General features: G+C 37.0%; 6 protein-coding genes and 2 long non-coding RNA genes across 11 annotated transcripts; 2 read left to right on the forward strand and 6 right to left on the reverse strand.

The window, feature by feature from the left end:
- Positions 1–40333: 40333 nt before the first annotated feature.
- Positions 40334–41602, reverse strand: LOC116187120 (transcription factor MYB123-like). The gene is made up of 3 exons (XM_031515725.1): positions 41449–41602; positions 41184–41313; positions 40334–40994 (listed from the first exon to the last, which is right to left on the reverse strand). The coding sequence occupies exons 1-3, from the start codon at positions 41585–41587 to the stop codon at positions 40469–40471; spliced, it is 795 nt and encodes a 264-aa protein (XP_031371585.1). The 5' UTR covers positions 41588–41602; the 3' UTR covers positions 40334–40468.
- Positions 41603–44573: 2971 nt separating this feature from the next.
- Positions 44574–50599, forward strand: LOC116187205. The gene is made up of 2 exons (XR_004152007.1): positions 44574–44901; positions 50155–50599. It is a non-coding gene; the product is annotated as an uncharacterized LOC116187205 (long non-coding RNA).
- Positions 50600–55127: 4528 nt separating this feature from the next.
- LOC116187201 (transcription factor MYB8-like) lies at positions 55128–56455 on the reverse strand. Its single transcript, XM_031515833.1, has 3 exons — positions 56280–56455; positions 56019–56148; positions 55128–55830 (listed from the first exon to the last, which is right to left on the reverse strand). Exons 1-3 carry the CDS (start codon positions 56416–56418, stop codon positions 55326–55328), a joined length of 774 nt encoding a protein of 257 aa, XP_031371693.1. The 5' UTR covers positions 56419–56455; the 3' UTR covers positions 55128–55325.
- Positions 56456–71528: 15073 nt separating this feature from the next.
- On the reverse strand, positions 71529–73107 carry LOC116187365 (transcription factor WER-like). Its single transcript, XM_031516023.1, has 3 exons — positions 72762–73107; positions 72465–72594; positions 71529–72215 (listed from the first exon to the last, which is right to left on the reverse strand). Exons 1-3 carry the CDS (start codon positions 72895–72897, stop codon positions 71663–71665), a joined length of 819 nt encoding a protein of 272 aa, XP_031371883.1. The 5' UTR covers positions 72898–73107; the 3' UTR covers positions 71529–71662.
- An 8036-nt stretch (positions 73108–81143) lies between these two features.
- LOC116187047 (transcription factor WER-like) lies at positions 81144–82765 on the reverse strand. Of its 2 annotated transcripts, none has more exons than XM_031515628.1 (3): positions 82564–82765; positions 82227–82356; positions 81144–81923 (listed from the first exon to the last, which is right to left on the reverse strand). In XM_031515628.1, exons 1-3 carry the CDS (start codon positions 82697–82699, stop codon positions 81383–81385), a joined length of 807 nt encoding a protein of 268 aa, XP_031371488.1. In that variant the 5' UTR covers positions 82700–82765; the 3' UTR covers positions 81144–81382. The 2 variants fall into 2 exon arrangements, with proteins under 2 accessions (XP_031371488.1, XP_031371487.1); XM_031515627.1 differs by having other exon boundaries at positions 82227–82362.
- A 7244-nt stretch (positions 82766–90009) lies between these two features.
- LOC116187048 (transcription factor MYB1-like) lies at positions 90010–95513 on the reverse strand. 3 transcript variants are annotated; one of them, XM_031515630.1, is made up of 5 exons: positions 94947–95513; positions 93254–93470; positions 91115–91263; positions 90869–90998; positions 90010–90692 (listed from the first exon to the last, which is right to left on the reverse strand). In XM_031515630.1, exons 3-5 carry the CDS (start codon positions 91248–91250, stop codon positions 90155–90157), a joined length of 804 nt encoding a protein of 267 aa, XP_031371490.1. In that variant the 5' UTR covers positions 91251–91263; positions 93254–93470; positions 94947–95513; the 3' UTR covers positions 90010–90154. The 3 variants fall into 3 exon arrangements, with proteins under 3 accessions (XP_031371490.1, XP_031371491.1, XP_031371489.1); XM_031515631.1 differs by having other exon boundaries at positions 91115–93434; positions 94947–95512; XM_031515629.1 differs by having other exon boundaries at positions 91115–93470; positions 94947–95512.
- A 24145-nt stretch (positions 95514–119658) lies between these two features.
- On the reverse strand, positions 119659–120573 carry LOC116188652. The gene is made up of 2 exons (XR_004152279.1): positions 120274–120573; positions 119659–120188 (listed from the first exon to the last, which is right to left on the reverse strand). It is a non-coding gene; the product is annotated as an uncharacterized LOC116188652 (long non-coding RNA).
- Positions 120574–123189: 2616 nt separating this feature from the next.
- Positions 123190–125294, forward strand: LOC116215847 (transcription factor MYB123-like). Its single transcript, XM_031551632.1, has 3 exons — positions 123190–123415; positions 124030–124159; positions 124525–125294. The coding sequence occupies exons 1-3, from the start codon at positions 123283–123285 to the stop codon at positions 125084–125086; spliced, it is 825 nt and encodes a 274-aa protein (XP_031407492.1). The 5' UTR covers positions 123190–123282; the 3' UTR covers positions 125087–125294.
- Positions 125295–133621: the final 8327 nt, after the last annotated feature.

The following is a 133621-nucleotide window of genomic DNA, read 5'->3' on the forward strand; positions in this document are numbered from 1 at the left end:
GACCCCAAGAGAAATTCACAATTTTGCATCAAAAGAAAAGCGGAAATTTAAGAGAGCACAACAACCAAGGTATATATAAAACATTAACATTAAAGTTCAAGTGCAATATTAATTAATTAAAACGTGATAAATGTGCGTAAAGAAAATTTAGCTGGAGCTGTCAGTCAAATAAAAATTTCACACACTTTTTATCACCGGCCTTTGTTTTCGTATACACATTCACAGTCCACCACAGGAAGAAAAGGAAATTTATATTTGATATTTGTTGAGTCATTAAATGCTCGACAATTTTGGCAGTATGGTTAAAGCTCTAGCCTCCCTCTCCGCGCGATAACCCGTTTTTCCGGGATTCCGCTCCAGTTCAATATTCGTAGCTATATGTGGATGTGGTAAATTTGCATGTGCCTGCAGCCCGTTCTGAAGATACCGATTGGTGTGTATGTGGATGTGGTAAATTTGCAGTTGCGACCATAAACTTCACGTATATCAGGGAGTATTGAACATTCAAAGCTATAAAGTGATGGCTCCACTCGATATAAGAAAGGAAAATATAACTAATGAGTATTGAGGAATTCTTTGTAGAAAATGAGCAATTTAGTCAGTGTGCAGATATATGTTGTGTTCGTATATATTGTTTGGATGACCAAAACCTACATGTATACATATGCATACATATATCAAATAAATTATTTTTAATTTAGGATATTATATTGAAATGAAAGATCAAGTCAGAAAAATATATTAACTAGAAAAATTTTCTTGAAACAAATTATTTTTAAATTGCATTAATTTCATTTTTTTTAAAAATCATTTCCTATATTTTAATCGTACTTATCAAATTTTATTATTCATACACTAGATTTTGCACCAGTGTTATGCACAATGTGAAAAAAATAATTTAAAATGTCGTATCTATATTTTCATCATTATATACCATTTGTAATTTTACATAGTTGCACTATTATTAAAAAAATTTTAAAAAATTGTACTGAAAATAATTTTATAATTTTTTAGTGAAAGAAAAGAAAAATAACTTAGGTTGAGATAGATATGGAGTGTGGGTTGAAGAGAAATAAATAAAAAGTATAGTGGAAGATGACCGCATGTGAATGGATGGAGAAGCGAGATAAGATATATGAGTTTAAAATTTAAGCAGTTTTTTAGTTTTTTACTTGCTTTTAGTTTTACTTTTTCTACAATAGAGTAAAAAATAATGGGGATAATTTTGTAAAATTGTACAAAAACTTATACATGTATTTAGATATAGTGATTTTTCCTTAGCATGTTAATTTTGTATGTACTTTTTTTATGTTACACATATGTAAATACTATTATTAATATATAGACATACATATGTTTCCATTGAATTTAATCTTATTTATTTATTTTATTATAAAATTAAATGATTTTTTTGTGAATATTATTAGTTTCCTTTAATAATTTTTATTTTAAATTTAATATTTAAATAGCCATGGGGTCCACTGATAGATTTTCATATGCCATGTGAGAAAAATCCGTTAAAATTGAAAAGAAAGTAATAACATGCTAGACATTATAAGAAACTCATAATTTGTGATTTTTTTTCAATTAAAAAATTCGTGCTAGAAATAATAGAAAGGCCAAATTTTACTTTTTTTGGGTCATCAAACTCTCATAGATATTATTAACTATTTTTTATTTTATTTATTTATAAATTAAAGTAAGAACATATTTCTAACTAGAAATGATTATAAATCCATTCAAAAAGAGATATTATTAATTTACGCAGAATTTATATATTTTTTTGAAAAATTTTCTTATGTATTATGTTGTTCGAGTATTATGTATTTTAACCTTATCAAAGAAGATTTCATGTGCAACATACGTGTAAATTCACTAGTAGTATATAGTGTATGTATATTGCTTGAAAGATTGATGGAAGATGTACTTTTAGCTTGGGGACCAATCTTTTACCATTACCGAATGTTTGGATAATCATCCACAATTCATCCCTCCATAACCCTCCATGAACCGCGATCTAAATAACTTGTTAGAGAATATCTAGTGGACTTAGAGATTTAGAATATTATTCCGATATGATTTCAATATTAAACTGATTCGTGTAACTCTTCATGAATATTCTCTTGTATTTTGATTATTATTGGTATAATAGATGTCTACCAATTAGGGTTTTGTCAGGCAACTTATTCCTCTTAAAGAGAGTAGACAAGAGTACACAACTTGCTTTCCACCTACCAGTGGACGCAGAAACATTAATAGATGCTGGTTGCGATCACTATTCATATTGTGTACGTGCTTTTCTATATTGTATTGAACTTAGATTGTAATTTACGTTTGACTATTGTTTTAATTACAAATAGATCAATCTTTTGTCGTGTCCTCCATTTCGGCTTATCTTGTATCTATTCGTGGTGCATTGTACTTAATGCTCCAAGCCTATATTAAAGTTTATGATGTCGCCGAGTTTGTCGATCAAATAGCCTTGTATGACGGATTGATGAGCTAATTCTCATTCGGTTCGTTTAAATGTCCTGTGCAGTATTGCAGGTTTAAAAGATTATTCAACTTACTCTACTTGAGGGGAAAAAAAAATTCAACTTATACTATTGTAAATGCATATTCGATCGTTCTCCAACATAATGAAGAATTTCCTTGGAAAAAAATACCTTATATATTCTGAGAAATACAAAGACATAAAAAGGAATAAATCGGGGCCAAAATATATACCTTGTAAATGCATATTGGATCGTTTCATAAAGACTGTTATGGTTCAAGGCGTGACATTTTTCTTACATACGTGACCTTTTAAAAATAAAAAATAAAAAAAGGAAACCCAGCCCGACAAGGGCTGGGTAGTTGGGAGAGGGCGGTGGCCTGAAGGTGGCCCCCACCCCACCCCAACCGGGCCACCCCTTCCACCTGGCGAGGTCGTCGGCAGTGTCAAGTCGACTGTCAATCTCGCAGGGCTGGAGGGTGGCCGAAGGCAGAGCCTACCTCGATCTAGTCCCCTTTAATTCAAAACAAACGGAGAGAGAGGGGGACCGGACTGAGGTTGGGGACCCCTTCTGGCCACCCCTTTCTCCCTTTGAGGTGGCCAGTTGTCGGTGACCTCATCTCGGAAGGTGGGAATCACCGAGGAGGCCCCCACCCCGGAAGAAAGGTAGATTGCTCAACCGAAATAAATAAGAAATAGTAACTAAAGGAGTATAGACATATTCATATATATATATGTGTGTGTGTGTGTGTGAATATATGAATGAAAATGAAAGATTACAGTTAATAGTAATATATCAGATAGTTCAATAGTAAATTTTTGTATATTTTATACCATTTAGCATTATTAACTGCATTCAATATAAGTTCAAGACAAATAATGGTTATATCTTTATCATACTTATTTGTTTTCCACAAAAATTAGATCAGCAATAAAATTATGTGCTTAAAGATTTTAAATTTGATATGCAGAATATTAAGTAAAAATAAACATATAAATGCCTATCCAACACGTGTCATATGACTTGTCATATATAAAAGACTCACGGGCAATTTGTTTTCCCCTTATTCGTGTTTTCAGGACTAGGATGAACTGTTAAACATTGTCTTTGTTCTTTATTTCTCGGCAGGGCCCCTATTTAGACATATGCGTGGTTTTCTGAATCTTTCTCCGCATTATTGAATAATTGCACGAGTAAGCCGTAGCATATGACTAAATGTGCTATAGGAAATCTCGGTCACTTTTGAGACAACTTGCCATACTAATAAAGGAAATTTTAATTGATTTTTTAGTACATTTTTCTTGGCAATGGAACTCATTCGGTTGATTCCATTTTTGATATCAAATTCCAATATTTCTTTATCTCATTATCAGTTCGGCCCTGCTGCCTTTTCGCTATAAGAGACCACCTGTTTCCTATCTACAACCTTGTGGCGGAGCCTATTGATGAGGTCCTCATCATCGGAATGGTTTCCTCTCCTAATATCGGGATGGAGCTAATTTAACCTACGCAGTCTTCAGCTTTACCACACCTCCTAAGACCTGCATTCACATAAAGCCATTGCAAGATGAAAAGATAACGAGTGGCAGCCTATTAATTCCAGAATGTCTCCATAAGGTCGCATCATCTGACAACGATTCGACAAGGCAAAACAAATATTGTGTACTATATTCATATGCTTGCAATGAGAGTGTAGGTATTTAATAAATAAGTAATAGAAAAGTAAAGGAAAAAAAGACATTTTTAGTCTTATAAGTTTGACATTTAATCAATTTTAGTCCTATAGGTTTAAAACTACCGAATCAATCATATACATTTGCTCTGTAAGACAATTTTGATTCATTTCATAACTTATAGCACCAAAAATGTATTTCTTTTTCAAAACTTATAAGGCTACATTTTAATTGAAAGCTAATTTATAGGCTCAAAAAGTATCTTTTTCAAAGCTTATACAACCAAAATTGTCTAACGTATATGATTAATTCAGTAGTTTTAAATCCTATAGGACTAAAATTGGTTGAATGTCAAACTTATAAGACTAAAAATATCTTTTTTTTCTTTACTTTTCTATTACTTATTTATTAAATACCTACACTCTCATTGTAATCTGTTCATTTTTTCCTAATACTATTAATCTTTTGTATGTAATTTATTTATTATTTTATCTACGAAAAATTTAATGTACAATCAATATTCATCTCTACTATTTTAATAATTTTTGAAACTTCTTTATAATTGATATTCATATACCGAGCTATTTGTGATATCATTTGCACTCAACATCAAAACTAATATGAGCAATTAATAACTTATTTGATGCATATAATATGCAAGTGATCAAATTATTTAATTTTCGATGTGTGAAACGCTAGAGGATTTTTTGCGTTTTACAAAAGGTGAAGAAGAACATTCACAATGAAAAAAAGAGAAAGAAGAAGAAATACATATTCGAATTTATAAGAAGTATCTGGATCCATAGAGATGGAGATTTGAGATAGAAATTTTGGTCTCATATGGATAGAGACGGGAATTTAAGATAAATATTTTCGTCTCATTAGTAAGAGACGAAATTTTCCTTCTCTTGATTTGTCTCAAAAAAAAGAAAAAAAGATGGAGTTCTACGTCTTATTTTCTGTCTATTTGATGATAGACAAAATTTTCCGTGTCAATTTAAAATTTCCATCTCAAAATTGAGACAGACTCGTTTCGTCTCAAAATTATGTCTCTATAGTAGAGACGGAAAGAACCGTCTCCATATTAAGAGATAGTATTTTCCGTCTCCAAATTCATATCAAATAATGAGATGGAGATTTTCGTCTTTTTTACCGTCTATCGGGTGATAAACAGAATTTTGCGTCTCAATTTCAAAATTTCCATGTCAAAATAGAGACAACTCAATTCCGTCTCTATGAGACACTATTCCGACAGTGAGGAGGGGCAAACTAGAAACTTCCCATGCATAAGTACATCAGGAGGGCCAATTCTTAACGATTATGGAAAGCTTGGTGGCAATTTTTTGAATTCTTACTAAATTTTGGGGAGCCCTGAAAACCTCGGTTTACGGTGGCCCCTCCTCCCCATAAGCTAGCTCGTCTTTGACTGTCATCCCTCGGAGTTATCCGAAACCAAAATACTGCAACTTGCTGCAGTAATTATCGAAGTTTCATATAAGTACGAATATAACGACTATCATCTAAGAAGTTACAAATATTTATATATGTCACACGAAAAAAAATCTTTAAAATATATAACTCAAGTTTCCTTTTTATTTCTTATTTAACATCTCAATTTTAATTAAATTAGAGAAAAATCTCTTACATATTTGTAATAGGTGAATTCGTCAACCTTTATATATAGCAAATCCTTCTCTAATACCTGCAAAAAGCCTACTTTTAAGAATCTTTTCTGTCATTTTTTTTATGTATTAATACGTATCATTTTCTTTATGTATTAAGAATCTCTCACATTTTTCATTATTAATTGTAATCTTTAAATTGAATATAACAATTAATAGATGGAATAATTTGAATTTAAATTAAAAATAAATCAAAAGGTATTTAGAAATATATTATCATTTAAAAAATGAAAAATGTATGCATTTCATACGTTCATAATAAATCATATTTATTTAAAAATAATGCAAAATATATCAAATTATAGTATATTCACGTGCGATGCATACAGTGGTACTTGCCTTTAGCTTGAATATTTATACCGAAAAGTTTTAGGTTCGACTTTAATCTATTGGACTTCTCGTATTATTATTATTTATCTTCCTTTTGCTTCTCCCTTTTAAGCCAACGAGTGAGTACAGTTACGTCGTAAATTAAAGGCGGTTGTTAGCTAAAGAGGAGAAAGATCCTTTTTGTGAACATGAAAAGGAGAATTTCGACAAATTTCTGATCATGTGCTTCGGAAACAAGCCAACATGTGCTCCGAGAAGCCAGGATTTCATCTTACAGATTCCCTTGTCTCATGATTGGCTGGTCCGTCAATTCCATTATCGATTCTGATTTTGGTCCTTCTCTCAGAAAACGTAGCTTTGCATTTAATTTTTAATAAGGGCATGAACCTCCCTAAAAGAAAAAGAAAAAGAAAATCTTTTTGTTGATTTCTTGTTTAACTCATGCAAAAATCTATATTGGAGAATTCCCTCTAATTATACATGTTAAAGTTTGGAACACTTTTCGTGAAGGTTTTATTCAAAAAAACCTATGAGCTTACGAGATATAATACAGTTGATAAATTATATTATTCGTTAATAGATTTATTATAACCCAAATATATGATATCCATAGAAAACATGATGTGCTGCGCAAGTTCAGATTGATGCGAGCAAATTACAGGTTGAGGATGGCTCTTGGTAGTAATAATAATAATAATATCACCCAAAGAAAATGTCTTGGGAAATTATGCATTGGAATATCCACAACGAACTTACATAGAGAAATTAATATCCATGTTTGAACTTCTTATTGTCTTATATATATGCGTTACATTTCTGAATGTGAAAAATACACCGCTTAGATTGGGCACTAAGATTTTATGGGGCATTTTGTAACCCGAATTAATATTTTCCTAAATTGGTCCAAAATATTACCTATGCCGAATCCGACGTGTTCAAAGATATCACTTTTCCTGACCCCCTAGTAGGCTGTCAAGTCGGTATTTTAATTTCCAAGACTATCTATATGCTAGCTCTGCACTTGAACCAAGGGAGTGCCTTTTTCTTTGCCATTAATAGCATACTTAATGGCTGGGACAAGTCGTTGTTTGAGAAATGATTATTAATGTCAGTCGATAAAATTTTAACTTATTTGATGGGATGGACGGAAACAACATAATTTTGCATCAAAAGGCAAAAGGGTAAACTTAGGAGAGCTCCCAAAACCAAGTGATATATAAAAAATTTACATAGACAGATTTTATATGATGACACCATGTCAGTACAAGGAGAATGAATTGAATTACCATACATTCTTTTAGATAATACTAAAATTGACTCTAGGTGTAGTTCTTTTACTCAAAGTTTTGGTATTTGGAAATTTCATTATTATAGTGACTTTTAAAACTAATATTAATATATTGCATATAATTAAAGTACTTTATTAATGGAGAATGTCTTGTGTGCAACGACAGTATCACGTAAGTTATGTCACAAGACACATAAAAGATATTGGGTGCGTTTGGAAACAGAGTTTGATTTTGATTTTGATTTTAATTCTGAAAAAGTACAAATGAGATTGTATTATAGATTTGACTTGGAAAACGTGTGTTTTTGTTGTGTAGTGGGTAGAGTTAAAATCAAAATCATGATTCTAAAATTAAACTTCGTTCCCAAACGGAGCCATTATTTTTGTCAACAATGAATTGTTTTTGTCAACAATCGATTTTTTCTATTTTTGTTTATATATTTAAAATCAAAATAACAAACTCTTATTTGATTATGACATTATCACATGATACCACCGTCACATATAAAAAATCTCTTGTTAGCGGGGCGTTTAGTACGTAGAGAATGATGAATTAGAGTATCATTAGTTTCCTTCAGATAGTACTAAAATTGACTTTAAACGTGTTCTACTCCTCATTCGTATTTTGAAAATATTATTATAATATTGACCTTTTAAACTAATAGTACTAAATGTTACATAATTAACGTACTTTCTTAGAGGGGCATTTAGTCCGTTGAGAATGAATTGAAGTACTATATATTCTTTCACTGAGCGCTAAAATTGACTATTTGGCGGCGGATAATCATCCTCCACCGTTGAATCTAATTTTGGGGATCCAACGAGGGAAAACCCCACCGTCATAGTGACTCAATGTCACCATGTACGGATCCAAACTTAATTACACAATTAATTAATTAACACGTGATAAAAATGCGTTAAAGCTGTCAGTCAACTAAAATTTTCAACCAACACTTTTTATCGTTGGCATTTTTTTTGTGCATACACGTTACAATACATCATAAGAAAAAGAACATCATATTTGGTACTTGTTGGGTCTTTAATCGCTCGATAATTTTAGCAAAATGGTTAAAGTGCTATCTTTCTTTCTGTGCGATACCACGTTTGTTTGGGATTCTGGTCCAATGCAATGTTAGCACCCATGCCTGAAGCTCGTATATGAACACCGTCAGTGTATATGTGGATGGGGCAAATCCACATTTGTAGACCGTAAACTTTACATATATCTGGGTTTATTGATCGCCTTCTAAGCTATAAGCAGATGATTCCACTCGTGATAACAACAAGCAATTTAGTCAGGATGCTCATATATGTTGCATTAATATATATGGCCGGATGACCAACAGATGCATACAAACATATAATACGTACATATACAACATATTCTTTCTCCCATTCCTCTCTGTCCCCTCCACCCTGCTAAGATAGCACTCTCAGATGGCTCTTCCTTCCTCAAACTCTGCCCCCATCTCTCTGACCCTACTTTTTGCCCTGGCCATTGTCCCGACCCAGACCCAGAACAGCCATGAAACCGCCCCACCCCGACCCCAGTCATCTCGGCTGCGGTTCCACCTCCGAGCCCAGCTAATCCAGCTGTGGCCCCAACCACTGCTTGTGAGAATCCTGATGTTGTCCCCTCTTATCGCTCTAAGCTAATGGGTTGTTTTGTTAGTAATGTGTCTTAGAGCCAGTTTATGTATTTAGATAATTTCTTTTATGGTAATAAAACTTATTCTTTTATTCGTATATTGACTATGTTTATTAGAATAAAGTCCTTAAGGTATTTTGAATGTTTCATTGTTAAAGAGTTAAGAATATGAGTGATGGAGTAATTTGGTAAGAATATCTTTAAACTGTTCACGATCGTAGTAGATTTAACCGGGCATTATCTCTCCGGATAGATTGTCATCTCTGTCTGTATCCATGATTAGTACATAGATATTAAAGAAGATGGAGTATTGAGTTTCATATTATCTAACAACTGTTGTTTGGACAGACATGTGGAAGCTTATATGATAAGTAGTCAAATGTGACGTTTAAATATATTCATACGGTGATTTACTAATGTCAATGAATATTATCTAGACCGTACTAGTGTATATAGTCCTTAGACCTGAGATGAAACGTTATCTCATGTATGAGTAATTCGGATTTGCCACTATTAATATATTTGTGCTTAGCATGAGTATTCGGTAGTGAAGGGATTCGGTGCATGGTATATACGATTACAGGTTCATTAGAATATTTTAATTATACATTCGTTGCCATTTAGATTATATGCTGCTAAGTGTTATTCATGAACTTTGGGAGCCGATGGCATTTTGGGAATTATGCTTTTGGTTTCAAAAGAGTTTCTCCTAATGTCAAATGAGTTGATATTATAATCCCATTGTCATTTGGTGATGAACGTAGTTAGTCACACTCATTGGGCATGTTGAAGCCGAGAAAACAAATTAATTCTAATTAAACAAGTTAATTAGGAATTAATTATCGGATGAGGCTTGCAATGTGGTTGCAAGGGTGCAAGCACATCCAGAAACCGAATCCAATATCAATGATAAATCTAATAAAGGAAATACGAGAGTTTCATTATTTAGAGAGTTTCTATCAATAAATTGTTTATTAATGGAAACTTGTATCAATGACAAGATTGATATTTCTTTCTTACTGGGAGGGTAAGTCATTGGATGACTTAAAGTGTTAGGACTAATTTATTATTTATTAATTAATATAGATTAATTAATAATTGCAATTAGATTCATAGGGTAAATCTATAGATAGATATGATCTTGTGATTAATTCTAAGTGTCCCAATTATTCTCAAGACCAGAAATTGAGTGAGAGAGAAACGAGAGTCGGCTGAGAGCACTCAAGCTCAATCACTCACTGCCCTTTGCTGATCGAAGACCTTCCCGGCTTCGGTTCGGCGAATTGGAGCTGTCCAAGACATCCTTGAAGCGGTCCTCTTCTTCCGTGACTATTCCATTCGAGTTTAGAGGCCTAGATCGGAGTGTACAGTCGAGTCAAGGCTATCCTTGGTGGTGACACGTTCGTGTGGACGAGCTAGAGACTGGACGATTGGACGGTTCTGTTGATCAATCGAAACAACTTGAATCCAACAAGAGTAAATATAAAGGTTGTGTTTTTCTTGTGGATTCAATATATATCGTTATCTATTTGTTAGAAAGTGATTTCTCTTGTCAAGATATGATCTTGAGTTTTTGATTAAAACGAGCATGAGATAAAAATTTGATTTTTATCGATTTTAAAAGTTTCCATTGCACACGTGTTCGGTTTTCTAACATGCTTTCCATGAGCTTTAGAGAACGCCTTTTGCTTGGAGCATGGCGTCTCAGATAATGACTCTGACGATGATGTTGAAGAAGAATTGGAAACAGATAAGCCTGGTGAGCTCTGAGTCCTCCTTACTAGTGAAGACAAGAAATTAACTCGAGACCCCTAGAGATCCTCTATCATCATGAAGCTTCGCGGTAAGGCTCAGGAATTTCAATACTTCCCACAGAGGCTTAGATCTCTATGGAAGTCGAGGGCCGAAATGTCATATGTTGACCTGGACTACGGTTTTTTCCTTATAACCTTCTCTGCTCGGGATGACCTAGCACGTATTATTTGAGACGGTCCTTGGTTCGTCGATCGACAGTTTCTGACCATGAGGATGTGGGAGCCTCTGTTCAAGGCATTTAAGACTACATCCTCAATACTATCAGCACGGTGGTCTAGTGATTAAGCTCCAAGAGTTCAACTTGAACATCACGAATTCGAATATCACCGAGGACGTAGAGCTCACCATTATGTGGGTGTATTATGAGCTGGCGGTGGCCGGTCCATACTACTTGATCCAGTGGGCCTTAGACTTAATTTATTACTGTACTGATTGGGTTGCGGTGACCAAGTTGTGTTAAGTCTCAACGAGCTACGACGAAAGGAATATTCCGTGGCGGCCAAGTTCTTTTAGTTAGGATAGCTACAACGAGCTAATAACTCGACCTAGCCTTTAATTCAGCCAAAAAAAAAAAGGGCTAACTCCTCAATGGTTACCTTATGGGTTCGTTTGCCGGAGCTCCCCACGGAGTTTTACTCGGAGAGGATCCTTCAGAAATTTGGAGGCCAGATTGGACCATTACTCCGCATCGATAGCAGGAGGCAATGAGTGAAAGAGCCACGTTTGGCCGATTATGCGTCCAGGTTGATCTCACCCAGCCCCTTCCCCGGGTGGTGTGGATAGGTGATCACTGCCAGATTATCTAATATGAAGGTATAGATCAAATTTGCTTCCACTGTGGAGTCATTGGACACACCCAAACGAAATGCGCAGAGAAATTCCCCCCGCTGCATCCTACATCGGAGAGTGGCTCCAATAACCCCTCCTCCTCTGAGAACTCCGACAACGAAACTAGTAATTCGGGGCCAGGGATGCTGGTGGCCAACCACCAGAGAAACATGCAGCGAAGCTGAAGGCCGTCAGTAAACCTGGCTCATGCCCATCACGCGATCTCGACAAGGGCAACCATAGCTACAATAGACAAAATCAATTTTTTTTCTTCAATTCAACGATCAATTATTACTTTTTGTTTTTATCTTTTTTTTAAAATTATCTCTCATATTTTTTTCTTATATATTATTATAATTAATTTTAATACTAAATTCTCTCAATCATTCAATATTTTTTCTCAATTTCAACACTTTTTTTTCAATTCAACACAATCATTACTTTTTTATTTTCTTCTTCAAATTCTTTCACATATTTTTCTCAACTAATTTTGTTTTCATATTCTCAAATTAAACTAAATAAAAGTAAATCAATCTTTTAGAACCAAATTGGACAACCAGGTTGCCTTTGTGCTCAAGCTTGACTCAGAGAAGGCTTTCGACCGACTAGAATGGAGTTTTGTCCGTAAGGTACTGTTCTACTTTGATTTTCCTAAGAAGTGGATTAGAATGATCCTCACTTGCATATCCTCAACTTCTATGTCTATCTTCTTTTTTCGAAGCTGCCTTTACACAATAACCTTGTTCATTACTGCCTTCAATTAGCAACGGAATTCCAAAGCTCTTGTAAAAAATCTAAGCCTAGATGTCACATGCGCAGGGCCATAAATATCAGCCGATCTGCTTCGTCGCCAGGTTTCTTCAAATTAAACACAGATGGTTCTAGATTGGGGAATCCAAGGATTGCGGGAGCTGGCAGCTTAATTAGAGACCCGAATGGCAATTGGGTAGGGGGCTTCTTAATGGACTTAGGCATCACTACTAGCGTCATAGCCGAACTGCGTGCTCTCCGGCAGGGCTTGCAGTTAGTTCAGATGATGGGCATCCGGAAATTCCAAGTCGAATTAGATGCTGTTACTGTGTTCAACTGGATTTGGGGAGAAACTGCATCTAATGCTATACATTCTGCCTTGATCCATGACTGCAGGACACTATCTGATGAGTTCGAGGTTATCGAAGCAGCTCACGTCTTCAGAGAAGCCAATTCATGTGCAGACATCCTTGCTCGCATGGGAGGAAAACAAACTGAAGACATCATCTTTTTTAATAGTATGCCTAACTGTACTAGTCTTGCTCTATTTGCGAACAAAATGGGGACACCAGTATCCCGAGTATAAATGACCCTTCTTGATTCAGTTAATCTATAATATTCTCAGTTTACCAAAAAAGAAAAAAAAGAAAGATGAAAGATGTACTGCTAGCGCGGAGACCAATTGAGCTTCCATTCCATGGGGATCAGCTTTTACATGCACGTAAAACAACGTACGTAGAAGCCATCATGATCCAAATATTAAGAGAAAAATATATGTCGTAGCATAACATTTTACTTTTGTGCCAATTTAATAACAACATTTCAAAATTACAATATATAGCACAGCGTTTAGGATATAATGTCAATTATGGTCTCACCTCAAAATTTTCCTGAAAAGTGAACGGAAGGTTGGCGTGATGCACATGTGGATAAATAGTGGGTTCGAACTCTTGCCACAAGCGAAAGGACCCATATGTCGACACATTCGGTGCCCTTTTACCCACCCGACCCTCCACTATCAATACCTGAATCCCGTTCCCTCTTCTTCATATTTCTCACGTCTCTTTGCAGTCCTAAATTTCTTTTCTGTTCAATGCTTTGCCCTTTCTCCCCCCTCTTAACCCACGAGCTTGTTGATCTCTCTCTTCACACTTCTACCTCTTTTATTCCTATAGAAGAAAATAAATTAAGAATTGCATTTCATTTGACAAGTATGAGTTTCTCTTTTCTTTCTAACAATTTTACATCCCTTGTTTACTATGTGAACTGCAATATGTTCTATATATGATTTTTTTTTTCATTCTGTTGATGGTGTGGTTATTTTAAGAAAGACCAATTTTGCATATGAAGAGGCGGGAATGAAATTCGAGTATTAATGGTGAGGGAGTTGGGTGGGTAAAAGGGCATCGGGCGGGTCGAAATATGAATTATTTCGCATTTGGCAAGAGTCGGAGTCCACTATTCATCCATGGGTGCACCACATCAGCATTCCATTTAATTTTCACGGAAAATTTGACGTCAGTTAATAATTGACATTACATCTCAAATAATATTATTTATAATATAATTTTAAAAGGTTGTAACAAAATTTATATAAAAACAAAAGATTATCTATGACACATATTTTTCCCAAATATTAATACCTAAAAAAGTGGGGAAAACGTGACAAGAAATTACAAGGAGCTAGCTACCTTGATCGTGCTACCTCGTTGTCGGCAATAAGCTACACAGTATTTAGTGGGTCCAGTTCGGCTCCCCATCACGGAAAATCGGAGCTTTCGTCTCTATACAGCTGGAGAGAAAACTGATTTGATAAATTTCAAAATACCCTGCATCCATGTTATGTTCTTGATAGCAAGGGCGATCTTTCTGGAACCGGCCGGACAAACCATAGAAATTAACCGGCCACTGGAGATTTTGTTATATGAATGCAGATGTGGTTCCAAATTCCTGACCCACTATTTAGGTGGAGATGGATACGTATCACTCCATATTTGTCTGGGGTCACCGAAACGCCTTTGGCGTGATTACTCGTTCTGTGCGCCGCCGGAGGTTCACAGAGCCTCAGAAATTAGTTGGGCGAAGCCTGGACACTCTGGGTTAGCAAAAAAAAAAAAACTAAAGAAAGGTCCAACCGTTTCATCGAACCAACACTGTTAGTTTGTAAAAGCTCACCTTCGGTTTGATCCCATGTTTCCCAACCTCATGAGAAGTCGAACCTTGGATTTCTGAGCTAATAAGGAGTGTATCCTCGGCTTCTCTTCATCAGAATGGTTTGTAAAACCTCAAAATCAAATAGATATGGGCATTGTCGAACTTTAATTCCCCAGTCCTATCCCCCACCACCCCCACACCCAAAAAAAAAAAAAAGTTTCTAAATCGTCCTGGGTGACCTGCAACAGAGGCTTTACCATGATCCAAACTTCTTAGATGATGGCAGTAATGGGCCCTCGGCCCATCTGTTCCATGCTTTCTTACCAGGAAGCTAATTCACTTCATTGTACATGTGCAAGTGAAGAAGAGAACTTCCTTACACCAGGATAATATAAGCTTTTCTTGCGGATGTGTTGGATCTCATTATTCTGAAAAGATCGGAGAGCGCAATCGACCCTCCAGGAGTCGAAAGGCCAATAAAACGAGCACAACTGTTATCTGCTTTGTCCAAGACCAATATTACTCGCCTAAGCCCATAATGGTATGCCGCCCAAGTCGGATGACAAATCCAACCGATGGTTGCTGCACTGAAGCCCCGATCTTGCCCAAATGCCGAACCCAATGATTCGATCAGGGGTTGTGGCGGGTTAGCCTGGCCTGAGTCAATCGGTGGACTCAAATTCCTGGCAGCGATAGCAAAGCCTCAAGGACTGAAACAAGGGTCGTAACAAAGACTGTATGTTCATAACAGTGTCTCGCGAACAGTCGGATCACCTCCAAATCTCTCTCCGTCAGTAGAAAATTCCATTATTAACAATAACGGTTTTAGAAAGTATGCCATAATGAAAATCGTACGGTGTCAGGAAGGAGACAAGACAAGCAACACAATTTACTATCTACCTACCGGTGGTCCGAGAAACATTTTGTTGTGCGTGCTCACTATTTAAACTGTCCTTCCTGTTGATCTTAGATTCGTAATTTCTGGTTGACTATTGCTTTGATTGACAGATAGATTTGACTTGTCCTTGTCGGCTTACCCTGTTTCTACTCGTGATTCACATTGTACCTCATCTAATGCTCCAAGCCTTTATGAAGTTTACGGTCTCATCGAGTTCGTGGACCAAATGGCCATGTACAAACAGATGATAAACTAATTCTCATTCGGGTCATTTAATTCCCTGTGCAGTGTTGCAGGTTTAATAATTATTGAACTTACTCTACTGAAAAAAAATCAACTTATAGTATTGTAGATGTGTTTGTATATATGTACTAGATTATTGACCCGTTCTATGCATGACATTCTACACAATTTTACTTAATTTCTTAACATTGATTGTTTTCAATTTTAATTACTTAAGTAAATATTTCCATGCTGTTCACACGGCAAAATTATTCTTCCAATAATGTATCGATGGGGTAATTTGTAGAATGAAATAACAGTTTGACGTAAGAATAATGAATGAAAAGAAATGGAGAAAAAAATAAAAGAAATGAAAAGGTTAAAAGTTAAAACCTGTCATTTTGCTTTAAATATTATCCTCATCCCCATCAAACCCACCCCCTCATCAGTAGCTTAATAATTATTAGAGTTTGGATCACGCCACTCGCGCCGGTGCACAATAAAAAAAAAAAAAAAGGGTAGTGCGGGCCTATGGATGAGAGGGAAAAAGGCCAATAGGATAATGGGAGGTTGCCACGTGTAAGATAGAGGGGGGGAAGTAAAAGTGAAAGTGCAAGGGGAGTGAAAAGTGAAACGTGGGGAGAAAGTTGAAAAAGAAGAAAGAGTGGAGAGAGAAAAAGATAGTTGACAGTTAATTTATTATTTTACTTTTCTAGACCGTTCGATCAACGGTAATTTAGGTAGTTCATCAAGGTAACTGTCAAAGCCAAAAGTTCTTCCTTTTTATTTAGTATATAGTATAAAACTATAAATATTCAGTTGAATATCAGTTCTTATCCCTATTATATTGCCACCAAACACGACATAATAAGGATTTTGCAATCCTTATCCCAATCCAAAACCAACCTGCCAAATAAGCCTTACTGAATTAATATATGCTAGACAAATGCCCACATTATGCTCAAAGTTTAATGCCCTTATGTCATGTATTTAAAAGTAAGTGAAGTAAAAATGGAATTTTAAATGTATTATAAAATCCGAAGTGAAAATTTTTAAAATTACTGTGAAGTAACTCTATAAAATTATAATGTTAGGTACTTTCAAACAAACGAAGTAAAAATAGAATTGCAAAATCTTAAAATTCTGAAATTTGAAATGAAAATTTTCAAAATGACTGGCGATTAGTTTTATGAAATTATCACGAAAGTAGGAGTATTTTTTTTAAAAAAAAATTCTGTTGCATATAAAGTGAGGGGTTAGTTTTTGTAATTGGAGACGTGTATTGGATGGTTATTTTGCTGCATGAAGAGTTAGTTTTTGCAAGTAGGCAGCTTTTGCCTTTTGGTGGACAGTTTCCTCGGCCATTGATTCTTATTTTTTTATTTAATTATTATTTGAAACTTCGAGTTATTTCTCACATATTTGATTTCTTCAAAACATTCTGAGAGTACTCTTGCAAATTAATACATAGGGGAGTTTTTTGCTTTGTTATAGCAACAGATAAATTTTTATCGTTCTCCAATATAATGAAGCATTTCCTAACATTCTGGAAAAAAAAAAACGGAATAACTCAAGGCCAAAATATATATCAGTACTCGAACGGATATATGTGCTCTAAATTTAATATATGTGCTCATGCTAGTTTCATTTTTCGTACATTTTCTTGGGAATAAAAATTAAAATCCAGCTAATCAAACTTAAATATATCGCATCTCCCCATTATCAAATACTACTATCTTCTGATTAATGATCCGAATATCAAATATCTTGACGAAAACTATTGAAGTAACAAAAGTGTCTGAGAAATTATCCCGTGAAAATGAGAAGGAGACTGTGCCCATCCGAATATAAGACATCTTGATAAATTACTGGTATTTTTTTTTCTTTTGCCTAATGATTAGCTCTTCTTCATCATCGATATGTTCCCTCTCTTAATGTCGGATCGGAGATAATCTAACCAACGTAGTCTACAGCTTTTGCCGCACCTCCTGAGACCTGCATTAGTAAATCCACCAATATGAGAAAAGATGAGGGGATGGCCTACAATTCAAAAGGCAAAAGAATCCATAGGCAATTCGTATGTTTCAGCGATGCGCTTGATTTGGGACGTCGAGGGTGTTGCAACTAATTACCTATTTCCTTTAAGACTCTTCCCCACTTTCCTTCACCATTCTTTTTGACCTAATCAGTGAGGATTTGGTCTTCTACTGCCGTCCATGCCCCTTTGTTCAACCCATCCTTCAAATGAACGGGGCTTGGATCTCTTCCCATTCTCTCTTTCTTGTGCCTGCGCCAATTTGTATCAGCGCAGGAGAGGACCATCCTGGCCTTTATATTAAAATTTTGAGGCACGTGTCTTTTGAAACTGTTGTAATTATTAGTTTCAAGGGCTCAGAAAAATAGAATTGAAGATCCTACTTCGACATTAAATCAGGGAATTATTTTGAATTTGAGTATTTCAGTGAAAATCGGGACTTGTTGTAATGTAAAATTTCATTTCTTCTTTACATTATCACTCTCTATAGGCTACTAGATCTCCTTTCGTGGATATAAGTATAAGAAAAGAAGGAAAAGCAAAGTGAGTGTGTATCCACTTTTTTTCCTTTTCGGTGGCTGAGTGTGTATCAATTGGTTCTAGGAATTTTGGCCCAAAAAAAAAAGTTGTAGGAAATAGTAGATGTAATGGGGAGCTATGAAGGCAAAAGACTCTTTTTATTTTCCAAAGGAGATCCATCGACTTGAAAGGGAATAACTAGAAAAGGTAAAATACACAAGAACATGAAGAGTTTTACTAATGAAAAACGAATTCAAAATTTATTGGTTTTTTTTTATTTATTATAAGCGAGGTAAAATCTCTTGATTTCTTATTTAGAGGGCGATTAGTGTGGGCCAAATTCATTTTTTTAAATACTTACAAGACCTTTTTTATGAAAGAAAATAGACACAATTTTGACTTTCAATGTGTAAAGAGTTCATCATGTCATTCATCTGTACTTTCAGGGCAGCCCAACATGTCCGATCGATGTTATTGCATTTGAAGACTTGTTGCTCTGAGCTTCAGAGTCGAAGTTCCATTATTGACACTGACTGAGAGCTGAGAACTCGATCAACAATGAGCAAATGAGATATTGCCAGATATATATATACACAATATGCCACATTTGTGCAACTTAAGATAATCAGCGTGTGTTTACCCAAAAAACTAAGAAAAAAGAAAGATAATCAGCATATATTTGTAAAACCGGCACCCACGATGTAGAATAATAGGACAGTTTTACATATGAGTAAGGCTACTGTCGGTCGAGTGCACAACTGATGTAGTAGTTGTTAGTTTTCTTACTTTAAAGGGAAACAAATTAGTTTTAGTTAAAAATAAGAAAAGGTCGGTCGTGGCGGTCCTAAAAATCTGCTCTTGAAAATTGAACTTTGTTCATGAATGGCATACGGTATCGTAATCTTAAACATCATGTTTGGATATTCCTCATAGGAGTTCAGATGGGAGGAGTTTGGAAGATTATGAAAGGTTAAGGAGGGGTTGGTTTTGAGAGAATATGAAAGGATATCGAAATCTTTGTTTGGATAGAGAGCATTAACGGTTCGGTGGGGTTTCATTACGTTTGTCTTATTATTTTGAATTTATTTAGGGATTAAAATGTCAATTTTGTTTTTTAATTAAAAAAAAGTACAGAAATCCAGAACCTCCCCCAGTTTGGAGATTAGAAACTATGGCTTTTGAAAGTGTTTCAAATCCCTCCAAAAAAGCTTTGTAATAGGAGGGGTCTGTAATATCTCTAACCCTTTTCCCCCTTCGAAAACCCATGAACCCGCGCTGTGTTCGAATTGAGAAGTTCAGGGATTTTCTTAGGGGAGGGGTTTAGAGGTGTTACAAATTCCTAATACCGTATTTGATAAAATTTTATAAAAATATTGGAGGGATATGAAACACCTACAGATGCTAGAATTTTTAACCCTCCAAATTAATTGGTAGATATGAAGGCTTTCTTGTATATCTTCATAAAAAAAGTAATAAATTCGATATTTGGATCCCAAAGTAAACCCAAAAAATAACAAAACAAATCAGTTAAATGAAAATTTCTTCAAACACTTTAGTGAGCTCTATTCAAATAATACTTTCGGAACCTCTTCCTACTTGCGTAAAACGTTCCCCTTCTTAATCTTTTCTAACCTTCCATCTTTGAACCCTTAATCAGGAATATCCAAACAAACATACATAGCGTGATAAAATAATTGTAAAGCACAAGGAGCTAACTCAAGTTGTTCCTTATTCTATGAATTGCTCTTTCAAAGTGAAAATCGGTCATCTGATTTATCAATTCCTTTTTTCTTGAGTGCTCGAAGGATAAGGTGTACCTATAGCTGGCAATTGGTTCCTGGAAGTACAATTCTTTTGATCGATAGACGAGAATTTCATCATTTAATTATTTGAAAAATTAGATATGAGATCATTTAAGTTTTTAGTTTTCGCATTTTAAAATGGGAAATAGTCCAAACTCCAAAGAGGGCCACAAACAAGGGATATATAAAGATTGAATATCACCATTGATAATGCCCAAATTCTACGGTGTATAATTTTGATTTTTTTATACCATACAAAACCAATATGAGCCATTATATTCCATCATTTAATATGAACCATTCGTTGTACATAATCATTTTTTTGAAGTATTTTCATTATTTACTTTCTTATTTTCATCCCATAAACCTTCAACACTATTACAAATTAGCTCTCATGTATTGTCCAATGAGGAAGTGCCACGTCATAGACCATAATAAAGGAATTTAGATGCAGCTTCTTCTTCAAGTAGGTGCTCCAATAGTTCTTTATATAGTTGTCGGTCCTCAGCGAAAGGGAATTAGGTTTAGATTATCAAATATATCATGTAAACATAACTCGGGTTGATATCAAGTTTTACTTCTCCTTTTTCATTAATCTTTTCGAGTTTAATGATATTTGAAGGACCGGTATCATCATGATCGATTATGTTTTTCAATCTCGTAATAATATCACAAAAGTATGTATAGTACGCATAATAAAGCGAGTGAAGCAGTATCTCTTTCACCCCGAAAGAACATAGATATGTAAGATTGATCAAGCGGGTCCGTGCTCTTGGATGCAGGAGACAGGATGATGTCTTCTTCGGGAGTTCATGAACCTTTCTTCACTCTATTCTGATCACAGCAAAGCGACCTTCCCATCTTTGATCGATCTGATCTCCACACTCCCCTCTCTCTTGGCTCTTCCAATTAATTATCAGCTTTCCTTTTTCTTTTTCTTTTTTTTGGGCTTCAGCCTTCCATTATTTGTGTTAGCTTCGCTAGTTAGAAATTGCTGAGACAAGCGGCTAACGCAAGGACTAACTTGTCCATACACACACTCACACACACACATATAATATGAAAAATCTATAGAGGGAGACGGAGAGAGATAAGAGGTAAAAGAGAGGATAATTATCTTTTGGGTGGCATTTAGATGCAGGCCCAGAATTATTGCATGTGGTGGGTAAAAAAGATCCGATCATGAATTTTTAAAGGTGTTTTTGAAATTTTAAAACTTATGAAAATGAATGATTCAGATTAGATTGAGAGAAATTTAAAGGCGTAGATTAGTTATGTATAGTATAAAAAAAGAAAAAAAATGCACTGAAGAAGCAACCTTAATAATAGCATGTGATAAAAATCAATAAAAAGAAAAAAAAAAAAAAGAGGTATCCAGAGAGTATCAACCAATTGAATTTTTCTTACCATAAAATTGATGTGGTCGGCATTTGTTTGTCCTCGCACATTACAGTACACCTCACAAAATTGAATCATATTTTGATATTTACACTTCACAAGTCCTTAAAATCCCTTCACAAGTCCTTAAAATCTCGATCGCGGATTCGCTTAGGTGGATGGATGGCTAAATTGCCAGTCATCTTCCTTTGTATAATAACTCGTCCGTCAGGGTTCCAGTCCAAACTATACGTATTTGGTGCATATACATGGGGGTGTAGCAATGATTGACGAGTCAAATAAAAATTTTCTTTCTTTCCAATTTCTGTCTCTTCTTCTCCCTCTGAATCAAACCTTTCGTTGTAATATTAGTATCAATGGTACGAGCCGGATCCTAGATGTTGAAATAATAAATTTCTTCTATACTATAATGAGTACACTATAACGTACGATAATGGTAACTCATCATAATAACAAAAAATTGTTAGTTCCCTTTTTGTTATTTTATGGAAAAGGAGTGCGTGTTAGTTGTTTATTTTAAGAATAGATTAGACCCAAGCAGTTGCACCTGAAGAGAGAGTTCACTAATTGACCGAGTGATAAGTAATTCAATTCATTCACATCCATGTCATGAATGTCTAGATTCCGTATTGCATATTCATTGACATATATAACTTATTATAGGTACCTGAAAATAATATTTTTGAGTGAACATTTACATCCTCTTATACTTACATATATGCAGGCGTACTAATAAAGTAGCTAGCGAAGAATTCTTTATTGAAGTTAAGTAATTAATTTTTTTTTAAAGTCACAAATATTTTCAACTTATAATTGGCTGAAAGACTATAATACAATGTCTAAACATGGAAAACTATGTTGGAGAATCATCTCCTCTATTACTCCTCCGCAAGCTTAACTGGGAGTTCTTCAGTTGAAGCTTGGACCGAATGTCTGAGGAGCAAGCGGGACAATCCCTTTAAAAGCCCACAAGCAGAAGGCTGATGGTACTATTGACAGATACAAGGCTTGCTTGGTTGCTAAAGGCTTTAATCAAAGAGGAGTCGATAACGACTAGATGTTCAGTCCAATTATTAAGCCTATCACTATCCGTACAGTCCTTTCCATTGTAGTCTCCTTGCAATGGCCCATTTGCCAGCTAGATGTGAGGAATGCCTTCCTCCATGGGCATCTCTCCAAAGAGGTTTATATGGCTCAGCCCCCGGGGTTTATCTCTTCACCCTAACTATGTACGCAAACTCCGTCTTTATTCTATGGTCTCAAACAAGCACCAAGGGCATCATTTTAGCGACTGAGTACATTCTTCGTGCAACTTGGTTTCTCTGATTCCAAGGTTGATTCCTCCCTCTTCATACTCAGGGTACCGACATATCTCATCTTTCTCCCAGTCTACGTTGATGGTATAATCTTGATCGGGACTCCATGGCACCATTCAGATCCATTCTAGTTGTGTTGCATGGGGAGTTTGCTATGAAGGATCTTGGCCCACTTCATTTTTTTCTAGGCATGGATGCCCGCAGACTCTATTAGGCTTTATCTTACTCAGTCTGAGTATATCCATGACATTCTCGTATGCTCTTCTATGTTGAATTACAAGCCTATAAGTGCCCCAGTCTTTGCAGGTTCTTAGTTGTCGATTCATGATGGAGATTCTTTTGATGATCCCACTCTCTATCACAGTGTAGCTGGCAACCTCTAGTACCTCTCTCTAACCAGATCGAATATAGCATATGTTGTTAATCAGGTCTGTCCGTTCATGCATTAACCAACTGTCACTCATTGGCTTGCAATTAAGAGATCCCTGTGGTACCTTAAAGGTACAATAACCTATGGGCTTCACATCCGACCGAGCTCCATTTCGGTACTTCATGGCTTTTCTAACATTGACTGCACCGGAAATCCAGATGATAGATGTTCTATTAGTGGGTTCATTATCTTCTTGGATCCAATCCAATCTCTTAGAGGTCCAAGAAATAGTGAACTGTTGCTTGGTCCAATACAGAGTCCAAGTAAAGGAGACTGGCTAATGTTACTATTGAGATCATTTGGCTCCAATCACTACTCTGTGAATTAGGGATTCTGCAGAGTCGTCCTCCTACTCTTTGGTGCGGTAACATTTCGCGATACATCTTATTGCGAATCCCATTTTCTATGCCCGAAACAAGCACATCGAGATAGACTATCACTTTGTTCAAGAACGCTTTCTATGTAGGCAGTTGAATATTCGATTTATTAACTTTGATGATGAGCTTACTGATGGGCTCACAAAAAAGATTGTCTTCCACTCACTTTTTAGACATTTGGTCGAAGCTTCACTTGAAGAACTCCCTGTTAAACTTGCGGGGGAGTAATAGAGTAGATGATATTCCATCATAATTTTCCATGATTAGACATTGTATTATAGTTTGTATAAGCCAAAGATTTACTTGTTATGATTTGTTTCCTTTTGTAAATCTTTGTACAATTTTATGTATTGGAATACATTATACCTCACTTTGAGTATGAGGATTCACCAACAATTCTCTAACCTTTTGACAGTATTAGAGCGGATTATACTTCCGCGCACCCGTGTGGGTTCACACTACTCCAGGTCTAATGTCTCTTTGCGTTGGCCCGACTGTAGCCTAGTCCAGTTTCGAGGTAGCTAAAAGTGCGTCTCATGTGCTATTCAGGCCTGAGTGTGGAACTCGTGATTAGTTTAGTATATACCCCATTGCCCGAGCATGGAAGAGAGGTGCCCAGCTCATAGTCAATTATTGAGGGCAGGTGTCTAAGGGCACGTGGCACGTGATGGACCACATGTTGCCATTTGAGAACGGGTGTTAAGAGTTTAGATCCCACATGGAAAACTTAAGAAAGATTTAGTGGGTTTATAATAGATTGAATGCCACAGCTTATTAACTCGAGCTTTTGGGTTGGAAATGGGCTCAATTACTTATATACCCAATTGGATATTTTACAGACTTCAGTCCGACTATGAAATATTGAGTTTTAAATCCTTATATTAGGGGTAAAATCTGCTATTTTCATTTTCTCGTTAAGCCATATCCTTATACAGGCCTGTGAGGCATTACCGCGTTACTTCCTATTTCTCATACTTGAAATTATATAACGATATAGTCACTGAGTTCAGTGTTTCTATAATTAGAAATAAACAAACAACTAGCACGTAGCGAATAAGAGAAAAAGACAATACGCATCTAGATAAGAGTTAATAATGTTGTTTTTTATGTATTAATATTATCCGAAAGATATAACACGCACATAGAGATACAACCTTCAGATTTAATTGCGCATCTAGCACGACGTGAATTATTCTGTCATATTGTAACACTAACGGCTAATGTGGGCTCAACAAGTTTTTATTCTAATAAAATAATTTAAAAAATTAATGGGAAAAGATCAAATTTGGTCCTCAACCTTTAGCTCTTTTTCTATCTTAGTCCAAAACCTTTTCTTTGGCTTGATTTCGTTCTCAATCTTTTTTGCACGGTATGAGTTCAATTCTTCCATCCAAAATTCCGTCCATTTTTCCTGACATGTATATTTTTCAAATGAGAGTGAGCGACAAATCACTGCTACTCTAAACCGGTTGTTATAGAGCAAATCCGATTCTTTTTTTAATCAGATTCGTAAACCGAACTAAGATATTTCCGGTTCTTTTAGGATTCCAGTCATCGCTTCTCTTTTATCGTCTCATGCACCGACATATGGCTGGAATCCTAAAAGAACAAAAAATATCTTAGTTTGGTTTACGGGTTTGATTAAAAAAAGAATCGGATTTGCTCTATAACAACCGAGTAGTAGTGATTTGTCGAACACGTGATGCACTCTCATTTGACGAATATACATGTCAGGGAAAATGGAAGGAATTCTGAATGGAAGGACTGAATTCATACTGTGCGGAAAAAATTGAGGATGAAATCCAGCCAAAGAAAAGGTTTAGCACTAAGATAGAAAAATAGTTAAAGGTTGATGACCAAATTTGACATTTTCCCAAAACTAATAGAAAAGAAAAGGGGATTCGACTTAATAAGAGGAAACGGGGGAGGGGGCCTACGGTGGTGGCTATGTTAATTGCTATCTTCTCTCAATTGGGGTCGCCACTTGTAGAGTAGAGATAATGAGAAATAAAGAGCACAAGAAACCTACGAACGCGGATTGGTTCAAGCGATTCGACGCTTGATTTCCCTAAGTAAAGTCTAGAGTTCGAGTCCTGTGAATGGAGAAAATTCACGTTGTGGGAGCTTTATCCTTTAGTGAGCTGATCCGGTTTGATTAGATTAGTCGGGGTCTAATTAGGTTTCTAGACACTAGGGTTGACACCGAAAAAAACAGTGCAAATGAGACCTACCTAATAGAAGTTGAAACTTCTTGATAATTTGGATCAAGAGTATGTGGGACTCTATAATGTGCGTTTGGTTTCAGAGTTAAAGTAATTTTAATTTTGATTGTGGAAAATGACAAAATGTTGTATAGTGTGTTGAGTTAAAGTTAAAGTTAAAATTTTTGACTTGAGAAATGTGTATTTTTGTTGTGTAATGGGTTGAGTTAAAATAAAAGTTAAAATTTTTGTAATTTTAACCCTGAAAACAAACTGGTCATTAAAATCTCCTTTCTCAATTAAGAGGGGATATAACGCAGTAGCGTACCTATGGCCTGAGGACTAAGAGGTCTTAGGTTAGATATCCAGTGGGACTATCGGTACCCTTTTATTAGATATTTAGTAATTATATTTCAATATTAGACCAATGGACCTTTCTTATAAAAAAAAAATTCTGTTTCTCAAGCCATACAAATTATAAAAATGCAAACTTAATTCAGCGTCCTTTATCTCGAATACCCAACCAACTTTCTTACCTAGTTAGACGAATGCAGGTCATACAGCTAACTTTGGTTTCTTTCACGCTGTTTAATCGTTCCATTTTAAAGAATTTTCCTACACTTTTTGTCGAAGCAAGTTGGTTAGCAACCCGTCGAAACTTAATTATATACATTTCTATGATCATTCATCATAAAACATTATTATGCTGCTAATAGAACTTGCTTAATTGATTTGAGGAACTAGACAACAGGGCTTAGAACGAATAATGGGGAGGCTAGCCAGACGACCGAGTCCACAAACTCAGCTCACTGGGTTCGGATTTTTGGTTCTTTTAATTAAGAAATATCAACCTCCAGTGATTATATCGTCCTAGTGTTCCCCATGAATTCAAATTATATCATAAGTCGTTCATTCATTGACCCATTTTGCGATCCGTTAGGACTATGCTATATATCTTCTCTGGCTAGGCTCTTCAAGTATTGTAGACAGCCATCCATACATATATGGTTGGGACATTTTCAATCACATCATAACTTGAGAACTATTTTATGCAAATTGCATCCTTAGTTCATTCTATGGTTCGCTCATTTTGTTCACTTAATTAGTACCGCCACATGTCTCAGAATAAATCTGGTGCCGTGGTGTGACCGAGCCCAATAAGGTAGAATAGATTGAAGGGGTATACATGGATGTTATCAGCAACCAATTTGCACGTGAGGAAAGTATTGATTAGAAACACCACTAGAAAATGTCTGCTTAGAGAGGCCCTGGCAAAATTTTGCTCTCAACTCCCTGGGTAGTCCCCAAAAAAATAATAATATGCGACTAGCAATTTAATGATATGCTGCTAAAGCTGAATAATTAAAAAGAAAATTGGCTAGATTTAGAGTGTAATTTCTATTTTAATGTACCCGTGTTCCAAGTTTGATATCCAGTGGGACTATTTGTGCTTTTTTATTAGATATTTACGATTTCTATTTTAATGTACTACGCTCATGGGGCTTCCTTGTAATAAAAAAAAAAGAAGAAAGAAAATTGGCTAGATTTAGAGAGGGATTACCAAGGGATTTAAGACAAGTTAAGACTATAAAGTCGTGACAGGTAAAGTGGTAAGACTATTTAATGGTAATTTCCTTTACACAACTTTAAATACGCTCTTCTCTTTCATACCATCATATTTAAAAAAATTTCTTTCTTTCATAGGAAAATTTGACACGGGTGCCTATTAGTTTTTCTCTTATAGAAAAGTGCATATTAATTGCACGAATAGGTAACTCTACAAATATAATTTTTCAAAGAAATATGAAAAGTTTGCGAAAGTGTTCCAAAAATTATCATAATTAAAGAAATGAATACTAAATTTATATTAAAAGTTTTATAGATAAATAAGTAAAATACAATGTAGAATAAAGAGAATTGAAATAAAGAGTATTAGAAAAAAATATGTAATGAATAACAAATAAGGGTGTAAATTTAAAATTAGTCAAACGTGTTTAACAAATTATTAAATAAAAATAAAAATTATTCTTACTATGAAAATTTTCAAATAATAACAAATATAATAAAATATAAAATGACAAGACTTGCGAATGCCAGGCCAGAGATTAGGGTTTATTCCGCCAAGCGCATATAGGTAGGCGCTTGCGTGTTAGGGTGTGGGCGGACGCCCGCATGCTTTGGTGTGAAGACTTTATCTACACGTGTCATGTGGACCGCTTTCAAGAAGTGATAATGAGCATGGCACTTTCTTTTGCACTCAGAAGAGGGGAACCAACCATGAGTTGTGTACTCAGGTTTTTAAGCTAGGCAACTGGCCAGGAGTTTCACACTCAGGCTTAAACTAGATAAACAAGCCCCGATAAACTCGGGCTCAAATTAAGACAAGGCTCACCTTTGTTGCTCTTGATACTAAACTTGGCGTGGTATGAGCCCGCATGAATGTATAAGGCCTCGCTTTGATGCCGTTGTCAGCACCCAATTTTGATCCACCGGCTCCAGAGGGGCAGAATCGTCATTTTGTCACCCGTAAGGGAAGTATTCCCGATTAATTACTTGAGTATCCACGACTTTTTGGAAGTAGCAAATTTTCCTAATTTAACACCAATTTTATGATTTTTCAAAAAATAATATTATTTGGGACATTCTTGAATTTCGCGTACACCGACGTAAATTTTCAAAATTCAGGAAAAAATTCGAGATTGAAAATAATTTTATCGCATAATATCGATCAATGAATTTTTATGAGCACGATGGCGGTCTCAAATTATTTTTTCGACGTTCGATCAAGACGAAATTTTTAATTTTGTACGCGCTTTGAATTTGAAAAAAAAAATGTCAAATGGTTAGAAGTCTGATGACTTCTGACCATTCTTTAACGTTTTCCCTGTTCTTCTTCTTCCTTGTTTTCTTTCCTTTTCCTTTTCTTTTTCTTTTTTCTCTTCTTCTTCTTCCCAACTCGATCCCGTCCTGTGACCTTTGCTGCTGACTGCGACCCAAGCCTGCCGCCCCCTCTGCACACGCCAACTTCTCAAACACACCAACGTCACCGTGCACACCATCTCTCTCTCTCTCGGCTTTTACGAACAAAACCCGCAGCTCAGGAAAAAAAAAGGAAAAAAAAAAGAAAATCCCGGAGCTCGGGAGTCTCTCGAAAAAAAGAAATCCTCAGCTCGAGTCTTGAACGGAGAAACTCGGAGAAAAAAGCTCCCAGCTCACACGCCTTCGGAAACTCGGAGCTTGAACTCGGACCGAGACCCTCAGCTCGGACAGCCATTTCTCGCCCGCGGTTCGCCTCCATAGACCCGGCCCGCAGCTCGATTTTTTTCGGGTCCTCTCGGCTCCCTCAGCTCTATCTGGAACTCGCCCCCGACTCTTCTCTTCTCCTCCAGCCCGCAATTGATTCCTGGAGCTCGTTTCCTCGCAGCAATATCCCGGACCATCCCTCTCTTTCTCTCTATTTTCGCCATTGTTTTTCCTAATCGGGATTCCGTAATTTCGGGTTGAACAGATGCGCACCGCGAGCAGCCCAGCCTGCGGCCCAGTCCGGCAGCGGCGACCCAGTCCAGCAACGGCCCGGCCCGGTCCAGCAGCAGCAGCAGCTCGTTAGCGTTCGGCCCAGCCCAGCCGCGTCCAGTTCGCGTCGGCCCACTTGGCCCAGTCCATCCTCACCGAATCTCAGCCCAGTTCGGTCCAGCAGGCCCGTTAGGCTTAGTCCGGCCCAATCCTCCATCAGCAGCGCAACTTCCCGGCGAAATTTTTTTTTATTTACAGAATCAACCCTCAACTTTCCGAACTAGGTAAATTCTTTACTTAGTGGCATGTTTAGGGCTCCGTTTCTGAATATTAATGTTTGCTTGAATGGATATGATGAGAAATGAGCGTTATTGGGTTACGTGGGTGATCGGATTTTAGTCCGAACTCGATTTTACGAACTTTCCATTTGGTCTCATTTCAGTCCAGAGGACGCATTTTTATTTTTTCAGATCTACCCCGAATTTTAAAATAATTTTCAGTCGAGTCCCGGCCTTTTTAATATCCCCAGATCAGTCCTTGAAATCTCCAGAATTTTTTAAGTATCCCAAGGAACTTTTCAAGTTGTTTCAGTTCAGTCCCGGGGCCATTTTCGCCTTTTTTTTCAGATCTGCCCCGAATTTTAAAATTATTTCCAGTCAAGTCCCGGCCATTTTAATATTTCCATATCAGTCCTTGAAATTTCCAAAATTTTCTAAATCAGTTCTGGAACTTTTCGTGCCGTTTTAGTTCAGTCCTTGGGGCATTTTTCACTTTTCAGATCAGCCCGAGCTTTCAAATTCGTTCCAAAGGAGTCCTGGGACATTTTCAGTAATTCTTACACAGTCCCCAATTTTCCAGAATTTCCAAATCAATCCCCGAAACTTTATCCGAATTTTCAAATCAGTACCTGGGCATTTTCTAAAAATATCCAACCCCTACCTACTTGGATTCTCGATCGACAACGTGTGTGCTTCGTTTAAATATTTTGTTCCTGTAATTATTTGTATATAACGTGATGATTTGTGCTCTTTGCATGATTTTTTGCTCTCATGAGTCGGTGCCGTTTTGTCAATTTCGTCAACATTATGTTTGTGTATGCTTGTATGTGTTTATCATGATCATGGCGACACCGATTGTGTAAGTTTGCATGTTTGTCGTGTTTGACGTGATAATGTGCTCCTAATCCGTGTTTAAATCCTTTATTTTCTCGTTTTAATCGAAATCTCACATGAATCGGCTTAATCATGCAAACTCGACCTGAAATTAACTTTTAAATCCCAAGGTGGTCGGGAATTAGGATTCGCATCGGACGGTCTAACAATGATCGGTTCGACGGTCTGAAACCCGCATATTTAGAGTATTTGGCAAAAATATTAATTAATTTAATCAACAATTCCGCTAACGGGGTAATTGGGACGTTCACGCGATTAATTAAATCACTTGGCCCTAATAATTTTGCACGAATTGGTAATAAACCGGTAACACGCGTCGATAGGTTGTAAACATGTGATGGTTCCCTTCTCAAAACTTGCAAATTTTATAAAACTCGAGACACGTGGTTCGATGTGACATGGATGTCTAGAAAGGGCTTGCGCGTCTTGACTTGAGGCCTCACCTGATTTCAGGAAACTCAAGTCGGGACGTGGAAGTTTTTCTTAGATCACTTCCGGATAGATTAACCGATCTTTTGGCTCTTTTAGGGTTCTTGACAATCCTGGAAGGTCCAGGGGATCGGTTAGCGCCGGTCACAGGCCGAGGTGGCCCACACCGCGTAATCTCTCTTTCCCGAAATAATTTTTACCTCAAGGGCAAAATCGTCTATTTGCAACTTAGCGACACTCCTAGGGTTAGAATAAGAGAAACATTACGGTATCAGGGTAGGGATGGGCTACCTATTTAGGCGCAGGTTCATCTGCATAGCCCGCTCTATCCGACCGATGAGTTTTTATTATTCTAGCATAGTTTCGAGTAGTTACTTCGAGTGGATGGACTTAAAATACAAATACCGGACTAATTGTGTACTTGGTTAAGACGAAAGCGGGCAATAGCGGGATAGGCATTAGGTTCTAGGATTTACGGGTGGAATCAATGTTCGGTAATAACTTGTAACAACTGTAGTGTCACAACATAGAACAATTCTAAAAGCAATCCACAAACACAAGATTTGACAACAGACGTCACGTACGTCAAGTCCTTGGAAAATAATGCCAAATGCGAAATACCTTCCCGAGGCGTTCCTTGATCGGTTCACACCTTGTACCCACTTTGTCTGTTTTAGGGTAGGATTAGCATGCCAAGATACCCCGGTTAATAATCAGTTAATTCACGTAAATTCGGCAATAACAAAACCCCATTGTTTGCTCATTTATGCCCGTTTTGTTACATTATTGCACTTGTTTGTTATGCGGATCGAGCCCGATCCCTTAGGATACAATCCATAGGGGGTCCAACGCCCCAACCGTAGATCACGGGGTCTAACCCCCTAACACTGAGCGCGCATTTTAATTTCAATTCCAGTCTTTTTCAAATCACACGGTGAGCACGAGTGGAATAATAACCGAATGTGATTCGACCGGGATTCAGTTGTTGTAATTTGTATTTTATTTATTTGAGAGAACAATGTAAGGATTTATGTTGTATATTTATTCATGTAAGAATCTCGGTCGGAGAGTGGACGGTCAGAATGTTCCTTCAAATTTACGGTGTCAAAACGCGTAAGATGAGCGGAACTTAATTAAGTGGTAATTAAATTAAAATGGCAAGCCTAGACAAGCTAGAGTATCGATAGGACGTGCGAGATATAGGCTCACATGTAACAGAACCTCCGAATTCGAAATTTCCTGATCCGTATGACCATATGCCTTAGCATTTAGGTGTACCCCGTACCACTAGACCCGGGTAACTTGCCGGCCCTCGACCTTCGGGTCGTAAAATGGCAAGTGGCGATTCCTTCTCATATGCGTCCGTCGCGCGTCCCTTGGAAGGTGGACACTCTCAAGCCGCGTTGCATAGGCACGCGCACGCGTGCCCCGACGAGATGAAATTCGGGTGCGCACGGCCGTGTAAAATTTTCATTAGGCTTATGAGTGATTGAATCCATCTCTAATCAAAAAATTCGAGCTAATAAGTTATAGTACGCGATTTCTTATAAACTCACAGTTTTCTATTTCATTTTGGTGCGGGAGATTTAACTCTCAATAGTTCCAGTTCGAATTGTATGTGTAAGGAGAAAAACATTAAATGTGAACAATATTATACAAGCCTTCAATTTTGGACTAATGACATTAACTCTTGCTTCAATTTTGGACTAATGACATTAACTCTTGCTGACGTGGACTGCTAGCTCGATAAAAGGTGGCTCGATATGGAACAATAAGAACATGCTAAGCGTATCTAAAGGCATCATTGCAGTATCAAATCACTTTTCATTTTTGGTTTGTATGTTACTCCGAGTAGCCATATGAAATGTTGTTTTCAAGAAAATAGCTGGATGTCAAGGACTCAAGATTATTGGGGATTAAGTTTCGCCGTTATTTTCAACAAAAAAAAGAAAAATTTGTCGTTAAAAGAGAAGTTGGACTAGCCTAGCTAGGCTAGTAATAATGAAAAATGATAGTGACAAAATTAACTCCGAGAGACCACCCAATTTTTGCCAGTGAAGGATAAATCAATTGAAATTGACATTATTGATATCGACAAGTTTTATTTTGCATTTTTCTTTGTATTTCTTTTTTGCACGTGTAATTATTGATATGTAGGTTTAGGAATGATCTATTGAAGGGAAATCATAGTGTGTATTATATATCAAATTCGAATGATAGGAATTAAACTTAAAAACCTCTTAATTGAAAATCAATACAAGTGCAGTTCACTCCAATTTTTAGAGATCAGAAGAAGGTGATACCATAAAATTCTTGGTTGAGGTGGAAAACATAATTTCTGCGGGGAATACGTACGTATAAGAGCTATTTTATACATGAAGTCATCATTATAGCTGCTAGTCAACTAAATGTTGGACAGATTCAGTACAACAACCCGACTCGCGACCACAACCACCAATATGCGTGTGTTTGTCGAAAGCATATGCAAAAGCATAATGGCTTATGAAGGCGGCAGGAGTTAATAAATGTTTTCTCTTATTTTTCAAATTTTAGTGGGAAAATATATTTTTTTTTAAAGAAAAGCTCATTTCATTCACATATAATTAGGAAGTTACATGAGGACGCACCACGTATTATACATAAACTCCATCAGGACCAAAAAAAAAAAAAGACCACTAAAGCACATAACTAAAAAACTGTTCAGCACCTAAAAGCAACAGATCTAGCGGCACACAACACAGTTAAAAAAAGTGTGGGCTGCGGACAAAGAAACATAATATACTAGCGAAGGGGAAGACTTAATGCGGACTTTGTACCGCGCTTGTCATTGCCAAAGTCTCAATCGGGGCTTACTGCTGATGCCTCATTGGGACCTATTGGCCGAGCAACAAGACAAAAACCACAAAAAGGGGATTCTCCAACCCCCGGCAGATCAGCACTTAGTTCTGAGACATGCACGAGAAGACCATGCTCTAGCCTCTTGCTACTCTATGATCTAAGCGGTGAGGGCAGGGGATCTAGCCAGATCTGCCCAGACCTACCACGAACCAAGTGGGGATTGGCCACTTCGAGCGCACCTCGCTCAGGTCTGGATCGTGACGCCAAGCTTACGGTGCAAACCAGGGAGGCCTATCGACGGACCACCACTGACCGGGGAACGGAGAGGTGCCGAATGCACCATTCCCTGGCAGTGAGTAGCTGGTAGCGAAAGTTCTGGAGAGAGAGAGAGAGAGAGAGAGAGAGAGAGAGAGAAAGGAGCTAATATTATTGTTAATTGAGAACAATAATGTAATATTGTTGTCTCTGTAAGTTTCTTGATGGACATTAATTAAGTACACATTACATATATAATGCCAAATTGTATGCATACATACGAATATAATTTGCTCCTTTTCTCTCACCAGAGGATCCCGAGGGACGTTCCAATAAGGGCTCGGTCCCATGCTCAGCGGACAATGCGTGGGATATGCGGGTTATGATCGGGTCGTTTGTGGTCGAAATTCATCATCCTTTTAAATTGCAGCAGCGCTAGGATGTGGGGTCTCTGCATGCATGGTTGCCATTAGTTGGGCCACGAACGAATGCTTTTCCTTTTGATGAAAATTGATAATATCAAGACCTTTCCTTTAATAATTTGTAGGAAGTCGACTTGGAGCGAGGCGAAAGATCCGAGCTTCTCGTATTATTCTTCAGATCTTCTTTGATCTGTGGAAGGTATCAAGAGATGGTCGAATTTTTGCTGCTCAAGGAAGGGTTTAAAATGGTCTCCTCCATCAAATGGCCGGTGCAAGTGGAATATAGATGGATCCTCGTTGGGGCAAGCCACGAAAATCGGGCATAGGCAGTGTGTTGCGAGACTCAAAGGGTCGTATACTTTGCCTATTATCTGCACCTATTGGAGCCAGGAAATTAAATGTAGCTGAGGTGATAACAATAAGAGAAGCATTACAATAACTGCAATAGTTCCTGATGCGGAGAGGTCCAGATTAATCGTGGAAGTAGACTCTTGCAATGCTTTCGCGTGGGTTATAAACGGGGCGAAAATGAACGCCCTTGACCAGTGACTTCGGATTTCAATAATATATCTAACTTGAAAGGTATATTTGCCGAGGTTAAATTTATCCACACTTCTAGAGAGGCCAACAACATGGCGGACACACTTGCAAAGCAAGGTACAAACATAGGGATACCGAATTTGTTGCATAGATTGGTCTTTAGACTGATTTTATTAACTTCCGATATGATGTCACTTATCTTTAGAGTCTTTGTGCTCATTGTATTTAGTTTTAAAATGAGGAACAGTTTTAGGTAGGACAAGGGAGTTTGTTCAAGTTTACAGTGTTGGAATGAGGTTAATGCTACTGGGATAAGGTTAATGCGGAACTGCAAATGTGGCTGGTGTTTTGTCGACTCTTTACCGCCATTTTTTTGATGTACTTTTTGCTTATAATCAACGTAGGAAGAGTTGTACCCTTTAGTAGGTCGATCCGGATTGAACTGGATTAATTTAGACCTTTTGAGTTTCCCAATATTAGAATGCACACGAAAAAACCACTTGAGTTCACTTGAAGCGTAAATAATTTCCATTTTGTTAGATGAAATATGCGGAAACCTAGAAAAAAATGGTTACTTATGTGATCCTTCCGTGGTCCCTAGCCAGAGCACCGTGTTTAATAAATGTGGAGGACAGTTAATGGCAGCCCATGCAGGTTGCAGTTTGCTCAGCCTCTACTTTGGTCCCTCGCACCCTATTGGGTACACGAGCGGTGGGACAAGGAAAAAAGCAGTTCAATTATGACGTCCGCTCGACATAGATCGAGGCGGATAGGGTTTTTGCAAATTAATTGCCAAAGCCAAGTAGGCAGCAAGTTTGGACTAGTTGGGTGATTCTATCATGTACCATGCTATCTAATTAACAAGAAGATACAACACTTACACTGTGATTGGTTTTCAAATAAAGACTTTAGTCTACCCAACTCAATTTTATTATTCTTCAAATTTAATAATATGATTATTACTGTTTTGTCTTTTCCTTCCATTTAATAATAATTTCTCACTCAAACTTTTTCTTAACCGTTCTTATAATCAATTTTTTAATAATAAGTTGAGTAAATTACACAAAAAATTCCAAGTTTGGAGATTTATTTCAATTTTGGAACAACTTTTCATTTTTGGTATAAAAAATCATAAGTTTTCGTTTTTGTCTCAAATATGATGCGCCGTTCGTTTTCCATCACATTTTCCATTTAATTGCCAATGTGGACGATAACAGCATCAAGTGAACCCCCAACTTGCCGATGGAAAAGTGACATTTGTACGATTATGATTTTAAAAAACAAAATTGAACCCCTCTTTCTTTTAGTTTTGCAAATTTACCCCAATCTCTCCCCAACCTCATTTCTCTTGGACACCTCTCTCCCTTCTCTTTGATGACATGAATTTGTGCCCTTTCTTTTACGGGGTTGATGCTTCTCGTGGATTTCCTAGTGACCAAGATTTGCATGCAGGCCTAGTAAAAATATAGCATTTAGGAATATTTAAACATCACGTGCCGGGGATAATACACGTGCTTTAAATATTCAAAAGGAGGCTGCAGGGAGGACAAAAACCGAGGCTCAACCAACTCTACTACGATTTGTTTTATTTATGGATCTGCTAGTCAACTGAACCTTTTCACAGATATACCCAAAAAAGGCATTAAATTTTCTACGTAAGACATGCATTAGACGTATATATATGTGGACGTCGGTATATAGATTGAACATTTATGAAGTGTTTTGTTCATCTATGTCATAACATGAAACACTTTCATAGTACATCCTCTCATGGAATGAGAATCATCCTCCTTTATTAATTTATCAAAGAGAATCATCCTTGTTTTGCTCAAAAACAGGAATATAGGACACCATGAATTCGGGCTTACCCTTCAATCCTCATATATTATACAAACAAAAGTTGATAGGGACATTAGAGAACCTCCTATTTTAGGGGATCAATCCCTCATATATATATATATATATTATACATAGACATATATAAATATATAATATTCGGTGAACGATCCCTTTACTATTTGTTATCCTTATAATTTTCAGTGGGCAATTGTATACCTCCTTTTTTTCTTTGGATTACAACGGAGTTCATAAATCTAGTAGAATGAAATAGAAATTTTTTGGATCAGTACGTCAGGTTTTAGCTTGCGCCTTGATATCAATATTTAATGCAACTTGATTAAGTCATAAACAAATGTGTACCATTGGACGGCAGTCTTTTGTTTAAAGGATATTTTCATTCTCGCGAATACGTGGAATCTTTCTTCTCTTCTAGGGACTTTTTTATTTTGTTGTGTTTTTCTCTGCTATTCTGAGATCTTTTGATCCCTTGTCTGTAATGCGTAAGACCTTTCTTGCAATATTAATATACATAAGTTATAAAAGAAAAAGGGATATTTTCATTTTCCTACTTACATAATCTGAAACAAAAAGCTTACAATTATTTTATTTTATTTTTCATTTTACATGATATTGCGATCTTCCCTAGAAGCAATTTCGGAGCTCTAATTCTTGAAGAACCCCCGGGCAACCAATGTGATGAATGGCCAAGGATATCTTCTCCAGCCTCGATCATTTTTGCGCCCACTGCTTGGCAAACCAATAAGAGAAGCTTCATAATCACACAGCCTTGTGAAACTGACGGTCGACGTTTATTCCGGAGTGCTCGAAATCATCAACAAGCAAACCCATTTTGAAATGTCCCCGAACCCTCGACCCGGGTCATATTGATGAATCGTTATTGCCAAATTTTACTGTTTTTCCACTTGGAGGTCTGATCTTCCAATCTTATTGGTGGGATCAAGGGAGATACTCTCATTTACGGAACGTGACATTGTGATATCGTTATTGGACATTCTACCGGCCTTCTGCTTCTTGGCTAGATGCGAGTGCCAGTATTTCTTGATTTTGGTGTCCGTTCGCCCAGGAAGTCTTCCAACAATCAAAGACCACCTACAAATGTGAAAAGAGATTATTAATCTTAAAACCGGATTATGCTATGTACGTAAAATACTCAATTCCATCCAAAAAATAGAGCTTAGATGGCACTGAGCCATAATCCCGTGGTTTCACACAGCAACTTTTTTTAGACTGTACTTTAAATTATACTTTTCTACATTATATTGACCTTAGGTTGTAATTTACTAGAGAAAGAAATCCAATGCATTAGGGGTGTGCGGGTCCGGATACCCTGTCTTTTTCACGATACTCAGACCCTACCCTGTAAAGGACATGTTCCAAAATTTTGGAACCGGACTCTACTCTGTTGAATAATGGAACAAGAACCTACCTGGAACCTGTATTATACCATAGGTTCTGAGTATCCTGTTACAACTTGTAATTTTTTTTGTCTCGCTAAATAAAATCGAAAATGTCTAATCTATAATCAGTAATCACGCAAAGTTAATGTCGACATAGAATTTTTTTTTTAATTAGTGACTATATTTTTAAAATATAGAAATATTTGAATATCACTATATAATGGGAGAAATTATTATTCGGATCAGGGTATCGATTCCAATTCCGGTTCTGGATACCCTATATACAATAATCGGAAACTGAACCGGTGAAAACCGGTTCCGTATTTTAATACTCGGACCCTACTCTATTTTCAATACGAGCTACTCGGACATCACCCTAACAGGTAGGTTCCGACCTGTTCCAGGTACACCTCGTATCCGTGCACACCCCTGAACGCATTGCTGCAAAATAATTTTATGAAGAAATACTTATATTTCAAGTACACATTTTGGGTTTGTTAAGTTTTTCCGTATCTTCCTATTTATAGTATAATATTTACTAATATTTATCAGTATCTCTTAATAAATAAAAGCACTATATCATATGATTTGAGAATAAAATTATGTTGAATTAATTAAATATTTAGGTAGAAATTACAGTTAAAATCATGGTGAATTAAATAAAGAACTGCATCATACGATTTGAGAATAAAATCAAGTTGAATTAATTAAATATATATTAAATAAGAGATGTTATTAGTTATCTGAGTATGTACTTGGATATGTGGGCTTTCTAGTAAATATTTTTTTGAGTAATGAATAAAATTACCACTTATTAAAAGAAAGAGCAACATAAAAATACAAACTGAAGGAGAACATCGACTCATGAAGCATTGACAATAACGCTTATCGTGCTTGAATAAAACTGGTTTTGTTTAACAAAATACGTTTATTTAACTTTAATTTGATTCATTGAAGGCAAATCATATTCACTTTAGAGAGCTCCTTTATTTTTTTAAAATTTTGCTAAATCACAATTTCATGTTACTTTCTCTTGATAATGATTAAAATAAGAGTCAAATAAAAAATAATTTGATAAAAATAAATTAAAAACCATGTGCCTAAGATTTGTTGCAAAAGTGAAAAAAGTTAATTACTGAAATGTAAGTTAATTCTGAATGGCAAGTTAAAAAGGGTTTCAACCTTCAAGAATTTCTTTTAGTTTTTTTTTTCTTTATTGTGAAGAAAGAAAAGAGAATGAAGTATTAACTTTTTTCTTTTTTTAACAATCGGTCCACTGATTCATTTCAACCTTAAAAAATTCTCCCTCAAACTCTCTTTTAATTTAATATATAGATATTTGAGTACTGTTTTGATCGATGGATAGATTGGACTTGTCCTCCATCTCGGCTTATCTTGTTCCAACTTATTATAGTATTGTAAATGTGTGTGTATATATATATATATATATATATATATATCTGTGTATATATATATTTGGATAGTTATCCAATATAATGAAGAATTTCCTTGGAAGAAGTACCTTATATTCTGGGGAAAAAAAAGAAACTAAAAGGAATAAATCGAGGCGGCCAGAATATATATCAGTCAAATGGATACTTAGACTCACGCTCTAAACATACTTAATATATGGGCTCTGCTAGTTTCATTTTTCGAACATTTTCTTGGGTATAAAATCTAATATCCGGTTGATCAAAACGTTAAGTCTCCCCATTATAACACCGTAGCAATTTATTCATTAAAAAAAAGACATTGTAGCAATTCAATATTATCAAATTCTACTATCATCTGATTAATTATCCTGATAACAAATATCTTGGTGAAAACTATCGAAGTAACAAAAGTTCATTGAAATAATTTCGTGAAAGTGAGGAAGAGGGTATCGAGTAGTGGCACATACACTATCCTCGTCCTAATGGCTAACGACATGATGAATACTATCAAAAAAACATAAATTTCAAAAAATTAATTTCCTGAAAATGAGAAAGAGAGCGTAGTATAGAAGCATGTGCAGTCGCCAAGAAACTAAGAAATTGCAAGTTCAAGTTCTCAATAATGGGACCACCTTTGGCTCTTTATTTACGTATTACGTCTATTGACTTCTTTGTAATGAAAAAAAAATCATGAAAATAAAAGGTCTATAGAATTATTGTTGAAGGAAAGAAATCCATGCACTGAGCATCAATACATCAATTCAGCTGCCCATTCACACATCATCTGTTCAGACAACTCCCCGCCCAGAAGGTCATCCGAAGAGGATAGAACACAAGGCTTGATGACGAACCCATTTTCACATTCTCCTGGGCGCTCGTTGGCCTCCAGTGAATACGGGCTAACAAACTCGGACACGAAAATCTCATTCAGCTTGTCATCAACGGCTGCGAAGTCCCATGTACAACCATCAATATTCTCAACGGCCATTATTGGCAGTATCAGCTGCCCTTCTGCTTGTGATATCGTTGTATTTCCGGTTGAGGCTTTGGCGAAGACAGCAGAGCCTGCCGCGTTTCGTTCTAATGGTTGATCTTCAGGGTCTTTGGCCTCTGCAACCTCATCGCATCGATCTTTTATGGTGATTTCCTTTTTCGTTTTACTAGTCTTTGGTCGCTCACTACCTAATTTAGACTTCTTCTTTAAAACTCTGTTCCAATAGTTCTTTATGTCTCCATCTGTTCGGCCAGGCAACCTTCCCGCTATGAGAGACCATCTGCGTAATATAGATCGAATGGATGAGCATGAAAACTAGAAAATATACATGATGGATATGAGACTAATCAGTCCAACGGTCTTGTTACTCCGGGCAGCTCTCTTATTCATAAACATGCGGAAAACTTTATATCCCGTACCCATCGATTAACTATAAATAAACCGTGTAGAGTGACGTTCACTTTTGTACCTGTTTCCTAAAAGCTTGTGGAGCCGAACAATGAGCTCTTCTTCGTCATCGGATATGTTCCCTCTTTTAATGTTGGGTCGGAGATAATTTAACCAACGCAGCCTACAGCTTTTCCCGCACCTCCTGAGACCTGCATTAGTAAATTCACCGAGATGAAAAGATGAGGGTACTGCCTAAACGATTCTAAAGGCAAAAATTAGGAAAGCATAGCTAATTCGTATGCTTAAGCGATACAGTTAAAGACGTTGAGGATGTTGCAACTTACCCGTCTCCTTTATGACCCTTCCCCACTTTCCTTCACCATTCTTTTTGACGTAATCGATGAGGATTTGGTCTTCTATTGCAGTCCATGCCCCTTTTTTCAATCCATCCTTCAAATGGGTAGGCCTAGGCTTTCTTCCCATTCTGTCTCTCTTGCTTGCACTGATTTGGAACAATGGAGGACCATCCAGGCCTTTCCATATATAGTATGAGGCAGAGGCACGCGTCTTTATTGGACTGTTGTAATTATTATTTTCAAGGGCTCCGAAAAAAGAGACATCCTACTTCGACATAAAATCAAGAAATTATTCTCAATTCGAGTGTTGCGGTGAGTAATATGGTACTTGTGGTAAACATTTCCTCCTTCTTTGCATTATCACTCACTATAGGCTAATCGATCTCCTTCCGTGGATATAAGCATTAGAAAAAAAGGAAACAAAGTATCAATTGGTTCTAAGAATTATCAAAAATAGTTGCAGCGCAATGGTGCAAGCCCTCGCCTAATAACCTAAAAGTTCTAAATTCGATATCCAATTGGGCTACTCTTGCTGCTTGATTAGCTATTAGGATTTTTATTTCTTTTTACTAGGTAAAGGATCCTTGTAATCGGGAAAAAATTGCTCTAGGAATTTGGCAAAAAAACCAAAAAAGAAGAAGAAGATTTTGCTCTAGGAAATAGTAGAAGTGATTGGGAGCTATGAAGGTGACTAATTTTTTTTTTTAAACAAAGAAAGTTCATGAACGTAAAAGAGACTAAATAGAAAAGGAAAACTATGAGAGCACCAAAACTCGAAGAGTCTTATTAATGAAAAAAAAACCTGAAATTTCTTGATTTTAGATTGAATGCGATGCTGCCAATTGCTCCAAATTTCTTTGTCAACGGGGAAGACCTTGTTTATAATAGAAAAAAAAAGGAAGAAAGTTAACCGTCAATTTGTTGAAAGGAGGAGTTCATCATGCGTACTTTGAGGGCAACCTGACAAGTCAAATTGACGTTATCGCATTTGAAAACTTGTTTGTGCAAGCTTCAGAGACGAAGTTCCATTATTGACACCGACTGAGAGTTGAGAACTCGATAAGCAACGAGCGATGATACTACAAAAAAATTATTACCGGGGAATAATTATCCGCCAATTATCCCTCGGTAAAATGGGCCTAGGTAACAATACTCAGGCATTGCCCAAGGATAGTTTCTTCCGTAAATTTACCGAGGGAATGTTCCCACGCTATCCCCTCGGTATTTCAATGCAATTAATTCCCTCTCTAAAAAAAAAAAAATCCATGTTGCTGGTCAAGCCCCCAAAGGGCCTGGCAGGCCCGCTAGCAGGTAGGCCCAACGCGTGGGCACATGAGGCGCATGCACCAGCCCGCCGGTGGAGGGTGCAAAGCACCACTAAATTTTATTCGTCCAGGGGAGTCGATCCACCATTGATCGTCTCACCCTTTAATCACGGAGCTATGCTGACTCAATTTATCCATTACCTATAACTAATTACATTTAAATTACTCACATTTATATACATCTCTTCAAAATCAAAATGAATCTCTAATATTTAAATTAAATTAATTTCATATTTAATGTAAAATATTTAACACTTTCAAACCTGAATAGATTACTTTCAACAATATACTTTCAACACTTTCAAGTTTCAACCATAAATTAGATTAACTCGATAAAAGGCATGCACATTTTTTAAAATTAACAAAATGATAACATTATCGAAAACGACAAATATGCAATATAATATGAATAACTGATGTGAGAAACATACTTCATCCCACCGGTTGCTATGCTTATTAAGCAATATGAATGGTAGGTTTTGTATGTTTTATTGAGTATATTATTGGGAATTGATGTGTGCCCTAAAGGCAATTTATATCAGTTCTGTAATATAACATGTATTTCTTTATAATACGAGACATTTTTGTTATTATGTGGATGGCGCTAAATATTATTTTACACAATAACGTCCTTGAAATGGTTGGTTCAATAGGCATCAAGTGCGACTTGATTGTGAGATCGTATAATCACTGAACATTATTCCTAAATGTCCCAAGTCAAAGTATTATTGTTAATTAAGACGACGATAGTGCGGTTAGACTAGGTGGGTGTTGATTGATGACCAAGTCTTACAAGTCATGGATGTGGAGACATTGAGTCACACTGCAGGTATATATTAGGAGTAATGTGTATCGGACTGACCCACCATGAGACTGCTACATGGATCGTTATGTAGCTGTCATTAGCAGTTTTCATAGTGACTATGGTGCGGTGGTCCTTTGACTTGAGGTCATCATGGTTTCCTACATGTAATGTCGTATACTTTGATGCTATCAAACACCACGTAACAGACTAGTTATAAAGACAGTTATTGAGTAATGTCATAGAGCATGGAGATGAATGTGATTGACCAAAATAAGATTTGTTTCTCCTATGTAACAGGAGCGATATCTCACGGTCGCTTGATGGGTAAAGTCTAAAAGTGTATGTATACTAAAATGAGTCTATATAAGGATGTCGAGCCCATTTGTTCTGATAAACATGCTTACCAAGAGAGAAATATTAAGTCATACAAGGATGACAGTGATCATGCCTTGGCTCAATAGAGATATAGATGACAAATGGATTATACTGCATGGTAACATAGGTCACAGGTTCGTCGAGTAATTGACTTTCCGATTACTTGAGTAACAGTGATGCATTGCTCGATGCCGCTCACTTTGTAAATTGAAATAGGGATTTCGATATTACTGTCAATGTAATCGGGGAATCTATAGGGTCATACATGACGACTGAATCAATGGGATAATTTTGAAGTAATAAAATCGTCTAGTGGAGATTAGACGAATTAAGGTGCGAATCGAATCGATTAATCATATATTTAAAGGGATTACATTTACCGATTAATTGAACCCCAACTTATTAGATTTAACGGACCCGATTTATACACGACACAAAGACATGTTGGGGCCCAAATCGGGAGCCACGTGGTGCATCCATGCCAAGCCACACATGGCCGTTTGCATGAAGACCTAGTGGCTTACCATGTGACCTTGTGCATGTAAGTCATGAAATCTCAAGGCCGTTCCCTAAATGCGTATAAATAGGCATCAGATGGGGAAGGCTTGAGGTGCGTGTATGTATGAATATATACATGTGTGTATATATGAATATGTATGTGTGTGTGTCTGCTCAAGAGTTGAGCTTCGTGTGTGGCATGTATGCATATATATAGATATGTGCATATGTGTGTGCAAGTGTATGGAAACCTCGGTTGAATTGTTCAAACTCGAATAAATCCGATTAGCCTAATACTTTTGGGTGTTGCACCGGCGGTTTCCTTCAAGAGTTAGCCGCTAGCACCGCCAATCTTAAAGATCCATTGATGAAATCGGTGTGGATACTTGTAGAGGCATCACGTATGGGGCGCTCGGTCGATGACTCGAAAAGTTTCAGGTACACTTCATCTACTCCTAATCTTCTTGAAGGTCTTGGATTAGTTTCACGGGTAGGAAAATTTTGAATTTTTTCCTTCTTCTACCTTTAGTAGGCCCCATAAAACTAGCATATGTATTATTAATATTTAGCAATTAACTGTTTCGCAAATATCAAATTTTAAATAAGTTCAACATTTATACATAGGAGAATACAACTTTGCCCCAACAATATCAAAATATACAATGCGTACTTGCTTTTTTGGTTTTAGAACTATTATACACTCAAATTATTAAATCTTTGGACTGAACCTTCAATAACCATAATAAGTTACATCAAAATAAAATAAAATAAAATAAAAACGTAGAAACTAACAACAATAACAACAACACAGTCCAGCACCACCAAATTCTATTTCTGACAAAAGCATTTGATGGATAAACCAATAACTAAGAAGTCCACAAAGATAAAATTCTAACCTTCCATCTAGAAATTCATCCACACACATCCTTTTTCGTGCAAAATCCTCTAGTGGTCTTGCAAAAATGAAGGGCTACAATTAAGAAAATTAAGAGAGCAAAATATATGCTCATCAAGTAGAAATAGATATCTAAATCGATTTTGTCGTCCATGAGTTAGCGAATTTTGGGATTCGATGAGTTGGAGACATCTGAGTTTCCGTGAGTTGCGTGACTCTATGACTTTTAGGCTTTCAATGAGTTAAGGACTTTTGACTTATCATGACTAAGGTGGTGCCACAATATTACATACAGTTGTCGAGTCTTCATTGGCGTTGACTTGAAAAGTCACTCAACCATAAGTTAGGTTCATCCTACGTGACACCTTACCACACATTGCATCGGTTTTAATATTATAATTGGATTTCATATTTAATATGACGTATTTAATTTACATAAAATATAATATATATTTGATATATCTCTAAAATTATCATTGTAAAAGTATTCTTAATTTTCTCAGTTGATATTTTATTATTTGATATACATTTTATTTATAATGCTATTTATTTCATTGTTCTTTATTCTATAATTTATAAAGTAAACTTTTAATTTTCTCAATCATGAAATTATTATTTCAATTTATAAAATTTTTCAAAAAAAATTAAATCAATTTCAAAATGCCCGTTAGAACAGTTTTTTATTATATTTATTTTTTTATAATTGGAAAAATGACACCATGCATTAAAGTTTGAGAATAATTTTCACTCCACAACATATTTTCTAAAATTTTCACAATGCATCATGGAATTTTTTTAATTTTTCACCGTATATCATTTTTGTTACTTTTCCGTCCAAAATTAGATTGAATGGTAACGTTACGACATTTTCGGAAATACTATTGCACAAAAGAAAACTTGAGGAACTTAAACGAAATTAAATGAAAAATGTAAAAAGAAAAGAAAAGGAGGGGAGGTCGGGGGGCCTCACCGGCCACTCGGCACCCCCGCCTACGACCCCAATTGGAGGGTCAACGGCCGGCGGGGGCGCCTGCCGTTCCTGAGGGAGTGAGAATGGATTATGGAGACGGAAGACTTGTAGATGGGATTGAGGTTGTGGAATCTAAATCCCATTCCGGAGGAATCGGAATCAAAATTCCTTCTTCCTGCTTCTCGAGAGGGCTTTGTTGTTCTTCCGATGTTCTGCTTCAGATGATCGACCATGGAAGCTGAAGCTTCTGTCAGGTAAGAAGCTCGGGGAAGAAGATGAAGACAGACAAAATCTCAGTCATTAAATCACTCAAGTTTTTTTTTTTCTGTGCAATAATATCCTTGAAAATGTTGTAATATTACCATTCAATTCAATTTTGGACGGAAAAGTAACGATATGATATGCGGTGAAGAATTAAAAAAAATCCGTGATGCATCGTGAAATTTTGAATATATGATATGGGGTGAACTATTCTCAAATTGTGATATGTGCTGGCATTTTCCCTTTATAATTTTTATTTTAAAATTCCTTCTGAGGGATTACTGAAAGAATTTTGCCAAGGACCCTTCCGTCAATAAGTCCGAAGTCTCTAATAGTGTGAAAGATCGCTGCATATATACAACTTTTCACATTGTGAAAAGATAATCAACATTGATTTGTAAAACCGACACAGACGACGTAGAATAATATGATAGTTTTACAAATGATTGAGGCTACCGCTGGTCGAGAGCATGACTGATTTAGCTGTAGTTAATTTTCTTACTCTACGGAAAAGCACATTAGTTTTAGTTTAAAAAAAAAAAGAAATTAATGTGATGCTCATCACGGACGTAAAAACTTGCTTATGAAAAATTGAACTTTCTTCTGTAACAAAAAAAAAAATTGAACTTTGTCCATAAATGGCATATGATATAATAATTTAATATTAGATAATTCTCATTAAGGAGTTGGAAGGGAGAGGGATTTGGAAGGTTATGGAAGGTTAATAAATAGAGAAAGGTTTTGAGGGCATGAAGGGATTCCGAAACCCTTGTTCGAATAGAGCTCATTAAAGGATTTAGAGAGATTTCACTGATTTTGTTATGCTGTTTAGGATATATATATATATATTTTAGGGTTGAAATGTCAATTTTATTATTTCTTTTTTAAAATGCGTTTCAATTTGAAGGATTAGAAATTGTGACCATTGAAAATATTTCAAGGCTCCAAAACCTTTGTAAGATTTTACCAAATGAGGTTTTTGGAGGGTTTGTAGTACCTCCAAACCCTTCCCAATCCGAAAATTCCGAACCTGTGCTATGTTCGGATAGAGGAGATCAATGATTTTCGGAGGGGAAGGGGTTTAGAGGTGTTACAAACCCCTACAAAAACCTTGTTTCCAAAATTTTATTATTATTTTAAAAGGGGTTTGAAACACTTTCAAAAGCCAAAATTTCTAACCCTTCAAATTAATTGATAGTTTTATTAGGTTTCCGTGGATTTTTTTTAAAAAAATAAATTTGATAACAAATCCGAAATAGCAAAACAATTCCAATAAAATTCGTCAAACCTTTTAATGAGCTATATTCAAATTAATTTTTTCGGAATCCCTTCGAATCCCTCAAAACCTTCTCCCTTTTAGCCTTTTATAACCATAAGGAGCTAACTCAATAGCTTATTCTAAGGATTGCTCTTTCAAAGGAAAAACCGGTCATCTGATTTATCGATTCCCTCTTTCTTGAATGCCCAAAGAATAAGGTGTACTTATAGCTAGCGTTTGGTTGCCGGAAGTCCAATTACGTTGGCCGATGCACGAGTAATCCATTATTTATTTAGAAAATTTGATATGAGATATTCCAAGTATTTTCTGAATTTTAAAATAGGGAAAACAGTCCAAACTCTGCAGAGGGCCATAAAAACTGAATATCACCATGAATAACATGTGATAGAAAAGAATTTAAAAAAAAAGTACACGGAGGCTTATGTTTTTATACAATACAATTGATGCGGGTGATTACCACTCCCAATCTTTTTTCGATCCACCTCTGAAGGGGACACGGATAGTCTCACTATGAAAACTAAATATGAAATGTTCTAATTACTATGCAAGAGCGTGTGCTGTTGCGCTATTTTCTCTTTCTCGTAATTGATACTAAATAATTATTTGATAACTGAGTTCGATGCAGTTTGTATAGAAAAAACAAACAAAAGCACTGAGCGGAAATAGGGTAAAAAGACAATCGACGACTCCAGAAGGGAAGGGGTTGATCTCGTGTTTCATGTATAATATTGTCGAAAGATACATGTTTTCTGGCTCGAATGGGACCAATTATTAATGGTCCAATGCCAGGACCAGCTCCACAAAATGAAAAAAGAAAATGCCAAGAAACAATTTGCCATGGTTAGAGGTGTCCCCTCTTAATTAGATCATACTGTACCAGTGACACACATGTTCTATAAAGACCGCACATAGAGTAGGTCCGTGATTATTGCGGGAAATCTTGTGAACCAATTTTCCTTTCAACAAACTTAGGGAAGAACACTGAGAAAAAGGCCGTACATTCATTGACAGATGTCATCATCTAATAAACAAAAGGTTCTGAAAAATTCTATGATACATCTGATTTAAATGTATGTGTTGTATATATTTGTATTCAACGGTTGAGATTTGACCGTGATATTTCAAAAGTGACAATTCAATAATTTTAATAGTTGAGATTTTGAATGTATGGTACATATACCTCACGTTGCATGTATTGTAGACCACATGGGTTCTACGTTTCATTCTCATAAGTGTAATTATTTGGTTTTCTTTATTCAACTTCTCTTTTTATTCTTATAGTAAGTCGATGGCCCCCTTTATAATTGAAAAAAAAAGAAGAAAAAGGAGAGGACTGGGTCATATCGTTTCAAAATCACTGCACCAACTAGCTAGCCCTTTCCTATAGCACAATTAACATATGGTCTATTTCCTTTCAGGATAGCATTATGAATGTGGGGTCCACATACAGCTCATGTTCTATTCTGGAGAAGGTTTTTATGGACCTGAACGAACAATATACAGAAACTAGCCATACTAATTAAGGCATCCTAGAAATTTCTTTTTCCTCGGTTACGAGGATGCCGATTAGCAGCCTTGTGGAGGAGAGATAAGGAGAAACCTACGTAATAAGATTTGAACATAGAACCTCATGGTATCTGAATCGATAGTAGGTGACACTGTATTGTAGATTATAAAAATGCAAACTTACCTCCAATTCCCAACCAACTTTCTTTCATAGGTAGACGAATGTGCCAGCCGTACAGCTGACTTTCACTTCTGCCTCTTTCATGCTATTTAATTGTTGCATTCCAAATGAAATGTCCTACCCGTTTTGTTTTGGTTAGTAACACCTCGAAACTTAATTATATACATTTCTATTATCATTCATCATAAACATTATGTACTTTCTTCCGATTTCTTTCTTCCTTCTTCTCTTAAAATTGAAACCTAAAGCTTCAATATGTAAAAGTTCAGCATATCTTAGACCTATAATATATACGGATGTGTTGCATTAAATTAAGCGCTCGCGCACACAGATATATATATATATATATATATATATATGTAGCAGTAGTGGTAGTAGTATATATACCTTGAGATCGATGTTCCTGGTTCCTGAAGTCAGTGATTTACTGATATGAAATCCATTCATAAAATTCACAAAATGTTGTGGTGCGAGAACTTGATATAAGACATGGAAACTTGATGCTAGCTTTATATTAATTAATTTATTTTCTAAATTGAGATTGCTGGTCATAAATTACTTAAAAAAGGAAAAGATATAACTCTTTTTCCTTCTGGCAGGTTCACGAGGTGGCTCGGCCTACTAATAATCTACAAAAATACACAAATTAAAGTCAGTTGTGGACAATCCCATCCTGGCCCCTTGAGCACTCGAACGCAAATCTTTGGTTATAATTAATCTTCCTGTTTTACTTTATATGAGCATCTTGATGGTCTTTTCTCCTTCAAAAAAATTAAAAGAAAAAATTGTTGCATTCCTAATTAGTTATACGGGAAGTAGAACTTTGGTTATAATTAATCTTCCTGTTTGTAATTACATCGACCTGTACGAATTCACTATATCTTTTGACAAGAATGATTTTAAGAGCATTGTTGTTTAGCGATATTGTTGGAGTTTCCATACCCTGCTTTTATATTTTTTAGTTTATTTTCGTTTTTCACTGGACTGGGCTTTTACCCCCATTTAGCTATCGACAAAAAAAAAAAGCCTATATACACCCAACAAGCAAGAAGAAACCCATAAGTTTATCATGAAAGATTATAGATCTATAGTTAACTAAGAAAACAACGTCATAACATATACCGTTAAGCTGAAATGGATAATAGCAAGTCAACTTCCTAGAGGTTAGGCACTTAATAGCAAGCCATCTTACTAAATTATAAAAGGAAAAAAAAAAAGAAAAGAAAACCAATCTTTTGAAGTGCATGAGTTAATGTAGGTAGAAGTAGGACATGAAGTCATCCCTTGTAGACGAACTTAATTCGTGGACCAGGAAAAAGCACCTCTTGCTACTACTTTGCAAAACTTTTGTGGAAAATAAGTGTGGAAGTTTTTATCGCAGTGACCTAATCTAACCATCCTCAGGAATAAATCATTTTTAACAATGTTTTTGGTTTTATTTATTTATTTTTTGTTATAAGAGAGACTCGTAAACTTAGTAAAAGATAAAGATAAAAAATAACAAAGATTGAAGAGTCCAACCTGAAAGTAAAGTGTTATTGGATTAGTGTAAAGTGTGGAAAGAAAAACTGACCGGGTTGATCTCAACGCACAACGAGCGGTAGTGTACTATCTCTACACACTTGAACGTATATTAAGTATCAGTATGGACTAATTGTGAAAAGAAACCAAAGGACATATCAAAAAGAGAGAAAAAAAGATACCAAACTAATTGTTCGTGTAAGCACCGTAACCATTGAGTAACAAAGTGGAGGGTAAAAGATTTCTGCAAGAACGATCGATAAAATAAACTTGCTAAGTTTATAAGCAGTTTGATCAACAATAAATTTGCTAACTTTTGTACTCGGATATTGAGCTATTGGGCGGGCCTGGCCGCCCCAATAAAACTGTGGGCCAGGCCAGCCCAGCCCATTAATTCAAGTAGGATAAAGATATTAGTCAGAGCCAACCCGGCCCGTTATCTTAAGGGGCCGGTCCGGCCCAATAACGGCGGCCTGGCCCATTTTGCCACCCATAGTAATAGGCATCTATCAAGCAGGGAAAGAGATGAAAATGGAGGATCATTAATGAATATGGTAGTTAAAACTGATGATATTACGAAAGAGATTGTAACGCAGCAGCGCACACTCTTGCCTGATAACTAAGTGATTCCAAGTTTGATACTCAGTGAAACTATCTGTGCCTCTTTGCTAGTTATTAAAATTTATATTTTATTGTAATAATTCCATTAGTATCCTTTGTAACCGAAAAAACTGATAGTATTACGAGGAATGGGTATTAGTATAGTGACAGAAGGCACCAAACTCGAAATCAAGAGGTTTTGAATTCGATCCTTATTAGTGGGACTTATTCTTTATTTCGTTTTACTTTTTATTTTTGTAATAGACACATGAACCTCTCTTAAAATCGAAAAATAATAAAAAAATTGATGGTATTAAAAAGGAAGGGAAGGGAAGGGAAGGGAAGATAGAGGGATCTCAATCCGTGATCTTCTTGCAGTTTTCTTTTTCTCCGAATGGCGTGTCTATTATAAGGGTGCCGATAGGAGTGAGGAAAAACAAGTTCGTCAGTTGACAGTTCTATGTTTCTCCATAAGGTGCCTATCTATTACAGGATGACTGTTGGAGGACAAAGTAGTAAGTTGTCCTATTGGCCATAAAGATCAGTGCATGAATCTTTCCCATACGCAAAGGTGAAACTAGTGAAACCTTTTGTAAGCGTTCACGAAAGGAAAATAATACACACACACACACACACATATATATATATATGTATATGTATATATATTTTAGAAGAAAATAAATTGGGGTAACTTTCCTTCTTCCATATTGCCCATGATAAAATAATACAATTAATTAGAGCCGTCGAATTAGAAAACAGTTAAGGTCAACTTAGTAATTTTATGCCTTAACCTTAACTGCCAAACGTTACTTCTTTAACATTTTAAGGCTAAAATTTCTTGATTAATTTTATTGCATCATTTTTAGTTAATATTTTATACTTTGACCTATAAAAAACCACTCATTGTCGGGTCCTTTAAACTTTCGGATACCGAAGTATATACATAAAAAAAAAACCACTCATGCAACAAAATTAGGTTATCTTTATATTTTTGGGATAATTTAAAATGACTTACATAAAATAAAAAAAAAATTGTATAACACCGCACGTAGCACAAGTGCAGGCTCATACATACATACATATATATATATATATATATATATATATATTTGTAACTAATAAAAAAACTAATCAACCTTTTCTAGGATATATCTATATATCATTTGACCAATAATTCGAGCGCTAATTATGACATCAACCAAAATAAAATTTTATAGTTGTTATATTTCAAGAGAGACACTTTTATTAATGGAAATGTTTATTTAAATTGTGGATGAAAGGTTATTCTCCGTCTTAACAAGTGCGTTTCTAAGGATTCGAACATGCGTTTTCCTCCTTACAGAAGCTAGAGACACTTTTATTAATGGAAAGATGTATTTGAAGAAAGCCGTTAATATATGTAGAGCTATTAATTAATATAAAAAGGTACATGCGGTGATATTTGAAAAGACTACAATTGAAAAGTCACTTACAGAGACATGAATGTATGCTTTCAAAAGTTTGACGCATTTTTTGAAAAAGCAAAGATGAAGAAGCATAACAATGATGAACTCCATATTTCTATACACGTAATAGAAGATAAGTTGATCGATTCTTCCCAATAACAAAATTTGCAGGCTATATCATCTTAGGGTTCCCAATGAATTCAAATTATAGACTAGCATGATTTTTGGGCTTCATAAGTAACTAGTATGAAATATAAGTTCGTTCATCGACCCATTTTGCGAATTTTTAGGACTATGCTATCATTCTCTGGCTAGCTAAGTTCTTCTAGTATTCTATGTCACCGTCCATACATATATAATTAGGACATTTTCAATCCCATCCTAACTTGATAATTAGTTAAGCGAATCCGTAATTCATTCTATGATTTGCTCATTTTGTTCACTTAATTAGTATCGTCACAAGTCTCAGAATAAATCCGTTGCCGTCCTGTGACCTTGGCCAATAAGGTAGAATAGATTGAAGCGGCTTAAATATATGGATGTCATCAGCAGCCAATATGTCCCGTAAGGAAAATATTGATCACATATATATGTTGGCTGCGAAGGGATAAGGATGTGTTCTAACTACGATTTTGCCAGTGCATTTTGTCTCTCTCTCTATATGTCGGAATATGCAGCATGCATGTCACTATTAAGGGCAATGAGTCGAAAAATATTCCACCCGGACCGAATTATATGTGTGGGGAGACTCGTGCCTCAACCTCCACATACCTAACCTCATCGAAATTTTCTGTGCCAAGGCAATGGTTGGAGCCGTGGACTCATCACGATACATAGATCAGATTCGGCTTGATGTTTTAGGATCTCTCAGTCAAGTTGCTCAGGTGCATTTTCTGAATATCATTATGCAACTTTTGTGGAATCGATCTTACCCAATACTCCAATTAAGAATATGTGCCATTTCCGAGGGAAAGATCCATCAGAAATTTGTCAGAAAATGTACTTTTTCAACGGAATTCCACCGGATTTCCGAGATAATCAGTTCCCTCAGAAAAATAGGCCTCTAAGATTTTTTTCGAAAGATTTCCGATCGAACTCCCACAGAAATTTCTCCGCGGCAACATTCCCTCTGAAGACCCTTGGCTATCAAATCCAATTTCACAAAACAAACCAATTTCGGAAAGCAAATCGTCTATTATCTCGATTCCCCAAAATCACATTATGCATTAGCATTCCGGTATGAAGAAGATCCCTCACGATACATAATAATAAAATATATTTCCATCAGAAATATATAATATTGTCAATAACAAACATACTGATAATCGATAATAATTTTAATTGAAGACTCATTTAATGTAAGCATACAAATGAATTATCGAAAATTAATTAGTCAACATATACGTAACACTTCCAAAAATAATGAATAATCTCACAAATAATGTAATACACCTTTTAAATGAGTTATTGTTCTTAGGAACACAAGATAAAATTCTTGCATTTTAGTTTTAGAACAAAATTAAACGAGCAAATTAGACATAGCACAGAATTGAAAACTACACATAGATATATTAGTTACTGTTCAATACCACCAAATGCCATCTACTAACCGGCATTTCCGTTACTATAACCTCTAAATTCGTTAGTGGAACTTATACCAAAGACATGTATAAGCGTGAGGAAAGGTCGCGTCAGTATAGGGTTAAGGCAACGGATTATGTGTTCTTTGGTAAAGACTTGCACATTAACCAATGGCGCAAATATACTGTTAGAATTGTCATTCCGTTAGTAAATTAATTACTATACTAACGAAGAGCTCACCCATTGGCAGAAAAAGTCCGTCAGTAGAAAGGTAAAAAATCCAACAACTATTGTTGGCCCGTCAATTATCGACATGCTTTCATCAGTATATGCTGGATATTAGATACAATTAATAGAAATTATTAGTAGAGGTAAACATTCGCAATCCGACTAATATATAAAATACCATAAATTGACATGAGATATAAAGAAAAATGACATATTATTTATAAAATTATTAACATATTTATCCAATGCATATGAAATTAAAGTAATATCAAAATACTGTAAAGAAATGCTAAGACTGTCTTCACAAAAATTATTCTGTCACTTCCACTCCTTTTATTGTCTAAATGCCTAGTTTATCTTCAAATGCTCTCTCTTTATTAATAACCAAACAACACCTAGTTAGGACCTGCAACTAAGTCATCGGAAGAGGAATGAACACTCCGCTTAACGTCGAACACATTTTCACATTCTCCAGGGCGACCATTATTCTGCGGGTAGAGGTCATTGGCCGCAATTGTAAACAAGTCAACAAACTCAGACATGAAAACTTCACCCAGCTTGTGCTCAACGGCCGTGAAGTCCCATGGACAACAATCATTAATATTCTCAACGGCCATTGGCAGTATCACCTGACCTTCTGCTTGCAATATCGTTGTATTTGCTGTTGAGGCTTTAGGCAAGACGGCAGAGGCTGCTGTCGTTTGGTCTAATGGATGATCTTCATGAGCTATGGCCTCCAAAACTTCATTGCATTGATATTTGACGGTGATATCATTTATCGGTTTATGATTCTTTGGTTGCTCGCCACCTAATTTAGACTTCTTCTTTAAGACTGTGTTCCAATAGTTCTTTATTTTGTTATCTGTTCGGCCTGGCAACCTTCCTGCTATGAGAGACCACCTGCGTAACAGATCGAATGGATGAGCATGGATACTAGAAAAATATACGGGAAGGATATGTAGACTAATTACTCCCATAGTCTTGTTACTCCAGGCAGCTCTTGTATTCATTAATGTCCGAAAAACTTTACATCCCGTACCTCTCGATTAGCTATATAACTAAACAATTGTATGATGACACTTATGTACCTGTTTCCTAAAAGCTTATGGAGCCTAATGATGAGCTCTTCTTCATCATCGGATATGTTCCCTCTCTTAATGTCAGGTCGGAGATAATTTAACCAACGCAGTCTACAGCTTTTGCCGCACCTCCTGAGACCTGCATGAGCAAATTTACCGAGATGAAAGGATGAGGAGATGGCCTAAACTATTAGAAAGGCTAAAGAAAACCATTTCTAATTCGTATGCTTGAGAGATACCCTTCGAGACGTTGAGGATGCTGCAACTTACCCGTTTCCTTTACAACTCTTCCCCACTTTCCTTCACCATTCCTTTTGACGTAATCAATGAGGATATAGTCTTCTATCACCGTCCATGCCCCCTTGTTCAACCCATCCTTCAAAAGAGTAGGGCTTGGATTTCTTCCCATTCCCTCTCTCTTGCTTACACAAATTTGGAAGAGTGGAGGACCATCCGGCACGCCTTTCTACATAAAGTTTGAGGCACGTGTCTTTTGAGACAGCTGTAATTATTAATTTCAAGGGAAGTTACGAAAAAAAAATGAATATAAATTTTTTTTCGACTATTAAGACCATCTCCAACGACACATTTGCCGCTTCTCTCTACACTACGTGGTGCACTGAGAGACGCACGGTAAATGCCTCTGCTGCTAGAGTGTCTCCATGCATGGAGACTCATTTCTCTAGAGAGGGACGTCTCCCTCTGCCAAGAGACGAATAAACCGCTATCGTATGACAGTCATAGATCCAATGTGACAGCTATTTTTTCCCTTTTTATTTTTTAATTTTTTTTTAAAAAGAGTCATTGGCTCCCATGGCCAAATTGTAATATATATTTTTTAAAAAAATTAACCTTAAATAAATATCAACCCAACATTCAAATATTTCGCACACAAATCTACATAAAAAGTATATAATATCAACCCTATGTTAATTAGTTTAATTAATTCAACTATTATTGATATATAATATATATATACAATATTGATATATTCATTTAATCTATTACATATATAAAAGCTTGGAGCTCATTATTGTGTTTCTCCACATTTCAAAATTCTTATTTTACCCTTTCATGTATGTAGACAGTTTTCTTAATTCCTATTTTACCGATTCAATGTACGTGGACATCTTCCTAGATTCTATTCACTCATTCAATGTATGAAGACATATTTTCTATTTAAAACACAACATGACTCTTCGTATTAGTGTCAATGAAAAGAAGAAAATAGTGCAAAATTTAATGATATATACATAACTCACTAAAGTGTTTTCGCACTAATGACTACCAATTATGCGTCCTAAATCACAATTAAATCATGATGCCCCACCAATTCTATAGGACACACTGCATATATATATAGATTTCTACTTCTACTCCTTTCACCAAGCGATTTTTTTGACCATATGCTTACTACTCTCTGCTCTGCATTTACTTTTTCCAAAATACTCTCAAACTTTCCAAGGTACGCATATGTATCCCTCCTATTTCTCTATTGTATTCTTCTAAAATATAACCGCACGTATATTTTCGCATATATTAAGTCATTTACACCAATTGCCTCATTTACAAAACATATTTTCATTATTAAATTCTCTATTCAAGTATAATAATAATATCCAAATTAAAATAATTTATAAATTATAACATCTATAAAAAGTATAAATCGTTTAAAGTGTTTTTCGATTTTTTCTTTCTAAAAATACCCTTTTAATTTTGAAAAGTAAGCATTTATATCCCTCCATATGTCTATTCAGTTGCTGGGTTTAAATCAAAATACAAAGCAGTCCATTTTCCGTTCCTCTCACTGTTCTATTCCTCTCTTTGTCCCTCTTTTATCTCCTTTCTTTCTCTTTCTTTTGGCCAAGCCACTGTTGCCGACATGATGCTCACCGCATCCCACTCGCTACCATCTCAACTTGTCAGGATTACTATCCCCCGTCTCATCGAAGCGATTTGATATCTCGCCGCCGAGGGTCTTGTCGCCGTGATATAGGGCTCATCATTGATCGTTAATGCAACGTCGTAGACGGTTTAGCAGGAGACTGAGCAAGGTAGGGGTAATTGGAGCCAAGCCAACAACCTCGATTTTAGAAGTGGGAATGCCGTAAGAGTTGGGACGGGGGAGAGGAGATGGAATGATTTTATATTTTGCAGTACAATTTCCCCTAAATAGACGCTGACTTGGTAGCTTTGATTGGTGCCTGCGAAAGGATCCCTTTTAGAGAGCGAGAACGGATATTTAACAGCATGGGAATGCGAAAGCCTTATCCCCCATGATTGTGACGATCATTGGCAGGGAGATGTGACTAAAGCTGAATGTACACATGCAATTATATATATGTATGTACGCCTTTTGAACTAAACAATTAAATAGATTGATGTATTCTAAGTTTTTTAATGATGTACTTTTCTGATATCCTTAGTCAGGAATTTGTTTTATCCTTTTTTCTTTATATCAATTTCAAGGAGTTTTTTGGGAAAAATTTTGAGTTTTTATTTCCATCGTTTTGGAACTTTTTCATCATATAACTTTTTAAAATGAAATTTTCTTTTATTTATTCATTACTTAGAAATGACCTGTTATATCTTATTCTTATTTGTTAGTGAGACATTTTTTTTTCTCAGTTGTAAAATCAAATTTTAAAATCCAACGGTGCTTACCTATTTTTGGAGTACAAACTATTATATTTTTTCGTAGATCAATCAGTTATAATTAGTCAACTGCGTGTTTTCATTTCCAAAGAGTTCATTGGGCTGATAAAAGGGCGAAATAATATGTTCTGCTAGAGAAAGCTTTTTCTATTTTATTTCGATTTGCACCATTTGATATCCAGACAGTCAATGGGTTTTCGACAAATCTAGGTTCGAGGTTAAGTGATCTTCAAATACATTAGTTGCATGGATGTATATGTTTTCAATATATAAAGCTTCTTCTGGGCAACGAATGGACATTTCGTTACGAGAGAAGAATGATTTTGAAAATTTAGATTTTGCTATGATCTAGATAGGTGGACATGCATAAGTAAGGTATATCCTGAACTGATTATCATGGGTAATATAGATGGAGAGTCATTGTAAAGAAACTTTCAACATTTCTATAAAATGAGTTCAAGATTTTTCGACGAAATATTCACTAGAATTTCATATGATAATATGTCAAAATATTTTATAAATAAGATATTATTCAAACAATTTACCAATGGAAATTTTGTCGAAAACAGGTTAGAAAGTTCTCAACAAAAACAATTATTAAAAATAAATTATCTTTTGATGAAATTTCCATAGAAACATTAAACAAAAATAGAGCTCATGGATTCGTATTTTTCTTGTAGAAAATTAATTTCTTGTAATAAGGTTGCTTGCACTCAGGTTTTTTGATACATGACCACTGCTTGGTCTGATTCATTTCATTATAAGTTTTTGAAAAATATAATTTCCAAGATAAATCAAATTTTATTTGACCTCACAAAATATTCTAATTAGGAAAACCAAATATTTTGTCAGAAAAAGTAGAAATTCTTTTTTGTCTTTTGCAGACTTTTTATGAAAATTTTAGTTTTGAAATATGATTATCATAAAGTCAAATATCTCCTTATGAAATTATATGATTTATTAATCCACGAAGAAGAGGAGACTACGCTGCCCACTAAAATAAGGTCAAACATCTCCTTATAAATTTATATACTTTATTAATTACAGTCATGCATAATAATAGAATAAATTTTAATTCTTATTTCATTAATGTACTAGTTAATATAAAAGGTATGTGGGCCATTGAGAGACCCAAAAAGAGATAAAATCATTGAAGTGACAAGTCTCACTTTTTTTTTTTGGTGAGTCTCTCATCTACTGCTACCTACGTGGCAGAGATGGCCCACATGAGAGACCTATTGAAGAGACAACCATTGTTGATATTCTAAGGAGGCCATGAGCTAGTACAATGAAATGAAAAATTAGATATCTAATAAATTGGCACAAGTAGTTTCACTAAGTATCGAATCTCGAACTTCTTGATTAATTAGATGAGGACGTGCGCTACACTCTCTTTAATAAAATTTAAATTAAGTGTAATATCATTGAACTGAATTTCTTTTTTTTTTAGTACGTGGAAGACCCCTTTTTGTGAAGGGGAAAAAAAAATTTAACCGCCAATTTATAACGCGTTCATCAGAGACGAAGTTCCATTATTGACACCAACCGAGAGCCGAGAACTCGATAAGCGATGAGCAAATGAAAGATTGCCATATATATTCATGATCTGTCACATTTGTCAACTTAAGATAATTAACAATATCGATTTATCAATAAAATTTCGTTGAGTGGTAAACAATTTTAATTCCTGTAAAGAGGAGAATACAAATTCGAATTTCATAAAGTGTACTTATTAGAAGGAGAAATAACTTTTAACGCTCAATCTCCCGGAATTATGAGATCAATGTCTTCCACAATTTTTACTCATTGAGGAAAATAAATAACAATCAGCATTGATTTGTACAACCAATATCGGCGATGTAGAACAATATGACAGTTTTACACATGAGTGAGGCAAACGTTGGTCGAGTGCACAACTGATTTAGCTGTTAATTTTCTTACTATAAAGGAAAACATATCAGTTCTACTAAATAAATAAGGAAATGTGAACGCTCGTTCCATCCTAAAAGTCTACTAGTGAAAATTGAACTTTGTCTATAAATGGCATATGGTGTCGTAATTTTAAACATTAGGTTCTATATTGAACCGTCTATAACCCACATGTCATTACCCTCTTTAACTCGAGATCCAAATAAGTAATAAGGGCATCTGCCGGGAGGGGTTAACTCGTGATCCAAATAAGTAATAAGGGCATGTGAGGGGACGGGTTTGGAAGCTTATGAAAGAAAAAGTGGACAAAGTTGAGAGATGGTATGAAGGGGTTTGTAAACCCTGTCCATGAGAATTTCTCTTTATCTGCAAAAAGCTCATTAAGGGTTTGTCTTGTTATTTCAGATTTATTTTGGAATCAAAAGGTCAATCTTGATATTTTTTTTATAAAGAAATACACGATATACTCCTAAATAATCCAATTTGGAATATTAGAAATTGTGATCCTTTGAGATATTTGGAGGTGTTTCAAACCCCTGCAAAACTTCTATAAAAATTTGCCAAATAAGATTTGCGGAGGCCAGGTTTGTAATACCTCCAAAACCATTCACTTCCGAGAATCCCCGAACCCCTCAATCCATTCATTGTGTAAAATAATTGTAAAGCACAAGGCGCTCACTCGATTTGTACCTTATTCTCTTAGCTTTCTCACACTTTGCTTCTCAGGATCGTGTCATTTCTTGCCCGTTAGATTGACCAAATTATGCAAAGAACAAAGTATTTCAGAATTCCTTCTAAAATATCCTTGCAGCTAAAAGTGATCACTGATGAAAGAACGACAAGAGATTGCTCAGGACATACCAAGAACAATCCCACCAGGACAACAACCAACCCCATATATTTCATGAGAATTCACAGAATAAAAAGGAAAAGTGATTAACATCCTCTAAAGAGTGACTGTAAAAGGAACAACTAACCTGATCAGAGGCGACCTTTTTCCAGTAAAACTTGTTTTGTATTGACTTTCCCTTGAAAAGCCAGCCACACAAAATACTCAACTTCCATAGGAGCTAAACCTTGCCAAACAATTGAATAAGCCTCAAGGTTTGCCGTAGATGTGATATCCAAAGTTTACTGAGCAGATTCTACAGACGGAAAAAACGCCATCTACGGTAGGCTTCTAGATAATCCTGTCGGATGCATTTCTTTGTAAATTGCACCAAGAAAGAACTGTTAATAAACTTCTGAAGTTCACTAGATGAAGAGCGATTGTCTCCCGTGAAAACTCCAATTTCAGTTCCGATCATCTCAATTAAAAATCCATCACTAGAATGAAAGCATCCTCGCTAAAATTGATGGAGTAAAGCCTTGGAAATTTGGAAATTTGGAGAGCTATATATATTCAGTTCATATATATGTGGATGCGGCAATTGCATATTCGTCCACCATATATAACTTAATATATGTACCTGAAATATTCGAGTTTATTAGATGGTAAAAGATGATTCCAAGCGTTGTAAAAAAGAAAATGTATTTTACCCCTTAGTCGATCAACCCAGCTTGACTGGACTAGTCGAAATCCATTAGACTTCCGGATACCGGGGTGAACACCAAGAAAAAAAAAAGGAAAATATATTTTTGAATGAACATGAAAATTTTCTTTCTTGAAATTAAGTAATGGTTCTTACCTTATTATAATATTTAGTGAAGTCACGGGTACTTCACCAGCTTAGCCAATTTTCATCGGAAGTTGGCTTCACCCTGACTATGAAATATTTAGTTTTGAATCCTTGTATTACATGTAAAGTCCGCCATTAGAAGTTCAATTTCTTGTTAAGTCATGTCCTCATAATAGAAATTAAATAGTGATTTTTTTGGATGAATCTGAGGCCAAAGCCCAAATACATTAAATTAAATAATAATTAAGAAACACAAAGTAGACGCATGATGGCTCCAGTGATACCACCAAACAGAAGTAAACTGAGCCTAGGAGGACTAGAAAAACAACTGGCACTTAGCAATAAAGAGGAAAAAGGCAATCAGCGACTCATCAAGAGAAGAGTTGATGTGGAATTTCATGTATAATATTGTCCGAAAGATATATGTCTTCTACCGCGTGGGGCCAATTAATATTCCAATGCCATGAGTAGTTCCAGAAAATGAGATCATACTGTACTAGTGCTGCACGTGTTCGATAACAGACCGCACATAAAGTAGGTCCCTTATTATTGCAGGAAATCGTGTAAATTATTCTCCTTCGCAACAAATTAAGAACAAGTACTTAGAAATAGACTATAATACAGTGACAAAATGATGTAGTAGAAGAAACGGCAAGTCGGTACCTGGAGAAAAATAGGTTCTGATAATCATATTTCGAAGGAAATGGCTTCCGGAACAAAACTCACATTGCTGTGATTTTTCGATATTTAAGGTAAATTCCATCATTTAGGGCCTCAAATAGGCAATTTATGTTATTTAGGACGGTTTTATAATTTTAGAAAAGTTTATATTTTTTGTGCAATTTAAGCGTTTTTAAGACCTATTTAAGTTTTGTACAACCCTAGGGTTGAAGAGTTGAATTTCGAATTTATCAATAAAGTTGTAGAGCTACCGTACTCTTTCTCCCAATTTCAGATTTGTTCGAGTTTGATGCTTATTCCTGGTATTCGTAGAATCAACAGGTGATAGAAGGTTGTTGTCTGGTATTCGTGCGTGAATCAACATATCACAATTTAGGTTCCGCTGCATCACAAAAGCTATTGTCTAGTAATTTAGATGTACAATTAATATCATTTTGACAAATTAGGAACAAGTACTTAGATGTTCTAATTTCCATTTTCATCAGTGCAGCTATCTATATTTCTTTTTTTACGTTTTCTTTTCATTTTCTTGTAGTAATCTCTTTTGTTACATTAAAACAAAATAACTGGCTTCAACTCCCTGCCTCGTAGTCCAATTAATATATGGTCTTAGGGGTCCACATACAGTTCTTATTCTATTCTGGAGGAATTAAGTACAGAAACCAGCTCTACTAAAGGCAACCTAGAGATTTTTTTCCCCCTCGGTTACAAGTATGCTGATTGGCAGCCTCGTAGAGGAAAGAATCGAAAGATAAGGAGAAATAAAAAACGAGAAATCGTGAGGTGAGATTTGGTGCAGTAGTATAAGTCGTCATTCAGAACCATAAAGTTTCTGGTTCAATCCTCATTAGTATGACTTATATGCATCTCTATTTAACTTTATTATTTTTATTCTCGTATTGGGTATTAGGCATCCCTTATAACAAAAGAAAAAAAAAAGGACCCTAACAAAGATTTAAATAGAGGAAATCATGGTTATGGTGAGAGTGATTGATGGCGTCCTAAATCTCTCCTTTCCTGAGCCATAAAAATTATAACAATGATAACTTGACCTCGAATTTAGACGAATTCGGACCAACTTTCTTTCCAATTTAGACGAATGCAGATCGTACAACTAACATCGGCCTCTTTCATGCTATTTAATTGATCTCCACTCCATCTGACAAAAAAGAAAATGTTCCGTTCGGACCGTTCCAGAGAAACGTCCTGCACTTTTTGTGGAAGCTTAGTAATACCTCAAAACTTAATTATGTACACATTTCTGTGGCCATTCATCAGAAACATTATCATGCTGCTAATTGCACTCGCTTAAACGATTCTGGGAACTCGAAACCGAAAATGGGGGCTTAGGACGAGTACTGGGGGATGGCCAAATTAACACGTAAATGTAATGGGTGAAACAGCCGTACGACCAAGTCTGGGAACTCTTCAAGTATTTTAGGTCGTCGTCCATACATATATAATTAGGACATTTTCAATCCCATGATAACTCGAGAATTAATTTATGGAAACTGCATCCATAGTTCATTCTATGATTTTTTTTCTCATTTTGTTCACTTAATTAGCACGCACATGTCTCAGAATAAAATCGGTGCTATTGTGCTATCGAGGCCAATAAGGTTGAATAGATTGAAGCAATGTATATGGATGTTATTATCAGCAGCCAATTTGCACGTGAGGAAAATATAGATCACATATATGTTGGCTGGGGAGGGATAAGGATGTGCTCTAACTACGATTTGTCAATGCATTTTGTCTCTATATATTTCGGAATATGCATCATGTCCATGTTCTAGTTCGAATTGTATGTGGAGAGAATAATATTAAATGTAAGCCAATTTTCATGCATATATAAAAATTTGTCCTAGCTATCTGCCAAAAAAAAAATGTCCTAGCCGTTCGAATTAAATGTTCAAATTAAGCCATTGTATGTTGTCTCTATTTATGGATCATGCATAAAAAATTTATCCTAGCTGTCAAATTAAATGTGACCCAAATTTTTATGCTAAGGCACGGGCGGGGCATGTCACGATATGTTAGAATTTGACTTCTTGCATATCTTAGCTAGGATTATCTCTCAGTTAAGTTGTTTAGGTGCATTTTCCTAAAATCATGACGTGGTTGTTCTAGAATCGATCTAATTATCTAAAACTGATGTTTCCAAAACCAATTTCATAAAACAAACCAATATCGGAAAACAATTCGTCTACTATATATCTCCATGCCCCAAAATCACATTACGCACGCATTTGCATTCTCTGGTATGATGAAGAAGGAAGATCACCCATGATGCATAATAATAAAAGGTATTTTCATCAACCAATATGGATTGATTCAAGCGGTTCGGTATTTATTCTGCTTAAATAAAATCTCGGGTTCGAGTCCTTATAAATGCAAAAAATCCACGCTGTAAGAACATTACCATTTAGTAGGTCAATCTGACTAGACTGGATTGGTCGGGGCCTAACTGGATTTTCGAATACCAAGGTTCATGCTGAAAAAAAAAAGAGATATTGTCAAAAAAAATAATATTGTCAATAAAGGTCATATTGATAATTAATAATAATAATAATAATCTTACTTGAAAATTCAGCTAATGTAAGTGAACAAATGAATTATCGGAAAGAATTAGTCAACATATTCATAACTTAAGATCCAAAATAATAATAATAATAATAATATCTAACGTAATTCACCTTTTAATGAGTTACTATTCTTAGGAACACAAGATAAAATTCTTGAATTTTTATTTTAGAACAAAATTCACTGAAAAGCATCAACTTATCGTAATTTTTTGTAAACAAAATACAAATGAAATCTGATATGCATGGTTGTTATCGATTTCAATTTCTGTCGTATCTGTTTCTTACAGATCCACTTTATTTCTTTTTTAAGGAATGAATTCTTGTTAAATTTATATCATATCTTCCTTTATATGTTGTTTCTTTTTTTTTTTTCTCATGACTCGATAGAGGCTGGCTTAATGGGGAATAACAATATGCTAAGCCTATCTGAGCCATCATTTAGTACCAAATCATTTTTCATTTTTGGTTTGTTATATATATATTACTCCCAGTGGCCATATGAAATGTTATTTTCAAGAAAATAGCTGGATGTCAAGAATATTGACGATTAAGTTTCTTTTTATTTTCAGCAAAAAAAAAAAGGAAATTTGTCGTTAAAGGAGAAGTTGGACCATCCTATGGCTAGGCTAGGAATGAGAAATTATGGCGACAAAATTAGCTCCGACAGACCGGCCAATTTTTGTCAGTGAAGGAAAGACACATTAAAGTTGACATTACTAATATACACACACACATATATATATATATATATATATATGCAAGTTTGATTTTCCATTTTCCTTTATGTTTTCCTTTCTGCACGTGTAATTATTGATATGTAGGAATTCTCTATAGAAGGGAAATCATAGTGTGTGTTGGGACATCATATATGTATATATCAAATCCAAATGAAAAGAATTAACCTTAAAATCTTTTGATTGCAATCGATGTGAGTCTAACTGATCCATGTTTTTCTTTTTTTCTGGAAAATAAAAATGATAAGATAAGCAGAATTTTCTCTCAATTTCAAAGGTAAAAAATGATATAATAAAAATTCTTTTATGATTGAGGGGTGTTTACACTTATTTTCCGCATTTCGCGGTAAATGAGAGATTAGGCATGTACAACCCATGAGATCGGCCTATGCAAGGAGGATAACCCATAACTAAAGCCCACGACAAGCCCAATCTGAATTAGTGACATAAATCGACCCTAATCGCTGTGAAGTGGGAGGGTGCATCGAAGATGAAAATTGTGAATTATTTTCAAGCGTAGGCAAAAATGAACATGGATGGTTCTACGTTTGACAAGTTTTCTCAATCTTGGGAAATTTCTCAAGCAAGAAGGCATCCATATATTGCAATAGGAGAAGGAAATGGCAATGTGCAGCATGTATTTCTCATCTTGGGAAATATTTTAATTGTTTCTTCCATACTTCAAGGCGGCGGATTGCATGGAGAGATGGACGTTCACCTTCTTAATTATGTTCCCAATTTGCCTTTATTCCATTAGGATGTTATTTCCCTTGGTTTTGTTCTTATTTAGGTAGTTAGAATAAGTGGAATATTTCCACATATCTCTTGGATTTCCCTTAATTAGCTAGCTGCTCCTTTGGGCGGTACTCTAGGACTAGGCCTATATAAGCCCATTTGTTCTTCATTTGTACCACGATATCAATCACAAAACGGCTTTACGCCACGCACCTTTATCTTTATCTTTACTTTATCGTCCCGCACTTCAATATCTATCTTACCCGCACCATTCTTCTTATCATGCAATAGCCTTCCGAGGCAATCCCGCCGATCTGTCGGCATATCCTAAAATCCACCTTGGTTCCAGATCGAGAAAGTTTCCACGAGCTAAGGTTCCGGCCTCAAATCATCCTTTTCAGCTAATCTAGCCGGACCCAACGCTTCATTCTACTTCCGGCTAACTCAGCCGTGAAGATATCCAAGTCTTTCACAAGTCAATCCAGGCCGTAAGCTACACTAAAGACCAGCTTCTAGTCGTCTCTCTCGACGCCATCCCATTGTTAACACTCACTCGTACACTCGTATTTGGGGAGAATCCTAGTGGCTAAATCCTCGGGCCGCGTAATCGTCTGATCGTCATCGTCAACCACTCCAACGATATCTATCCTAAACCTGTTTTCGTTACGGATCTCCAGGCCATGGTGCTACTCATTAGACCGGTGAGGACGGCTGGTGGTTCCACCACCTCACTATCTTGGGACTGCGTCCTGGCACTCCTGGCATCCTAATTGCCATGTGCGTGTGCCGGAGAGTTTCTATGGAACATTTCGTGCGGAACAACTTTCTAGCACATCCGGTGGGACCCACTAGTGCAGTGATTATAGTTCCACTAGGCGTCGAACCGAGAATCTGTTGATTACCAGACGAGACTTGCATCACTGCGCTATACTGTTTTTTCACAAAGGAATGTTTTTTCTTTTGATGAAGAAGCAGGTAGATTTTCTAATTTTGGTAAGTGTGCAAAGTATAATAAAAAGGGATCTAAAAGGGGAAGGAACAAAACATCTGGAAAAGGAAATCTTGGTAGGTTGATCTCCACTTTGGGTTGGCTAGGGCCACTTACGCTTCATTTAAAAGTGCCGTGACTGTGAGTTGAATAAATTCTTATTTTAGTATTTTTTAGTAAAAATATATTTGAGAATTATTTTAACATTATGGATTGATTAATTTTTGCAGTTGGAAACGTGAATTTTACCAGCAAGCTAATGAGTGCATATGAAATTACTTTTATTTATTTTTTATTTCAAGTATGAATTTTAATTATAATAGTTTCAAACTATTACTTCCTAAATTTTTAAATTTATTTTGAAATCAGTATTATATTAAGCGATTATATTTCAGAACTTTTTCAGCTTTAATGGACACAACCACCACTTTTTCTGGCTATAGACTATTGCATGGGAAATCTGTGGGGCGATCCATCCTTCACATACCACCCTTCACATACCACGGGGTTTTTGTTGAAAGTCAAAAATTCCCGCATGAGAAAACAAAATACAAAATCACATCTTTATAAGAAATTGAATGTTACAATTTATTAATTCAAGTTTTTGAGTTACAAATATGCTAAGCTTTTATGAGCCAATTAGAAATTTTACAGTTTTCGTTCAAAATAATGTTATATATATATATATATATCAATCAAACAATAATTCAGTAAATAAATAAACAAACATTAGATTACTCTCATTATGAAATGCTTCTAATGTTATTCAAAACCTCTATATTAATTACAGGTAAAGTTCATACATCGACAGCACAGACCGACCAATTGCAATACACATAAGGTAGCCATTGGAGTATCTTTTTCTCTTTTTTTTTTCAGTCGTCATTTTCAGTTTCATAAAACCAATTCAAGTCCACTTGAGTTTGTAATGTTTCTATTCTCGGAAAAGGCAGGGGAACATAAAGTCTTGATTCATAAATACTTTCCATTTTGTTCGATGAATATGCGAAAACTTAGGAAAAATGGTTTAGCCATGTGGTCCTTCCATGGTCCCTAAAGCACCACGTAAAAGACTATACATGGCTGCCCAGTGCCCATGCAGGTGTTGCTCAGCCTCTATTTCGGTCCCCGACACACTACTGGGTCCGCAGAGGGACAAGGAATAACTGGTTTGATTTTGACGTCTGCGTGCCATAAATCGAGACGGATAGGGTTTTCGCTAATTGCCAAAATCGAGTAGGCCACAAGTTTTGATGAATTGGATGATATTGTTACGTACCATGCTATCTTATAAAGAAGATATAACACTTTTCCAGAACTCTTATCGTTTTGATAGACAAGTTAAATTGATCGTTACTCTTTGATGAGACATAAATTATGAGGAGTAAACTCAGTTGCGTAAATTTAATTTTCAATCTTTTCGACAAGCAAATAAGCTCTAACTTGTCGGTCAATACTGTGACAATCCGCCGGCTCCACATTACGAATTTAGGACTGATTTGGCATTCCATGAATGCATAAAACATACTGAAATCGATTTCTATGAAAGGATATTCAAGGCAACGACATGATGAGGCTTACGTCCCAACATGTTTACCATTGGCTGGCATATTATTTACACTGAAGCGTTCAGAGGATCCCTTTATGAGTTGAGGGAAGTGCACATAAACAATCCTCAATCTCCAACTTGAACAAGAAATTGACCCACAGATTTCTTATTTATTTTTTAACGAATAATTTGTGGAACATATTGTTCTCCAAATTTCGACAAATGAAATGTTTAACATTCCTCTTTCTCTCAATAAATGCAATTTCTGATATTCAAAGTTGTATTCTCTTTTTTACGGGTTGATCCTTCGTGTTGATTTCCTAGTGACCAACATTCGCAAGCTTGGTAATAATATTGTTTTATAAGTGGATATAGCATTTAAGAATATTTAAAAATCACGTGCCCAGGATAATACACGTGCTTAAGTATTCAAAAGGAAGCTGGGAGGACAAAAGCCGAGGCTCAGCTAACTGTCCTAAGAAATTTTTTTATATGGAGCTGGTAGCTAGTCAACCGAACTCTTTCACAGATTTACCCAAAAAGATTTTTTTTTAAAAAAAACGCAAGACATACATTAGATGTATGCCACACAGGGACAGAGCCAAGATTTTCATCCAAGGAGGGTAAAAATGTTACTTGATATAAATAGTACATAAATATTTTTTTTCAATGGGGACAAAATACTAATTTTACATAATTTTGGGGTAAAATTCAAAAAAAAATTCAAAATTCAGGGGTGTGTATATTGATTATTAACATATATGAAGTGTTTTGTTAATCTTTTATAACACTTTCATTGTACCTCTCATGGAATGAGAATCATCCTTGTTTTGCTCATCCAAAAATTGGAATATAGGATACCATTAGTTAGGGGCTACCCTTCAATCCTTATATACAAAAACAAAAGTTGATAGGGACATTAGTGAACCTCCTATTTTAGGGGCTTCCGTTCTCGATCGCTCCAATATATAAATGTGTATATATATATATATATATGTATATATTTGGTGAACGATCCCTCCTATATTTGTTATATATCTTATAATATTCATTGAGCAATTGTGTATCCTTTTTTAAGTATCGATAAAGCATGAACTGACTGTTATTCCTTGTTGACAGATTCCATGAGCCAATTGTTGTCCTGCAGACATAGAGTACTAGCCGATGGTTAGTTTTGTACTCCGATATCAGAATGATATAAGAAATTAAAAGCAACAGCTCTTTCCAGTATCACTTGTTCATTTTCCTTCTTCCTTTCTTATCGTTGCTGGTCCGACATGTTGATGGCTGATGGGCATTTTCTGCCTTGGATTAGTACGCGTCGGGTTTCATCTTGGGGCCTGATATCAATATTGAATGCAACTTGATTAAGTCATATACAAATTTGTGTTCCATTGGACGGCAGTCTTCTATCTAGGATGAAAGTTTTGACATGGACAGAACGCTGATTTTTCTTGATAGGTCAACCTGTTCCGATAATAATATCCTAAGGGTTAATACCAAAAGAATAACTAGAATTATATTATCAATACTAATATTTAACATCCTTTTGGATATTTTGAACAAATTGCCTGTTGATTTCTCTATAAGGACCATATATACTTTGGGATACGGTCATATGAATACAAACGTAGATTCTCAGTTCCCTATAGATTCTCCTTTTTTTTTTTCCTCCTTCCCTTAAAGGGAGGCCCATATAGATCTGCTAAGGGAGTGACTGGGAATAGATTCTGTTAATTTTCAGGATCTTTTTCATGTTATAGAATGTGATTAAGCTGTAAATAGACGTCTGCAGACTATATTTCCTTAAGAATATTGTTTTTTCGGTGAGCACAACTTGAGATCTGAAAGTTACAACCGGATCGGCCCCTACTCATCTATATTAATTTGATCTGAAAATGAGCTTCCACTGATCAAATGAGCTAGCAATCATAGGTATTACCAAAAAAAAAAAACAAAAGGAGCTATCATAGGTGATGAAATTGTTTATGGAAAATAAGAATAATGTGGAAATGATTCATCGGAAATCTATTAATCATTGGAAAAATGAATACACGAAAATATGTCTTTCCTTCTATCATTTAGAAAATGGAAATAAAAAGCTTTTCTTTCTTCATTTTACATGATATTCCAATCTTCCCTAGAAGCAAATTCGGAGCTCCAATTGTCCAAGAACCCCTCGGGCAACCAATGCCATGAATGGCCGAAGAAATCTTCGCCAGCCTCATTTGGGCGCCCTCTGCATGTTGAACCAATAAGAGAAGCTTCATAATCACACAGCCTTGTGAAACTGATGTCAATATTTATTCCAGAAAGGTCAAAATCTTCAACCAGCAAATCCATTTTGAACTGCCCCGAACCCTCCACCGTCATCATCGGTGAACGATCAATGCCAGATTTGCTGTGTTCCAACTTAGAGCTTTCATCTTCCAATCTGGCGTGATCTAGGGAGATACTACCATTTAAAAAACGTGACATTGTGATATCATTTCGAAGCAGGTCTGATGGCTTCTCCAACTCAGAATATTTCTCGATGTTCATCTTCTTTTGGTTGTTTACAATCTTGTTATCGAACTTCCTAACCTTCTGCTTCTTGGCTAGATGCGAGTGCCAGTAATTCTTGATTTCATTGTCGGTTCGGCCCGGAAGTCTTCCAGCAATCAAAGACCACCTACATATATGGATAGAGATCAATCTTAATACCAGATTATCCTATGAAAGATACTCAATCCCATTCCAAGAAATTATCGTTCACAATGCGTAAAGAAAAAAAGAAACGGTCTTCAGGAAAGCAAGGCTGGTGACTCAAGTGGAGGAGAAGGACGGCAGATGAATTGCAGGATATATGAACTTCCAGACGTCTTATAATTAAAGATGTGAAGATGAGAAGAATATGATTGTTAGTTGATCGTAAAAGTACCGATTGCCTAAGAGTTTGTGAAGCCTAATGATGAGGTCCTCTTCTTCCTTTGTGATATTCCCTCTCTTGATGTCTGGCCTTAGGTAATTCAGCCATCGGAGTCGGCAACTCTTCGCACATCTGTGCAGACCTGCTTCCACAATCAACAATACATTAAAGCATGAATACATTATAAGTTGATGAACATTTTCAATTTTTCATCCTTCCAGTTGTTCCCGAAACGGATAGGATGTTAGAAACCTTTCTTTTTTATAGGTAAAACGAAGAATATATGCGTTATATCGGTCCCATACTTACCGGCTTCTCTGGCGACAGTGCTCCACCTCCTATCACCATGGACTGTAACATAATCTGTTAGCATCTTATCTTCGAGAGCCGTCCATGCCCCTCGGTTCAACTTTCCACCTTTCCCTCTATTTGGTCCTCTTCCCATTTTCTCTCGTTCTGTGTGTCAGAGTTCGTGAAATATCTTTCTTATGCACTCTGAATGTTCAAAGCTGTCCACAGAAGAAAAGGAGGATGGGAGAACGAATCTTATAGGCCTTCCCGGATTCCCCCTCCACCTGCTTTGATATAATAATCATGTGGAGTGTTTTGATTATTGATCAAACTAGCCCAATCTCGGGATTGGCTTAATCCTGACCATGAGGTGCTTCTAGGTTTTGGAACCCCTGCACTGCAGGTCTTTTTGCTAACTGAGAGCTCAATTAGTTGCCATTGAGCTATATCCCAACGGTTTCACACGGCAACCTTTTTTTTCTTGTTAATTTTTTCATTGTACAACACCAGTATTTGAAAGTTCAATAGGCCATGTCTCCGCTCCCAGTTCAAGTTAGGTCGGCGCACTAAGGGTAAAGAGGAATTATTGTAACAAGACTCTTGTCACTTACCCATTAAAATAGATTTCTTTCTGCATACTATTCTGGGAAACTGTATTTACCAAATTCCATGTTTTCAATTTATTTCCTTCATGTCTTTAACGAACGAGTACAGGTTTGAGCAGTAGCTGTATGACTTTTTGTTATCAGTGTGTATACATTGACCAAAGTACATGTACATAGAGCTTTTGGTCATGATCACTCTTTTATTAACTCATCGTCGGCATTCCCAATAGCTTTTGAACTTAATTTGGCTGTAAAACTCATTCAGGAAGAGGATTAATTATATATATAGACCGTTGCTCAGCAATTTCAAACTCAAACCACGGGCTGCTAACGTGGGATTAGATAGAGAAGTGTCGGAAATTAGAGTAAAGATGAAGGGGAGTTCGATCTTTTCTATGTTCCTGGGTATAATGATGTGATACATTTCATCATTTTTAAATGTTGGCAATTAGGGATGCATGTGATAATATGATTATCGTTCAAAATGGTTATTCCCCTGAAGTGCTTGGTCTATAGCCTTGGCTTTCTCACGCATCAAATACACCCACACTCCTTTACCGAAATCATGCACGATCGTCAAAAAATAATTGCACCCAGAATGGGACTTGACCCCGATGGGATCCTCACAAGTCACAATGTATTAATTCAAATGGAAATGCCGTCTTATTCAAACTCAAAAGAATTCCGAGCATGTTTGTTTAGTTCGCAGGCACACATCGCACTCTTTATTGCATTTACCTTCCTTCAACCGTGCGACCGCCTTTTGGCTTTCCGCATTGGCAACCATCTAGTAAGCCTTACTGACACTCGGCAGCGACTCGATGCTAAGTATGGTGGACCGAATATTGCTGAATTCCGATGTAAGTCCCATTAGAAATTGATAAACCTTCTCCCAGTCTTGTTGCGCCATTGCTCCAGAGTCGCAAGCCCGATTCTTGAGATAGGTCTAGAGTTCATCCCAAAGGACCTTCATCTTCCCATAAATTACCCTTATACTACGCACTTCTTGCTTAAGGAGGCAGATCTCGGATTTAATTTGGTAAATCCGAGATTGATGGCCTTGCGAGTACCTCCCATTCCTGTCGTCCCAGAGAAGCTTCGCATCCGGAGCACCAGCTATCGTCGACTGAATATCCTAAGCCACTATGTTGAAAATCCAAGCGATTATTATAGAATTGCAAACCTCCCATCTTTCTCGAAGCGGATCATCCTCCTCCGGCTTCTCCAGTGTTCCTTGGATGAAGGGCAGCTTACTCTTTGCCTTAAGAGCCGCCAACATGGCCCGAGACCATGTAAGGTAGTTGTCTCCCTTTAGAGTGCAGCCGATTAATACCACACCAGTTCCGTCCGATGTCCCAAGTCAATACACAAGCGGCAGCTCCACTTTCTTCGTGAAGTTATGCCCTTTCTCGATGCCCTTGTCCGAGCTCTTCTCCGTGTTGCTAAGGTCGGACATCTTCGCCAATCAACCATCTAACAATTTTAATTGACAAGAATCGGTTCGGTTCCAGAGCGTCGGTGCTCTGATACCATGATAAGATTAGAACGTTCAAGCTCATCTCTATTGCAATGAGAAAACGAATATGTAGGCAGTGACGCCTTTACAAGAAAGGAAACAAAGATCTACGGGAAATAAATATGATACATTCCTGATCTACCCAAATGTACATAGAAATGTATTACACATAATGATACCAAATCCCTAGTATCCTATAATAGTTGACGTGGCCACTAGTCATGTATGCTGGCATGGAATTTTCTGAATTTTTTTTTTATATTGCAAATAATACCTTTTGATGGAAGTCGCCAGCAACCTCGCCAATGGTTGATTGGCCAGCAGGGTACCTCCACCGAAAAAAAAGAAAATCCGAGAGGGACCTGTCCTGTGTTTTTTTTTATTTTTTTTGGCTTTTCTAATTTTTTAATTTCGAAAATTAATTTTTAATCGCTGGAATTTAAAAAAAAAACAAAACAAAAAGAAAAAAGAGAACTCCTAGGAATTTTGAATAACATGCATTCACCCCTTTGGTTCCCAGCTGGGACTCCAATAACATCCTTTGATGACCGAGGTCAAGGCCATCTTGGAACAACGTGGAACTGACAACTATTGATTCGATTCAATTCAAACACATAATACGTACAGTAGATATCATGTACATTCTTTTTACCGAAATTTCTCAACAGAAAAAAAAGAAAGAATAATAAAGTATAGTTGACTGGGTTTAGCAATATCGGAGCAACGTCTAAACAGCCTGTCTTTATCTTGATACGATAGAAAATATAAAATTATGTCACGTGCGCCACATGTAGATGCCCATCATACTACACAGATATATATATATATTCCGTTCCCTAATTTTTAGATTAAATTCTTCGAGTTACTAAATGGAAATACAAAAGAAATTAACCACAAAAAGGTTATTTTACATTTAAATGTTATGAGCTAATAAATATTATAATGCACTTTCAAATAGGATGTTTTGGCGTACTAACATTTTCTGGTATTAACTTTTTCGCATTTCTTCCTAATGCTTGAACACGGCCTACAAGGATAAATGTCTATTTCAACGTCATAAGGGATAATTCACCTTAAGATTTCCTTAACAGGGGATAGTGAAAGGGAAGATAGATTAGCAGGTATAATTAAACGCCACGAGTTAATGAAAAATGTCACTGCAACCGAACCGCGAGATATTACAACCTAATAGTTAGGTTGAGATTACATTTCCTCCCGATAATCATGTTTTGGCTTTCATGTTATGGGTTGCCGGAGAAGGAGACCTGGCCTCATATGTCGAACCTATCGCAATTCTACCTCGATTCTGTTCCGTTAATTCAACTAGCTCCATTGAGTTATTTGAGCATCCCGAGTAATTACAAGGTCATTACTAGGTTAGCTCAGGAATAGTTGAACCAGAGTGTCATAACGTAACTTAATTGCACATCATTATGTCAAATCACGCAGCCGTGAGTCACGCATAAATTTGAGTTAGGGCATTCTAAATAACACCATCACTCCTAAATCAATTCATACAAATTCCATATTCTTATATCCGAAATAAGCATCTCTGTAGGCCTATGTGCCTCCTTTTATAACCTGGAAAAAAGAGAAAAAAAAAAAAGAAGCATCTCCTCCACTTGCTTAATTAAATGCTTACACTGTTCATTCCGGTTTGCAATATTTCAATCGAAATTAGAATAGTTTCGCACATCTAAGGATCAATCTTTTCAAATTCTTTAACATTAGTTTATCCTATTATGCGATATGTTCCATTTACATAATAAATAAATAAAATAAAGTGTTGATTGAGTGTTAAGTAGTTTCAACCCAATAAGGAGGAGGAAATGCACTTGTTTGGAGGGAAAAAACCTTTAATACTCGAACTCCTAGAACTGTGAGGGCAATAATATAGGATGTCGGCAACCAATCTCGTGTTGGGAATTATTGGTGACACGTAGACTAGCTATATATGGATGATGAGGATGGGAAGTCTCAAACCTTTGGGGATATTCGAACTTTGAACTGACTGTGATTCCACTAGTTTGCATATTATGTGAGAATCTTGTTTTTGGACATACCAGCAAGGTCGAGCCCAAAACTTCAGGTTTGAGTTTGTGTGATCTTAACCATGTCTCTCAAGTTGTTCGAATGCCTTCTAAAATCGTGAGGCTGCTGTTCTAGAGTCGCATTCCGCATCATAAAAGATGTTTTAAAAATTGATTTGAAAATATTGTATCTTCCTGCCATAAACCTAACAACTTGAGCCCAGCACTTCTATATGAGTTGATGATCTGGCTAAAGACCGTCGCAAGAGGTCGGGACTTTGGACGAATTTATGTTCTAGGCATGTCTCGACTTCTCAAGTACTTGCTTTGGGTGCATGCTAAAATCGTGAGTTGGCTTCTAGAATCAATGTTTTCCGAAGCAAATGTTTTCACAAAACCAATTTCACAAAACAAATCGATTTCAAGAAACACATTTGTGCATCTTGTTCATCCTTACTCATCCATAATCTCAAGCTACAAAAGTGGATTTACTGAGATGACATGAAACTGCATGCATATGTTTGTTTTGGTACGTACTGCAGACAAGCTATATCGGAAAATTAAGGGAAACTTTTGGCTCTCTTTATGTCATTTTCGTCCTGATAGATCAAACAGTTGCACTTGATTGATTTCATGGATATTTGGAGTTTCCATTGTTATTAATTAGCACGTGATTATAAGTTACGAGAATCCTGCGTGTTGGTAGCGATTACAAACTGCATTCTTGCGCTCACAAACTGCTCGAGAAAATGCATATGGAAATGGTTATGCTGCCTCCAATGTGCCTTGGCAATCACATATCTGAATCTCAGGTAAGGACCGAAGTGCATCCTCTTACTTTATGCCTTCTGTTCTGTCTGCCGCTTTGGCTAATGTTTTGTGTAATGCATATCTTTTAAAATAGGGGATAAGCCTAATATCCCCAGTCAATGAATCATCTGTTTTTTGGCAATTGCAAAGCGTGAATATAGAATCAATTATGGATATGAGAAGGTGTATGTGGGGATAATGGGAGTCTTATATTACGTTTTCATTTTGTTATAGAACATATAGTTATTGAATTGGCAAGACAGGAAAATCATGGAAGGGCCAAGTTTAGATATGCTCGAAGGCTATCTCAATATAATAAGCTTGTACAGAAACAAAATAGTTCGAAGGGCACTAATAATGTTAATATGACTCCATAGGTCTACGCACACCCTGAAAATGAACTGGCATTCACCATTGTTACCGCCATTATAGATCAGGGCCAAGCATATGAACTAACAGCATCTGAGACGTAAATTCATTTTACTAATTAAGTTACAAGCAAGCAAAATTGATTTTTGCTAAACATAAAAAATAAAAGCAATTTTTTGCCTAGGAATTCAAAAAAAAAAGGCTTGATAACTATTATGGGAAGATTTATTCCTATTGTAAATATGTATATATCTTTACATACTTTACTAGAATTGCCTTAGCTTTAGCCGTAGATTATTCTTTCCTTTATTTCATCAGACTTGAGTGTATACATACCGTATTTTTTGAATAACAAAGCTAAGCTTTTCTAGCCAAATCTCCTCTTGGTCAATATTATCTTCCCTTTCAATTCTGGCTCTTGACATGGTATCAGAGCACCCGTCTTGAGGACGATTGATCCCATCTGCAGACTTGTTTGTTGAGCTTCATCTTGCCAGCAACTATGTGCTGGGCGTCCTCTCCCAACTGCTCAATCTCCTAAGCTGTTGAGATGTCTAAGAACACTGACATCAATAATTCCTCTGGAAGTTTGCCACCGGCCTATGTTCTTGCTCCTTCAGATGGCCCAGGAACACAACTAATTTCCTGTAAATTGAATGGCAGGAATTATAATACCTGGTCCCAAGTTATGCAAATAGCACTTCAAGCCAAAAACAAACTGGGATTTATCGAAGATAAAGTCATACAACCAACAGAGGGAGAGATTTACCGCGATCAATGGGTGACCTACAACTCAATGCTTGTCTCGTGGATTTTCAACCATTTGGACGAAGAATTGCAGAATTCAGTAGCAAGAGCAAAGAACGCGAAAATACTCTGGGACGATCTCAGAGAATGCTTTTCTCAAGGTAATGAGTCAAGAATTCATCAACTTAAAATTGATATCTGCCTTCTCAGACAGGAGAAAAGATTGATTTCCGAATACTATTCGAAATTGAAAAGTCTATGGGATGAACTGGATTTATACCTGGATCTGCCACCCTGTACTTGCAATTCCGGAAACCAACTTGTTGCTCATAAAGAGAAAGAGAAAGTGCATCAATTTCTTATCGGGCTCAATCCCAAATTCTCAACCATTCGGTCTCAAATTCTGAGCATGGACCCTCTGCCAAACGCGAATTTGGCGCACTCCATGGCGGCCGTTGATGAAACGCAAAGACAAATCGCTCAAGGCAGGGAAACGAATGCAGAAGTAATTGGTTTCGCAGCTAAAATTGCTAATGATGCAGGGGGAGTTTCTTAACCTAATTTCGGCTCGAAGAACAGGGGCGATTCCAAACCGCATGGTCGTCCTTTTTGCGACTACTGCGGACAAAACGGTACGGTTAGCATAGCGCCCTAAAAAATAACAAACAATCTTAACTTCAATGATATATTACAATTTCATAATTTTTTTCTGTAAAAGATTTCTCACATCAACCTTGATGCTTCTCCCTTGTTCTTCATTTTTTTTTAACAGAAGATCTTGCTAATGGTCTTTATCTGACGATAATTTTCATAGTTAGACAAACACTCCAAACCATGATATTTAGACTCATCCTGGTTCCTCTTTTTTTTTTTGGGTACTCAGCTTTATCTAGGTTAGACAAATTATAGGAACATACAATAATGAAAAATTATAAATTGAAAGAAAATACTATAATTGAACTATGACTGAGTATTTTTCATGAAAAGAATGACCTCATAGAGGAAAACCGGCTCAATTGTCCAAAATTATTGTCACAAAGTGATATTCGTGAGAAATTACTATGTTGAGGATAATCGACTTAAAATATGCTTCTTTGAAGTCGAAACTGATTGTTAGTATACTGAGCTCAATTTAGCGTCCGCATTCTTCGGTAGGAAATGGTCAAGCTTTTTTTGTTCCTCTGAAACCAATGAAAAGAAGAGATGAGAAAAATAATGTGTATATATACACCCACGCATATATCACGTCTAAAAGAATGCACGTGCTCAAATATAAAAGGAAAGGTGAGGAAATTATGCAGAGCTATGCTCAACCAACTGTACAGTTGGTCGTCAACATGTATGCAAAGGCTTACTTACAGCTGCTAGTCAACTGATTTTTTTTTTAATTTCCATAAGAAGAAAAAAAAATTACACAAGACAGACAAGGCACGTATATCCACGTGCGTATATATTTTTCAAACACACATCCAATATTTTATTGATTTTTCTCTTTCCGAATGGGTGGGGCGTGTGATCTATGTGCGGCAATAATGAAAAAAGAATAGGCATGAAAGCTGCTAAATAGAATTATCTTTTTCCTTTTCCCCTTTACTTTTAATATTTGATCAAGATCGAAAAAAATGTACATGTTCTTTTAATTTCGTGGTGGAGATTAGGTATATATGCCGGTAATATTTTCATATAGATACAGCATCAAATGCCAAATGCCAAAGCATATGTTATCTGTAAATTTAGTGAATTGTTAAGTCGGAGACAAACTCTATAGCATCCGATTTCAGAAGTCAGAGAATAATAATTTGACTAATTGATTCTTTTGATTGCTTCACTGTTTAGTTTTAACTAGATCTCGTCTAAGCGCAATTTGTCTTTTTCAGAAAATTATAATTATTTTTTAAATTTTCAATATATATACTTTATTTTATAGAGGATAAAAGAATATAATAATTAATTTTTAATAATAAATAATAAAATTAACAAAAAATAAAATATTGGGAGGGGAAAGAGTAAAGGGAGGGAACATTGAGGTGAAATGGAGAGATGAGAGAGAAAGGGAGCGGCCGCGACAGAAAAATAATGAGGAAAATGAGATTTTTTTGGTATTTAATAAAAATATAAGTTAAATCAAAATTTTCTTTGAAATTATCATAATCTGATGGTTGTTAATTAAATTAGTTATATTATTTTATGATGGATATTTTGGAGAGAATGAAATCTATCCTAATTCCATCTCCTATTTGTAAAATTCATACTTCGATTACGCTAAATTTGACACAGAATCATAATAGTCGAATTTATTGATTAATCTATGGTTGACAATTAAATTTATAGATTACCTTATTGTGGATCAATGGCCTTTTTCTTTCAATTTACAAATAGATCACCAAATGGTAGTTCAAAATATGGACCGTGGAAACAATATTCCAACAAACAAATTCATCATCGGGAAAATGATTTTTCACATATTGACATCTTGAGACCACAAAAAGAAAATGTCTCTCCCTCAACCTCTTCTGTAATTAAAATTAAAAAGCTTGCAATCTTCTTTTTATTTTTGCTGTTTTATATAACCCAATCTTCCCCAGAAGCGAATTCCCAGCTCCGATTGTCCAAGAATCCTTCAGGCAACCATTGGAACGATTGACCGAGGAAATCTTCACTGCATGCATTACTTGCTGAACCGGTAAGACAGGCATCATAATCACGCAACCTTGAGAACTCATACTCCAAGTTAGTTATCGATCGGTCGACATCATCAACAAGGAAATCCATTTTGAGCTGTCCCGAGACCTCCACCAGAGTCGTCGCTGCTGAGCAGCAATAGCCAGAATTATTGTGATCCAATAAGGACTCTCTACCTCCAGATCTGGCGGGGTCTAGGCAGATGTCGTCATTTAGGAATTGCAACTTCGCGATGTCGTGTTGAAGCAGTGCTGATGGTTTCTCCGTCTCAAACGTCTCGATTTTCGTCTTTGTTTGGTCATTCACTCTCCTGTTATTAGTGTGGCTTGCCTTCTCGAGCTTCTTGATTAGATTAGTATTCCAATAGTTCTTGATTTCATTGTCTGTTCGCCCTGGAAGCCTCCCGGCAATCAAAGACCACCTATCCATATATAAGAAAAGATTTCAACCTTAGAACCAGATATAATGTTTACGGAAAACGAGCTTGGCGAACACAATGGAGGGCCATGAATGACCTGCACATCAATTGGATATGATTTCTGTAAAATTCTCAGTTAGACCTACACGGACTTGAGCCCATCTACAACTCAAAAATTTAAGCTTATAGGTTACTGGACTCAAGTCTCATATAAGTTTGTGATTTTTTTCTCAAATTTTTTTTTTTGTGTAGGACAACATATCTCAATAATTTCCAAAGTTAAATATCGTATAACCAAACAAGTACCTGTTGCCTAAGAGCTTGTGAAGCCTAATGATGAGGTCCTCTTCATCCTTTGTGATATTCCCTCTCTTGATGTCTGGCCTTAGGTAATTCAGCCATCGGAGCCGGCTACTCTTCGCACTTCTACTCAGACCTGCAGCTAGCACCGATCAATAATAATATAAAAAAGCTAGATCATCTCCCAATCAAAGAAGACATCTCTTGTAAACGACTATATATTTTCGTTCTTTCACTTGTTTCCCAATTACGCACATTGTTCAATCCGAGAGCTGTTCTCCGATTTACAAGATTCAACAGAAAAGAATAAATGCACATATGCTAAACCCGATAACATGCTTACCGGCTTCTCTGGCAACAATGTGCCACCTCCTATCACCATGGGCTGTGACATAATCTTTTAGTATCTTGTCTTCGAGAGCTGTCCATGCCCCTTTGTTCAACTTATCACCTCTCCCATTACTTGGTCCTCTTCCCATTCTCACTCTCACTCTCTATCGGAGTTTGTGAAATGACCTTCTCATGTATTTTGAACGTTCAAAGTTGTCCACAAAAGGAAATGGGGAGGAGCCTTCGAATCTTATATAGGCATTCCCCCCCCCCCCCCCCCCCCCCCCCCCCCCCCCCCGCTGTATATAATAAACAGGATAAATCACACATCATAAACTTACAAAATTATTTCAGATATATCACGATTTCTTTTAAATGTAAAAGCGATATGGAGTTTCATATTAGTTTCGTTTCTATCATATTACTATGTTAATAGTAATATGATAGAAATAGTTTCAACCCTGTAATGAGAAAACACAAGTTTGAGTAGTAAATAGTTTCGACCCTGTAATGAGAAAAACACAAGTTCAAGCGTATGAAACGCACTTGTTGAGAGGAAAATAACTTTTAATGCATAATTTCTTGGAATTGCTAGAATAATGTCTTCTACAATTTTTATGATAAAAAAAATCATGATGTATATCTAAGGCAATTTTAGAATTACATGATTTTATGTATAATTTATCTTTAATATATGATCACACTACATTTTTTCTTTACCAATTATGAGAGATACTCATGAGCTTAATGCAAAGAAATGTAAAACTATATAAAGGGCTACAGGTAACTTCACTTACGGAAACCGAACTTAGGCGAGCACGTGCATGGTCTGCCGCTACAAGTTTTATTATCGTTCTTTTCTTAGGAGGCAGCAGAAGGAATTAATTAAATATATAAGAACCATATCCCTTATTATTAAGTGTTTCTGATAAAGGTTTGGATGGATTCAGTATAAATTTCAACATAAAACGGGCTTCAATAATTTCGGTTCATACTATTTCTGAGGTACTAGTGTCATGTTGGCCCTCTCGCCATTAGAATAGAAAAATCTTCTGGTTGACTGCCTTCTAATATACAACTTTCATTTTTTTTTTCCTTTTCAATCGGCATTCCTGGCATCAAAAAACCCAATGCGTCCCGATTATTCCAAGTTCAAGTTAGGTCCACTCACTATGAGGATAAGTTCTCTCGTTCATGGATTCTCTCCATTCACAAAATTCTAATCCGACATGTTACTTGAGGAAAGAGATACTGCACCACCTAAACTAGCCCACGTTAATGGCAATTTCCATATTTTAGTTAACAGTAAATTGCATGTAAAATTATACGGTGTACCCATCTTCTCCAAAAAAGAAAAAAAATCAAACAGTTTCCAATTTGAAAAATAAAATCATGTGATTTCATATTTTTCCCAGATCAAGCCAGCTTGTTATATTGTGCAAATTTAAGTGTAATTTAGGGCTGGAATTAGAAAATTATATAATTGAGGCTAAGTCCTGGATTTCTTCATTTGAAATCTGGCTTCTCACTTAAGGCAAGAATTGAAGAAGGAAATTCACAGCCAGTTCAGTTGATTGCTCACATGATTGATAGATCATTTTCCTTGGAGATCTTATTATTCAATTTGTCTTAATTTGTCTTAATTTCTTGCCACTCTTCTTCTTTTGCCTTGTATAATGTATATATACATCTGCTGTGGATCACAGCAGAGGGGAAGAATACGAGAATTGTCTGATCTGAAATTAATCCCTTCTTTTCTTTCTCGTTTTCATGGTTGTAACATGGTATTCGGAAACTCTTCAGGTCCCGAGTAATCCATATTTAATTAATCTTTCGTACCATCTAGTAACAATTCTAACTGAGCAAAGAAAGAGCATCTTTCACCGTGAAATGAGCTTATTTCTTAATTAAATCGTTAAAATTAATTCCAGAGTCACTAGAATGACCTACACCGGGAAAAAAAATGAAGTCACTAGAATGAAGTTGGAAACACAAAATCGAGTAGACAAAGAGAAAACAGTGTACGTCTTTCTTTAAAACGCTTACCTTTTCTAGTTCAAGCCGGCTGGGTGAATGTTTGGAAAAACTAGCCGTCGATATGGTGCTGAGGGCCGCCATTGGCTAAGACTTACTGATATAAACAAATGACACTTGACGAGAAGATCGCACAGGGGAAAAGCTCTTCCCCATAGATTAGTTAATGAGAGAAAAAAGAATAATCATTGGGGCCACCAAATGTAAATTTCGAGTGTTTAACCTTAATTCTCTAACTTTTCAATTAATTGTGGTCCCATGTCTCACTTAAATTTGGGGGAAAGAAAAAAAGAAAAGGAGTTGGCTTGATTTGAGAAAACTATGAAACCACGTGATTTTATTTTTCAAAACTGAACTATTTTTGTTTTCTTTTGTGAAAATGAACAGACCACTTGATTTTATACATAAATTGACCCTTTAGTTAATATTATTCTTTATGTCTTTGACCCGAGCGTCCGTAATGAATGGTAGCTGTATCACTTTTGTAATATTTTTTATGATCGGCTTATCGTGTATATCTATATATATATATATATATATAATATCTGTCTCTGTCTCTGTGTTTGTTCAGTGCATCATCACAGTTCCATATGAGGATGTATCTGTAAAGCTCTTTAAGCAAAAATTTATATATATAGATTCGTTTTGAGTAATCTGTCGGATACATTCCTAATTAGGGAAAAATTATTAGACCATCGTGGTCCGCCCCAGTTATTTCAAATTTCATTAAATCAGTCATGTGAAAATTAAGGCAGAAACGGACAGAAAGATAGAGGGACAAAGAAGGGTTTGTCGTTAAGTTATTCGATCCAAGTTAAGAACACCGACCAGTCGAGGTCATTTTCGGAAATAAGGTGAAAATTAACAAGTTCCACGATTAATTCTTCCTATATATTAGATTCTTTTCGTGTATATACAGTACTAATTAAGGCGCATGTCAGCTTTCATAACTTGACTGTTCATTGCAATGGACCGATCACTTTTTTCGATTGTGAAAAAAATTACTCTTGCAAAATTTTTGAGTAATCTTACATTGTCACGTGATGTAAAGAAGTACCAATCAGATTGTATGAAATAAAGAAATTAGCGCTACTCACACAAATAATTGCCATAATTATTTATAAAAGAAATCTTATTGATTATTACTCATCACTTCAAAGAGAGGTAGGATCATGTAAAATTTCTTACAAAGGATAATATTGCCTACCACTTAACACATAGCTTGTTAATCATTGATTTTTTTTTTCAGTGAACTATTGATTTGGTTAATGCACTGATATATATAATATATATCTATATGTTCAGAAAAGGAAATAAAAATGTAGATATATGTTTACTGGATCTAGCTATACGTCCAAACTGCTTGACATTGTCTTGGTATGATATGCCTAGATTTTCTCCTGGAAATTTAAATATTAACACATATCAGGTGCGCACATATCTGCCCATCATTACATACAGATATATATGACATTACCTAATATCTTACAAAATACAAATAATTGTTTGAGTTTGCATCATATGTATATATAATGTATTTTTTTTACCATGATAGGTACTTGGTTGGAAAATGAACTGAGCATTATTTGTTTATATGTCATACATTTTTGTTATGGATGTGTCTCCAATAATCAAATGACTTGATTAAGCAGTCATACTAATAAACCACATTATTAGTTTCAATGTCCTCCTCGATAAATCAATTTGCAAACTATATGGTTTCATATTTCAGTCGTAAATCATCTAGCTACCAATTGCAGACTGCTCAAATGCATACATAGGTATACACAGACAGGCATATGTAGACAAACACGTATGATATTCATTTTTATTGCTTTCCTATATTTAATGTCTTTCGAGGAACCTCAGCCGACTGTACATGTGTTTGCATAATTCTGTTGGAACTACACAGAGTGAATCGAGCTTTCATTTATGTTACCTCGTTATTTTAATATATGTCATTCACACATGAAGTTTTTAAGATAATATATCATATATGATGGTGGTCAATAAATATATATTTTCTTATAGTACCCTTGATGAATATCATTTCTTCTGCAATATGCTCTTTTTAACGTTCTGTCCTCTGAAAATACGTAACAAAAGCCCATGTTACGAGAATTTACTTTCTTATTACAAAATTTCATGACCTTGTTCTAGATCTTTCCCTTTCACAAGCTCCAAAGGTCAACACTGTTGTCCTTTGAACCTCAACGCTCTTCAGATACAGTCTCACATAGGTAATTAACGATGTAACTGAAGCTACTCGCAGGTACACGAAATCGACTGGAAGCTCGATAAGGTTTTGGTCTCGTTGAGTTCATGTCAAGCTTCTTAGTCGAGTGAGTCGAGCTCGAGCTCTCACTTGCTCTCAGAAAACGAGTAGTTTGCGAGCTCAATCGAGCGTCTATCTTTGTAGCCCGGTGTAAGTTCTACAAGCCCAGAACAACTCGAGCTTAATTTATTCAGAAGCCCATGTCCCGAGGTTTTCTTTGTTTTTACTTTCTCAGAATTTCATGCATGGCGATATTATTATATTATGGTCGGCATATATATTTGCATGAAAATTGAACAAGGAATTGCACCGATGGGGGGGAAAAAAACAAGTAATTGGACAGCTGATCAACTCTGCAGTCCGTCCTAAGAGTTTTTTCTTTTTCTTTTTTTTTAGTCGGGAAACTCCTTGTCCTTGGGACCCTCATTGACCAGGTTTTCTTATTCAAATGGTATTGGGCCATTTTTTAAATCTTTTCCAGACACAAAATTAAGTTAATAGTGCATCCTTAAATAAAAATGGGATCAGGCCCAGGCCCAGGCCCAGGCCCCAGCTTGATGCATGCTAAAAGCGTGGATTATTGTAATGGTGAGGATTACGGAAATGTCATCCACCTTATACTATGTCCATATGCCTCTCCAGTAATCGGGGGGGAAAATAATATCATCCAAATCCTTGCCATCATATAGAATTTGCTTTCCATTCGTCCATAGGGTAGTAGAGAAACCATCCTAGTCGTGGTTAGGAATAATCCGCCATTAGTATACCCACATGGATTTAACGGGGGGGCACCGGGGGCTGTCCCCCCTGACTCGAAAAAGTTACAAATTTTTTATTTAATTTTATCGAATTTATAACTTTTCGGTGGAATTATCATATTTTGCCCCTCTTAATTTTACAATACAAAACTCCTTTGCACTTCGTCGCCTTGGACAAAATTTCTAGATCCGTCAATTACTCAATTCTTGAATTACTATTTAGTGACTTTAATTTAGTGATTAAGGGAACCTTGCAACTCACGACTTGCTATTTTGAGTTGGACGCGTTAGTATACCATTTTGAGTGGACTATAATGCAGCAGTTCTCATAGATATCTCGAATAAAAAGATATAACATTCAATCAATAAAGTTCATTTTCTATTTCTTTCTCTCATTTTTTCATAAACAAATTGGTTATTCGAGTGCCATACTGTTTTGTTTAATACATAAGGAAGTGATCAAAATAATGGACCAATACTCACTTTCTTATTGTGAAAGTTGTGATGAGGTTACAACTGTCTATTCTAAAAAATGAATTTTATCGGATGAGTAAGAGTTAATTATCTAAAACCTAATATTTGGTTACTTTTCTTATGTGCTTATACTACTAAGGTACATGCTAGTGTCACGGGCCAGCTTCCTAGTCCCTCCCCAAGTGCGATAATGGAGTTCCTATGACTGTATACTGATTGCCTTCATTGTACGTGGGCTAATATGAGCTCCTCTATCACAGGTACGTACTTTGGGTGTTCTACTTCATATCGGTCGGTTATCGGTGTTAGCCAGTTAATCCTGGGGAGGGCTGGTCCGGGGAGCCTCGGTGCTCCTATATTTGGATGCCCGCTCGGGCATCGATCAGTGAGCCCGTGACAAGTGGTATCAAAGCTAGTCTTGGTGGGAGTAAGCCATGATGACTAAGGTCGACAAGGATCAAGCGACAAGCGTCGTGACGCTTTGGCTCAAGCAGGGGAGTGCTTTCCTACGAGAGGAAAGTGTGGAGACTCCAAGCTTGGGTGTCGAGAGTCACCAATCCTCGTTCAGCAGGTAAGCTGGTCATAATGTCTCACTGGGACGATCCAATGGTTACCTAGCTAGGGAAGACACATAATACAACAACCAGAGAAGGCGTAAACAGTCATGGAGCCTGATGTATCCTTATGTCTTTGTTCGTGGGGGAGCTTGTGAAGTGGGAGCCGAACTGCTCAGGAACTGACACCACTATGACGTGGTGTGGGGTGAAGGCAGTGTTGTTACTGAGGTACTGACACCACCAGGGTTGTGGTGTGGGGTGAAGGCGACGTAAGGCGTTGGGACTGCTACACGGACAAGCCCGCAACGAGGACGTTTGCAGATTGGGTAGGGGAAAATGTCACGGGCCAGCTTCCTAGTCCCTCCCCAAGTGCGATAATGGAGTTCCTATGACTGTATACTGATTGCCTTCATTGTACGTGGGCTAATATGAGCTCCTCTATCACAGGTGCGTATTTTGGGTGTTGTACTTCATATCGGTCGGTTATTGGTGTTAGCCAGTTAATCCTGGGGAGGGCTGGTCCGGGGAGCCTCGGTGCTCCTATACTTGGACGCCCGCTCGGGCATCGATCAGTGCGCCCGTGACACTAGGAAGTAGCATTAACTGAAGAGACAATAGAATTCTACATATTATTTTTTCAATATTATAATAATGTTCGGGAACTCTAGAATGTGGTTTTTTTTTTGGATAGGTCTCTAGAATGTGGATATATTGAGCTATAAATAGCCGTTAATAATATATATTTCATGAGAAATCATTTTCTTAATCAGTAATTTCCTGTTGGCCATAAAGAATCAGTAATCATTTCGATATGGAATTCCGGAATCCTAACTTATTCCTAGAGCAACGATAAGCAGCAAAAGGGTGACACAAACTTGTTTTTTCCCGGTATACACCACTTAATATTCTGAAGTCGTATAAACTCCAACAAATGGATCGAGCCCAATTGATCCACTAAAAAGGTAAAGATTTTTCGATTTGAATTTTCTCCATTTACAAGACTTAAATTCAAAATTTTATTAAAGGAAAGAATAAATTAAATACTGAATCACTTAAATCAACTCGCTCTATTACAAAAAATTTATTATGGAAATATTTCATCAAATTTATGATTACATACATTACCAACCCTTTCAAACGATTCGGTATTTGTTCCCCTTAAATAAGGTCTTGGATTCAAGTTTTGTGAATAGAAAAAAAATCCTTGATCGAAAGAGTTTTACCCGTTAGTAGACCGATCCGACTCGAACTGGATTAGTCAGGGCCGTTGGATGTCTAGACACCTTGGTATGCGAAATGATTACACACATTGAGATCTTGAAAAGACACGAGCAAATATTGTGAATAAGTAACATAATCAGAATGCTTGTAAGTAGAAACTTAGCCTCATAGTGGTCCCCATGAATTCCCCACTTACAAAAATTTTGATTGATTTTTATTCATCTATAGTGTGAATGGATAACATTAACTGAAAATGTAGTCCGAAAAGCACAAATTACTGGTTTTTTAAATAATCCAATCTTCCCCATAAGCAAGTTCGGAGCTCCAATTCTCCAAAAATCCCGCAGGCAACCATCGCGATGATTCGCCAATTAAATCTTCACCAGCCTCATTTTTGCACCAATTCCTTACTGGATTAAGAAAATCAGAAGCTTCAACACCGGACAGCCCCGAGAAATCCAAGTCGAACTCGATCCCCGAGAGGTCGACATCTTCAAGAATGAAACCCGCCTTGAACTCCCCTGGACCCTCCTCCGGAGACATTGTCGGTGAAAGGTCATTGCCGAGTTTACTGTCTTTGAGCTCGGAGCCTTGGTCTTCCGATCTGTTAATGTCGCATGACCGATATGACTTTGTTATGTCTGGTTGGAGCAGTCCAAGCGGCTGTTCTCTCTCGGCTCTTTTGGTTACCTTCAAATTTCGGTCGTCAACTGTTGCATTACCCGACCGTCTAGCCTTCTCCTTCTTGGCCAGATTCGTGTGCCAGTAGTTCTTGATTTCATTGTCTGTTCGCCCAGGAAGTCTCCCGGCAATCAAAGACCACCTACATAAAGATGATCCATCTTAGAACCATATTATGTACTCTTACTGCGTAAGACTTCGGAAATTGAAGAAAGGAATGAAGGACCGTGAATGACTAACGAATAAGTCGGAGGTTTCACGTTTTAAAGTTCCGATGCAATAGAAGCAAAAAACGATTACAAGGTATTATAAACTTACCTATTGCCTAAGAGTTTGTGAAGCCTAATAATGAGGTCCTCTTCATCTTCTGTGATGTTTCCTCTCTTGATGTCTGGTCTTAGGTAATTCAGCCATCGAAGCCGGCAACTCTTCGCACATCTACTCAGACCTGCACGTCCCATCAACAAACAAAAGCCAAAAACGATTCAGCCATCGAAGCCAGCAACTCTCTCCAAAACGGATAGGATTTTTTTATCGAAGGCTTAATATCGTAGTCGCACTTACCAGCATCTTTGGCAACGATATTCCACCTTCGGTCCCCATGGGCTGTGACATAGTCTCTTAGTATCTTGTCTTCGAGGGCTGTCCATGCCCCTTTGTTCAACTTACCACCTTTCCAACTGTTTGGTCCTCTTCCCATGATCTCTCTCTCTCTATTGCTCAGAAGAACAAATGGTTTCCGCCTCAATAATTACTGTGGACTTCTGGTTGGAGCCATGGAATCTTATATATAGGCCTTTTCCACCGGTCTCATTTAATAATTAATACAGCTTTTTATTTGATAACATTTTTATATATCTTATGTTTTCCTAGGTTGGAGCCAAAGCCTTTCTTAAATATTCAATGTTAATTTAAATAAGCACAACAGCTTTTACCACCAGCGTTGGATACATCATATAATTCAACGCCTATTTCCCTTAAATAAAATCTTCTGAACGAAGAAAATTTACAATTAAGAGACTTGTGGACTAGCTTAGTTCAAATCTGGATTAATTGGAATCAATTGGGTTTTTCAAATATCAAAAAGGTGTACACATGAAAAAAAAAATCAATATTTATTATGGTCACTTGTATGTATGCATTCAGGATGTATAAAAATACCATTATAATGCAGTAGAAAACGTGCTTGAGTAATTTCCGTCCTCATATATGTGTCCTGTAGTTCTCAATCTTGTCGGCCCTCTCGAAAATTGTCTTCCACATACATAGTATCAAATTGCATGTATATTTCTTTTTCTTTCCTTCTGATTTTTTGGTAGAATTCCATCTATATTTCTTTTTTTTTTTCCGGTTGCACGATAATATCCAAAAGTATAATTGGATCTCGACTAATTCAGTCAAGCCGGATCAGTCCACTGAGGAATAAAACTCTCCTAGCTTAGATTTTTTCCATTAACAAAACTTGAATTTGAGACTTTAGTAAAAGGGAACAAGTGTCGAATCACTTGAATTAATCCATGATAGTTCCATATATTTCTTAGTAAATGTAAATATCCATTCTTTATGTCTTGAACGAGCTAGGGCGTGCACACAAATGGTAACTTTATATTTATGTACGATACATGACCTTAGCCGCGTGATGGCAATGAAAATGTTTCATAATCAGTTTATTCTCTATTCATCTCATTGCACCTTGTATTAACCCGATCACCTTCATTCTTTTGTGCAAATTATCAATCCCTCGATTTAGTTGGTCCAATTGGAAACTAAGGGATACACAAAAAATTTGAACCTCCCGGAATTGCATGTTCCCGATGTTGAACTCATTTATGATATCTTGCAGGATTTATGATGCATTGCATTCGCCCGTTTGGTTCAATGGCACCAATAAATATATAATACATAATATATATATATATATATATGAATATATATCCCCAGCTGCTCTTTTAATACTTTCAATTAAATTTTACTAATATAATCAAGAATATAATCATATACATACGTATTATATGCATTGGAAAAGGTATAATTAAGTAATTGCTGAGCACTTATATTGAGCCAAAAAGAAAATGTTGAGCCCTTAGAAGAGTTGTTCTTGTGTACTCGTTAAAAACACTCATATTGTTTTACATTTTAGGAAACAAGAATTTTTCTCCTTCCCCCTTTGTTGTATGAAGCTCATCAATTTGTTTATACAAATTTCAATTCTTAAAGTAACCCTCATATTTATTTCAAAATTCCAATAATGTCCCTCACATAGCTTCCCTCTGGCGGATGAACATAGCTTTTGTTCTTAGATCATAGTGGTTTTACAATAATTTGAGTTTATGCCTGTCTAAAAGACAAATATAGCCTGCTCTAAATAGAACTCTCTCACTATTTATGCATGTCCAAGAATTTTTTCCAACATGCAACCTAGTATTCAAAAATTTAAGGGGCTCCAGCTAATCCAGTCAAATTAGGTTGATTCGGCCACTAATAAGTGGTAAAACTCTATTTCTCCATTCACAAGGCTTGAACCCATGACTTTGATTAATGAGAACAAGTACCGAATCACTTGAACCAATCCACGTTGGTTTGCATCTCCAAGAATCATAGGTCACTACTTTTACAAGGCTATTCTTTGTTGTATTTTGAAGCATAAAACACATATGAACAACACAAATAACAAAAATCTTCGATATTCGAAAAATAACTTACTTTGCCTGCAGAGGATCTCTTATCAGGGAATCTTGAGAGCGTCCTGAGGATAATTATGCTTATGGTCTGCTTGACACTCGAAGGTCTACGCACACACAGTCTCACAGTCACAATTTACCCCTCAAACTGTGTGCACAGAGTTGATGGCCCACCATTCTTTCCTAGCAAAATTGAAGTGTGTCTGTTGCCAACCATGCATCTCTCAATTAGAGTAAACCTAAATATATGTCCACATTGTTAAAAAGAATTTCATGAAATAAGAGGATAATTTCCGTATGAAAGAATAGCTTCTATGCGTTGAATTAAAAAAAAAGAAGAAGAGATTGCGGTTGAGCATCATGACTTAAAAAATAAAAATCACGTAATTGCAAGTGAATGTATAGCACAAAAAGGGTTTGGTAAAGTGCTCTCTAGGATCAATATTATTCGGTTGGCAATGCAAAGACATAATGAAAAGCGAGAGATTTGATGTGTCTAACCGAGCTTAAGGAAATATGGAGGCAACACGATCTAAAATTTTGCTTCATTATTTTTCTAAAGTTTGAAATTAAATGTTATTTTCTGTTGTACTCTAGAAAAATTATCATCATATTCTTAGACCGGGTATAATGTTGTCCCTATTCCCATTCTTAGACGCCGACATGGCGAATCGAGAGATCAAGACAAAGATGACATGCATTGGAGCAGCTCGGATTTGGGAGGGATGTCTCTCTATTTAGAGACGTTTCCCTTATCCCACCCGAGCAATCATAGGCCGCCACGTGATACTCATGTCATGCAGCACTTTTATCCTTCTTCTTTTTTCAAGAGATGGGCTAAAGAGGCACGGCCCTTTTGCCATGAAGGGCCCGCTGCTCCAACCACGTGGCATGTAACGGGCCACCCAATTACTTTTTTAAAAAAATTGTGGACTACAATAGTGATCCGATCAAAGACTGATCATTAGAGTCTCGAGTCTCCCTTTTTCTCCTGTCTCTCTTAGGATGATGCGCGCCTATGTGGTGGACAGTGAACCCACATTAGAGACCCATTGAGAGACCATTATTGTACATGGTCTTAGACATTAGTTTGAGATTAAAATATGCATAGAAATGTGTATAGAAATGGAGTAGAAATTGACGGTTTTAATACCAGGCAGATAAGAGACAACAAAATACGGAAGTTAAGTAGATTTATAGCTATAAAACACTTGCATCAGGCATACTAAAAATCATACGATGACTATGTATATCCCAATTTCGCGCTTCATTGATCTCTAACTTACAAAATAATTTTACTTCAACAATAACAAATTAACATGTATATAGTTTGCCCAAAACCATAGTATTTCTACCTACAAATGTCTGATTCCACTGAAGAGGGTTTGGTGCAGTAGTATACCCTTGATCAAAGACCAAGATGTTCAGGTTTCATTCACACCAAACTCTTTGTGCCCTTGTATATCCCCTCTTCTATCTATATCCTTCTTGATCATGAGCCTCGTTTGTAATCGGAATAAAAAAATTTTGCATTACGGTTCAACCACATGTTCCACAATGATCATGTCACAATAGAAATTCAGCATTAAAGCAGGCACTTAGAGTCGGGAAGCTAATATACAGTCACCAAATGTTCAATCAAATAGTCAAACTGAAATGTAATTTCGTCGAATCCGCATATATGTAAAATGGAAAAGTGAGTATCAAGGACTTACGTAGACAGTAGCCGGGTCAGTCAAAGACTTCGTGCGAAGAGGGATGGGGCGTAGTGGCAGGAGAAGGGGTAAATAGTCTTCACCCTCTAGCACCAATTGGAAGGGACTCTATAAGAGGGAGTGGGTAGGGGTGTGCTTGTCCTGTTCTAATTGCATGACAATCAATTGGAAGGTGAAGTTGTGCTCAAATCGAATTAGAAAAGAACAAAAGAAAAGAGAAGGGAAGAGAAATGGCATAGTGGTCTCAAAATGCCTCGGGAAGTGTAACCGCTCTCAAGACAATGCAAAGCCCAGTTCGCCTAAGAGACTTATTCGGTCGAGGGCGAGCCAAAGGCTAGAAACCAGTCAGATGGTGGAAGGGGTCTGCGGCTGGAATAGGAATATCAAGTAGCGGGAAGGGCGACGATTGCAATAGCGATTGACGGTATTGGGAAGGCATCTGTGAGGGAGGGCGTATGGAAGCAGCGACTTCCGAAAAGGAGAGGGTGACCGATAATTCAACGGTTAAGGCAAATGGTGGCAGCGGTTGCATGGGGGAATGCTCGCAGGGCAGGGGGTGCCTTTTTGAAGGAGTCATCCATTAGAAAAAATAAATAAAGACATCTACCAGTAAAAAAAAAAAAAGGAATGAAAAGCACAACTTAAGTCAGCAGTAATTTCGGAAAAAAGAAAAATAAAACAGGAAAATAGAGAACTAAAACTGCTCATATTTTTGTTTTATCCGCCAGAAGAAACCATAGATGTCTTTTTAGAACCGAAAGTGCACGTAGGATACGGAATGGTCGCTTTAAGATATGCAAATAGGACCAACAGTATTTAACACGACATCATAATACGATATGAATACGACACGAAATTAAACAGATTTGTGTTAAAACTAAATGTGTTTCGTGTCTAAATATGTCAAATCCATTTAGACACGATAAATAAACGTATTTAAACGGATTCAATCCTTTTAATGCATTTAGACACGGTTAGACCTGTTTATATTAGGGGTATTTACTTAAAATGTCCCATGATTTGCCCGTTTTGTCAAATCTATCCTATGTTTTTTTTTGTCAAATTTATCCCATGGTTTACTTTTTGCATCAAATCTATCACGGCGTTATCTTTTCCGTCGACATCTAACGGCCATGCTGACGTGGCGTCTACGTGGCAAGTGTGGCCATTATCTCTCCACGTGCCACGTCAGCACAGCCGTTAGATGATGACGGAAAAGATAACACCGGGATAGATTTGATGCAAAAAGTAAACCATGGGATAGATTTGACAAAAAAAAACATATGATAGATTTGACAAAACGGACAAACCATAGGCCATTTTAAGTAAAAACCCCTTTATATTATATGTTACAGTATTAATAAATTTGTTTAACATATTGTATTAATTTATAGAAAAAAGTACACTAAAATCATCTAAATTAGTTTATATAAATCACTCATTTATTGTGCTTTTATCATGTCAGTTGTGTAATAACGTGTAATTAAAGCTAATAGTGTCACGTGGCTATAATATGTACCTAAGGGTAATAGTGTCATATCATGTAGGTAAGTATACATACACATTTGGACACGCTTAGTTAAACAGGTTAGATATGTCGTATCCGTGTCAACCCGTAATTAAACGTGTCGTGTTCGTGTTTGAAAATCTTGACACGTTTATTAAATATGTCGTGTCCGGGTTTACAGCTTTTTGACACGAATCCGTTGACATGTTTAAATACGACATGATATATATTGCCACACCTATGTGAGGGGCATTATTGGAATATCAAAAAAAATATGAGGGTATTTTAGGAAGTGAAATGTGTAGAAACAAATTAATGAGCTTCACACTTTTATATTTAGTATAGATTTCCTCAATTAAATCTTGAAAAAAGGAATTAATCTTCTCTTCCACCAATTCCCCGAAAATAACTGAGACTCAGAATAATCAATTGGCTGAGTTGATTAAATGAGAGGCATATTGACTATGAATTAATCTTCTTATTTATAGATATATATATGTATATATGTATCATAATTACGTAAATACTATATGTAGGAACCATATAAATCGCTTGCTCCCACAATATATATCCGTCCATCCTCGCGTATATTATACATATATTATTATAACTTAAAATTGTTGTTTGACTTTCTACTGTGATGTATATATAAACTAGAGCAAGAAATAAACTGAATATTATTATTGTTTCTTTCTCTTTTGGCTTTATATTTTTGTGCATGGTATAATCAATTCTTAGTACTGAAATTTATGTCTTCTTTTGTTTAACAAATTGACGCAATGGAACTAATTGTAATCTGTTGATTCGCGCACGAATACCAGACAACAACCTTCTATCACCTATTAGTTGTACGAATACCAGGAATAGGCATCAAACTCGAAAACAAATCCGAGATTGGGAGAAAGAGCACGGTAGCTCCACGACTTTATTGATAAAATCCGAAATTCACTGTCTTAGCCCTAGGGCTTTACAAAACTTAAATAGGGATTAAAAAAATCTAAATTGCACAAAAAAGAAATAAACTTTTCTAAAATTGCAAAAACACCCAAATAATGATAAAGTGCCCGTTTGAGGCCTTAAATAATGGAATTTGTCTTAAATATCGAAAAATCACAACAAAACAGTGAGTATTGCTCCAGAGGCCATTTCCCTTGACATATGGTCTTCAGAACTTATTTTTCTCCAGTTACCACGCTGCGTCAGTTGGTATCAGAGCCTACGGTTTAACCTTGATCGACCATGCCGCCTAAGAGGAGGGATCGTGTGGACGATGTTCTTGAGCGTGACAACCTGCGACATCTGCAATAGAGGATGGAGCAAATCGTGAATCAGAGGATGAATCATATGATGGAGCAGCTAACACAGTAAGTGGCTGCACTTATGGAGAACCAGAATCGGAGAAACCCTAATCCGAATTATGACCCTAATCGAGAGGAAACTAAAGAGGAGTCGAAAAGAGAGAACTATTTTGCTGATATTCCACAAAGACAGCAAAGGGGCGCTATCGAGCACGACAGGAGGCGACCTATCGAGGAAGATAGGAGGCATTGGGAATCGGGGATGCGGACCAACATTCCAGAATTCCATGGCAACCTCAAACCTGAGGAGTTTATTGATTGGTTGGCTATAGTTGAGGAGATCTTGGAATTTAAAGGAGTGCCCGGATACAAACGTGTACCTTTGGTGGCAATTAGATTGCGAGACAGAGCCACGGCATGGTGGCAGCAACTCAAATTAACCAAGAGCCGATTGGGCAAGCCAAAAGTTGTAACGTGGGAGAAGATGAAGAAACACCTGTGAGCCAGTTTTCTGCCATATAATTTTCAGAGATTGATGTATCAGCGGCTGCAGAATTTATGGCAAGGAACTCGAACGGCGGATGAATATACCACCGAGTTTTTCCAACTTATAGTTCGGAATGAGGTACATGAGACTGAAGATCAATTAGTAGCAAGGTATATCGGGGGATTGCAGGTGCAGATTCAAGACACTGTCAACATGTTTAACCCACCTAGTGTCTCAGCAGCACATCAAAGGGGGCTACAAGTTGAAAAATAGTCCCGACGCAACAGTAATTTCGGGAATTCCTCCAGTGTAGGAAGTAGTAGTGGTGCGAGTCGTCCTGGTGGTAGCGGTGGTGGTAGTAGCGGAGTGAACCGCCCTGCAGGAGGAGCTAACGGAAATATTACCAACACAAACCAGCCAAATAGACCAACAGGTAGTGGGATGAAGTGTTTTGGATGTGACAAGGTTGGTCGCAGGCAGTCCGAGTGCCAGAAGACCGCTGGCAAAAAGATATTTTTCGTTGGCACGGAGGAGGGCGAAGATGAAGATGTGGAGGAAGCCGAATATCCTGAATTTGATAGTGAGGAGGTCATCGACGAGGATGTCGTGACTAAAGACACAGGAACGACACTGGTTGTTAGGCGTTCATGCTTGACGCCTAAGGTTGCATATGACAATTGGCAGAGGCATAATATTTTTTAGTCCACGTGCACTATTCTTGGTAAGGTGTGCCGTTTTGTTATCGACGCTGGCAGCTGCGAGAACATTGTCTCTGCGGAGGTAGTGAAGAAATTGGGCCTCAAGACAGAGAAACATCCTAAGCCTTATAAACTGGCTTGGTTGAAAAAAAGGGGGCGAGGTTAATGTGTCAGAACGTGCATTGGTTTCTTTTTCTATTGGCTTGAAATACAAAGATATTGTGTGGTGTGATGTGGTAGAGATGGATGCATGTCTATTTACTGTTGGGGAGGCCGTGGCAGTATGACCATCATGTGATTCATGAGGGGTGGACTAACTCATACAGTTTTATGTTTGAAAATGTGAAGATTGTGTTAGTGCCCAGCAGAGAGACGGAGAAACCAACCTCTATGGGTGGGGAAACGAAGCTCTTTTCATTGGCGAGGTTCGAAGAAGAGGTGGATGAATCGCAGTTAATTTATGTGCTACTTGGAAAAGAAGTGGCCGGTGAGGCGTCAATTCCAACCGTAGCCGCACCTATAGTGGCTGAGTATGTGGATGTCTTTCCTGATGAGCTTCCCGATGGTTTGCCACCCTTGCGTGATATTCAGCACCGAATTAATCTGGAGCCTGGAGTGGCACTGCCAAATGGACCCCATTACAAGATGAGTCCTAGAGAGCATGAGGAGCTGCGAAGGCAGGTCGAAGAGTTGCTGGCCAAGGGACATATCCGTGAAATCTTGAGTCCTTGTGCAGTTCCAGCCTTGCTTACACCCAAGAAGGATGGCTCGTGGCGTATGTGTGTGGATAGTCGAGCCATTAATAAAATTACGGTGCGATACAAATTTTCAATTCCACGACTGGATGATTTGCTTGACTAGTTCAGCGGTGCAACAGTGTTTACGAAACTGAATTTGAAGAGTGGATACCATCAGATTCGCATAAGACCTGGCGATAAGTGGAAGACAGCTTTCAAGACACGCGAAGGGTTGTATGAGTGGATGGTGATGCCTTTTGGGCTGTCTAACGCACCGAGCACCTTAATGCGTGTGATGAACCAGGCCTTACAACCATTCATTGGCAAGTGCATTGTTGTTTATTTCGATGATATTCTGATTTATAGTGCTAACCAAACAGAGCACCTCCAGCACTTGCGAGCAATTTTGTGTGTGCTTCGCATGGAGAAGTTCTATGTTGCCCTGAAGAAGTGTGTATTCATGGCATCGAAGGTCTTATTCCTTGGGTGTGTTGTCTCCAGTGAAGGACTAAAGGTAGATGAGTCCAAGATTGAAGTGGTGAGGCAATGGCCGCAGCCGAGGACAATTACTGAAGTGCGCAGCTTCCATGGACTTGTGTCCTTTTATAGGCGTTTCATCCATCACTTCAGCACGATTATGGCGCCTTTAACAGATTGCATGAAGGGTGGAAAGTTTGCGTGGACGGAGGAAGCAGAGAAGGCATTCCAGCTTATCAAGATGAGTCTTACGACTGCCCCAATATTAGTCTTGCCTGATTTTGCTCAGCCCTTTGAGTTACATTGTGATGCTTCTAAAGTGGGCATTGGAGCAATTTTGAGCCAGAACAATAGGCCTGTCGCATATTTCAGTGAGAAGCTATCTGGGGCTAAGTTAAATTACAACACCTATGATGTGGAGTTCTATACGGTGGTACAAGCAGTCAAACATTGGTGGTATTATTTGTTTCATCGGGAGTTCGTGCTTTATACTGATCATGAGGCATTAAAACACTTTCATCGCCAAGATAAGGTGTCCCCACGACATGACTCGTGGATTGCTTATTTGCAGCGTTTTACCTTCGTGGTGAAGCACATGTCAAGGGTGACGAATCGAGTGGCTGATGCATTGAGCCACAGGAGCAATCTACTGGTTAATCAGCGTATTGAGATACCTGACTTTGACTGTCTTCGTGATTTACTTGAGACTGATTCATATTTCTCTAATGTTTTGGGGAAGGTTCGTGCTAGAGAGAAGTCAGAATTTTTGCTGCATGATGGGTTTTTGTTCAAGGGCAACCAATTGTGTATTCCAAATTGCAGCCTCCGTTTGCAAATTATTAAGGAGTTGCATGGAGAAGAGCATGTTGGGCGAGATCGGACGTTACAGCTAGTGCAAGGCTCGTATTTTTGGCTGACCATTCGCAAGGAGGTGGAAAAATACGTGCAGAGATGTCAAGTCTGCAACGTGTCCAAAGGGACAACTACCAACGCCGCGTTATATATGCCATTACCAGTTCCATCGCGACCTTGGGAGGATGTCAGCATGGATTTTGTGCTGGGTCTACTGCGAACACAGCGTGTTAATGATTACATCTATGTTGTTGTTGATCGATTCTCTAAGATGGTGCATTTTATTCCTTGTAAGAAGACGATAGATGCTATTCGAGTGGCTCAGCTATACTTTTGTGAGGTGTATCGTCTTCATGGATTACCAAAGTCCATTGTTTCTGATCGGGATACCCGGTTCCTTAGCCACTTTTGGCGCAGTTTATGGAACATGGTGGATACACAACTGCAATTTAGCAGTGCTTATTGTTGGGAATTGGTGTATGCCCTAGAGGCAATCTATAATCAGTTTTGTAATATGATATCTATTTCATTATAAAACGAGGCATATCTGTTATTGTGTAGATTGCGCTAAATATGATTTTACACAATAATGTCCTTGGAATAGTAGGTTCAATAGGCATCAAGTGTGACTTGATTGTGAGATCCTATAATTACTGAACATTATTCCTAAATGTCCATAGTCAAAGTATTATCGTTAATTAGGACAACGGTAATACGGTTAGACTAGTGTGAGTGTTGATTGATGACCAAATCTCATAGGTCATGGATATGGAGATATCAAATCACACCACATGTATACATTAAGAGTAATGTGTATTGGACTGACCCGCCATGAGATTGCTACATGGGTTGTTACGTGACTGTCATTAGCATATCTCAAAGTGACTATAGTGTAATGGTCCTTTGACTTGAGGTCACCATGGATTCCTACGTGTAATGTCGTATATTTTGATACTGTCAAACGCCACCGTAACTGGTTGGTTATAAAGATAGTTATTGGGTATGCCACAAAGCATGGAAAAGAATGTGAGTGACCAAGATAGGATTTGTCCCTCCTACGAAACGGGAGCGATATCTCACGGCCACTTGGTGGTTAAGTCTAAAAGTGTATGCATACCCAAATGAGTCGATATAATGATATCGAGCTCATTTGCTCTGATAGACTTACCCGGTAAATCAAGAAAGAGAGATATTAAGCCATACAAGGATGTCATCGACCATGCCTTGGGCTCAATAGAGATATAGAGGACAATGGATTATATTACACGGTAATATAGGTCACGAGGTTCGTCGAGAAATTGACTTTCCGATTACTTGAGTAACAGTGATGCATTGCTAGATGCCGCTCACTGTTTGTAATATTAAAATAGAGATTTCGATATTACTATCAACGTAATTGGGAACCTACAGGGTCACACACTACGACTAACTTGACGAGATATTTTGAAACAACAAAATTGTCTAATAAAGATTAGATGATTTATGGTGCGACCGATTAATCGGATATTTAATGAGATTAAATTTGCCGATTAATTAGACCCGATTTATTAGATTTAATGGTGTGCTAAGTGGTTATTTTTATGGAACCACTTGGAGCCAATTATAGAAAGAAACATGGGCCAATTGTATGATAACACTTAGCTATACACATGGACTAATTAAATGATGTCACCTAGACTTACACATGTCACTTGGAGCCTTGATTCTCCTTAATCCCACATCGGTGGGGCTTTGAATTTGTCTTCCCCATATTGCTTATAAAAGGGGCAGCATGCATGTTTAGATATAAGAGATATATATACATGTATATGGGTGTGCGTGTATAAGTGTAAGGAAATTCAAGTTGAATTGTTCAATTTGAATTAATCCTACTAGTCTAATAAATTTCGGGTGTTGCATCGGGGTGTTTCTTTCGAGTGTTGGTCGCTAGCACCGCCGATCTCGAAAACTCGTCGACAAAGTCGGTGTGGATACCAGTAGAGGCGTCACGCGTGGGACGCTCGGTCGACAACTTTAAATATTCCAGGTACGCTTTTATTTACTCTTACTCTTCTAGTAGGTCTTGGAATTAGTTTCACGGGTAAGAAATTTTGAATTTCTGTTCCTTTTTACGCTTCCGTTAGCCCCGTGGAACTAGCAATTGGTATCAGAGCCTAGCTAGTTAGAATCTGAGTAGATAATAGCATAAAATATGATTTTATGCTTGGTACTGGTATGATTATGTTTGATATTTGCGGTGCATGACTGTTAGACATGGACTATGTCCTAGTTGTGTTAGTATAATAGTTATGCGTTTGGACTATTATGTAATTGTTACATAATAGTGTATGGTGAGATCGATTAAATGTTAATCAAATCCCTCAAAATATTAAGTCCATATCCTTACACCGTGTAACGCTCGTCAAGACCAAGATCGATGAGTGTGTAGACCTTGCCTTCGCAGGATGCCCTTATCTATCCTAGTAAGACGTTGTGTTTACCAGTGGGTCGGACTTAACTGAGCAAGCCTAATAGGATTAGGAGTTCAGAGGCATGTAGTTGGGCATCGATCTATAAGATAGATTTGAATAAGGAATTATTCACTCAACTAATCAAGAGTTGCATGTGATGCAATTGGGAAAGTGAGTTCCCTACCTAAATAGCCAGTTCTGGGTGAATCAGCCCTCGCTGACTCAGACCTTGGTGAGATATGGATCTTGAGCTACTATGAGAATGATATTCTCTGAATCAATGTTGAGGGTCATTGATTTGATATAAATAGTGGGAGCAATATTTATAAAGTCCTCATTAAATATTGATGTGTCATAATACTTATTTTGTATATTTCTATGGTAGTTACCATGGCAGGGAGCACTTCTAGTACTTTCTGTTTGCGATCCGTCCTTGATAAGGACAAACTGTCAGGGAATAATTTCCTTGGTTGGTATCGAAACTTGAGAATTGTTCTCACCCAAGAAAAGAAACTATATGTCTTAGAGCAACCTCTTCTTGCGCCACCACCTGACGATGCCCCCCAAGCTGAGAAAGATGCTTATAGTAAGCATCATGATGATGCCGTAAACGTCGGATGTCTCATGTTAGTCACCATGGACTCGGAGCTTCAGAAGCAACATGAGAACATGAAGGCGTACGATATGATCGTGCATCTCAGGCAGCTCTATCAAGAGCAGGCCCGACATGAGAGATTCGAGATCTCTAAAGCACTTTTTCAGGCAAGGTTGACTGAGGGTAGCCCGGTGGGTCTTCATGTACTCAAGATGATTGGGTACGTCGAGACTCTGGGAAGACTGGGATTTCCTCTGGGTCAAGAGTTGGCCACAGATTTAGTCCTACAGTCGCTGCCCAACAGTTATAGTCAGTTCATCATGAGCTATAATATGAATGACTACAATAAACCATTGCCTGAACTGCTTAACATGTTGAGAACAGCTGAGCATGATATCAGTAAGGGGACGTCTGTTCTAATGGTCCAGGGGACCAAAAGAAAGGGCAAGGGCAAGAGTAAAGGCCAGAGGGCTAAAGGTGCATCCAAGTATGACTTGGGTGCGTTGAAGCCTAAAGCCAAGGTGGCAAAGAATGATTACTGCTTCCATTGTGGCAACACTGGACATTGGAAGCGGAATTGTAAGGTATACCTAGAGGAGTTGAAGAAGAAGAAGGGAAGTGAGACTTCTACTTCAGGTATCCATGTTATAGAGATCAATGTATCTACTACTTCTACATCTTGGGTATTAGATACCGGGTGTGGTGCTCATATTTGTGGAAATATGCAGGACCTAAAGAACAGTAGATCGTTGGCAAAGGGCGAGGTGGACCTACGAGTTGGAAATGGAGCAAGAGTTGCTACATTAACTGTAGGGACTTATCACTTAGTTTTGCCTACTGGGCTAGTATTAGATCTTAACGACTGTTATTATGTACCTGCTATTAGTAGAAACATAATATCTGTTTCTTGTTTGGACAAGAAGGGATTTTGTTTCACTATCAAGAACAAGTGTTGTTCTATGTACATGAATGATGTATATTATGGCAGTGCACATTTAAGTAATGGTCTGTATGTTCTTGATCTAGATACGCCTATTTATAATGTGGAAATCAAACGGCTCAAATCTAATGATTCGAACCCGACTTACCTCTGGCATTGTCGTTTAGGCCATATTAGCGAGAATCGCATCTCTAGACTCCATAAGGATGGATTACTGGACTCGTTTGATTTAGAATCGATCGAGACATGCGAACCTTGCTTAATGGGGAAAATGACTAAGGCCCCTTTTACCGGAAAAGGTGAGCGAGCTAGTGATCATCTGGCTCTCATACATACTGATGTATGTGGACCAGTGAACAAGCTTGCTAGAGGTGGGTATCTCTACTTCATTACATTTACTGATGATTTCAGTAGATTTGGATATGTGTATTTGATGAAACACAAATCTGAATCCTTTGAAAAGTTCAAAGAATTTAAGAATGAAGTGGAGAATCAGTTGGGTAAGAGCATTAAAGTTCTTCGATCAGATCGAGGAGGTGAATATTTGAGCTATGAGTTTGCTGACTATCTTAAACAGTGTGGGATTTTATCTCAACTGACTCCACCTGGAACACCACAGTGGAATGGTGTAGCTGAGAGGAGGAATCGAACTTTATTAGATATGGTTCGATCTTTGATGAGTCATGCAAACTTACCTGACTCCTTCTGGGGATATGCTCTACAGACAGCTGCTCTCATATTAAACAATGCTCCGTCGAAATCAGTTGAAAGGACACCATATGAGATGTGGTATGGGAAGCGTCCCAAGATGTCTTTTCTAAAAATATGGGGTTGCGAAGCTTATGTGAAGAGATTGTCTTCGGATAAGCTTGGCCCTAAATCGGACAAATGTTACTTTGTGGGGTATCCTAAGGAAACTCGAGGATACTATTTCTATAATCCCATCGAGGGCAAAGTGTTTGTCGCTCGAACTGCGGTATTCCTTGAGAAAGAGTTTCTCTTCAAAGGAACTAGTGGGAGGAAATTAGAACTTGGGGAAGTTCTACCACAAAATGACATTGACCAATCGACGGGCGATGTTGCAGAACAAGTACCACAAGTTGTTGTGGCACAATCTTCTACACAGGTGACACGGGAGCCTCGTTGGTCTAGTAGGATACGTCATGAGCCCGAGAGATATGGATTTCTCGTGACTCAAGACAATGACGTATTGCTCATAGATAATGATGAGCCTACAACCTATGCGGAAGCCGTAATAGGCCCTGACTCTGAGAAATGGCTGGAGGCCATGAGATCTGAGATGGAGTCCATGTACACTAACCAAGTATGGACTTTGGTTGATCCACCTGAATGGGCAAAACCCATTAGGTGTAAGTGGGTTTTCAAGAAGAAGACTGATATGGACGGTAATGTGATTACCTTTAAGGGCCGACTTGTGGCAAAAGGTTTCAAACAAGTTCATGGTGTTAACTATGACGAAACTTTTTCCCCGGTGGCTATGCTTAAATCCATAAGGATCTTGCTTGCAATTGCAGCTTATTATGATTATGAGATCTGGCAAATGGATGTCAAAACTGCTTTCCTGAACGGGAAGCTCCTCGAGGATGTGTATATGACACAACCTGAGGGTTTTGTCGATCCACATAGTGCCGGAAAGGTTTGTAAGCTACAACGGTCTATTTATGGGCTGAAGCAAGCTTCCAGGAGCTGGAATCTTCGTTTTGATGATGCAATCAAAGAGTTTGGTTTCATTAAGAATGAAGATGAACCCTGTGTTTACAAGAAGGTTAGTGGGAGCGTAGTGATCTTCTTGGTGTTGTATGTAGACGACATACTTCTGATCGGAAATGACATTCCTTCCTTACAGTCTGTGAAGACTTGGTTGGGAAGGTGTTTCTCTATGAAGGACTTAGGCGAAGCTACCTATGTGCTAGGTATCAAGATCTATAGAGATAGATCCAGGAGACTGCTTGGCCTAAGTCAGAGTGCATACATAGATAAAGTGCTTCGGCGTTTTAGCATGCATGATTCTAAGAAAGGGTCGCTGCCTATGTTACATGGCATAAGCCTTTCGAAGGCTCAGAGTCCTTCTACTCGAGAGGAGAGGGACCGCATGAATAGGATTCCATATGCGTCAGCTATTGGATCCATCATGTATGCTATGTTATGCACTCGATCAGATGTCTCGTATGCTTTGAGTATGACGAGTCGATACCAATCAGATCCAGGTGAAAGACACTGGATTGCAGTAAAGAACATCCTTAAGTACTTACGAAGGACTAAGGAGATGTTTTTGGTATATGGAGGCGAAGAAGAGCTCGTTGTAAGAGGTTACACCGATGCTAGCTTCCAGACCGATAAGGACGACAGTAGATCGCAGTCAGGGTATGTGTTCTGCCTGAATGGAGGTGCTGTGAGTTGGAAGAGTTCCAAACAGGAGACAGTAGCCGATTCTACCACAGAGGCCGAGTATATTGCTGCCTCTAACGCTGCAAAAGAGGCCGTTTGGATCAAGAAGTTCGTGACAGAACTTGTTGTGGTTCCTAGCATCGCAGACCCAGTGGATCTCTATTGTGACAACAATGGAGCCATTGCGCAAGCTAAGGAACCTAGGTCTCACCAGCGATCCAAACATATACTCAGGCGCTTCCATCTCATTCGCGAGATCATCGACAGAGGAGATGTGAAGATATGCAGAATACCAACAGATGAGAATCTCGCAGATCCACTTACGAAGCCTCTTGTGCAGCGCAAGCACGAGACTCACACTAGATCTATTGGCATAAGACATGTGCCAGATTGGCTCTAGTGCAAGTGGGAGATTGTTGGGAATTGGTGTATGCCCTAGAGGCAATCTATAATCAGTTTTGTAATATGATATCTATTTCATTATAAAACGAGGCATATCTGTTATTGTGTAGATTGCGCTAAATATGATTTTACACAATAATGTCCTTGGAATAGTAGGTTCAATAGGCATCAAGTGTGACTTGATTGTGAGATCCTATAATTACTGAACATTATTCCTAAATGTCCATAGTCAAAGTATTATCGTTAATTAGGACAACGGTAATACGGTTAGACTAGTGTGAGTGTTGATTGATGACCAAATCTCATAGGTCATGGATATGGAGATATCAAATCACACCACATGTATACATTAAGAGTAATGTGTATTGGACTGACCCGCCATGAGATTGCTACATGGGTTGTTACGTGACTGTCATTAGCATATCTCAAAGTGACTATAGTGTAATGGTCCTTTGACTTGAGGTCACCATGGATTCCTACGTGTAATGTCGTATATTTTGATACTGTCAAACGCCACCGTAACTGGTTGGTTATAAAGATAGTTATTGGGTATGCCACAAAGCATGGAAAAGAATGTGAGTGACCAAGATAGGATTTGTCCCTCCTACGAAACGGGAGCGATATCTCACGGCCACTTGGTGGTTAAGTCTAAAAGTGTATGCATACCCAAATGAGTCGATATAATGATATCGAGCTCATTTGCTCTGATAGACTTACCCGGTAAATCAAGAAAGAGAGATATTAAGCCATACAAGGATGTCATCGACCATGCCTTGGGCTCAATAGAGATATAGAGGACAATGGATTATATTACACGGTAATATAGGTCACGAGGTTCGTCGAGAAATTGACTTTCCGATTACTTGAGTAACAGTGATGCATTGCTAGATGCCGCTCACTGTTTGTAATATTAAAATAGAGATTTCGATATTACTATCAACGTAATTGGGAACCTACAGGGTCACACACTACGACTAACTTGACGAGATATTTTGAAACAACAAAATTGTCTAATAAAGATTAGATGATTTATGGTGCGACCGATTAATCGGATATTTAATGAGATTAAATTTGCCGATTAATTAGACCCGATTTATTAGATTTAATGGTGTGCTAAGTGGTTATTTTTATGGAACCACTTGGAGCCAATTATAGAAAGAAACATGGGCCAATTGTATGATAACACTTAGCTATACACATGGACTAATTAAATGATGTCACCTAGACTTACACATGTCACTTGGAGCCTTGATTCTCCTTAATCCCACATCGGTGGGGCTTTGAATTTGTCTTCCCCATATTGCTTATAAAAGGGGCAGCATGCATGTTTAGATATAAGAGATATATATACATGTATATGGGTGTACGTGTATAAGTGTAAGGAAATTCAAGTTGAATTGTTCAATTTGAATTAATCCTACTAGTCTAATAAATTTCGGGTGTCGCATCGGGGTGTTTCTTTCGAGTGTTGGTCGCTAGCACCGCCGATCTCGAAAACTCGTCGACAAAGTCGGTGTGGATACCAGTAGAGGCGTCATGCGTGGGACGCTCGGTCGACAACTTTAAATATTCCAGGTACGCTTTTATTTACTCTTACTCTTCTAGTAGGTCTTGGAATTAGTTTCACGGGTAAGAAATTTTGAATTTCTGTTCCTTTTTACGCTTCCGTTAGCCCCGTGGAACTAGCACTTATCATCCCCAAACCAATGGACAAACTGAAGTCGTGAATCGATCTTCGGGTAACTTGCTGCGAAGTCTAGTGAGGGAGCATGTGAAGAGTTGGGATCTCAAGTTGTGCCAAGCTGAGTTTGCCCATAATCATGCAGTCAATCGTAGCACGGGTTTTAGCCCTTTCCAGGTTGTGTATGCTATTGTTCCCAAGGGTCCTCTGGATTTAATTCCTTTGCCTAACCAATCTAAAGTTCATGGTAAGGCAGCAGATTTTGTGGATAGCTTGCGAGAGATTCATCAAGCAGTATTTGAACATTTGACAGCAGCAAACGCCAAGTATAAGCAAGTTGCAGATAAGAAACGCCGATTGGTGGAATTCGAAGTGGGTGATTATGTGTGGGCAATTCTTACTAAGGATCGATATCCTACTGGGGAGTACAACAAGCTTTCAGCAAGGAAGATTGGGCCAGTAGAGGTTATCAAGAAGATCAATTCGAATGTATATCGGCTTAAGCTTCCTAGCCACATTCGTACTGCTAATGTGTTTAATGTGAAGCACATGATTCCTTACACGGGTAACAGTTCGAATGAGGAGAATTCGAAGACGAATTCTCTCAACCCATGGGAGAATGATGCGGTACAAGAAGTGGGAAGTCGGTACTTGGAAAAAAAAAACAGGTTCTAACAACCCTATGTCAAGGGAAATGGCCTTCGGAGCAATACTCACATTTGTTGTAATTTTTCGATATTTAAGGCAAATTCCATCGTTTAGGGCCTCAAAATGGCATTTTATCGTTATTTAGGTGTTTTTGCAATTTTAGAAAAGTTTATTTCTTTTTTGTTCAATTTATGTTTTTTTAATCCCTATTTAAGCTTTGTAAAGCCCTGGGGCTAAGGCAATGAATTTCGAATTTTATCAATAAAGTCGTGGAGCTACCGTGCTCTTTCTTTCAATCTCGGATTTGTTTTCGAGTTTGATGTCTATTCCTGGTATTCGTAGAATTAACAGGTGATAGAAGGTTATTGTCTGATATTCGTGCGCGAATCAACAAATTACAATTAGTTTCACTGCATCACAAATGTTATTAAACAGATTTTTTCTGCAGCCTGCAAAGTGTATGTATATATATATATATCCATACACCATGTATATATACATATATAATATTGATACTTGCATATATATATATATATATATATATTTGTTTTTCTGTTGAATGTCTTTTTCGAGGAACCTCCCCAAATTATAATATACACGTGCTTACATGATTCTGTTGGAATTATATTGCACAGGGAATCGGGCTTTAATTTATTCTTGCTCGTTATTTTAATGTGTGTCATTCGTACTATTTTTTAACATGATATATTCTACATGATGGTAATAAAGTATATTCCTTTTCGACTATATCATGGGAAAAGATACATAAACATGCCTTCTTTTTTTGCTGAATAAGAAGGCTGAGAGAGAAAGATCAGCGTAACAACTCCCCTCTGGGGAGACCAGAGGAGCTTCACAATCGCTATAAAATATTCCATTCCCTCAATTTAGTAAAGGGCTCGATGAGACGTCAGCTCACCTAAGTCACCATGACCCTACCAAAGCGCATAGTGGACCAAAATAACTCATATAAAATAGAGAACAATGATCTATTAACGCAAGCGTTTTCATGTTTAAGTCGAGATTCGACCTCTTGACCTCCATTTTAGAAGACAAAGTTTGTTCCACTGGGCTACTAACTTTGTGGTATATACACGCCTTCTTAAATGATCATATATATATATATATGATAACTTCTCTGAATATCATTCCTTTTCTTCACCAACTAATTGCTAATTCAAATATAATGGTCGGGCAATATATTGCATCTCGTCATTTTATTTTGGCTATCTTCATTTAACTCATAGAATTGCTTATCCTTTATGAGATTAAAATTCCCAGCAGAATTTGGCTCCATTAATAAGGCAGAAAAATGGTACCCTATGTCACCCTTAAAGCCCCATGCCGGAAGAAAGAGAAAAATGTAGAGCCCACTGCCCAGGCCCAAGTAAATATTAGCGCGGCCAATCACGCAGTCCGCCAATCGTAATTTTATATTTTTTGAAGCAAAAACCAACTTTTTATTCTTTCTGGTGAAAAGCAAAACCATCTTAGATATAGAACAGTATCACGATTGTGCAGTACGCATGTAAAATAATTTACTTAAGAGTTGTAGCAAAGTAGGTCATTAGTTAGTAAATTACACGAAATACTATTAAGTTACACACATTTTAAGAAACAGTTGGGGCAAAATAATTAAGGTGCGTTTGGATTCAGAGTTAAAGTAACTTTAATTTTGATTTTGACTTTGATTGTAGAAAATGACAAATGAGATGTGATTATAAATTTGACTTGAGAAACGTGTGTTTTTGTTGTGTAGTGTGTTAAGTTAAAGTTAAAGTTAAAATTTTTGACTTGGAAAATGTGTATTTTTGTTGTGTAGTGTGTTGAGTTAAAGTTAAAGTTAAAGTTAAAATTTGGTGTTTGGGAATCCAAACGGACCTTAAAAATTCTTCATAAATTACTTAAGTTGACCTTATACAAAAATTTCTTACAATTGAAAGCGAATTACATTGATTTCAAAGAGTTTTTTGTTCCTTATATGGTTAGTAGATTACATAATTTTGAGGAAATTTTACTTGAACTTTTAATAAAATACTTAATTACACTATATCACCATTGGTGATAGGATTACAGAATTTCCCCCACGATTATCCTTTTTTCTCTTTTTGGCCTAATAATAAATTCATAAAATATTAGTTAAAAATCGGAAAGTCCTGTGAAAATCTGGAATTTTAAAAATGGTGGATTCCACAAACTATCAGGTTAAGTATTTAAGTTGGACAAAGGACTATTGACTTGCTGTAAGTTCTGATGAAAGATCACATAAAACATTGTCTATGGCTCGATCTTTAATAGATCAAATGCGTTCGTCACTTGTACTCTCTCCACTTGAAAATTGTTTTCCACCCTACGACGACTGTATTCGGTGTCAGCATTAAACAGTATTAGCAGCAATGACGAGAGATTACTTGAGGAAAAATTTAAAACGACGATATCTACAATAAAAGGCAAATTTCTTATGATTATAGATACAAACAATTATACCCGAGAAAGAGAAGATGGGACACGGCGACAACTTAGAGAGATCTCGACGTCGTAATTTGTTTCTGTTTACATCCGGGTAGGTGTATATAATTATAACTAGTCAGATGCATGTGTTCTAGAGGATGTAAACGTGGAGAAATGTTACCTAACTACACAATGGACCTGAATGGGCATAGCAGATTAGAAAGTTAGGTGATTTAGAAGCTTATATTTATTTATGTCAATTTATTTTTGGAATTTTCCCTTGATTAATGGAGCCCAAGAATAATTTCTCGTCATGGTCGAATTTTCAACTTCTTTTTGTATCCCCATTGCCGGGATTGTCCAAAAGAACCCATGGCAGTCAAAACGGGAACCTTCTAGAATACTTTCAACTGTTTTTGTCCCGTTTCCTTTTTTATTTTTCCTTTTTCTTTCCTGTCTTTTAATAATTAACGATTTCCATTTTTTGTTATATGGAAGTCGCAGACGTATGGAACAAAACTGAACCCTTAAAACTCTTGATTTTAAGTGAGAAGTGTGCCATTGTATTACTTTCATTTTGCCATTATGATTTTCTTTCTTCTAATCAGTAACACGACATAATATTTTTAATATATTTTTCCTTTTTTTCTGAGACTCTGTATTGTAAATTCAATTTAAGTTTTTTTATGGGTTAAATCAAGTTTAAGTGAATTTTGTTCAACTGTTTGCGACAATATGATCCAGCGAGGCTACTTCTGAACAGTCTTATTACGTGGATATATAGTGATTTATTATGGTTAATTTTTTTAGGATATTGGATATTGTAAATTCCTACCATGCAAAAAGTTATATCTATTAGATAAATATAAATGTAAATATAAATATAAATATATGTGTAGAAGTTTAAAATTGTGAGAACACTGCTAAGAAGCGCGATTACTGAGGGATTATTCCCTCGGAAAGCTGCCAGTATTATTCCTGAAAAGTGATTATATTTTGCTATATTATTAGCATCGCCACATCACTGTATTGCCGTGAACGATCGCATTGCAGTCGAATGACTGGCTCGTAAGTTTGCAAGCGGAAATGAAGTTGAAATCTAGACAGTCATAAATTTGTGTCAAGTCAGATAGATGTATCTCCATGATAAGTTGTTTTATTTTATACATTTCTAATCTCATATAAATCGTCTCTAGAGTCGACATAAACACTTTCTTCATTTACTGGATACACAATCCATTGTGTTCCTTTTATCAGGCAAATCACAGTATAAATATGAGATATAGTGTTCCTTTACATTCCGTTTGGATTGAATTAAGGAGACGGAACAATATAAAAGGGAAGGGAGAGAACGCTTTATAGGAGTTTTTGAATATTCTATATAATTTTCACTTCCCTTCCTTCCCCTCTCCTCCCCTGGCTCCATTTCCTCTCCCTTTCCCTCCTAACCAAACAAGCTCTAATTAATTAATATTTTAAATCTTTATAATAAGATTATGAGCCTCTCTTGTAATAAAAAAAAATTACTTTTGTCCAATTATCTATTACTACATGGTGGGATAGAGTAATTTACGGTAAAATTAAAAGTTCTAATTAATTTTATTGGATATCAATAAAAAGATTTAAAAAAAGAATACTCTTTATTGGACTACATGTACAACTTGTGTGATCGAATTGACTTGTCCATTGGGCTTGTAGAGTATATATGTGGGGTTGTGGGATTAATTATACGAAACTCGATATCCCTCTTATTATAAAGCGAAAATAATATTGTTTTTATTTTTCGTCGTCTTTTTTTATTACGTGAGAAGAAAACGAAGGGCCTGTGCATACACGCCTCATAAAATTGACAATACATCTAGCCAGCATGTGGGAAGTTGGGGACAGTTTCTGATAATTAAGACATGACTAAACAACAATATGTCCCCAAAAATGACATATATTAATTATTATATTAATAATATAATAATGACATATGTTATTATATTATGACATATTAATACATTATTAGTACAAGATACATAATTGTGGACCCAACGCCTAAGTGAGTTTCTATCGATATTGACATAACACCTTACGCTTCACCGCAAAAATAAATAAATAAATAAATAAAGATATATAAAACTATAATTTTTCACTTCCGTAAGCAAAAATTTCATTATTTGTGTACCTTCAGGCAAAAAATAAAAATAAAGGAATAAGTCAAAAAGAATTCTAGTACCCCTAAATAATTAGGGTAGGAGGTGATAATTCTATAAAAATAGAATTCTTAATGCACTTTTCACGAAACAAATCAAGACTAATTAAACATAAGTTTTCGAGTTAGACTTATATTTAGGAGTTTTTTAATAGTATCATTAGTTGTTTTATGCTTATCAAAGTGCATTTGACTTGAGATTTCTGACTATCCAACACGGTGAGTTTGTGCAAATTACACATCAAGAGTAGGCTTAGTTAGCATGCATGAACATGAAGAAGAATTTTAGAGGTCACGAGAAAATTTACGTGATTTTATTACGAAATGATTGAGTTCGGCAAGTCAATTAGTATGATCATAGCATAATTGGAAAAAGACAGACACTTAAAAACAAGCAGAAGGCGGCTCCATGAACCTGATCGATGAACGATTAAAGACCGAGTATTCACTTTGGGCTGTCCCCGGAGGAGCCTTTTCAGAATTCAAATCGGAAGAGTAGGTGAAATGGTTCAATCCAATGACCAGGGAAATAAGCTATTGAAGTATCTAAAGCCTAAAAGTATTTTGACTATTAATTGTCAAATTGTTCAATTATTATTGCGATAAGCAACATGCATGTACTAGCAACAAAAAGTTTCATTTCAATTGCGTCAATTATATATAGTCGATTCATTAACTTCTTTTCAATGACAAGAGCAGGGAAATATCAAATGGTGAAAGGAAATGTCGGACGGAGACGATCCCCGGAGCGGTAACGAGAGAGAGATTGCATATCATGGCGTGCCTTCACAAGATATGTACAAATTTTTTTTTCTTCTTTTGGACAACTCATTCTCCTAATTATTACAATCTGAATGGTATTTTTTCATGACATCTAATGAGATAGGATCATTGAAAAATTTCTGAACTAGGCAATGTAATCCGTTGGTAGTGAGTTCAAGCATTTAACGTGCATCTCAGTCGTAATCTTACGAAATAATTGATATTTGATTCCATGCATTGCATGAGTTTTTTTCTTTTTTTTTGTGAAATTTTATATATTCATAATTTATTGATACTTAATAACATACAATCGAATAATCATATATATAGAAAAAAAGAAGTTTGATAATTGATTATAAATTTTCTTTAAAATAATAGTATTTAATATAACTATATTAAACTTAAATTCCAAGGATAATTTTAGAGATGAGTATAATTAATAATTATATCTGTGTCTGCATTATGAATCTCATTGCATATACTTAATCTGAAGTTTTTCGAAAATAATTAAGTTTTAACTTGAATTTTTGTGTTACTGTAATTATTAATGACTGAATTCTTTTGTAAAAACCTTGATGGTTGAAAATCAATAAATTTCTTTTCAAATGCAATTTCGCTATAAGTTCAATTTACTAATTTCCTTTTTTCTGCTGTGCGTAGATTAATATCAATATGTGCTTTTCGTTGGTGTAGTATTAGGAGCTTGATTTTATTTTATTGCAGTAACTAAAAGTATTTGTCTTCAAGGCTTTTTTCTTTTCTGTGGTAGAAAGGGCATCTTCAATGGAATTTTGCTAAATGTACATAAAAGAGTCGTACTAACAAAATAGCAAAATTATAGCATGAAATCTATTATTATATTATATAAACAAAGTAAAATAAACCACACCAACAATTAATGCCTTTGGATTATGTAGTTAAAGAAAAATATGAAATACAATTATACTCAAAATTAAGTTAATTATAAACAGATAATTATTACAATAAGATAAATATAAGAAAAATAGATATTTGAATAATTTCTACTCCATGTTAATAAATTAATTCAAATATCCTAATCACAAAAACTCACTAATTACATGATTTATGCGCATTTGTAAAATAGAAATTTAACCTGTATATTATATTATTGACAGTTTTATTAGGCAATGCAATGCATACTTAACAAAATATTTTTTGCATGTATCTATGATTTTCACAAAAATAAAATCACCAGACACCAACTTTATAAAATTATAATCACATAAAACGTAAGATTTAAAACGTATGAAAGTAAGGTCATTGCAAAATATTATTTTCAGAAAACAATTTGTAAAATTCAATTTGTATATTTGAACTTATAATTTTCTAATAAATTCACATTATATTTTGACAATTAAATAAATATGTGATGCACATTTGAAAATTATCATTATACCATTCAAAATTAAGTCCAATAGCTAAGATTACTGTTATAAGTTCTTAATTCATTTTGAAAATTTTTATTATTCTAGAAGTAAATTTATCTTTCAAGAATGTGACAAATTATTACATCAAAACACTATTTTTTTTGGGTAAAGGAAGTCATTTTATTAATTAAAAGAGAAAATTAACAAAATGGTCATTGAAAGATTTTAAAAATAACAAATATTACTACCTGAAAGATTTTTTCTAATAAAATGATCTTTAAAAGATCAGAATCCATAACGTTTTGGTCCCACCGTCAAAATTCTGTAAGTGTCGTTACGGAAAAATGACATGGACGCTTATGTGGCATCTAGTAGACAAACGGCCCGATTAACGTTGCACTTCATCACGTACGACGTCGTTTTTGTCCTCCTGAAAACGATTGTTAAAAAAAAAAAAGAGTTATCTAGCCCAAATGAAGCCGTCCTCGGTCCTGTCCCGTCCCCCAACCGAACGACGTCGCCAATCCTCGCCCATCCCCCCATCGAACGACGTTGTCACCATCATCCCCTCCCTCCCCCATCTGCAATCAAAATTAGGGCAAGTTATCAAAATTAGGGATTTTTCGCTTCCTATTCTTCACAATTGCAGGTAGCAGAGGGTCTGATAGGCATGGAGAGTAACTCACTTGTACTGAAATCGACAAGACCAAATGACGATATGGTTTGTCTACTTCGAGATTAGTCGAGATTCACTTGATTTGGCTTGATTTGGTGATGAATGGTAGATTTGACCGATCGGTGTTTCTCGAAGTTATGGGCCCCTATTGCGTTGTTATCTCTTGCTTTTACTGTCAGTCTGCTCAAAGTTGTGGTCCCTATTGCGTTGTTGTCTCTTGCTTTTATTGTCACTCTACTCGAAGTTGTCGGTTGCTTTTACTGTCGGAATGAAAGCTTGACGAACAACATGTTTGAGGAATTTAATAGTGCAAATGTGAAGATGAGAGGAAAGCCTATCATTACCATTTTAGAGGAGATCAGGATGTATATCATGAAGAAGATGACTGCTGCTAGAACCCACATGGCAAAGTACAAGGGTCCACTTACACCTACAACTTAGAGCAAGCTTGAAAAGGCTAAGATAGGTAGCCAGAGTTGGCATGCTACTTGGGCAGGAGATTCTCAAGAAATGGACTTTCAAGTGCAGCACATTCATATGAGCAGTGACAAGCATGCAGTTAATTTGAAGCACTGCACTTGTTTTTGCAAGGAATTGGATATAAGTGAAATCCCATGCAAGCATGCAGTGGCATGTGACGATGAACGATTCTGACCCTAAGAAGTGTGTGCATTCTTACTACTCAAAGGAAACATGGGAAAGGATTTATGAGCCATATATTCAACCTATAACAAGGGAAGATCATTGGAGGAAGCAAAGCTTGGACTCTATTCTACCTCCTAATAATTCTAGGGTTGGTGGTCGTCCTAAGATGAAAAGGAGGAAGGGCGATGATATTCCACAAGATCCATACAAGGCAAAAAGGAAGTACATAAAAATAAGATGTGGAAAGTGTGGTCAGCCAGCTATAATAGGATAATATGCAAGGGCGCAACTGTGAAGGACAAAGGGAACAAGAAAGTTCCTGAGGCTAGTACTAGCTCAGCCGCAAATGATCCAATGGTACCATTTCAATATGTTTGGTTATGTCTTCTGCCAACTTAATTTTTCAATATGTTTGGTTATGTCCTCTGCCAATTTTATTTTTTTTACTCAGATGAAAAAGAGAATAAGGGAATCTGCTGATATAGCTAGGCCCTAAGGCTCAAATGTTCCAAAGGTAGCACTTAGTTAAAGCTATATTAATTGTTTGCATTTGTTCCTCTGCTAAATTGTGTTTGTGTGATGCTTTATGCATGGGAGGAAGAGAGTGGAAAAAGCTACTGAAACTGCTACTCCATTAGGTTCAAATGCTCAAATGCGACAACTAGTGGGAGAACTACCACTGAAATTCAACTATCTGGGTCGTAGTCATCTCTGTCACAGGAAAAGGGCACGAAGAAGTGCACATGAGGCTTTTTGTTGGCTGCAAATATTGTTGCTTTGTTATGATGGTTTTTGTATAGAGAATGCAACAGTGGTTCAAGTGCAATTGTAAGGATGAATTACTGTTGGGATTTGTACAGCTCATACATCAATATTTTGGCTTGTTGATCATGGAATGATTAATTTTTTAGGAATTGTCGCTCACTTATCAATGACTTCATATTGATAATGGAAAGAACTTGACAATGAATGATAATGAGAAGTTGTTATTTTGACTCTATTGTTGTTTGTGTTGGCTTGCCCAATGTTTACTGATTATACTGAGTGTGTTTCATGGATAGATTATGCTAATTGAATTCGACTCATAACCGAGAATTCTAAATATGTCCTCTCTCTCTGCTTTGTTCCCTTTCTATATGTTGTCTTCTTTGTATATTATGAGCTTAAGTACCCATATATTTCTTCAATGTGATTTACTCCCCTTAATGTATGTTTGTAATCTCTACATACTGAGTGGCATGTCATGCAAAGATTAACATGAGGAAGCTAAACAAGATCATCATCATAAAGATATGGAGACTGTATTTTGTTCAGTTTATGGAGACTAGGTTGATATTCTAACAAAACTGTGCCAACTCAATCTTTCATGCCCATTTTCCCTCTGCTTTCTCATTGAAGCTCAACAAATACTATGTATGTACATATAACATGATGGTCTTGTTTATGCATATATGTATGATTGACCAAATGATTACAAGAGCAAGCCTACCACTTGAACATGGAATATTCCCACGTTTAACAACGACCAAACAATAATAACCACAATCCAGTCCACAGATCCAACCAAATTCATCATTTGCATTACAACTACAGATCATTCCTTAACCAGAGGAATTACATTAATCATCAGACAAAGAGCAACTCCTTAACAGTCCAGTCCAGGCCACCATACTCTCTCTCCCAATGTCGGCGGTTATACACAAAAATTACATAGACAATCACACTTCATTTCATCATAATCAACCACCCTAATACAACCATTGTCATAACTAAAACCAAAGACAAATACCTCCATCTCTTTAGCTACATCTCTCTCCTCTCTAAATTCTTTCTTAACTTACTAATTATCTTCTGTTCTTGGGACAAGCTTCTACTGATATATAACTCATCCTCCCACTAAAAATACTTGCACTTCCTTGCATCATCATTCCAAAAGGGGCACCTGTAAAATGAACGCCCTGGATTTGTTGTAATGTTTGATATCATTCTCAATGCTCGCACTCTGCAATAACATAGGATGATTCCACCTCTATTCATGGTCGAATCGCCTCTGTCCATGCTCGAACAACTGTAGTTGGAGGTTGATGAGGCTTGATCAAGATTTGTAGAGAAATTATCATACTAATCATGGCATTTGCAGTAATGGAAGTGCGAGCGATGCGAATGTAAACTCATCTTGAAGGTGATAGGTTGCTCGACTTTCTTCTGCACCCTCAACTCCTTTGCTCATTCCCTCTTCTCATCATCCCCTCCCTCTCTCATCGAAATGTTACTGCAATCAAAATTATGGCGAGCTATCAAAATTAGGACACAACGCAATAGGGACCACAATTTCAAGCTGACCGACAGTAAAAGCAAGAGACAACAACGCAATAGGGTAACACAACTTTGAGTAACACCAACCGGTCAAACCTACCATTCATCACCAAATCAAGCCAAATCAAGTGAATCTCGACTAACCTCGAAGCAGACAAACCAGACCATCATTTACTTTTGTCAATTTCAGTACAAGTGAGTTAATCTCTGTGCCCCTTTTTTTTTATAACGTTCGTTTCGGGAGGATAAAAAAATGATGTCGTACGTGATGGAATGCAACGTTAGTCGGGGCCATTTATCTACTATATGCCACATAAGCGTCCATGTCATTTTTCCGTAACGGCACTTACGGAATTTTGACAGTGAACCAAAATGTTATGGATCCTGATCTTTCAATGATAATTTTGTTAGAAAAAATCTTTCGGATAGTAATTTTTTGTATTTAAAATTTTTCAATGACCATTTTATTAGTTTTTTCTAATTAAAAATTCGGATTGTTCGTCTACAGTCCTAAGGTGCACATGTTTCATAAAAGAAAGGCCACACAGCATGCATAAAAGCAATATCTGATATTACACCTACCTTGATAGTCTACCCGGTCTTTGGATTCAATATATAATAATACTGTTCTCATATTATATCGACGTCTGTTTCTTTGATGCAAGCTAGTGGGGGCAGTTTAGAAAAGGGCAAATTACGTTAGTCATGATTTCGCCTTTTCTTTCAAATCTATCGTATATTTTTAAAATAATCAAAAATATTTCATGATTTACAATTTTTTAAATCTATTCCGCCGTTATATCTTCCTTCAACATTTAACGATCTTGCCACTGTGACCTTCTAGATAGATTTCAGAAAAAATTAAAATCATAGGATAGATCTGAGAAAAAAATTAAAATCATGAAATAGATTTGAAACTTACTTAAATTTCATTAGCATAAAATATAACGACGGATAGATTTAGTAAAAAAATTTAACCATGGGATATTTTTAATAATTTTAAAAATATGAGATATATTTTTAAAAAAATAAAATTATGACATATATAGCGTAAAAATTCCTTTAAAATATTTCACCAATTTTATTTATTTATAAGTGCTCTTCAATTCCTCGAGAGGAAGGACCATCCGTCCATTGGAGCCTTTACGAATTGACAAGGACATGGACGGACCAAAGATTTTAAGGCGGCAGCTATCATTAACTAAAAAGAAAGAGCTCGACAGGCGACACGTACCAGAAGAAAATACGCAAATCACGTGAAAACAATGATATTAATTATTTCACTGAGTCGGGTTTAGTGAACTAACACTCATGTTTTCAATTAAAAGCTAAAAGATCTGAGATTCAATTACTACTGGCGGTACGACTGTATATTTTTACTTTTTCTGTTATCTTCTCACTAAGTCATATCATTTGCTAACCATAGCCGAAAAGGAAAAATTGTTTTCTAGCTCTCCTTAGTACAAGAATTTATATCTAAATTAGTCTCGTTTTCTAGATCCATATAATTCCAATTACCATATAATTGAAAAAGATGAGTTGTTTACTATCTACACGTCGTGCAAAATCTATCTCTAAGTTTGTGTCTCTTCTCCCTCGATTTCTCTAGTCCGTCAATCCGAATGGACTAAACTATGGCCAGTACGTACGTGAGGAATCATTAGTCACAGCCTTTACCCACCAAAGCAAGACAACATATATTTGTCTTTACTAATTGCTCGAACAGCACGAGAAATCATATGCACACAGAAGGAAGAAATTGGGCTTCTGATCAGCCGAGATGCATATATAAATATAGAGAGAATGTAGGTAAATTACGTGCCGTAGAAAAAATTGCGGGCCAGTAATTAATTAAAACCAAAACAAAAGAAAAATAATAAAAAAATAGAGCAAGTATTGTAAATACATTATTATACACATAATTATGTATTTCGTGTAATAATATCGTAACACGTAGTATCGCTTTCTGGTTAACGTCACATAAGCAATTTTATTGAGCCACCTCGTGGCCTAAATGACTAAACACACACTAGGAGGCATAGCTCAAGCAGCTCAGTCTTGTTGTTTACTTTCGGACAGACATGCATACATTGGCTCAGTTAGTCAGTGTTAAGTGTGGAAAAGAATTAATCACTTGTACGGACTGTTGTTGGATGTAATAGATTGAATATGATATATCGATGAAGTATATATTTATATGCAGAATTATTTGGTTAGGAAACAAATTTGTTTGTTTCGTAAAAGAAATCAAGGAGAAGAAGGAAAGAGGGAATAACCTAATTTACTTTTTCGGTGTCCATGGCTTGATATTCAGAAATTCAAGGGGTTCCGATTAATTCAAGTTTGAGCACAGTCAGCTTACTAAAAAGTAAAACACTCTAAATCGTAGACTTTTTCCATTCACAATATTTGAATGCGAGATCTTACTTAAGCAAATGAAGCGCCAAAATACTTGAACCAATCAATGTGGGTAGGAGATTTTAGTTAATTAATAACCTAACACCTCTAGAAGTTGCCTTTGCCGCGTGACTCACTTCACCGATCACTAACGGAATTTCCCATGTCGTTGGAGTTATAAAGGCCTCATAAATGTTCTCTTCATCTCTTCAAGAGAAAAAGGTATTTCAATTCCAATATATTGAGAGAGAGAGAGAGAGAGAGAGAGAGAGAGAGAGAGAGAGAGAGTGAGAGAGAGATCAGAGAGAGGAAGAGGGAAAGGGATGGGGAGGAGTCCATGTTGCTCTAAGGTGGGGCTGAATAGAGGAGCTTGGACTGCCATGGAGGATAAGATTCTCACGGCATACATCAAAGCCCATGGTGAAGGCAACTGGAGGAACCTCCCCAAGAGAGCCGGTGCGTATACTCGGCTAGCTCAATTCTCACTCGAGATAACAACCCCTAGATTAAGTTTTTCGAGAAACAAGCAAAACAAGTCATAGCTCACATGAGACGTTGCTCATCTAAAAGGTTATCACCACTTATAGCTTGCCTGTGATTGGAGGGAGACAATACTTTCTGTTTATATACAATCATTTCAAGTGACCAATACTCGACCCTCTTGATCCGCCAAATTCTGTAAGCCATCGTGTCTCCCCCGACAAACTAACAGAATCTGGGCACTCTTAGCTCAGACGAGTAGCGGTCACTTAAACTGATCGTACCATTTCTCTCTCAAAACTGAAAAAAGCACTCGATAACGGGGATAACTATGTACAACGCAATCAAAAAAATTTATATATATATATATATATATATATTTATTTATTTGTTAGAAAAAAAAAATTTCATTAGAGCATTTTCAGTATAATCGGTGGTGATTTAATGGTCCATGTTCAGTTGATTTCTTTGCTCGATCCTTCAAGGAATTAGATGCAATCGCTTGCTTGTTTGCTTCTTCTTCCTCTCTCTCACTTTGCACCGTTTGATGATTGAGGTATATATATGTGTGTGTGTGTGTAACGTTGTAGGCCTGAAGAGATGTGGAAAGAGTTGCAGGCTTAGATGGCTGAATTACCTGAGACCAGATATAAAGAGGGGCAATATCTCCCGCGATGAAGAAGAACTCATCTTAAGACTCCACAAGCTTCTTGGTAACAGGTCATAGTCCCCCCTTCTCTCACTGTCTCTTTCTCTATCGTGCCCTGTGGATCGAAGATATATCGGGTTATCTTTGAATTCGTACTAGAGACCGGTAGGCAAATCATATTTTTTCTTCTTTTTCTTTTTTTTTTCTTTTTTAACAACAAGGATGTCCAGACTTCATCCGACTAATCCCATGAGCAAATCGGATTTGAATGAGTTAATAAAATAAACCCAGTACATCTGTTATTATTGTCTTGTCTGTCGAATGCGTGGCCCATATATACAGACATGTTCTTTTGGCTTCAAGTCATGCATGTATGCATCTAGTATACGTCGTGATCATGACGGTAAATTTTGGTGTGGTCCTGTTGAGGTGGCAGATGGTCGTTGATAGCAGGCCGTCTCCCCGGGCGAACAGACAATGAAATCAAGAATTACTGGAATACTACCCTTGGGAAGAAGACCAGATCTCAAGCAACGTCCACTCCCCCACCGAAAGAGACTCATAAATTGTCGACAAAATCAACAGCGAAAGGGCAAGCCCCCGTGTCAAGAACCCCAGTACAGTCAGCTCCGTTGCCGACCACAGTGACCCTTCCCCAGGTGGTACGAGCCAAGCCAATCCCTCGTGGATTGATGGTCCCACCGATAATATCAGATCAAATTCAAGCTCATAGAGATTCAGAGTTTATCAGACCAGTTCACAACAGATCTCACAATGGGCTCAACGAGGCGTGTGTAGATGATCTGTGCTTCCTGAATGCCGGGCTCAATGGACTTGTGACTAGGGGAAAGTGCATCTACGATGGCGACGTAACCGAACCGATACCCGTGGATAAAGCAATGTTGGAAAATTGGAATGCACATTGTGGTTTAGGTGAAACGGATACATTGGATATGGAATCTTTGGCATTTCTGCTTGACCCGGAGGACTGGTCTTGAAAGAGCACGACTACATACGTTATCCCTTATGATTGGCGACTTTGGTGGAATTATGTTCATGAGTCCTGATTATTGTAACATTTTCCATAGTATACCCCAGGCAAAAGACAATTTTAACTACAGAGAATCCATACTAGGTCTTTGATCAGTTACTTACTTGTATATAATCGGTATTAATAGCATGACTATTTTAATTTCAGGTTCTCTATTTCATTTTCAAATATTAATTTTTTTATAGATATTAAGCATGTATTCTCAAAGATTGATCCAAAATAACCAATCTTTTGGCCCCTTATAATTTTTTTCAATCTATACCACTTGATATCCGAAAGCTTAGGAGAGTCCAATTAATTCAAACTTGTACTAAGGTGTAAAACTCTGAAACAAGATTTGAATTGGAGATCTTTTACTAAACCACCTGATGAACCAGCACATAGTTCCAGCCTTTTTCATCAGCAGGCTAGACATTTTATTTTTTTTCCAGTTACAAGGGAAGCCATGAGCCTGGTACAAAGACATACAAGTTAAAGAGGTACAGATAGTCTCACCAAGTATCGAATCTAAAATCTCTTAGTTACCAGGCGAGAGCGTACGCTACTGTATTACACTTTCTTTTTATACATGCTATACAAGTTCTTTTCAATAAAAAAAAATATAGGTATTGTATATATGCCAATATTCAAATATGTTGGTACAAACATAAAAATTTGCTTCAACATACCAAGTATCTTTTAATCCAAAATTCTGCAATGAACATCAAAAGAGGGTATAGTACGGTGGCGCATATCCTCGCATGTTGATCTAAAGGTTGCAGAATCGATACTTAGCGGGACTACTCGTGCCAATTTATTAGTTATTTAGGATTTCTCTTTTATTGCACTAGACATTAACCTTCTTTTGTAACCAAAAAAAATTATGCGGTGAACTCAATGAAATTAGTTTTCTACTTGCCAAACACCGCTTATGTCTTTGACATCACCCTAAGAAAACTTAAAAGGATCACTTAAATAATTAATATTCTAATTAAACATTATTCATCGATTAAATGAGGTTCAACAATTATTTGAAAATAGCTCTAGAAACTCATATCGAAGTCAAAAAGGTATCTTCAGGTTTACTCCGTCACGCATACTTGGTTTATGTGGTCTATCGTGAAAGCAAATATTAAAAGGAGAAGACTATTTTTTTAAGGGTAAATTGCACCGGTTGTCCAAAATGTTTTACAAATTTTCATGATGGTACAAAATGTTTCAAAGTTGTTTCATGATGGTACAAACCGTCAACTCAAGCTGACGCCGTTAACATTTTGCTGACGTGGCGCGTCCTATGTGTCACTTTTGTTACATGGAACCAATCATAGTGCGCCACGTCATTTAAGACAAATTAAAATTTTAAAAAGTCCAAAAAAATACAAAAAATAATTAAAAAAACAAAAAAGAGTAAAATTTTTGAAAAAAAATTAAAAAAATATTGTAAATTTTTGAAAATTTTAAAATTATTTTTAAAAAATTTTAAATTTTTTTAATTTTTTTTAAAATATAAAAAAATACAAAAAAGAGTAAAAATTTAGAAAAAAAATAAAAAAATTATTTTAAAATTTGAAAAATTTGAAAATTATTTGAAATTTTTGTAATTTTTTTTTTTTTAAATAAATTTTTATTTTTAAAAATAATTTTATAAAAAATTTTAAATTTAATATTAAAATTATTTTAAATTCAAATTAAAAGTTTAAAATTATTTTTAAAAGTTTTTAAAATTTAAAATTATTTTTAAAATTTTAAAATTTTAGAATTATTTAAAATTTTTCGGCCACGTCAGCAAGGAGGTGACACGTAGTAGCTACGTCAGCGTCGACTTGACGGTGTCAAGCTCGAGTTGACGATTTGTACCATCATGAAACAACTTTGAAACATTTTGTACCATCATGTAGCGAAAAAAACTTTTTGGACCATCATGAAACATTTGTAAAACATTTTGGACCACCGGTGCAATTTACCCTTTTTTTAATTATATTTTCCAGATTGACTTTTCAAGCCCTCAAAAATTATTTTGATATATTTTTTTTCGATATGAATCATGGTATGCAAAAATTCAATTGAGTTCCGACTAATTCAATTGAGTCGCGTCGATCCATTAGCGGATAAATCTCTCCCAACGTGAATTTTCTGCATTCACAAGGACTTGAACTCGAGATCTTAATTAAACAGAACAAGTGTCGGATCGTTTGAACTAACACACATTAGTATTTTGATATATTTTTATGCATGCTTATAGAGAACTACTCCTATAGCCAATGCTTCGCACGGTTTATTTTACATATTTAATTACATAGATCTATATAATTATGGAAGAAAATAATTAGGTATTATTCAGAGAGGTAGAGTGAAGTTAGTAATCATTAATTAGTTTTAAAATTAGGGATAAAAGTATATTTGTTTGTGTCTTTTAAAAATGCTTTTGTTAATGTGCGCACCCGAATTTCATCTCGTCGGGGCACGCGTGCGCGCGCCTATACAACGCGGCTTGGGAGTGTCCACCTTTCCGGGGACGCGCGACGGACGCACGTGAGAAGGAGTCGCCACTTGCCATTTTACGACCCGAAGGTCGAGTGCTGGCAAGTTACCCGGGTCTAGGGGTACGGGGTACACCTAATTGCTAAGGCATATGGTCTGCGAAACCCGAAGTTCCGAATTCGGGGGTTCTGTTACATGCGAGCCTATATCTCGCATGCCCTATCGGTACTCTAGCTTGTCTAGGCTTGCCATTTTAATTTAATTACCGCTTAATTAGGTTCCGCTCATCTTACGCGTTTTGATACCGTAAATTCGAAGGAACACTCCGACCGTCCACTCTCCGACCGGGATTCTTACATGAATAAATGTATAACATAAATCCTTACATTGTCCTCTCAAATAAATAAAATACAAATTACAGCAACTGAATCCCGGTCGAATCGCGTTCGGTTATTATTCTACTCGTGCTCACCGTGTGGTTTGAAAAGACCGGAATTGAAATTAAGATGCGCTCAGTGTTAAGGGGGGTAGACCCCGTGATCTACGGTGGGGCGTTGGATCCCCTATGGGTCACATCCTAAGGGATCGAGCTCGATCCGCATGACAAAACAAGTGCAAGAATGTAACAAAACGGTCATAAATAAGCAAACAACGGGATTTTGTTATTGCCGAATTTACGTGAATTAACCGATTATTAACCGGGGTATCTTGGCATACAAATCCTACCCTAAAACAAACAAAGTAGGTACAAGGTGTGAATCGATCAAGGATCGCCTCGGGAAGGTATTTCGCATTTGGCATTATTTTATGAGGACCTGACGTACGTGACGTCTGTTGTCAAGCCTTGTGTTTGTGGGTTATTTTTAGGGTTGTTCTATGTTGTGACACTACGGTTGTTACAGGTTATTACCAAACATTGATTCCGCCTGTACATCCTAAAACCTAGTGCCTATCCCACTATTGCCCATTTTGTCTTAGCCGAGTATACAATTAATTCGGTATTTGTATTTTGAGCTAATCCACCCGAACTAACTACCCGAGACTATGCTAGAATAACAAAAACTCATCGGTCGGATAGGGCGGGCTATGCAGATGAACCTGCGCCTAGATAGGTAGCCCATCCCTACCCTGATACCGCGTGTTTCTCTTATTCTAACCCTAGGGGGGTGTCGCTAGGTTGCAAATAGACGATTTTGCCCTTGAGATAAAAATTGTTTTCGGGAAAGAGAGATTACGCGGTGCGGGCCACCTCGGCCTGTGACCGGCGCTAACCGATCCCCTGGACCTTCCAGGGTTGTCAAGAACCCTAAAAGAGCCAAAAGATCGGTTAATCTATCCGGAAGTGATCTAAGAAGAACTTCCACGTCCAGACCTGAGTTTCCTGAAATAAGGTGAGGCCTCGAGTCAAGACGCGCAAGTCCTTCCTAGACATCCATGTCACATCGAACTACGTGTCTCGAGTTTTATAAAATTTGCAAGTTTTGAGGAGGGCACCAACGCATGTTTGCAACCTATCGACGCGTGTTACCGGTTTATTACCAATTCGTACAAAATTATTAGGGCCAAGTGAATTAATTAATCGCATGAACGTCCAATTACCCGTTAGTGAAATTATTGATTAAATTAATTAATGTTTTGCCAAATGCTCTAGATATTCGGGTTTCGGACCGTCGAGCCGATCATTGATGGACCGTCCGATGCGAATCCTAATTCCCGATCGCCTTAGGATTTAAAAATTAATTTTAAGTCGAGTTTGCATGATTAACCCGATTCATGAGAGGTTTCGATTTAAACGATAAAGCATTTTAAGCACAGATCAAGAGTATATCACCACATCAAGCACGACGAACATACAAATTTACATAACCAGTGCCGCCATGATCATGATAAACACATACAAACATACACGCAAACACGATATCAACGAAATCGATAAAACAGCACCGATTCATAGAAAGCGGAAAATCATGCAAAGCACACACGTTGTCATGCCGTATACATATAATTACAAGAATAAAATATTTAAACATGGCACACGCGTTGTCGGTCGGTGATCCAAGTAGGAAAGGGCCGGATGTCTTTGGAAAATGTTCAGGACTGATTTGAAAATTCCGAAAAGTTAAGGGACTGATTTGCAAATTTCGAAAAGCTCAGGGACTGATGTGAAAATTCGAAAGGTTCAGGGACTAATGTGAAAATTCCGAAAAATTCAGGGACTAATTTGAAAATTGCAAAAAGATTAGGGACTGATCTAAAAATTCCGAAAAGTTCAGGACTGATCTGGAGATTTCGAAAAGTTCAGTGACTGGTTTAAAAATTACGAAAAGTTCAGGACTGATATGGAGATATTAGAATGACCGGGACTTGACTGGAAACAATTTTAAAATTCGGGGCAGATCTGAAAAAATAAAAATGCGTCCTCTGGACTGAAATGAGACAAAATGAAAAGTTCGTAAAATCGAGTTCGCGACGAATCCGATCACCCACACGATCCAATAACACTCATTTCACATCATATTCATCCACGCAAACGTAGATATTTGGCAAATGAGCCCTAAACATGCCACTAAGTAGAGGATTTACCTAGTTCGGGAAGTTGAGGGATGATTCTGTAAATAAAAAAATAAAAAAATAAAACTGGCGGGCGAGTTGGGCTGGGCCGGTCTGAACTGGATTGGGCCGAGTGGGCCTGCTGGGATTTGGACTAGGCTGCGCTAGGCTGCTGGGCCAGACTGGGCCGAGCTGGGCTGGAATGGGCCGAGATGCTGTTGGACCAGTGCTGGGCCGGAACGGGCCGAGAGTTGCTGGACCTGTGCTGGCCTGGAACGGGCCGAGAGTTGCTGGTGGACTGAGCTGATTCGGGTACCCGATTGGGTTTGGCAGATCCGATTGGAAGAAGAACACCTGGTCGGCAGGAAGGCCGGTCCGAGCGGCTCGAGCCGCTTCTCCACGTTGGCTAGGGAGGCTCGAGCTCTCCGAAGGTTCCTAGACACAACGGTAAATGGCTCGGGGGCGCCGAGAATCTACGTCGACTCGAAATGAACACAAATAGAAAAAAAAAAAAAACCGTGAGAGTGAAAATGAAAAAAAAAATGGAAGAAGAAGAAGGGGCGAGCTGGGGATTTCGTCCGGGTTGATGGAGGTCGTCCGGGGAAGCGTTCAAGCTCGAGGGCCCCCGTGAGGTGAGTGAGCGGAATGGGCTCGGAGTTGTCCGAAAATAAAAATGGACCTGCGGCCGTGTGTGTCTGTGGACGAGCTGTGGGATTTCGGCCGCCGCGAGGTACGAGCTCCGAATTTTTTTGAGGGAATTCGTGAGCTGAGAGGAGGAAGAGAGAGCCGGAGCTGAGGGAGTTTCGGGCGAGCTGAAGGAAAATGAAAATCGATCTAGCTGTGGGCTGTGGGAATTTTTCCGGGAGAATCGATGAGCGCCCGGAAATTTTTTTCCTCTGTCCCCCCCCCCATTTTTCGTGTGAGCTTCCGGTTTTGTTCCGGAATAGAGAGAGAGAGAGAGAGAGAGAGAGAGAGAGAGAAATCGCGTGCACGAAATTCATTCGCGTGTGAAGAGGAAGACGTTGGCGTGTGCAGAGGAGTTGGCGTGTGGCAGGCTCGGGTGCAGCGGCGCGGGAGGCTCGGGTCCGTCCCTGCCAGGAGGGAGAAGAAGAAGGAAAGAAAAGAGAAAGAAAAGAAGAAAAGAGGAAGAAGAAGAACAGGAAAATAAATGATGAAAGAGGAGCAGCGGTCAGAAGTCAGTGACTTCTGACCGTTGCTGACTTGTTTTTTTTTTTTTTCGAATTTCAAAATCGACAACGTATAAATTTAAAAATCTCGTCTTCTTGATCGAACGTCGGAAAAATAATTCGAGACCGCCATCACGCTTCGAAAAATTTGATGATCGATATTACACGATAAAATTATTTTCAATCTCGAATTTTGTCCCGAATTTTGAAAATTGACGTCGATGCACGCGAAATTTGAAAACGTCCCAAAATAGTATTATTTTTGAAAAATCATAAAATTGGTGCTAGATTAGGAAAATGTGCTATCTCCGAAAAGTCGTGAATACTCGGGTAATTAATCGGAAATACTTCCCTCACGGGCGGCAAAAAAAACGACGATTCTGCCCCTCTGAAGCCGGTGGACCAAAATGGGTGCTGACAGCTTGCCCCTCTTTGGTTGCGTGCTCGGATAGAGGGTGCAGCCAAAGATAATGAGAAGCACCCGTTCGGTCTTGACGACCACCTGGCCATTCTCTCAGATGCAACGGACTTGTTTGTGGGAGGAAAAAGACAAAGGAGTCATGGCAAGCAAATGCAGGGCTAAAGTTCGTAAAGCAATAAATGTGAACACGAAGTCCTAAAAGCGATAAAGGTTGACACGAAGTCCGGAAAGCAGTAAAGTGAACAAGAATTTTAAAAAGCAGTAAAGGTGGACACGAAGTCCTGGACGCAGAGTCCGAAAAGCAGTAAAGATGGACACGGAGTCCTGGACGCGGAGTCCGAAAAGCAGTAAAGATAGACGCGGAGTCCTGGACGCGGAGTCCGAAAAGCAGTAAAGATGGACACGGAGTCTTGGACGCGGAGTCCGAAAAGCCGTAAAGATGGACGCGGAGTCCGAAAAGCAGTAAAGATGGACACGAAGTCCTGGACGCGGAGTCCGAAAAGCAGTAAAGATGGACACGGAGTCTTGGACGCGGAGTCCGAAAAGCAGTAAAGATGGACGCGGAGTCCGAAAAGCAGTAAAGATGGACACGGAGTCCTGGACACGGAGTCCGAAAAGCAGTAAAGATGGACAAGGAGTCCTGGACGCGGAGTCCGAAAAGCAGTAAAGATGGACACGGAGTCCGAAAAGCAATAAAGATGGACACGGAGTCCTGGACGCGGAGTCCGAAAGCAGTAAAGATGGACACGGAGTCCTGGACGCGGAGTCCGAAAAGCAGTAAAGATGGACGCGGAGTCCGAAAAGCAGTAAAGATGGACGCGGAGTCCGAAAAGCAGTAAAAATGGACACGGAGTCCTGGACGCGGAGTCCGAAAAGCAGTAAAAATGGATACGGAGTCCTGGACGCGGAGTCCGAAAAGCAGTAAAGATGGACACGGAGTCCTGGACGCGGAGTCCGAAAAGCAGTAAAGATGGACGCGTAGTCCGAAAAGCAGTAAAGATGGACACGGAGTCTTGGACGCGGAGTCCGAAAAGTTTTAAAGGTGGACACGGAGTCCGAAAAGCAGTAAAAATGGACACGGAGTCCGAAAAGCTGTAATGGTGGACACGGAGTCCTGGACGCAGAGTCTGAAAAGCAGTAAAGATGGACGCGGAGTCCGAAAAGTAGTAAAGATGGACACGGAGTCCTGGACGCGGAGTCCGAAAAGCAGCAAAGATGGACGCGGAGTCCGAAAAGCAGTAAAGATGGACACGGAGTCCTGGACACGGAGTCCTGGACGCGGAGTCCGAAAAGCTGTAAAGATGGACACGGAGTCCGAAAAGCAGTAAAGATGGACACGGAGTCCTGGACGCGGAGTCCGAAAAGCAGTAAAGATGGACGCGGAGTTCAAAAAGCAGTAAAGATGGACACGGAGTCCGAAAAACAGTAAAGATGGACACGGGGTCCTGGACGCGGAGTCGGAAAAGCTGTAAAGATGCACACGGGGTCCTGGACGCGGAGTCCGAAAAGCAATAAAGATGGACACGGAGTCCTGGACACGAAGTTCGGAAAGCAGTAAAGATGGGCATGATGCGAAAATGCAGGGAATGCAGAAGCAACGACTAGTGTCAAGGAATGGCGCGGGACGCCGAAAAGGGGCGCTTGGCATTGGGTCATGGCTTTGTTGGGATGGTGCAGTGGTAGGTGTGGCTTGCAGTTTGTCACGTGATTGGACGCGTGCTGGGTGACTTGTGTCACGTTCTTGGCAGGAATGGTCTGATCACTGTATTCACCGGGGATACTGTTGCTTGTGAATGTTGCCATAGTGAAGCAGGGCTGTGGGTTGGACTAACTCTCGGGACCAAGACGCATCTTGTCTCGGTGG

The sequence above is a fragment of the Punica granatum genome, chromosome 8 (assembly GCF_007655135.1).
Source record: "Punica granatum isolate Tunisia-2019 chromosome 8, ASM765513v2, whole genome shotgun sequence".
In the NCBI taxonomy this organism is placed as follows: Eukaryota; Viridiplantae; Streptophyta; class Magnoliopsida; order Myrtales; family Lythraceae; genus Punica; species Punica granatum.

Coding starts and splice junctions, on each gene's coding strand:
- LOC116187047 (XM_031515627.1), bottom strand. CDS start 82,699: ATGGGAAGAGGACCAAGTAATGGGAGAGGTGATAAGTTGAACAAAGGG. Junction 82,363..82,563: donor CATTGTTGCCAGAGAAGCCG/GTAAGCATGTTA, acceptor GATCGGTGCTAG/CTGCAGGTCTGAGTAGAAGT. Junction 81,924..82,226: donor CACAAGCTCTTAGGCAACAG/GTACTTGTTTGG, acceptor ATATATGGATAG/GTGGTCTTTGATTGCCGGGA.
- LOC116187048 (XM_031515630.1), bottom strand. CDS start 91,250: ATGGGAAGAGGACCAAACAGTTGGAAAGGTGGTAAGTTGAACAAAGGG. Junction 90,999..91,114: donor TATCGTTGCCAAAGATGCTG/GTAAGTGCGACT, acceptor TGGGACGTGCAG/GTCTGAGTAGATGTGCGAAG. Junction 90,693..90,868: donor CACAAACTCTTAGGCAATAG/GTAAGTTTATAA, acceptor ATCTTTATGTAG/GTGGTCTTTGATTGCCGGGA.
- LOC116187120 (XM_031515725.1), bottom strand. CDS start 41,587: ATGGGAAGAAAGCCTAGGCCTACCCATTTGAAGGATGGATTGAAAAAA. Junction 41,314..41,448: donor AAGGGTCATAAAGGAGACGG/GTAAGTTGCAAC, acceptor TTACTAATGCAG/GTCTCAGGAGGTGCGGGAAA. Junction 40,995..41,183: donor CACAAGCTTTTAGGAAACAG/GTACAAAAGTGA, acceptor TATATTACGCAG/ATGGTCTCTCATAGCGGGAA.
- LOC116215847 (XM_031551632.1), top strand. CDS start 123,283: ATGGGGAGGAGTCCATGTTGCTCTAAGGTGGGGCTGAATAGAGGAGCT. Junction 123,416..124,029: donor GAACCTCCCCAAGAGAGCCG/GTGCGTATACTC, acceptor GTAACGTTGTAG/GCCTGAAGAGATGTGGAAAG. Junction 124,160..124,524: donor CACAAGCTTCTTGGTAACAG/GTCATAGTCCCC, acceptor TTGAGGTGGCAG/ATGGTCGTTGATAGCAGGCC.
- LOC116187365 (XM_031516023.1), bottom strand. CDS start 72,897: ATGGGAAGAGGACCAAATAGAGGGAAAGGTGGAAAGTTGAACCGAGGG. Junction 72,595..72,761: donor CACTGTCGCCAGAGAAGCCG/GTAAGTATGGGA, acceptor TTGTGGAAGCAG/GTCTGCACAGATGTGCGAAG. Junction 72,216..72,464: donor CACAAACTCTTAGGCAATCG/GTACTTTTACGA, acceptor CCATATATGTAG/GTGGTCTTTGATTGCTGGAA.
- LOC116187201 (XM_031515833.1), bottom strand. CDS start 56,418: ATGGGAAGAAATCCAAGCCCTACTCTTTTGAAGGATGGGTTGAACAAG. Junction 56,149..56,279: donor AAGAGTTGTAAAGGAAACGG/GTAAGTTGCAGC, acceptor TTGCTCATGCAG/GTCTCAGGAGGTGCGGCAAA. Junction 55,831..56,018: donor CATAAGCTTTTAGGAAACAG/GTACATAAGTGT, acceptor TCTGTTACGCAG/GTGGTCTCTCATAGCAGGAA.